General features: G+C 44.3%; 4 protein-coding genes and 4 long non-coding RNA genes across 24 annotated transcripts; 5 read left to right on the top strand and 3 right to left on the bottom strand.

Annotated features, from left to right (window-relative positions):
* The first annotated feature begins 446 nt into the window (after positions 1-446).
* Positions 447-27,097, top strand: RCOR3 (REST corepressor 3). 10 transcript variants are annotated; one of them, XM_064414315.1, is made up of 12 exons: positions 449-702; positions 1,180-1,236; positions 7,271-7,348; positions 8,824-8,876; positions 10,575-10,736; positions 11,083-11,207; positions 12,658-12,754; positions 15,362-15,580; positions 17,233-17,310; positions 18,077-18,134; positions 23,347-23,588; positions 24,445-27,097. In XM_064414315.1, exons 1-12 carry the CDS (start codon positions 561-563, stop codon positions 24,631-24,633), a joined length of 1,500 nt encoding a protein of 499 aa, XP_064270385.1. In that variant the 5' UTR covers positions 449-560; the 3' UTR covers positions 24,634-27,097. The 10 variants fall into 10 exon arrangements, with proteins under 10 accessions (XP_064270389.1, XP_064270385.1, XP_064270390.1 ...); XM_064414310.1 differs by having other exon boundaries at positions 450-702; positions 24,017-24,675; XM_064414311.1 differs by having other exon boundaries at positions 452-702; positions 12,658-12,736; positions 24,017-24,675.
* LOC135297115 (uncharacterized) lies at positions 17,442-23,032 on the bottom strand. Its single transcript, XR_010359181.1, has 3 exons — positions 22,563-23,032; positions 20,764-20,830; positions 17,442-17,486 (listed from the first exon to the last, which is right to left on the bottom strand). It is a non-coding gene; the product is annotated as an uncharacterized LOC135297115 (long non-coding RNA).
* A 2,881-nt stretch (positions 27,098-29,978) lies between the features above and the next one.
* TRAF5 (TNF receptor associated factor 5) lies at positions 29,979-52,233 on the top strand. Of its 5 annotated transcripts, none has more exons than XM_064414309.1 (13): positions 29,979-36,017; positions 39,050-39,117; positions 39,736-41,484; positions 41,938-42,269; positions 43,401-43,458; positions 44,692-44,793; positions 45,136-45,300; positions 45,591-45,668; positions 46,038-46,112; positions 46,381-46,473; positions 47,419-47,547; positions 48,064-48,232; positions 48,736-52,233. In XM_064414309.1, the coding sequence occupies exons 4-13, from the start codon at positions 42,055-42,057 to the stop codon at positions 49,311-49,313; spliced, it is 1,662 nt and encodes a 553-aa protein (XP_064270379.1). In that variant the 5' UTR covers positions 29,979-36,017; positions 39,050-39,117; positions 39,736-41,484; positions 41,938-42,054; the 3' UTR covers positions 49,314-52,233. The 5 variants fall into 5 exon arrangements, with proteins under 5 accessions (XP_064270379.1, XP_064270375.1, XP_064270374.1 ...); XM_064414305.1 differs by having other exon boundaries at positions 29,981-36,017; positions 41,352-41,484; positions 47,419-47,559; XM_064414304.1 differs by having other exon boundaries at positions 29,981-36,017; positions 47,419-47,559.
* Positions 52,234-52,474: 241 nt separating this feature from the next.
* Positions 52,475-57,385, top strand: LOC135297109 (pre-mRNA-splicing factor CWC22 homolog). Of its 2 annotated transcripts, none has more exons than XM_064414321.1 (7): positions 52,475-52,790; positions 53,247-53,318; positions 53,561-53,698; positions 54,368-54,420; positions 55,017-55,100; positions 55,331-55,423; positions 56,816-57,385. In XM_064414321.1, exons 1-7 carry the CDS (start codon positions 52,490-52,492, stop codon positions 56,864-56,866), a joined length of 792 nt encoding a protein of 263 aa, XP_064270391.1. In that variant the 5' UTR covers positions 52,475-52,489; the 3' UTR covers positions 56,867-57,385. The 2 variants fall into 2 exon arrangements, with proteins under 2 accessions (XP_064270391.1, XP_064270392.1); XM_064414322.1 differs by lacking the exon at positions 52,475-52,790 and adding an exon at positions 52,853-53,004.
* On the bottom strand, positions 57,022-61,741 carry LOC135297112 (uncharacterized). 2 transcript variants are annotated; one of them, XR_010359176.1, is made up of 4 exons: positions 61,607-61,741; positions 59,875-61,138; positions 59,428-59,493; positions 57,022-59,316 (listed from the first exon to the last, which is right to left on the bottom strand). It is a non-coding gene; the product is annotated as an uncharacterized LOC135297112 (long non-coding RNA). The 2 variants fall into 2 exon arrangements; XR_010359177.1 differs by having other exon boundaries at positions 59,875-61,271; positions 61,607-61,704.
* Positions 61,112-64,326, top strand: LOC135297113 (uncharacterized). The gene is made up of 4 exons (XR_010359178.1): positions 61,112-61,250; positions 61,480-62,027; positions 62,213-62,430; positions 64,012-64,326. It is a non-coding gene; the product is annotated as an uncharacterized LOC135297113 (long non-coding RNA).
* RD3 (RD3 regulator of GUCY2D) lies at positions 63,384-85,963 on the bottom strand. Its single transcript, XM_064414324.1, has 3 exons — positions 85,345-85,963; positions 75,090-75,404; positions 63,384-67,428 (listed from the first exon to the last, which is right to left on the bottom strand). Exons 2-3 carry the CDS (start codon positions 75,383-75,385, stop codon positions 67,131-67,133), a joined length of 594 nt encoding a protein of 197 aa, XP_064270394.1. The 5' UTR covers positions 75,386-75,404; positions 85,345-85,963; the 3' UTR covers positions 63,384-67,130.
* Positions 85,964-86,105: 142 nt separating this feature from the next.
* LOC135297114 (uncharacterized) lies at positions 86,106-96,649 on the top strand. Of its 2 annotated transcripts, XR_010359179.1 has the most exons (5): positions 86,106-86,245; positions 86,988-87,076; positions 89,916-90,069; positions 96,143-96,255; positions 96,353-96,649. It is a non-coding gene; the product is annotated as an uncharacterized LOC135297114 (long non-coding RNA). The 2 variants fall into 2 exon arrangements; XR_010359180.1 differs by lacking the exon at positions 86,988-87,076 and having other exon boundaries at positions 86,114-86,245.
* Positions 96,650-121,896: the final 25,247 nt, after the last annotated feature.

The following is a 121,896-nucleotide window of genomic DNA, read 5'->3' as shown; positions in this document are numbered from 1 at the left end:
TTTAGAAAGAAATACCAGCAGGGGTTCGCACATCCTGTGATTTCAGCGATGTGACAGCACGGGCTTTCCCCGCCGGGACCGGCCCTGGCCCCGAGGCGGCCGGCGCGGGCTGCGGCCGCTCCCCGAGGCCCCGGGCCGGGCCCCGCTCGGTGCCGCGCGGCCGCGGCTCCTCCCGCCCTCGCCGCGCCACCACCGGGGCCGCCCCCCCGCCCGCCGGGATCCCTGCGCCGCCGCCGGGAAATAGTCCCCCCGTCTGCTCTGGGTCCGCTAGCCGGGTGAGCCCCGCGGCGCGGCGGCGGTCCGGGAGCGAGAGCAATTCTTTCTTCCTTCCTTCCTTGGGCCGCGCCGCCGGCACTCCAGCGGCATCCCTGCCCCTCGGCGAGATCCGGCCGGGCCGGCGCGGAGGGATTCCCGGCGCCGGGGGAGGGGGGGCGCGGCGGGCGGGGGGAGGAGGAGGTGCCCGAGGGGGGCGGGGAGGGGGCAACATGGCGGCTCCGTATTAACTTCCCCCCCCTCGGCAGCCAGCGCTGCCGCCGCTCTCCCCCGCTCCCAGCCCCGGCATGCCGGGCATGATGGAGAAGGGCGCGGAGCTCTTGGGGGGTAAGAGCCGGGCAGCCCCCAACGGCGCCAAGAGCAGCAGCCCCTCCAACGGGCACTACTCGGAGCCGGAGAGCGGCGGCGGCGACAGTGGCGACGAGCACGGTGCGAGCCTGGGGCCGCCCCGCCGGCGGCGGCAGGGGGGTGGCGGAGGCGGCGGGAGGGGCGGTGAAGCGAGCCGAGCCGCCTCCCCCTTGCCGGTGCCGGGGCTCCGCCGCTCCGTCCGTGCCGCGGCCGCGCGTGTGCGGGGCGGGGGGGCGGGAGCGCGCGGCGCGGCCCCGCGGCTGCCCCCGCGGTACTTAACGATGGGGAGGGAGTGTCTCCCGGGAGCCGCCGCCGTCCCCATTGTTCCGCTGGAATAAACTCCCCCTTCCGCCTCCTCCTGCCCCCTCCTCGGCGGTCGTCGGGGCTTAATCCGCGGCGGCGGCGGTGGGCGGGGGGTGGCGGGGGGAGGAGGTGGCTTATTCCGCACGGCCGCGGCGGGGGCTCCGCCAGCCCGCCCGCCCGCCGCACGGCGGGAGCCTGGGACGGCGCCCGGGGACGCTCCAGCCCTTAATTTCTCTTCCCCCCTTTGCCTTGCAGATGTAGGAATGAGGGTCGGAGCGGAATACCAGGCGCGCATTCCTGACTTCGAGCCCGGTAAATGGCTTTTCGGCTGTAACCTGACATCTCCGGGGCGGGAGGGCTGGGCTCGCCGCCGGGGCGGGCTCGCCCGGCGCTCCCCGGCGGCGGCGGCGGCCACGGGGCTCTATTTACGGTGCTTTTGAGCCTTTGTGTCGGCGACCCGGTGCCGGCGGCGGGAGGCTTGGCCGGGGCAGCGTCTGCGCTCCGGGGGCGGGGGGCTTCGCGGTGGGGGATTCTCACTCCGTTATCGGCCGCATTATGTGCATCCGGCGGGAGGCGGTGAAGCAGAAAAAGCTTGATTTTCCCCCCCTCCCTTCTTCCATGTCCTTAAATCCATAACCATGAAAAATATTTGACGAGGGGTGATGGATGTTGTCGGGCAAGGGTGGGAAGTGATGCGCCCTGCCGGAAGCGGAGCAGACCTGGCTGCTGGGTGGAAGATGCGCTCGGTGGGAAACTCCTGCTCCTGGTTTTGTGTGCTGTAGTAGCCTCGTTGGCCCCGCCGTGGCAGGCTGAGCCGCTCTCCTCCGCCTTCCTCGCCCCCCCCAGCCCCGCCCCGAGGAATATGGGTACGCTGGCATAGCCTGGTACTCGGCTCCAGCAAGTTAATGGCTAGAGCTGCCGTGCCTTACTACAGCGAGCAGGGAGAGCGCGGCAGCGGGCGTGCAGCACTTCTGCTGTGGCGGTCAGATGAAGCCTGCCCGCTCTCCTGCTCTCCAGGCAGGCTCCGTGGGTGTGGGGTGATCCCTTACCGGAAGGGGATTGCTCTCGGGGTGCCTCCCAAGGCTGCAGCGAGCCCCTCTGCATGGGCGCAAGTCCCCACCGGCCAAAGAAAAGGCCGGGGGAAGGAAAGCGCGAGGGTGGGATTAGATGAATGCGTGATCTTGGCTTGAGGGAATGCCTCTCCCCTAGGAGGGAGAACGCACTCTGTGTCTTTGTTAATAAGGCTAATTGTTTGCACCCTCTATTTTTACACTACCTACATAAAAATATACACGGATAAAAATGATTCTAACCTCCAGGCTGGATTTGCTTTTCCTATAGGCCACTTAAATTAGAAAAACACCTAGTGTTTGTTTTTCTTTTGATTAAAAGAACTCTTCAGCCCTTGTAGGACAATTGAGGTTCTGTGGTTTCAATTTTGTAAACTGTATATGCAATAGTAGCATTACATTAGTAACTACAGAACTAATTTTATGCTCTTCTGTAAGCAGACTTTTTAGAGCTCCTAAGTGTTTCTGGGGGTTGGTATTCAATTAATGCCTCTTTCTCCAGTAACTGGGATTAATATATACTCACCCAATCAGTTTCTTTAATAATGGAGATGTTTCTTTAATAACTCCTGAGTTCGAGGCATAATGTTTTATTATGAGGTATTATCCTTCTTGGTGTGTGTATTTTGTTTATTAGGGCAAGAAGGTAGTGATTTATTTTGGAACACCCTAAGTCTCACAAAATAAATTTAAAATTCCATCAAGTTCAAAAGTACAGCACTTAGCAAGTTAACAGATTTTTTTATCTGAGGAGATACCAGTGAGATCTCATTCTTTCATCTCTTTGGTTTTTTGGTTGAATTTTTTTTCTGGTGAGTTTTGAGGTATAATTTCTTAGAGACAGAAGTAATGAGAGGCAAAAATCTGTGCCCTTACAGGTATGTTTGGGTTACTTTTTTATAGCAAGTACTGTAATAAGCTCCCCTTTAGTTCCAGGTTTGCATATATGGACGTGGCACTGTATTTTATTATCTTTGATTATGTTTCTTCATGGAATTGTTCTAATGCTTTTTTTTTTTTTAGGGTTTATCAGATACAGTACTCAAGAGTACTGCAAATAAACACACACTCTAAAGTTTAAGTCCCTTGAAATAAATAGGTGGGAGAAGGGAATCAATGATGGATAAAAGTAGACATAACTCTAAGACACAAAAGTCAGCCCTAATAAACCTACAGAATACTAAAATGAGTGGAATAATACCAGTCCTTGGATTTCACTTAGCCTGTTTTGAAAAATAGCCATAAGCAATGTTCTACAACAATAGTGAGGAACAAAATATTCATGATTAATGTTGTGATGGCAGTAAACTTTTTTAAAAAATCTAGTTTATGTATAAAGCAAGATATATTTTAAAGAAAAAGTGCCACTGTTTCTCAGTGTCTCATGGAAGAAGTGGATTGTGGTTGGAAGTAGAAATTAGGCAAAGTTCACTTAAATATACTTTTGCCTCCTCCACACCATATTACTTTTACAAGCAAGCTTTCAGACAGAGCTTAAGAGAAGTAGTGTTTTTAATTGTCACCAGTATTACAGCAATGAGAGCAATTTTGTCACTGCAAGAAACAATTTTAATAAGTAAACTTGGTTTTTTTACTTTATCTAATTTGCTGAGTTAACATACCATCTCTTCCATTCAGATTTTTGTCTCCTCCTCCTGATTTTCCTATAGGATTTTATATTGTTGGTGAAAGTTTTTCTGCTTGTGCTTTCTGACCCACTTATAGATCTAATGGGATGTTACAAAGCTGGTATCCTTATATTGTGGGTTGTTTGCATTCTTTTGGACATCACAGTAAATGCACCACTCTGTGTCATTCACAGAGAACTGCTAGAGGAGTTTCATTCTACTTAGATTTAGACTTCACAATGGTTTTAGTATAAATTTTGCCTACTTAATGCTGAAATACTTAATTTCCTACTTACCCTCTTTTCAGGGATGGAGTTGAGTCTGTCAAGAAGAATGCTTTATACCATTTAAAGTCACTTAGGAAAGCATTTGTCTCTATGTCTTTATAACTTTTCTCTCTCTAGTCCTCTAATAGGAAAACAGGCTTTTTAAAATTGGCATTAAATGGTGTGGGGAAGGCTTAGTGTTAAGCAGAGGAAGATCTATTTTTTTGCTGGAAACCAACATACTTTTAAATTGCCTTGCTGCCCTACAATGCCCTCACTGTGTCTTGCATGCTTCTGGATGATCACTTTGTTCTCAGTACCTGGAATCCTGTATAGAGCTGCACCAGCTGTGCATACCTTACTTCTCATATGAAGCTGCAATTTAGAGAGGGTCAGTTTGCTGCTCTGATTTCCCTGTTCTGGAAGTGGTGCATCTTCAGCTGGCTACATTTCCTAACTGGGACTGGCAGAGGGGTGCAGCAGCTGAACTTCAGAAGCCTCTTCCTCAGTGCCTTGGAGGTGTGTTTTGGGGAGAGGGAGACTTCTTATTCTTCAGATGTAGCTCTTGGTCCTTCTCTTCCTTACTGGCTTGCAAGTCTTCTAACACACTTTGGTTAATGTGTTGCAGGGTATTTCCAGGCCCCCTCCCTTGTAAAAAAGATCATTTTGCCCTTGAGGTGGAACACAGCCTCTTTGGGGGTTAGGGCTGCTTTCTTGAGTGCTTGGGGCGCAAAGGACAGGCAGGAAGTTCCCAGGAAGGTAGGTCATGGTCTTAAGTTTTAGTTTTCATATTTTTCAGATTCTGTGCTGCCTTGGTGTGTAGCTCTGAGTTTCATGTTAAGCGTTAGTAAGTTCTCTTCACAGGGTAGTTAGACAAAACAATCCTTTTCCAGCTTGAGAACCAAGGATACAGGGAACCAAGGTTGTAAGCTTCAGGCGGCCCAGAAAGCATAAACAACAGTAAATTGAAGAGAGCAAACAAGGAGAATGGGACTTCATAATCTGAAGCTGTAATTGGACAATTAACTTCAATATGTAAATGGACCAAAACTTATAAAAGTGTGAAACCTGTTGTCCATCTTGTGACCATTTTGGGTCTGTCTTGGGTGTAGCCCTGGCCAGGCTCGTGTACTGCCCAAGGTGTATCCTTTTAAGGCCTTTGAATAAATATCTACTTTATTCTTTTAGCTCTGTCTAGTGTCTGTTCCAGGTCAGCCTCTCAAGGCATCAGAGATGGAGGGATTCCTGTCCTACAGCTAGGGACGTCCTGTGCTGAGGTCATGGTGCCTTCCTTCAAGCTACCTGTATGCATCTCATTATTCCTTTGTCATCCTGGCTTCTGGCAGTGTGAAGGTGCCACCTGAATGGAAGCAGATGTCTGATTCCTTCTGGGGACACAGCACAGCTTTGAAAAAGGATGTTCTGGTGGTTGTTGCTTGTTGTCATGTGAGGGTCACACCTCATTAGGGGAGTGTCACCACATACATGATCTACTGCAGGCACAAGAACTCTGAAACTAATTTTTTTTTTCTTTAATACTTGAATATTCAGTATCTGGTAATATCTATGATATCCAGTTGTCTGCAGGTATCTTAAGTTTAGACATTTTTTCCTCTTAACCTGAGACACTAATACATTCTCTAATGGTCCTGCTTTCTCCTCATCTTTAGTTAGAATGAAGTGCAGGATAGTGGTCATTTACTCGTGACAAGAAAAATGTTGTGTCTGTAACAGCTTGCCCTGCTCTTCATGAAGTCTTGACTTCCTAATGGCTAAAAATGTCATGCTTTTTTATTCTGAAGTGGAATGTTATATTAAGAAATTTGTTCTCGTATACCAAAAACCTTTCAGAGTTTACTAGCGCTTATGCCTTGAAACTGGTGCTTTGAGTGTATGTACATTCTTAACCTGTTAGGGAGTTTATGCAGCATTGAAGTTATCTGCCTTCCACATCTCATTTTGGAAAGGCACAGGAGTTCTTTAATTAACTGTTTCCAAATTCACAGTTGTGATGGATCAAGATTGCACAGATGATAGCAAATACAAAACACTGCCAAACTGAAGGGGGAAGAGCAACAAAACATACTACATAAAGGGAAAGCACTACACTGTTCTTTTTTTCCAAAGCACTGGGTTTGGTTTTTTGTTTGCTTCAAACAAGATGTAGAGCCTAAATATAAAGTGCATAAGCTTAAAATGGAGTGAAAAGTTACTTGTTTCACTGAATAAAGAAAGCTGTTCTTTTCCAAGAAGGATGCAAGGATATTTCCTCTGAGGGTGATTACTCAAGGGATTCATACTGATATTAGATGTAAATCCAATTGTTGAGCAATTTCTTAGCAAGGTAAACTGTTGTAAACAAATAGATTGTAAGGGGCTTTATGTTTTAGACTACATTTGTGAAATAGTAATGGAAAGTGACTCTGAATTAATGCTTTTACAGTACCAGGGAGTTTTTCTTTACAGCATGTTTTCAAAAGTCATATGCTCTTATTTAGTGCTTCAGTGCATTGCATCGGTATTCCTCTGTCCTGATAGTTTGGGTAATTTGTACTGCTTCCCTTGCTGTGTTGAGGTGGGAGTAAACAAACCAAAACCAAAAATTACTTTTACAACTAACTGCTTTCTCCAGCTGTGCAATTTGGTTGGCTATGAATATTAAAATCAGAAAATTAGAAAAATCAAAACTAGAGAGAGATGAACAGAATTGTTTCTGGCATAGTTGTTCGTATAGTTTCTTCTTTAAAGGGATCAGGGATGGTGACTGAATTCTAGCTCTTACCTATTTTTGTTTGTTCTAAGGAAGCCTAACTGACCACAGTAGATCCTAGTACTCCTATGATAGTGATAAATGTTAGAGTACTATTGGACAATCAAACTTCAGGAGAACAAAGTTGCATCCTTGCCAACTTCACAGGGGGTAGATTTAGATATGAGGAAGAAATTCTTCACTGTGAGGTGGTGAGGCACTGGAAAAGGTTGCCCAGAGAAGCTGTGGATGCCCTGTCCCTGGAAGTGTTCAAGGCCAGGCTGGATGGGGCTTTGAGCAGCCTGGGACAGTGGAAGGTGTCCCTGCCCATGGCAAGAGGTTTGGAACTAGATAAGATTCCTTCCAACTGAAGCAATGCACTTCAGTGGTTTAATTGTGGTAACCAGGATACTGTCTAATATTTAGTTGTACTTGAACATCCTAAGAGTAGTGTTCTGATTCAGCCATTTGATATCTTAAGGAATTAATTGTGAATTAATTTCCCCCCCCTTCTCCTTAGTAGCTGGACTTCTTACTGTGGTTTGCTTTTGCTTACACAGTAAGCACAGTCACATAGTTGTTCTCTAGTCATAGTTATTAAATAAATACTGAGAGTTACTTGTTTTCTTACAGGTGCCACAAAATACACTGATAAAGATAATGGAGGGATGCTTGTATGGTCTCCATATCATAATATTCCTGATGCCAAGTGTAAGTCCTTGTCTGCTTAGGAATTTGGGTGCTTAAGTAAACTAAATAATTGTTTCTGGTATGCCTGTTTGCTCTTTATTTTACACACAGTGAAACTACAACTAATTAAACACAAAGCTGCTTTTTCTTTATTTAGAGAACTCCAGTTAAAGATAATCTTCTCTTATGTTAGTAAAGTCTTTGTTTCAAATCATACTGCCTATTTTCTATTACCATCATCTGTGAAACCTTTAGTTATTAATTAAAGAATGAAATATCTGAACATGAGGAACTTGCTGCTTTAAATTCCTAGGAGAAGGAGTTGCAGTGGATGAATTTGGAAGAGATTTGTGGAGGCCCACTTCAAGGGGAAATTATTATTGCTGTCACAGAAGGAAAAACCAAGTATTTTTTGCCTTTAGGAGTGACCTGAAATACAGGAGTCATCTGCCTAAATGTGATCAGTTATCTGTTTAATCTAATTCAAACCTGTCTCCTGTGGTGGAATTTCCCATATATAATATAGAGGAGTAAACTTTGAGGATGCAAGCATGAGAACCTCATCCTCAGGACAGTTTCTATCTAATACCAGTAGTTAGAGATTTGTGTCCCTCTATGTTTGAGGGAATGCACCTTCAACTACTGCAGAACAGTTAGAAATAAAATACACCTGCGATTATTCAACACTTTTTTCATTCCTTTAAAGTATAATTAACTCTTTGCAGCAACAGTGCATGGCAAGGATATCCCTTGTCCATTTGAAGAAGGAGGATATCATTATTTCCTTTTCTTGGTCATACTTCCTTTCAACTATTTAGTTGCCACTTAATTTTGAGCTCTAGAAGGTGAATAGGAGAAGGTTTTGTTTAAAAATAAAGTGAGACTTCAAAATTATGAAAAGTGTTCAACTCAAAGCTGGCTCTATTATTGCTAAATATTATTTTTAATGTTATTCCTTAATTTTGTTATCTAATTATTGATTTTTCATACTTAATATTGAAAACTGACTTTGTGTCATAGTTAAAATCGATATTGGGCAGTGAAAGCTATAGTAATCTGGAGGATATACATAATCATTAATGTAGGATCTCCTTGCTTTAGTTTTCAACATGTTTGGGACTACAAGCAATAGAAGTAGTTCAATTTAAAACTACCCCAGGAGGGAGTTTCAGAAAGGCATAGCCTTTCAATAACCAGCTACTCTCTGTTTTAAATAAATAAATAAATTATGAGCCTCTGTGGGTTTGTTGTAGTAAAAATGTGAAAGAAAGCAAAATTAGCTTGCATAAAAAGTTTAGAAAATTAAATGTTCAATAATGGTCAGTGGGTTTATTTATTATTAATAAAGCTGTGAGTCTATTTAATATTTTGGGGGATCTGAGCCTATGCAGTGTGTTAAAGCATGGGGAGACTGTTTCCCCATGTTAGATGGCTAATTCTGTCATAGAGCAGAGCTAAAAGTATTAAAGAGTAATTCTGACATTGCTTTGTTACAGTGGATGAATATATAGCAATAGCAAAGGAAAAACATGGATACAATGTGGAACAGGTAAGTGCTGTGGAATGAGTGCTCATTTAAAGGATTTTTTTAATATAAAACTATAACACAACTCTTATTTTTCCCCTTGATTACCATTAATTGACGCTGTTTCTCTTCAGGCACGGCAGCAAACACTGCAGTTAAATGGATCTGCATACAGTTGTGGTCTGGATTCTCTGCAAAAGATTGAGCTCTTTGTTTTCATGACATGCTCAGCTTGTAATGTGCACTTTTGAAAGGTTTGGTATGTTTCTTGATACACTGGGCATGTCATGCAATTGTGTGTGTATATGTAGCTAAAGAGTTTCTTAGGGAAGCAGCTTACAAATTTAAAGTTTTACATTAGAATGCAAATATGGTACAATTTTGAACCATTAAATGAAAAGGTTCGCACTGAAAAGATTTCTTTCATATTGAAAAAAACCTGCAAACCAACCTCAGTTGAGTGGGTTTTTTCAGAGGCAGGAGAACAGACTCAAGTTTTAGCTCTGAAAGTAACAAACAAGTTCACTTTTTATTTAACAGCCTTTGGTCACCATTCCTTAAAAAGTAAGGATAAACTTTGCTGGTCTGCATGTTCTATTGCAAAATTCTTCATAATTTAACCAATCTATGTAAAAGTGAGATTACCTATTGCATACAAATATTTGCTGTACAATTGAAAAGAAGTTGTATGATCAAGTTTTGGAGGATGGAAACTTGCTCATCAACTGCTGTCTGACAAAGAGGCTGCCAGTGTTACAATGTCCAGAATATACCTGTGGTTTGGTGTTACTACTTTATGCCTTGACTTCTGTTAGGCAGGAGGAGGAAATGATGGATCTCAAGTCTCCGAGAGATGGCTTTCCAAAATAACTTCTGGTACAAAACATTTGTAGACTCCTCACAATGGAATAGAAGTTCTCTTTGCAAGAGATGCTTGTCACTTGCCATTTTAACAAGAGCAGAGGTTTGCTGTGTTCAGGTTGTTAGAAGATGTGAAATCAGGGGGTTGGAGAGATGCCTGGTGATCGTGTCTCTTCTGTATGATTGAAACTGAGTGCCCAGATCCCATGCCCGAATCTTGGCATCAAATCTGCCTGTGATTCTCTGGCAGAAAGTCCAATGAGCATAAAATCCTTTTAGACTACTGAGAAATGAAATTGTATAAGAAAGTATATTTAAATTTCCATTCCTTATTAGGTGCACATGACAAAGTGGCCATGCTGTTATTTGTGGATTGGAGAGTTGTACAAAGACCACTCTCACTTTGAACTTTCAGACTTGCATTTTCAATGATTCTCTGGCTACTAAAAAGTATTTTTATTTTAAAATATTAATACTTAAAAGTATTTTTATTTTCTTTCTTGAGTGGGCTGGTAATAAAGGCCTGTAAGGAGCTGTTTAGGTGATGTATGCTTGTAAAGTAAGAAAGCAGGTCAGATTTGAGCCTCTCAGCCTAGTTCAAACTGCTCTAGAATTACTGCTGCCATGCCAACCTTAAATTGTCTGACTTTCATACCATTAATAAAGTATAGATGTGCCCACTCTCTCCAAGAGAATTTTGTAACCTATAGTAAATAGCCAGTAAAATTGTAAATACATTTTGAGAAGGGATTCTGCTAGTCAAATTTTATTTCAAACAAATAAATTGCCTGTTTTTATTTAACTTGTCTCAACGTTTTAGAAAATTGACTAAATCCAAAGAGGGACTATTTCTTTTCAAAGGCTCTCGGCATGTTGTTCTGGCATAAACACAATATTGAGAAGTCCCTTGCGGATCTCCCTAACTTCACTCCTTTCCCTGATGAATGGACAGTTGAAGATAAAGTCCTATTTGAACAAGCATTTAGCTTCCATGGAAAGAGCTTTCACAGGATCCAGCAAATGGTAAAGTAATATTTTAATCAGAAGCATTAAACAGCTCAGATGCACTAAGAACAAAGGCTCCTAGTGGGCTAAAATTTCATGTTGATTTCTGTGTAAAAGCTTCAAGAAGAACATTGAATATAAGATATAATTTAATTTTATCATGTCTCTTGGACGTACAGCTTTCTCACTTTAATGAAAAGAAGCCTTCTTACCTTTTTTAAAATGTGTATGAAATACATCCCTCCTTTCAATCTTACCAATGCATTTAAAATATTGTGTAAAGATGGGTTATAAACAGAGCAGAATTATAATTCTGGGTGGAATTTTAAATTTTAAATGTTAATCTGTTGATGAATTCTTCTAGCTCCCAGACAAGACCATCGCAAGCCTTGTAAAATATTACTATTCTTGGAAAAAAACTCGCTCTAGGACAAGTTTGATGGATCGCCAGGCTCGTAAACTAGCTAATAGAAATAATCAAGGTGACAGGTGAGTTTTAATGTTCTTAAGTAACTAACCAGAGACTGAAACCTTCCTAAGTAGAGATGTGGAGTAATTTTTAACCATTGTTTCAGTGTGAGCCATGTGTTTTAGATGTGAAACCCTGTTGTGCTATCTCTGATTTTAGCAAGGGTTTTGGTACCTGTGCTTTAAAAACTTCATCACTCCAGTCTATGTGAGTTGTAATAGGAGACAGGAGTGTTTTAATGGATAACTGTAAAAACAAGGATTTAAATCCTAAAGTCTATTACTGCCTGTGCAGGAGAGTGTTTTGCTGGGGGGGAGGCTGTGTGGGATTGTTTTTGTTTGGATTTTTGAGCTAATATGGAACTACAATTGAAAGCACAACCACTGTAAAGAGCTGACGCAGTTACAATGCCTATGCATTGTTTTATAACGAAAATTTATACGAAGTTGTTTTTTAGAAGACTTACAACTGCTGTCAGAGAGAATTAGAGCTCAGAGTAGTTTTGTTGTCTTGCATAAAAGGGAATAACATTTCTCACAGTTACTATAAAATTAAAATTTTATTGTGCTCAGTATACGTAATAATTAACTTACACTTTTTGAAAGGTGATATGTGTTGCATGTATAAGTAAGATAACCTATGTTTAAATGGGAAGCTGTGATTTTGTATCCATAGAAAATTGCTTAACTGGAGCAAAAGGGGTCTTTTTAATTATATCTTAATTTCAATAACTTCTGAAATCTAAAGTTCATATGCTTATTTAGTGATCCTATTTCTGAAAAATAGCAAGCTAAAATTAGTTTGCTTTTAAAATAGCAGTTTGGAGGGTTTTGGTAATAAGTAGAAATTTTAGTTTATTTTTGCATTAATTAATTCAGAAATTACATTGTCAGAATGGCTGGATTTGGCTCCAAATTGACTGTTCTCTTTTTTAACCTTTTCTTTGATTTAATTCAGTAAATTTCATTTCCCTCCCCTAAATTGCTAGATTTTAAGCACATTGGTGAAAAGGCATTCCCGTGTTTTCCCACCATGTGCTCTGTCCTCCCCACAGCCTTCATCAAGGGTTTATTCACCTGGTGCAGTGGTTTGAAAATTGGTCTATTAAAACTAATGGGGCAAATTAAAGGTTATTTCTACCCTTGGTGTATGGTTGGCCACGTAAGTGTTCATGCTGGCACAAGTGGTTGAATTGAAGAAAGGTGACACCAAAATTCTTGGCAGCAGCACCAGCACTGCTTAAAGTAACTTTGAAACTGTGGTTTAGGATTGCTTGTTTATCATAATAATTACTAGAATTTAAAGCAGAAAATCATGCTTGTAACAGCTGTCTTTTGAAAACTACAGATAATTTTGAGATGCCATATACTCATAATAGAGAAATTAAAGTAGATATCTCTTTCTGGTGCATACTTACATTTGGGTTTAAAAAGCAATGAAGTGACCACCTTTTTTATAATCTGTCTTTAGTGATGATGACGTAGAAGAATCTCATCCAATGGATGGAAATGATAGTGATTATGATCCCAAAAAAGAAGCCAAAAAGGAGGTAACAGATAACTTAATGGTGAATGTCAGTTTGTTTGTTTTCAGTGAAGGTGTTACTGTGAAGAGTGAGTTGTAGTACAGAGGTTTAGGTTTCAGCCAAACTCCCAGGGTCTTTAAATAGTCAAGATCCTGATGACTTCTCATTGAAACAGAATTGTATATGTTTTTGCTATTTTGTGGCTGTAAAAGCGTCTGTCATTACCTCCACTGTGTCCTGAGAGATCTTCAAGTTTTGTAAGAGATGTATCCTCTCACAACATAGTAAAACAGGTTGTTGTATTTGCCCTCCTTCAGTCTTGTTAGTATGTTTACAGTTTTACTGGTTGTGAATTATTTGAATCAAAATGTTCTTTGAACTTTAAATTACATTTTTCAAAGAACAGCTTTTGTTGTTTGTTCAAAGCCACAATGAGGTGATGCATTTCAACTAATACATGGTTTTACTGAGATGCTTTCTACTATTAGATGTAGAGGAAAAACACTTTTGTCCTAATGAGCACTTACTGTTAGCTTTACAGATGACTGCTGTGTTCAGGGCATGTTCAGGTTTTAGGAGTTTTTGGAGTTCTTTTTCTAAACATTAAGCTATCTATGAACAAGACTAGTGTGTGTTTAGTTGTTTCTTTGATCAACTTTAAGCATTTGTGATCTTCCTAAATCAGCCAGCTCATGCTTCTCAAGAGTGAGAGGAGAGGTTATGCAAAACTTCAGCACTCCCATGAAGTGGTATCTAGGATTATGAATAAGACTGCACTTTTCATGAAAATAATATTGAGTAAGAGACTGATAAGTTTAGCTTCTGTTCTGAGCTTTGTGGTGACCTTCAATGTATCCCTTTATCTGCTGGCCTTGGGGAAAAAAAGGACAATTATCCCTTTCAGTGAAAAAGTTTGAGATTACTTTTTTAACATGAGGATGTTTTATAGTACTTGTAATGTCACATGGTCTGATAATGTACCTTTTTACTTTTTGCTGTTCTAACAATGTCCCTGCAATATAATGATTGGAGTTCCTTCCTTAGCCATGTCTATAATAAGGGCTGTTTTGCTCAATTTTCTCGGTTATAGTTTGAATCATGACATGCAGTCCAGAATGCAAGTGGTGTGTTGATAGACTTCTAGGAAAAGGATGGATAGGTTTTTAGTTTCTGATAAGCTATTTGGATCTGCACAAGATAATTTTGTGATCTAATAGTTCTGGTAGGATTTGCATACTTTCACTTCCTAAGCAGAATATAAACTGAGTAGGCTGCTTGAGCACACAGAGTAATAGGAACTCTGTTACCAGATAAAACAAATATAACCTAAGCTCTCTAACTTGGCAAGACAAAATTATGAGAGAATATTTTCACTTTAAATCCAGATTGAACACACAGGAACTGCAATTTAATACTGAAAGAGCAACGCAGAACCAAAACCCAAATAAGTATAAACAGGGCAGAAGTAAATTTGAATTTTTTACATGTCAAAGGTGTAATGTTCTACATCAATTTTCTGGGGAAGAGCACATATCTTAAGTGCTTTTAAGGTGGCCTCTATGAAGTCTGTGGGCTGGATTATGTTGTTACATTAGCTGGGGAAGAGAATGTGGCACAAGGTCAAGTGTAGTAAAACAAGACTCTGTTTGCTGCTCTGCACTACTACTGCAGAAAATAATAATAATTATAATAATAATGGCTGCTGCACTTGGTTTTGCAGTCACTGTGATCAGATGACCACCTCCTCTTAACATGCAAGGATGCCAGCAGGGAGGAGCAGTAGGGAGCTGCTTGAAGTAGGAAAAGCCTGAATTCCCTTTCTGTTCTGGTACTAAGCATTCCTTTGAATTAGAATATCCTTGCAGAGAAAGTAATTTTTGTGTTCTGCTCCTGAGCTATAGAGAAACTACTCAGTTGCTCTGAGGGAGTCACCTACGTGCAGAGGATGTTTAGGTGCCCATACATACCAAAACAAAGACTTAATTTCCTCTTTGCCATTTCTTTCCTTTCCAAAGAAGCAAATAATTAAGGCCCAGGTTTTCTAAATTACATAGATTTTTATAATGACTGCAGGGGTATGTCTGTTCTCTCGCTTCCAAATTTCAAATCGGCTCCTCCCCAAACCAAACAGTACAGTCTTTTTCTGGAGAGTGCTTACAGCAGGGAGAAATGTAATTTTGCATTCTTGCCTGGCCTAGTTGACTTTGTCATTCTTCTCCTTTAGTACTTGCCCAAATTCTTCATATCTGATCAGAAATAAATGTATAAAGTCACTGATTATTTGTTTTAAAAACAAGATACATTCATGTGTATTACTTACCTTCTGTATATGTAAGAGGTCCAGAATGTCTGCCCTCTGTCACAGTACTGAGATTTCTATAACATTTACTGTATTTGTGGCCATATTGAAAAAAGTTTGGAAAACTGACCTTTCTTAGAGTAATGCAGGCTTATCCAGCAGATGACTGGTGTGCTCCATCAACTCATCTGCAAGACATAGTTGGATACTACATGCAAAGGAGGATGTTAGCTTAAGTTTTATTTGTCATAAATATGACATTACAATGCTATCTGATACGTCATTCTTTTTAGTAAAGCTGTATACACGATACTGTTATTCTTTAATGATTTATTTCTTGTAAATTAAAGGGCAATAATGAGCAGCCTGTTCAGACCAGCAAAATAGGTCTGGGTAGAAGAGAGTATCAGAGCTTGCAGCATCGCCACCATTCCCAGCGTTCCAAATGCCGTCCACCAAAAGGCATGTACCTGACCCAGGAAGATGTGATAGCTGTTTCCTGTAGTCCCAATGCAGCCAACACAATTCTTAGACAGCTGGATATGGAACTAATCTCATTAAAGCGACAGGTACCATGGGTTATTGGTCTTGGTTTTGTTTTGTTTTGTTTTGTTTTTTTTCATCTCAGATTGTTCTGATTGTAATGGTTTTGAAGATTATCTGTGAAGATTCTGAAACTTCTTTAATGTGAGTCTTCCTCGTTTTGTTCCACAGTTATCACCACAAATGCTGGATAGTAGCTGCTCTTCAGTTTTGTTTTTTGCGTTCATCTGCTCTTTTGGATAAAATGAAGCAAGATTACTTTTTTTTTAAAAAGGGTAGCATTAAAACAGTGCTACAGATTTGGGGACAGGAAAAAACAAAAGTTACATTTGGTTTGATTTTTTGGTTTTTTTTTACTTTGTTAGAAGTATTTGTTTGAAAAGTGAAAATGAGACCAATGGAGCAGAGGAAGTTACATTTGTTATGCTTTAAATTGTAGCTGTTTTTCTGGATGTCCTTTCCCACATATTATGAAAGTATGAGAGGTGTGTGGAAGTCATGGACCTAGTTATTTCTCTGTTTGAATTGATAAGTTTTCTACTTCTTATTAAATTTAGAAGAGCTTTTTAGTCTTCACCTTTAAGAGGAAAATTGCCTGCGTCCTTTGCATGAAGAAATTAAATTTTGGCATTTAAAGTTGAAACATGTAATTATTCAGCTTCTAAGGGTACAGTAGTTATGTGCATGCTTGCTGTCTAGGAGCGATGGGGCTACAGAGTCAAGGCTTATCTTCTGGAATTTTTGCTTCCTTGTAGAGCTGCCATGTTGCAAACTCATGGAGTGAATAAAGGGGTTTTTTTCATGGGGTTTTTGCTCCCTTATGTTCTTTTACAGGAGAAATAAGCTTCTTTCTGTCACAGCAGGACTCTGGGGCTAAATAGCATAGGTGGGTTTCACTCTTTAGCCTAAGTGTAGGTGAGTTTCAGCCTTGAGGTTGTGTTTGTCTTTTTTTTTTTCTTTTTTTTTTCTTTTCTTGCAGTGATCTCAGAGATGCAGCCTTTGGAATCTCCCACTGAGTTGTCTGCTTTTGTGTCCATACTTAAGAACCCTTGTAATAGCTGTGCACCATAGTATGCAAAACTTTTCTTGACTATATTATGTGCATCAATGTCAGATTTAAATGGTTCATAGATATGTATATGTACAGTTTGGAAGGTCTGTCCTTTTTATAAACTAAGAAATAGTTAAAATAATTTCAAGAATCCCCCTAATTAAATTATAGTGATCTCAACTCAATGAAAGCATCTGTCAGAAGGAACTAACTGGAAACATCTCATTAATTTATTTTTTTTTTTAGAATGAAGAAGTTAATAAGTTAATATATGCAATACATCTCACATGTCCAAGAATGAAGTTTTGTATCTAGAGTATTCTTAATTCTTCAAGAACCTATGCATCCTTATCAAAAATTACTTGTTATGAACAGCTTTTAATATTCTTGCAGACAAATTGTTCTTTTGAAAGACTGGCTTAATTTTTTTCTCCATAGTAAACTGATGTATTTTGTTTTGGATTTTTAAAGTTTTCTTTTGAAACAGTTAAAAGTAGTGAAGCCTTAAACCGTAATATTTCTCTTTTTAACTTAGGAGGTACACTTGTGGCAATCCTAGTGAAGATAAATGTGTAAAGTGACCAACTTTCTTTGTGGAGCTGATTAACTTTGTTGTTTTTGACCAAGGTTCAAAATGCTAAGCAAGTAAACAGTGCACTTAAACAGAAAATGGAAGGCGGGATTGAAGAATTCAAACCTCCTGAGGTAAATCAGAATAAACACTGAAACCTGTGGCCTTGCACTTACATTAGTGGGAAGCTGCAGAAATGTGTTTGGCTACAGCCTAGTGTCTGCAGCTTAAACAGGATCCATTAAATTACCTGCAGGGGGGAGTCTGGCTTCTTTACAAGAAATTGGTGGTAGGCACTTTTTTATGGCAACTGGTTGAAAAAAGAAGCAGAAAAAACTGAAATGTCATGTCTGTTCACAATAATAGGGAGCTGAAATTGAGCCCTGATACTTGGGGGCTTTTTGGATTAAAAATAGGTAATGTAGATTGCCAGTAATAAATGGTGTTTTGTGTGAAAACATGACTATATATACATTTTGTCATCTAAAATGAATGATCTATTACTACTAAAGTTCTGGTTTTGCTTGTTATAAAGGCTTGGATATGAAACAACATGAATGCAAAATGCTCTAAACACAAAGTCCAAATAGTTTAGATAAATATTACTATAAATTCAAATTCTGTCTGCATAAAGATCATTAGCTTGTGCATAAGTTATTATATATCTGATACTAAGAATTACAATAAAACAGAGGAAAAACTACTGGCATAGTTTTAAGCTCAAATCCATCACTATTTCCTCTGCGTGAAAACAGTCTTAAACTATAAATTTATGGCTTATAAGCAAGAGGTTTTTACCTGTTTTGCAAACTGTAGTGCAAGTAAAACACATTGACTCAGATATTTTGCAACTGTTGAAACAATTTAATGATCTTTGTGCCATTTTTCTAATTTTAATAGTCTAATCAGAAAATCAATGCCCGTTGGACCACAGAAGAGCAGCTTCTTGCAGTACAAGGTATGTTAATAGTAGTAGCAAGTTGAAATCTCATGCAAAGGATTTGAAGAGGTGATTAGGCTTATATTTGTATTTCCCTGTAACGCAAAGCTAAACTTTATCTGGTCACCAGGAAAACAGTAAAACTATTGAGAATATTTAGGATGTTTATTCAAGCAACATGACACTAGGCTTTCTGTTGCCCATGTTAAATTTCAAAGAGAAAAGCTAAGCAGGATTTAACAACTGTATTAGTACCAGAAAGTCCCTTCAATCATCTTCTAAATCACTTTACATGAATTTCTCTAATGTGGAAGACTAAAGCAATAGTTAAACTAATAAAATTTCAAGTATTTAAGACATCTCCAGTATCCTAAAGTAGGAAAAAGCAGAAGTAAATCTGCTTTACTGTTGCTTTTCTCTGTTAATGAGGAAGTAATGGGCAGGTATCTACCCATCAGGCCTTTTAAGAGTCTAACAGTCTTGACTAACAGTCTTACTGGGCTAAAACCCCAGCATTTTCTGGTAAGCTGTTCACACAGCTAATTTGCATTTATTTCATTTATATGAAGAAAAACTGTCTCTTGTATTAGCATGCACTGCCAAATCAAGGAACATGTAAGGGAAATATCTGGAAATGCTGTCTTGAAGGCATATATTTACTCACTTACGTGGATCATCTTTTATAAAGATAACAGCTCAGTTACATCTGAGCTGTTATTCTGTATTCTTCACCTTGAAAATGAGAGACTGAATTTTAGTATAAAGTACTCAGTGAATCAGGATGTCAGTGTAAAGTTGTCAGGTATGCCATACCTGGTACTTACTTATTAGTCAGATGACTGAATCTAAAGTTAGGTTATTTCGAAGTGTGAATGGAAATGCTGTAAGACATGGAGAGTCTTAAATCATGCCTTTCAACTTACATGCTTCAGGCTTGGATTTGCATTTCCAAACTGTCCCCTGTACTAAGTTCATTCTCTCACTAAATTGCTTTCTCTCACTAAATTGCTAAATATTTCAGTATTTTGTTCCCAGATGCAGCTGAAGGATATGTCTCTAGTATGATAGACTAGTAAGTAAAAGGCTTGCTGGAAGAGGGGGAAAAACTCAGAGTCATTATGCCTGCCTTAGAACGAAAGAAATCAAACCATCTTGCCTTTTCATAGTTTAGTTATTGGAGTTCTCTCTAAGCAACAGCTTGGGAAGTGATAAGAATACGGTCAGTTTTTGTTAAGCTATGACACTCTGTGACCAACAAGACAAATAAACTAGAGCCTGAGCAAAAGAGTGAGGGTTGGTGGTGACTCCTTGGAGAGGAGATCCAGTCTCCTGGTCTCTAGAGATGGTTCTGTGTTTTGTAAAGGCAGTCAGCCTTAAGGAGGGGGTGAGCAATCTGGCTTTATGGAAGAAATCTGTTTTCATTGACATGTGCTTCTTACATGTATTGTTTCCTCTGTGGACCCTTTCCCTTGTCACTGTATAAAATGGACATGAGAGACAATCTTAATGACAAGAATAAAGTGTTTTAAATTATCCCTCCCTTACTTACTGCTTGCTCTCCTGGAATGAGAGTGCTGTCTCCCAACCCTCAGGCTAAGGACCCTGATTTCTTGCTTCAAAGCAATTCCTTGAGGTAGTAGACTCTAGGCATGAGGGAGACATGCTGTGTTTTTCCTTGGCTTTGTTTTTAGAAGGTAGCCACAGCTGCTCTACTAAAAGCTTCCATAACATGCATTAGGCTTGGATTCGAAAGTGGACTTGACATGGGAACATCTAGTTCATACACTTTAAAATAGATTTATATCATTAAATGTATTGGTATATTTTGGCATATGCTTTTAATAATTTTGCAGAAATCACAAGCATTAAGCAGGTAGGTGGCACTTACATGATTTGTTCACTTGAATTTGGACAATAACTCTAACCAAGGAAATTGTAAATATAATCTGCAGTAATAAAATTTTGGTGCTTTTTGTAAACATGAAAAAACTCATTATCTGCAGGCTAATCTCAAGGGATCGCCAGTAACTAAGGTTTTCTCATTACCTCTTCCTATCTTAAAATAGGGCTCTGTGTAATCTTAAAAGCAGTGTGTGGTTGAGGACTCAGATTTACAATCTCTGAGCCAATATATTCACAGTATAATTTATCAGCTAACAGTTTCAGCTTTGAATAGTTGTTGGATGTAATGGGCTAGTTCATCAGTTAGTGTTCTTAAATTACAAACTTTTATGTAGAGAAATGTATAAGCACGATCATATTTTCAAACTAAGATCTTGGTCGTGAAAATGCAATTGCAAAAATGTTTTAACATTGTTCAAGACAACTAATTTGCCTTGAAAAGCTGTGCATTACTTTCATGGCATTGCAGGGAAAAACAGTTGGGACAATCAGGATCTAACTCTACATAAGATAGTTGCCAGGAGCACTGTAATCCCATCACAGTGGAACTGCAGCTCCCATTAACTATTTCTGCCTTGTTGTGGTGGTGTATCATATTGCTTTGCACCCTGATTAATATTGTGTTTGCTGTGCTGTACAACATGAAGCAGTGTAAACAGCATCAAACTTGGATTTATGAGTTTCTCCAAGAGAGACATTCAAGATAAAATGCTGTAATCAAGAGCATGCACGTGTTCCAGTGTACCTTTGCAGCTGGATGAAGTTCTGAAGAGCTTGAAGGATTCCTGTGAGCTGGGCTGCTTTCAAATGAGCTGAGAGAAAAGCATTCATACATGGGAAGTGAGGCTATGCAGTCATCCTTTTTGAGCTTCACTTTCATCAGCCTAATAAAATTATTGAATAACGGTTTGGGCATGTGAGAAATAATTTGGGGGTATTTAGCACTGAATTTGTATAAGGATGCAGAAGAAATGTGCACCAGTTTTACAGGGATGGTGACTTGGCAACAGCTCTTAGAGATATGCCATCACCTTATACATTAAAGTTTTATAAACACAGTGGAAGTTCTCCATTTCTTACGTGGCTTGAAAGGCTTTTAATACGTCATTGTAGTGGAGCAGTAGTAATAACATTGAAAATAATCCAAAATGAGCAGTGCTATGTGTAGCTAAACTAAGGAAATTTTATTTCAGTTAGGTTTTTTTTAAGAGTTGGGTTCCCAGTGACGGCAAGAACACCTTGTTTTCAAGCTGTTTGCTTGGAAATAGGCTTTAAGACCTTATTTTTTGACCACTTGAGTTGAAGATAACCAACAGGCTCAGCTGTTGTGCAGATTAAGGGAGGAAAGAAGTGTAGCCACCATAGTAACAGAAAAGGCTGAAATCACTAAAAGTCTGTATTAGTTTTCTAACAGAAATGTGCTTTGTTCTTCTGGGCACCTTGTTCACTTCATTAATTGTACAGGATGTTAGATATATGGCAGTGGACATTTCATGTTCATTATAAATCAGTAAGCGTGGTAATGGTAGGGCACACAAAGAATATTAAAATACTGGAGGCAATGTTCTGTGGGCACACACAGCTTTTAAGGAGTACAGCTGATACCTTGTACAGCTGATAAAGCACAGAGCTAAATCCCTGTCTTTGCTTTGCCTGGATCCCTGCCCTCCCACGTGGCTCTGAAATCTTTCCAAGGTTCCTGCAATCAGGAGGGTTGTATTCTTTGTAGGCCCCAGAAAAAGATACTAAATGATGTAGCTGGGCTCTTGACAGCTGAGACATCAGCTTCAGCTACAGAATTTGTTACTATCCTAGAGGTGAACTTTTCTTTTAAATTGCACGGAGTGTACATTACCACATCAGAAGTGCCTAATAACAGGGAAAGTAGAAAGGAGCAGAACAAACTGAAGGTCACACTCTTAACAATTAAGTTGAAAAGGAACATAGCTTTCAGATTTGAAACAACTCTCACTTTCTGAACGCTTTGCTTTATTTTCTGAAGTGAGGCATGAAATCAGGCATAAATTTCTTTTCCTGTAATGAGAAAGAGTGCCTGTCCTCTAAGAACTGTAATATGTTCTGAATGAGTTTAGCTATCACAAGCTTCACAGGAGAAGTCAAATTGTAATCCACTCAGGCATAACTGACAGCAAAAAAAGTCTTCTGTTTACTCACTCTGGAACAAAATAGGTTTATTTCTTCAAGTCTCCAAACTTTCTGATACTTGTCTTTAAAAATATACTTTGTGCAGCTAAAAGCTGTGTTCTAGGAGGTGGGAGAGGTGGAGGATTTTTTTTTTCTTAAGCAGGAGAGGGGAAGAACTAGATACATAGCCTAAGTATAACAAAATATATATAATTTTTTTATTGTAATTCAAATTTTAAGTTTAAAACTATGGAATTTTACACTGTTTTTTTATTGTATGCAAATGTAGTTTTAGAAGTATTTAAAATATATATTGGGATTTTCTTTTGAAGTGCTCACAAACAAAAGTGACTACTGATGTCAGTACAAAAGTAATGAAAAGAACAGTGCAAAGCTCACCTGTCCTGCTGCTTACCAGTAGGGGATTTAAGCCTGGAAGCTTTTGCTGGGCCATCTTATAAGCAGACACTTGTAGCTTAAATATATTTGCATTCTCCAAGGTGGAGAATGTGAATGTAAACCCCCAGATTTTTCTACCCAGTTTGAATGGTGAATGAAAGCTTCAAACAGGCTTTGTGAGGTGAACACTTGGCAGTGGCTCTGTGTAGCCTGAGTAGAGCATGTCACAAGTGCAGAAGTGAGCAGGATATTGTGGTTACAGAGCTGTGCCCCCTGTTCTGCCCTGTGCCACTCCTGCCCCACTGGGAAAGAGCCATCTGCATGCAGCTGGTGTGGAGGGAGCCTGTAGGAGCTGTCAGTGTTTGCCACTTGATATTTCCAGCATTTTATTCTGTTTACAACCATTCACACATGCTCAGTCACCCCTCCTCCCCTCTTGAGCTGGTCTTGAGCTTCTGCCCCTACTGTTAGCACACTGAAAGATTCACTCTGTTTGTCAGAGGCCAGATCTCTGTGGTTTTAGGTTGAGAGGCTTGGTGAGTAAGCCAGGATCTTTTAAGAATGGGTAATTACTTCTTAATAAAGCTCTTGATTTGTATGTTGATAGCTGTGCTATTAAAAATTACTTTGTTTTAATGGAAATTGAGGCCTTCTCCTAATTGAGAAGTTCTCCTAATTAGCGAGTCCTCGGTTTGCAGGTCCCATAGGTTCTCTCTATAAATACATCACACGTAGCTGTGTCTGACTGATTCTTCACAGCTATGTTATTTACTTTGCCTTCCAGGTGTCCGAAAATATGGTAAAGATTTTCAAGCTATTGCAGATGTAATTGGCAACAAGACTGTTGGCCAAGTGAAGAACTTCTTTGTAAACTACAGGCGTCGGTTTAACTTAGAGGAGGTATTGCAGGAATGGGAAGCGGAACAAGGAACCCTGGCTTCTAATGGTGATGCTTCTGCTTTAGGGGAGGACACAAAAAATACTTCTAATGTGCCATCAGGAAAGAGCACTGATGAAGAAGATGAGGTGTGTTTTGTGTACCAGAAATAAGTAAGCATGGGTTGAGGAACAGCATTTTATTTAGTGATAAAATCTAAGGTTAACTGGTGTGGAGTGGCAAACTGCATTCTAAAGAATGATGATGAGCTTGCATAGAACTTCAGCCAATGTCATTAACCATCTGGGAGCAGGACTGCACCTTTGATAGTGACGATCACGTTACTGTTTTACTGTTAAAATACACTTCTTGTTCTAGAAGAAGACTTGCTTTGTAAATATTTTTAGTTCTGCTGTCCATAATGTTTTGGTTGGTGATTTCTTTTCAGTAACTTCTCAGTTCTTTGGTTTTATTTTTTTAAATGCTGTTTCCTGTGTAGTGGCCAGTGGCAGCCCAACTGCGTGACGTCCTGGCCGGGACGGCCGTTCACACAGTCTTGTCTTTGTCCTTTGTGCAGGCACAAAGCACTCCGGCCACTCAGTGTTTAGGCCCTTCACCTCCAGCACACGCATCTGCTCCAGCACCTGCCGCTCCCATGGCAACTCTAAATCAGCCGCCCCCGTTACTTCGTCCAGCACTTCCCGCTGCTCCTGCTCTGCACCGCCAGCCCCCGCCGCTCCAGCAGCAGGCGCGCTTCATCCAGCCGCGGCCCACCCCCAACCAGCCTCCCCCCCCGCTCATCCGCCCAGCTAATTCCATGCCTCCTCGCCTCAACCCCCGGCCCGTGCTGACCGCGGGCAGCGGCCAGCAGCCGCCCTCGCTCATCGGAATTCAGACAGAATCCCAGTCCACTCTGCACTGAAGAAATAAAAGCAGAATTATGTTAACTCCCACATTTGAAAAATTGTATCAATGTACTTTTTTTTTTTTTTCCAAATAATGAAGGGGAGAAAAGACCAAGCCTTCACAGGGCAAGCCTTCACAGGTATCAGACCAGTTTTCCAGAGGAGCGAGCTAAGAACTAGAAATGGAACGACGTCAATGACCACCTGTATAAAAATATTTTTATGCCGAAGACTTGTACAGCAGAACAATGCCTACACTCCAGCCCTCCTCTTTATGAATAACTGTTGAAGGAAGCTAACTACTTAAATGAATAAATGTTCAACACACCAAGATTTTGTTTAACTGATTTTTACTCTATTTATTTTATTACAGTTCTTTATAGTCAAGCATCTAACTACAGGAAAGTAGTCTGGCAAATCTAGAAATAGATAATATTGTAGGAGACTTAAATGTAGTGTTGGGGTTTTTCGTGTGTGTGAATTTTTTAATTTTTTCTTTTTTTACCTTTTAGTGAAAGAAAATTATGGCTTTAGGTTCAGAATGTTTGGCCCTGTTTAGATAACAGTAGAAGCATTTCACGTACTTGTGAAATGTAGGTCTTCTCTCCATGTTTTCCTCAGAACATCTTAGCTTGTTTTAAAAGGTACTGGCTTATTAAATACTCCTCTTTCAGAGTATTCTGAAGACTCAGTGAGCTATTGTACCAAATTTATTAAATCTCATGCATGTTCTACTCATAGAATTTAACTGGAAGCAGGTTTAACTGGAGTCCAGTTTCTTGCTGCAGTCTCATCTTGTGGGCTGGGCAGGACAGAGTGGCAGCAGTTTCTGTCACCCAGAGGGATGACAGGACAGGAACCATCTAGCAAGAGGTATTAATTTAATTTGTTATTCCACTAATTTTTCTAATATAAGTACAGTAGAATTCCATTCCTCTGAGAATGACTGCCTGCAGTTCGTGTGTGTTAGATCACTGATATCTTGCTTGAGCACTAATGAGGGAAGTGTAGAGGCTGGTGGTGCTGGTAGTGTATCATGAGAGTAGTTACCTGCTACCCAACCCTGTCTTTTAAGTGTTATCTCTTGGCTCCTGCTATATTTCTGGATTACATGAGGTGAAGGTATTGGGGGAAGTACAAGGGTGTTTGTTTATTTTATTGACTCAGTAAAACCTGCATATAGATATTAATATTGCTTCCAAATTACAAGAGTTTGAAAGAAATCATTTCACTGCGTTCCCATCTGAAACCTTGATTGATGCCTAGTAGTCTTTAAGGGTGTGGGTTTTTTTGGTTTTTTTTTTTTGTAAAAGCAGATACCTCTAACCTCCAAGTAAACCAGGCTCCAAATATGAGTAGCACTGTTTGAAACTGTGTGATTTTAATTAAGCTATTGAAAAATAATGCATTCTTGATTATGTAATAATATTTATGTTGACTGACGTACTATTTCAAAAGGTTTTTTTGCTTGTAGCTGAAATGGTGTCTAAAAGACTTTTTAACTCCATTTTGTTTTTAACTAGATTTGCCCTTGACTAAAATGAGACTTTATGCAAATGGAATGTGCTCTCCCTAGGATTTTTTTCACAGATAAATTAGATGGTCTAATGATCAGTTTAGCAGCTAAATAAGGTCTTTCTTTTATGTGCAAAGGGAAGTTCTTGTGCTATCAGATTCTATTTAATTTGAAAATTAATTTCTAGTATTGAAGTTTGATAGTTGTAACCTGAATTGCAGTTGAAGTGTTGACCTTTATGTTTTAGTTCTTCATTTTAAAATACTGTCAGATCAAACTTGAGAGATTTTTCTTTCTGAAGAGCTTTCACTGGTGTGCTGAGGTGTTGTACAAAAGGACTTTCTTACAAATTTTATTTTGCATCAGAGTAGGTGCTTAGCCACTATGTAAGTATCAGATGATCCCATGTCTAAGTAAAGCAGAACTTTAAAACAAGCACCAAGGAATTAGTGGTCATGGAAACTTGTGTTCTGGGAGTCATGAGTCTTTAGCATGCCCTCATCAGCTGCACACAAATCTGGCTGCTCTCTGGTCTTTAAAACGAATAAAAAACCAAGATGGTACATTTTTACAATTTAGTTGTTAACGGTGGTAAGATTCATCTTCAGAATTTTTTCTTTCTTTTCTTTTTCTTTTTTTATTTTTTTTTTATTTTAAGCATTGAGTCTCCCAGGTGTGTGTATTGTACATCTGCTAATTTTTGTCTTGTCTTTTGTCAATAGAATTCAGTGTGCAGAATGTTGGGTGTTACAGTACAGTTGGCCACCACCAACTGGTACGAAACTGTTCAGTACATTGTAATTCCGTTTAATCTTGTTTGAATATTCTATAACTGGGCAAAGGTGCTGTATTTGAAGGGGGGAGGGAGGGTCAGAGATAGGTAGGGTAGTATTTCTTAATTTACCTACACTGTAGCACACAGTAGGGAACTCCTAGCATTTGTAGTACTAAATAAGTATGTACATAGCAAAATGTCTTTATTGTGTGCTTTTCAGAATATGTGCATACAGTTTGCACGTCCTGTTTTGGGGGGTAGGGTTTGTTTTAAGCAGTGTTTGCCTGGAGAGTGATATGCTTGCTGCTTAATCAAAGGATTAAAGTTTCAAAGAAATCTGTGTCTTCTATTTTTATGTACCTTGTAATGGTCTAATATGTTAGGGCCCTTATACTGTGATTCTCTTCTAAATTCATTTATATTTTTTTAAAAATTAGAAATAAAATTATACAATGGTGTTGATTTCAGTGGGAAATTTCTTTTGCCATATCTAGTCTCCTGTTTTGTAATGTAGTAATGAACTCTGACTTCAAGGTTGGCTTAATTTTGTCACTTTAAAAAATGTACAATGTTTGCACACTAACGTTTGGAAGAGAACGTGTATCCTACATTGTTCAAAGCTAATGTAACTCTACAGCTTTTTGTACAGTTTATTTTAGTTAATAAAGCAAAATGGTACTAAAAAATTCCATCTTACAAATGCAAGGCATAATCGGAAAAACATGTATTCAAGAAACAGCACTTGCAAAATATGGATGTACAAGAACTATCAGATTTAATTGTTGCACTTTAAATCAGAATGGGTACGAAGTTGAGCAGGTATTTCTGCATTTAATAAAACAATCACTAAACACTGCACATCATAGTAAAGCAGTTTAATTTGTTGCTCCTGAGCAGAAGGAAATAGGTACTTTTGTCCTTAGGGTTTTTTTCATCCTTAGAGTGTTGGGATTTTTCTTTACTCTGGAAACCTCACAATGCATCAGAAACAAATCTGCAAGCCAGTTGCTTACAGATATGGGAGTTTGTGTATGGACACGGATGAATTGCAGAGTTTAGGGAATAGTTTGGGATGAAGGTTACTAGGAATGTGTTGTGCCTCTTTTGAGCAAAAGAAAGGGATAGACTGAACTTACAGCTGAGGCCAGGCAGAAATGTGGTTGTCAGGCAGAAAAGGAAAGCCAAACATCATGAAACAGTGTGCTTGGAGATGTGTTTCATGTTGCAAGGGAAGTTGTAGAGAAATCAGCAATATTGCACTGTAAACAGCACTGAATACAGCCCAGCCATCCTGCTAAAGGTGGTGAAGCTCCAGCTTTTCCTGAGGCTGAGGTAGCCAAACCTCCAGAGTTTGCCTTTCTCAGAGTGAGTTAAAAACCAGGCACTGATGGGATAGACATCTGCTTTAAGATCCTAAGCAGTTGTATATGAGATATAAAGGCAAATATGAACTCTTTAACAGTACTCATAGTCCATTGCTGATGAATTAGGTGTCAAAAATGTACAGTCAGGGAGGGAGGAGAAGCAGAATATACAGGCAACAGTATCTGGACTATTTAATTAGCAGGTGCCCCCTTTTGTAGAAGAGACATCCTCAAAATTAATTCTAAAGTACAGCTGTGGAAAATAATTACTTCATTTTCACCACTAGTGAAGGCTGCTACTTTTTAGTTCTGTCTAATTCTTTAATCTTAAAGCTCTTTTTTCAGTGCAGTACACTGAGAGAGTTCTAGCAGCACAATAAATCCTTATTGCTGTTACTGACTTGGCAGTTTGCTCTTGGATTGGCTCAAAAGGAAGCACTGAGATTCAGGGATTGTGATCTCTACTGCAGTTTCAAGGGTGCAACTTTGTCTTAGTGCAGACCAGGCATGCTGTTTTGCTCACTGAGCCTTAAGTGAAGAGGGGTTTTTAAACTAATGCCTACACCCTGATAGCCGATGATTTTATGGATGGATCTTCAACCCCACAAAGCACTGTTCTGGGGAATAATGTTCTGCACTGGGAGGATAATTCAGCCAATGACTAGCTTGGGAACCTGATCCCATCTCTAAGCTATTCATTTAACTTATAAATACTTAATTACAGCAACATAATGCCTGTTGTTCTTACGGATCTTCCTGTGAGCTTCCAGCAAGTAGTACCCAGACTAATCAGGATATTCCTAAAAGCTAATAAAAATTTTAAACAAACCTAATTTTTGCAAGGAATGTTTTTAAAAGTGTCTGTCACAGTAATGCCTTTGCTGTGCTCCCAGACTCAATGCACTATGGACTGACTCCCTCGGGAGTGACAATTCTGAGTCATTTTAGCGAAAGAATATTTCTGAAACCATTTCATTAGTATTGGTTTTAGAGCTCCTTTGAAGACAATCCAGATAATGCGACCCAGTTGTTTCTTTTTTTGTTAGCCTTAGTGCTTTTGTGCGGGTGCTAGGATGGAATGTTCCTTAGAGACTGGTTTTCCTAGAAGTGGTTTAATGCGAAAGACAGAACAAAGTGCAGCAGCAGGTGATGTGGAACAGGCAGCAAAGCCCCCGCATCAGTACTGTTGGCTGGCGGAGGGCGGTGTTGCCTGCCTTTGTAAGGAACCCTTCGGCGTGTCTCGGGTCATTAGCCAGTAGTCCTGGCACGTAACAGTAATACAATAATAGCAAATAATAACAGGCATGTGGCATGTCCCATGTCCGTGTCCTTTGCCTATTTAGCACGGGCTTTGTTTCGCTCTTTCAGTCCCGCAGGTGTCAATAATGAAAGAGAACTCCCTGCCCTCCCTGCGGGCAGCGAGCGCCGTGTGCGAGCCCCGCCGCCGCTCCTCGTTACTCGCTCCTGGAAAACTCCCTGGCTCGCGGGGCACGGCTCTGCCGCACCTCGCCGGGCGTTCGGGAGGCTGCGGGGCGGTGTGCGGGGCCCGGGGCCGGCGGCGGGTGAGGATGGGCTGCCGGGGAGGCTTCCCCAGCCGCGGGTCCCGGCGCTGCCGTCCCTAAGGAGGAGAGTGGACGCCGCCGCTCCGTCCCCCAGCCCGGGAGCGCCGGCGTTGCCCGGAGCGGGGCGGTGCCGCCGCCGGGGTCTCCCCGCCCGGGGTTGCCATGAAACCGAAAGCGGCTCCCGCCCGCGGGGCTGGCGGCGGCCGGGGGCGGCGGCGGTAGCGCGTCCTCGCCGCGCCCCCCGCCCGCCGGAGCCGCGCACGGAGCCGCGCCCGCGCAGCCGGGCCGGCCCCGCACCGCCCGCCGCCGGCAGCGGCGGCCCCGGGCCCGGCTCGGAGCGCGGCGAGCGCGGCACAGGTGCGGCGGGGCGGGCGGGGGACCCGCCGGGGCCGGGACAGGGCAGGGGCAGGGGACGGGGCGCGTCGGGGAGCGGGGCCGGGCCCGCGGGCGGCAGCGGTGGGTGACAGCTCCCTGAAGCGGCTGTGGCGGCCCCGCGGGGCAGAGGAGTGTGCGCGGGGCTGCTCTCTCCGCTCAGAGAGCAGGCCCGGGTCGCAAAGGCGAAGTTGGCGCCCCGGGAGTTGCGCGAGGTGCGGCGGAGCCCTCGGCCCTGCTGGGGCTTCCCCCGCGGAGCCGGGCTCAGCCCGGCCCGGCCCGGGAGGCGCCACGGCCGCCGCCCCCAGGGATGCCGGGGGAAAGCAGGCCCGGTGCCCGCCCCAGAGGCTGACGCAGGGCCGAAATTTTGGGGGCTGGGAGGGAGACAAAGCCGGGACTGCTCGGATGAATGAAGAATGTCTTTGCAGTCTGATCTTCTCAGACTGCAGGGACCTGTTACAAGCATCCCCGCTGGTGTCAGCTGAATGCTGCTGGAGGGAGGGAATCTCCCCTCTGTGCTTGTGCAGGGGGTCTTCTGATTTTCCTTGATTAACAGCGCTCTGGGAGCATCTTGAGGCAGCAGGCTTTAACCAAACATTTTCAACACTCTTCATATTTAGAAGAAAAAGTGAAGAGCTCCTATTGTTGGCACTTCTTGAATTGCTTTGCCTATTGTTAGCTTGGCTGTGCCTTCCCGGTGCCAGCCAAGAACAACTTTCCTCATAACTTCCGTTTTATAAATACGGGATGGCTGAAGGGAGTGCAGTGATGCGCTAAAAATAGCTGGGTGTATTCAGGTCAGGCACATCTCCAGGCTGGCAGCAGAAGCAGTTGTATTTTTAAACTCCCCTGCTGATTGCACGCAGAGCATGCAGCTTTAGTGATGAAGGTAAAATTGGGGTGGTCTGGAATGCCGTTGTGCATGAGCTTGGGCCTGGCTGGTTTTTCACATCATCTTCTTTTTTTCTGAGGACTGTGTTGTATTATTGCTTTTGAGCTAAGCGTGAGGTTTGGTGGTGATGTGTTGCACTCAGCCTAAAACCACCCAGGACAACTTCCTTTGCTGTTAGCTTTGATTATCTTATTTCTGTTGTGCACAGAAGTGTTTGCTGTGGTTGAGGACCCCTCTGTGTGAGCAGAAGGCAGAACTGCAGCCCTTGGCTGAAGGGAATTCATAGTTTCAAGTCAGGAGGGAGGGACCTGCCTGTATGCAGGAGCAATAGGAGACAGTGAGACCCTCTGGATCACCTTGATAGTCAGAAGCCAGTTGTTCCCAGCTGTTTGGCAAAGGAGATCTTGGAGAAGAGATTTGAAGTAGAACAGCCTGCTGATATCTCAAAAAAAAAAAAAAATCTGCTCTCCCAGCACACACTTGCTCAAATATTGCTCAGATACATGACAAGCAGGCAGTGGACCCTGTTATCTTTGCTTGAACAGAGAAGAAACCTTTACATCATTGGAGGCAATGCAGAGGCAAGTGGAGGGAGACCAGAACAGGCTTTGAAAGTGAAGAGGTTTTGGTGCAGTGGGAAAGTGGAGGGATGGTGAGAAGTGATGTAGTTGTAGCTATGGCTTAGAAAAATTATCCCTGTGGCAGCACACAGGGTGGATAAATGAGTAAAATATTACATTTCAAGAGAAATAAGTGTTTGGAAATGAGTGTTTTCCTTATTCCTGGAAGTGTTTTCCCCATTCCTGGAAGTGTTCAGCGCCAGGCTGGATAGGGCTTTGAACAACCTGGTTTAGTGGAAGGTGTCCCTGCCCATGGCCACATGGTTGGAAAGAGATAATCTTTAAAGTCCCTTCCAACCCAAACCCATTATTCTATGAAAACCAGAGGATGATGGTGATGGATGACAGTTTTATTTATGTTAGCAGACAAGAAATACTGTGTCACGCAGAGACATGGAGCAAGAGAAGTTGGTGAGGTATTGTGAAGATCTAACACTTAAAGCCTGAGAGGGAGATGAAGCTGAGTGGAGCAGGGTGTGGTTGTGCCAGGTTGGAACATGGGCTGTGCAGAAGAAGGGCTGCAGGGGAAGCTTGGGGTCATTGTGCTGCCTCTGGGCTGGTCATCATCCACAGGCCAGGTGTCAGAGGAGAGGCTGAGAGTTCAGCCTGTGCAGGAAGACGGTCTGCAGCGATAGGGCACATCTGTGAGTACCTCCCAGGAAACTTTAGGGTTAGAAACTGAAGAGCTGTAAGCTGCTGAAAGATAAGATTCAGAATAACACCATGAGGGAAGAAAGAAAAGCTTGTGGTGCTCACAGGGTATTTATGGAGTTTTGAGAGGGTAAGGAATCACAGCCAGGAGGGGACAAGATTTTAAAGCTAGAAAGCTTTTGTAGACTTGGAAAAAAGGAATTCAGGTAAGTGCAGAGGGCAGAAACTAGACAGTTCTTTATTTCACCACACAGGCTCTTTAAGTCAGGAGCACTTCTTACACAGCTGTCAAAGCTGTGGGACAGGTCAGGAGCTCTTCATTCTGTGCCTCATACTGCTTGGGTCACTTTGCAAAATCCCTTCAGTGGGCAGGTGCAGATTGTACGGTGCTTCATGTCCTGGACTTTATTTGTGCCCATCTTTAAGTTACCCTGTAGCCCTCTGTCTTCTTCATCTCTTTGTCTGACCCTTTGATTTTGCATTGATAGACATAATTCATTGTCAGGAATCATCTGGCTAGGGAGAGGTATTCCTTTCTCTGGTTTTTCAGGGAGTCTGTGTGAGTTGTGTTTTCTTGGTCTCCTGGTCCTCTGGAGGCAGTTGCTGGTGGCTGCAGGGATGCAGGTAGTGTCTGTTGTCTCAAAGACATTCCATTCTTGGGAGCATTCCCTGCCCAGGGTGCTGTGCAGGACCCAGCCAGCTGGCTGGGACACCTTACAGCCAGTGTGCCTTTGGGTCTGTGGCCCGAGGTGAGGATTTCAGAACCTCTTTTTTTGCTTTCTGGGGCTTTTCTGTCCAAGTTTCTTGGCAATAACTGTGAAGGGTTAATGATCACACTGTTAGTCATCAGTCCCTTATCAGTAGCAGTTTGGGCTGCAAGTGTGTAGTTCTTCCACTGTCTTCCCTTAGCCCAGGAAAGAAGCTAACCTCTTTACCCTGGTGTGTGGCTGGGCTCGGGAAAGTGAGGAAACTTGAGTCATGCTGTATTGTTAATAAAAATGTTGCAAAAATTTCCAGTTTCCCCTGCTCGATATTGCCACAAGTACACAAGTGTGTGAGAAACTGTTTGCACCTAAACCACAGTGATTTTGAGATGGGATTGGCCAGAGTGCTCTGTAGTTAAGCATGTTTGTCTCTGGGAGTGGGACTGATAAAGCAAGTTTTTGTGTGTAATATACTGACGTTTGCATACCCATACAGGGATTCTGTATGGGTAAGTATGTTGCTGTGAACTTGCTTTGCAGAAGGTTATATCAAAATATAAAAGTTACTTACTATTATTTGTGCAAAGCCACCTAGTGACTAACTAAACCTCAAGGTTAGGAACCATCTGCAAAGCATTTTTCCCAAAGTAGATGCTGTGAGACATGAAATGGTCTCACCTGTGCTAAGATCATATGGGTTCACAGTCTTGTCTGCTATATCCAGGTGCTTCAAACTGGAATGTGGCCCTATGAAAGAAACAAAAAAATGCTGTGGCTGCCTAGCTGTGGCAGCATGCTCAGGCAGAGGAGCACAGCTCTCCACTGCCCACTGCATTTGGAGAAGGGGCCATGGCAGAGCACTGCTCCTGGTTCTTACCTCTGTACAACTCCAGCCTGTCCTCCAGCCTGTCCTCATCCTTTTTCCTGTTGATTTTTTTTTTAAGAAAAGAAAATGGTGACAATCTTTACTGTCACCACTTTCCCAACAGCAAGTTCATGGGGTCCCTGAGAGCTCTGGGTTGCTAATGCAACATTAGCAGTTGCATTTTCAGTGACAGCTGTGGCTAGAAAAATGTGTGTCTACATGTCATCAGACACATGTATGTGTAAAATAAAAATTAGCTCATCCTAGTAATTCAGATGAATAACCATTGAGTTGATTCATAGATTTCTGTATAGATGCTGGTAAAGTTCTTTATTAAGACTGAGTCTTATTAAGACTGAGTCAAAAGGTCTGGGCGTGGAAAATTAAACCAAGGATCTCTTGTGCCTTAAACAGATATTCATGGCCAAACCATGACCATACTGGTCAAATCAGCTGAAGTCCTGAATTGTGTGTCCCTATAGGGCAGAGAAAGAAATGTGAATTTGGAAGCCCCAAAGACCTAGTTCTGCAAAATTTGTAATTTGTTAGGAAAAGTGATGACTCACTTTGGCTTCAGTACACTAAAAGATAAAAAAAATAAAGCCTGTTAGTTGTTTTCAGTAACTTTTGTCTCTTTATTTTGCTTTTCTGTGTCTTCCTTCACTCTGTTTCCTAAATGCTGTTGCTGTCTGCCTTTTCTCTCGAGTTCGTCCCCTTGAATTTGCTTGAAACTTGGTCCGGGTTTCAGCATTGTGCTTGGCGCTGGAGGAGGTCGGGGCTGCTCACAAGCAATAACACTGGCCTGCTGCTCTCTACTCATCTGCAGAGTCAAACTGTTTAAAATTAAGATCCTGCTCCCACTCAACTTCTCCATTTGGGGTTTTCCCCAAAGCTTCCCAGAAGCAGATGGTGCTTCCTGGAGCTGTGCTTGCAGAGCACTACAACTTCTGCAGCGCTGCCTCCTCCCGAGGAACCCAGCTGGATGTGCCCTTCCCTGAGAGCTGGCAGGCTCAAGGGAAGTCTGTGCACAAGCTGTTGTGCTGTTCTGGTGTCAGCCTGGTATTGCCTGTGTAGCAACCTGAGGACAGGTGCTGGTGGCAGGGATGAAAAGGACACCTTCTGGGTTAAAAAGCTTGACTGTAGAAGGGAACTTAGGCTGTGCTGAGAAATGCAACTCAAATCAATTTAATTGATCCCATAAAGAAGCAGCATGCCTGCAAATTGGTGCCTTTCTCTTGGCCACTGACTTCATGATGCAATGATTTGTCTGTTGCAGAGTTTCATGGAAGGTTCAGGAAAACATGCTGTAGGTTGAGACACCTCCTGGGAGGGGAAATGGAAATTGAAATAGATTAGAAATGCTTTGGGAGAAAGCTCAGTTAAAGGGAAAAGGCAAAAGAGGCTATATGTTGCATTAAGTACAAAAGAGAATAGACACTTTATTTGGAAAATTATTATTTTAAATAACAGGAGACTTAAAAATTACTGCTTTCAGAGAAAATATAATAGGTTACTTTAGGAAAGGAAGAAAAAAAATTAAAACAAGTGACCAGAAACCAAAGGAAGAGGGCAGAGGAGGATAAAGAAAGAGTAGGGGTGGAGATGGAGCCTAAGGCACTGCCTTGAGGACAGCACAATTTGGAGAGGGAGGCTGATGCAGAAAGAGGGAGATGGAGGCTGCCAAGAATCCTGCGTGCACAATTAAGTTGAGACTACAAAACCATTTGGGTATTATGGCCACTTAAGTTATTACAAAACCAAATACAATGTTTATTTTCCTAAAATGGATTTTATTTCCATTTGAGAGTTCTGTTTGAATGCCTCATGCCTGTGCAGCCTGTGGCATGAGCTGATGTGACCGAGCTGCTTCCTCTGTGAGCTGCCACTTCACTTCCTGCAATGGGTGGGTTCACCTGGCTTTGCCGAGGCTGCTGTGGAGGGCTTCACAGGATTGGACCTGGGTGTTTCTTATGTCCTTGTGTGTTTCCTGCTACCCTTGTACTTTTTCTTTGATGACATCACTCACCAGTTTTGTGGAAGGTGAAATCTACTCTGTATCTTGGATTCCAACTGTGAGAAACGTCCTTGGTAACCTTGTGTCGCTCCAGATGGTAAATTTGCAGTCCCTACATCACTGCAGTAAGGCAAAATACTTTTCAGTGGCTTGCCTTGTATCCTAACACTTCTAAAACATTTTTATGCATGATCTTTTCAAAGCTACTCTGGGGGATTTCCACTCCCTTGCTGTTTTAAAGTGCTTGTACTGCTGAGCTAACCACAAAGCTCACTCTGTGTCTCTGTTTCTGTCTCTCTCTCATTTTCTCCCCATTGAGGACCAGCTACAGCTTCCAGGTATGGCTTTACCAAAATGTGTCTTGTTAATGCTGGCAGGAGCTTAACTTTGCCAGAATTATTTCTCATTTCTGAAGGGCTGTTGAGGGGCTTGGCACACAGGGGTTGGGAGGGAAGGCTGCAGACCCAAAACATCTCAGGGAACAAGTTTACCCCCCTGTGAACCAGCAAAGTGGAGTCGTGATGTTGTAAGGGTGAGAGGCAGAGCCTTCTTACTGAGAGTACTGTTTGTGCTTGGGAAGATGATAAAACGTTCAGGGATTGCCACAGAAGTGATGGAAACAAGTTTATTTTCCAGCTGTGAATGAGGTTATTTTAAGGCATTACAATATTATGTTGATTAGAAATAGATTTCTTGATAATGCAAAATTAATCAATTAACTATTTTTAGAACGTCCAGGGAAGACAGTAGAGGTAGCAAAATCAAAGCTGTTTTAGCACCAGACACTCTTCATTAATTGTAAGAATGTATTTTTAATTTTTTTTAATGCTGTGTTGTAACCTGTGTCTTAAAACCCTGATGCAGTCTAGTCTTATGGGAATTTATTGTAATTCTTGACTGTACCTCTACGCAAAGGAAACCCTACTGTCTTACTCTGCTTAGTGAAAATTTGCCTATGGAGATGAGCAAACTGATGCTTGCTTAGTAAGGTTTTACTGTGCCTTGAGGATGAGGTAATACTACAGTTGGAACTTCAATAGCATAGTGGTGTCTGTATACAAAAGAAAATGTTTATTCTGCTGTCCTCTGCAGCAACATCCCCTGGGGAGGCTCAGGCACATATCCAATAGGAAATTGTTGCTGTTAGAAATACTCTCTCCTGGGTACCAGCTGGTCACTGCCCTGCAGCTTTTAAGTGATTCGGACAACAGCAGAGCAGTTCCTGAGGTTCAGTTGCTGCCAGGTGAAGTGGAAATGAGCCCTGAGTGCTAGCAGTGGCTCTGTGTTGGTGCAACAGGGGATCCTTTCCTTCCTCCAGCCTCTGTGCTGCAGGGACACACACGATGCAGCCAGAGTCCTTCTCCCATATGAGAACTCTGCAAGTGTTCTAACTCTTCCTGGGAGATGTCATCATCTCCTGTTTCCACATGACTCCATATAACTTGCTGAATCTTAAATATGTATCTCAAACAAAAAGTATAGATACTTTTAGTCATTCTTTAGCAAACTGTTAGCTCTTCCACTCTGTGTGTTGAGTTGGGGCATATATTTTTTGTAGCCAAAATAGTGGAGTTTTGGAGGACCTTAGAGTAGTAAATCATGTAAATTTGTTATTTTAATTCAAAAGTACTGGAGGCAGCTAATCTGTTCATAAATTTAGTAGTTTATAAGGCAGCTTGGAAAGGGTTGTTTTAATGCAAGATATGTTCCCCTCTATCCTGTTTCTGCCTGTTACCTCCCAATGAAGTGACTTCGTCTTAGACCTCCAAATCTGACAAAACTTTTCTCACTGTGCCTAAGACTGCTCTGATCTACCATAAAAGGTAGATGATTTTAGAGGGAGGGACAGGGCATCTTTTAAGACTTGTACCTACCAAGCGTCTTAGTGCAAAGCAACAGAGATGGACTAGAGCTACAGAAATGTAGGTGCATAACCTTTTTTCTGTGCCCTTTGAATGTGTGGCATGGAAGCTGTTAAGTGAGGAAGGTGGTTTTTACTGGGAATACCCCAGTCCTGGAGGGTGGCTGAGCATCACCCTCCCCTCATGCACTGAACCTGGCAGAAGCTGAGCTCTCAGCCCCATTTGCTGGGCAGCAGGACTAGGGATCCTGTGTTCTTGTCCATGTCTGGTGATCAAATCTGTGATAACAACTTGGATATTTTCCCTTCTCAGTCTGAGACATGGTGGCAGCCAGTGACTGTGCCTGGTTCTGCTGTCCTGGAAGTTCTGGCTGTAGTGATGCACTCACAGCTCATGGGGTAATGATTGGCTTCATATGAGAAAAAACAGGAAAAACATGTTCTCTTTAAAAAAAGCAACCACATCATAAGGAATGGTTTTTCCTGTGTGCAGAAAATATGTCTTTGTGGCTAGAAGAAGTTAATCTGTCCACAGTAGTTCAGTGTGATCAAGGTTCCACACAGGCTCTGTCATTCTGACTGCTGGTGCTGTAGATAGAGAGCTGAGGGGAGCTGGAAAGGAGCTGTTTGAACATGGCTTTAAAATGTTGATGCAATTTATATTCTAGTAAGTCATGCCCATGTTGATTTTTCTCCTTATTATTATGTTCTGCTCTGTTTCTGAACAAGAAGCAATTCTAACTGTGGAGCATTTTACTAGAAAATATTTGGGCTCAGTTTGGTGTGATGGTAGTGAAAACAGGGTAGCTCCCAATTTATAAAGTTTATTTTTGTTACGAAAATTCTCCCACTTGGATTATTTCCAGTGAGGTTAAGGCATCTGCATAAAAAGAGTTGTCCCAGAAGCATTTTGCTTGTGCAGCTTGTGGTGCAGGTAGGGCTGGGATGCTGAAGTGGTGGGAAGGTGCAGCTGGGAGCTCTTTGTACTGCTCTGCCATTGAGCTCCCACTCATTGGTAGGTGTTTGTAGGGCTTAGCTTGGGCTTAGCTTCAAGTGATTCATACCACTTTTTTTTATGTGTGGGCAGAATTAATTCTATTTATTTCAGTATAGGGAAATCCTTTTTGTCTTTAAACATGTAGATTTTCGGTCTCCATAGATTGGGGGGTTTTGTGTGTGTGCTGTTGCGGTGCAGTTGCAGTGAAAATCTTTTTACAGCGTGCGCTGTGTCTGCCACAAGAGCATCATTATGCAGCACGAGCCTGCCGCTCTCTGCTATTTTAAACCAGCATTACATTCACACGTGTGCTGGAAGATTGCAGCATACACAAAGGCAGGACAGCTTCCCCTTGCTGGAAGCTGTGAGCAGACAGAAGTGAAAGCTACCTCAGCCCCTACCTACGCTGGCCAGGCATCAGCGTAAGCAGGAAATTGATTCAGATAACCCTGGGCTGCTCTCACTGTCACCTAACAGCACTTTTTCCCCTGACGGTTTCCCTTTGGTTTCAGTTCAGAGAGCCCGTGTGCTGGAGGGCAGGAGTGGGAGCAGAGCTGCTGCAAGCCGCCCTGAGTCACTGGTGAGTGCTGGGATGGGAATTGCACGCTGCTGGGCTGGTTTGGATCGCATCCCACTGCCTGCTTGGCACAGGGCTGCTGTTTCCCAGCTCCTCTGAGAATCCCCAGCTGATTCACACGGGCACCTCTCCAGCTTGGGCAAAGCTCCTGGAGCAGTCCATTTCTTCCAGCAGAACAGCTGCAAGCCCTGCAGCAAAGCTCCTGCAAGGCTGGCAGCAGCAGCGAACTCCCTCATCTTCTGAGGTTTCCGCTCTGCCCTGAGCAGGCAGCCTCCCCTTTCACCTGGGGTGCTCTTTCCTGTGTCCTGAGGTGCCCTCAGCTGTGCAGTACTGTCCTGGGCAAGGCTGAGGTGGAGGAGGTGCTTTCATGGAGATGCCAAGCATCTCCATTTTTAGGAGTGGGATCTGGGTTGGGTGCATTATGAAGGTGTTTAAAGAGATACAGGCTCTCATTTCAGCAAGAGAGTTGGAAGGTGTTGTACCACAGCAGAGTGGCTCCTTGCAGAAAGAAAGGGGAGTGATTTTGGTTGATTTAATGAGCAGTGAGAGCTCTGGAGGAGTTTCTTGATGTGATTTTGGGCTGCTGACTGTTTCTTTTTAATGTGTTCCATAACTTTTTAGCCTAAAACATGTCACTCCAGCTGGAGTTTCTGGAGTTAAGGAAGATCCCTAAAGGCAAAATGGGTAAAACATATAATTTTTGTTTTTGTTGTTGTTGTTGTTGGGGTTTTATTAGTATGTTTTTACACAGTGTGGCATTAGCTTGCTAAACCATACCATCAGATGAGGTAAGTGCTGGAGCATAATAGGACTGGGGAAATTGTGTGCCAAGTAAACGGGAGAGAGAGCAGCAATAAGAGAGAGGAAGGAAACTTGTTTCAGGGTTCTCACTGACCCACAGCAGAGTGAGTTCTTAGGCAGCTTATCCTGTGGGTGGTCCATGCTCTGGAAGTTAATGGTGACAGCTCTCCATCTGCCTTAGAAGCAGCAGGAACACTTTGCTGCTGGCATCGGCTACTGAGGCAGCCCAGACAGCAGACTGGTGATCCCTCAGGCTGCATTTTGTCATCTCTGGTTGACATGAGGAAAAGAGAATTGCTCCTTATTAGGTGTCAGGGAACCAGGAGATGCATTTTCAGAGGAGGAACGATCAACTATTTAAAAATGAAAGAAGCAAATGGACAACCCTGTCTGGTTTGAAGCAGGAGGCTGTTCATTTGGAGGGACCAAATAGGGTAATTTGCAAACTTCTGTTGGAATAATAAGTCTTTAATGGCTGGAATATGATTACAGTTCATATTCCTGAGGGCTACCCACGTTAGATGATCAGTTGTGCTGGAGGATGTCAGACATTCAGCCTGGTGAAAGGCAGGAAGGGTGTCACAAGCTGGGGAGGTGAATACTGTGTACAGCCACTAACAAGGGTGCTGAGTTACAGGAGCACTTAAATGTTGGCTGTGGAATACATTTTAATTGGTTAAGTGCTTTGGTGTGTTTTTGAATCAGGCATATTATCTGTCTGCAGGATTTCCTCGCCCAGTATGGATTGTTAAAGTAGAAAGGAAAATGGATGTTGCTTTCTGAAGCCCAAGGTGCTCTGTGGCAGCTCACTAATTGCTGCTTTTTGGGCCAGGAGGCCACTGCAGCAGGGAGGAAGGGCAGAGTGTCAGCACTGGGCACACTGTTTCATGCCAGACACAAGGTTGTTAATATTGATGTGCTGACCCTGCTTCCTTCCAAAAGCAGCAAATGCCCTCAGTGATCTTACAGGAGATGAGTGAGAGCTCTCAGACAGGTGCTGATGCCAGTAAGAGTGACTCCAGTGACTGACAGGGCGGGTGGTGCACACAGAGAAGAAATAGCATCCCACAGCACAGCTGTAAAACTGAGCACTTCCCTCATGAAATCAGGATCTGGCAGCTCAGGTGTGTTGTGCTTTTGTACAGTTCTGTAAGGAAAACGTCTTGAGTGCAAAGCTGCTAGAAATGCCAACCAGAATGGCTCTAGGGCTTGAGCTACTTGCAAAAAAATAAAAGCTGCAAGGTTGAGGGACTGGTGGCAAATCTTGAGGTTTGTGACTTAAGACTTGGAACAAATGTTGATGGTTTTTCCTATTGGAAGATTAGTGTTGTATTCCTGTGCTGTGCATGAGTTATGGTAGGTTGAAAGAAAAACTTATGTCACACTTCTGATTGCAACCCTGCTTTCCTATCTTTTCTTCTCACCACTTCTTTCAGACAGAATTAATATAGCCAAAAACTTGTACATAATTCAGTAAAATAAGAGTTTACTGCTAGAAATGAATGATCAATGGGAAAAAGAAAGATGTCAAGTTAAGAGGCTTCAACTCCTGTAACACCTAAACTGAAGGTAAAATCCCCCTGCTGGTTTCTTTTTTGTATGCTCCTTGCTTTGAACCACAAAGCCATCTCCTGCTTGAACCAGTGCAATGAACTTGTAAATTCATGTGGGTGGGCTGTACTTTAAGTGGAGACTTTCCTGGTGAACATTAAGTCCAAGACTTGGCCTCTGCTTTCCCCAGCTGTGTCTGAGACTCTTGTCATTTTTTAAGACTAAGAACTGCTGCAAGAAAACAAACAAACCAAAAAAAACCCCAAAAACCCAAAACAAAACAAAAAAAACCCCAACCAAACCATAAAAATCTCAATTCTATTAAATAATTTTCAGATTGTGAAGCTCTTTTCCAAAGAAGTGCGCTTTGATGCTTGTAGCGTGATCTTTGTTTCGTGGTTCTGTGAGTGTTTTATTGTTCCTCCATAGCTGGCACCACGTTTCCCTCTGAAACCTGTCTCCCCCATGCAGATGAGAGCCCTCCTGCCAGCAGCAGCCTGCTGCAAGCGGTAGCCCAGGCAGAGTGGCTGCCAGGGAGTGTTTGAAGAGCTTTTCCCTGCGTCTGCTTCGCTTCCCAGTGCAGCTCCCATGGCCTGTGACGAACCCACTGCTCTCTCGGGCATCTTCACGCGCCAGAACTCCTCCAACACCAGCTCCCTGGACTTCGAGCCTGACACCAACTACAAGTTTGTGGAAAGCCTGGAGGAGAGGTACAAGTGTGCCTACTGCCACCTGGTCCTGCGCAACCCCCACCAGACGGGATGCGGGCACCGCTTCTGCCAGCAGTGCATCCTCGCTCTGAGGTGAGAGCAGACTCCTCCCGTGTCCGCAGGCTCCCCTTGTTCCCTTTCCTAAAAAAAGCAGCCCACGTCTTCTATAAATCATCACTGAGTGCCATAATATTACCGAGCCAGGTAGGCTGAAGGCGTCAATGGCAGGGCTCTGTTGAACCCAGTGACTGCGTGCTCAGTGTTTGAAAGGTGTCTCTAAAGACCTTACCCGTGCTGGTGAGCCGCAGGGAAGTCAGCATGAAGAAACTGTTCATGTAAGCTGATAGTGCTGTGTGAGATGCTGCTGTGGTCTGTCTGTCTGCCGTGGTGCTCTTCAGAGGAATTTGCTGCATTGATGTCTCACAGTGTTGGTGGTTAAATTAGGCTGTGTTCATTTGCTTCTGTGTAATTCCTCTGAATTTAGCAGAATTATAAACTGATGTTAATATTACCTGATGCTGCAGTCACATCACAAGGCTGCTGGATCCCTCTTGCTTGGTACAAAAGAGTTTACCCCACCAGACCTATCTGGGAATACATTATGGACTCTTTGGTGTACCTGAGGGCAGGATTTCATTTGGAAAGGTTGCAGAGGAGCCTCTTTATGTGGATGGATGTCACTAATTACCTTCTGTGAACTTTAGATGCTTCATGTTTGCTACTTTGTCTCTGGGTTGACTCCTTTTGCACTGCCTCTATGACTGTTTTCCTGGATTTTACACAATTTCTATGCCTTTTAAGATAGGAGCCATTAGATCTTTTAGTGGCATAGCAAGGAGGGCACTGCTTCTAGTAGAAAAAGGCTGGGTTTAAAGCACACAATGAGATTTTTAGAGATATGACATTTGTGATCTGCAGATGGTCAGACAGTGACAACGTTCTCTTAATTAAAAAACATCTTGTGGTTTTTACCATTCAACACTCTTAGGGCAAACTCTGCTTTCTGTTACGTACTCACAGTTACTGCTTTATGCCCTCTTTGAGCTGTTGGCAGAATTTGGCTGTGTAGTTGCCAGATGAAAGTGTTTTTGAAGGACTTTTTTTAGTTGTTTGTTTTTATACTATCTACTGCTGACTTCTGTCAGAGTCAGATAATAGCATAGCCCAATTTCATAAAATAAATTGAATTTCCTGTGGGTTAACACGACTCTTCTTTTGATCTAGAGAGTTAAATGCAGTACCCACCTGTCCTGTCGACAAAGAAACAATAAAAATGCATGAGGTAAGTAGCTATAGTTTTATTTCAGCAGTCAGCATTTACATGGGAAAGGCAAGACAGCTGAGAACAAGGTGGCTTTTAGTCCTCAGGGCAGAGCAGGTTTTTTTGTCTCTGAAATAATGCTAAAGGAAGCAGTCTACTCAGTGATGCTCTCCCAGAAAGGGATTATGGCTGTCTAGCTTAAGCTTCATTTTATACCTCATGTTCTAAAGTTATTTCATTTTACTCCTCTGTATTTCCAGTAAAGTGTTGAAGAATTTCACAAAGCTTTGAATCCTCCCAAGTCACTAGATGTCTGTTTTTTTAATGGAGATTTTATTGATTTTCTTTTTAAATGCCCTACCTTGCTGGCATATCTTGTTTATCTGATTGTTTTCATCTTAACTTGGCTATAATTTGCTTTTTTGATTGTCTCCGTTAGATCTCATTAACCCTGAAGACCTAGTTTACTTTTGGGCAACTTTTAGAGGAAAAGAGAGATAATCCTTTTTATTTTGCAAGCTATTGTTGCTTTTGGTTGTTTTGTTTTATAATGGATTAATTTGTCCTTATTTATCTTCCAAAGCTTAAAAGTGTACTATATGCTGGTTCTGCCAGAAACGTTCCAGGGAAATAAAATGTCTCCTTCCTCTCTCTCAGAATCCTGATAGGAAATTATAATCAGACCGTCCACAGGATTTTTTTTTGTTTGTTATCTTCCACTTCTTGCAAATTTTGATGACAGCAATGTGGGAAGATCTCTAAATAAGGCTGAGAGTTTGCTCTGGGGGCTTCATTTGTTTACAGCTGAGAATGGTGCTGCTTCTCAGAGGTGACAGAAAGAATATCTCAGCATCGCCTCCATCCCAAAGGCACTGCTTGAACATGGTGGAGCATGCACAGAGCTGGTTTGACTTTTGGAGCCTGTTAGCTCCAGCTGCTTTCTTCTTGATACAGGCAGGGTCTGGCAGTGGTTATACAGCTCCTGTGCTACTAGTCCTGCTGGCTGTGGGATGGATCAGCATCTCTGGAATAACTATGTGGGGGGGAAAAAGACCCATGCTTACTAGAAATGTCATAAATGGTTGACTTTATAGTTTCAATACGAATTTTCAATATGAATTATCAATAGCCATACTCACAATTATGGTGTCTACGCTTGAACACCTAGAAGATCTGCAGTGATGTTTTGTTCTTTTATATTATTTATAACATCCCATGTGACTGCATATTAAGCCTGGTTTGCTTCCTTTACAGGTATTCAAAGACAACTGCTGTAAAAGAGAAGTACTCAACTTGCATGTGTTCTGCAAAAACTTTCCTGATTGCAATTCAAAAGTAATTCTGGGGCGATATCAGGTTGGTTTGCTTGATCAGATTTTGAAGCCTTTGATTTTTATGACAGCTCTGTGTATTTATGATCAGCTAAATTCCCATGATTGTCTTCAGAGTTATTGTAGCAGCGTGGTTCAAGTACAAAGATTATGACAGCTATACACTGTAAGTAGCATATATTACAGCTTTTAGCTTGTTCCAGCTTTGCCTTAGGGTTGTATTTTTAATAAGAACCATTTGCCTTATGTAGCCTTTGTAAATCGCAATGTTCATTCATATTCTGAATGCTTAGGTGATTGTTCGTTGGAGGAAACGTGCCAGGTCACACTGGCCATTTGGCATTTAACCTGCTGCTGTGTGTTGCAGGAGCATCTGCAGCAGTGTTTGTTTGAAAGCATGCAGTGCACTAATGATGGATGTCGGGATCGAATTCTTCGCAAGGACCTGAAGGAGCACTTGAGCCAGCACTGTAAATTCCGAGAAGAGAGGTGCCAGTACTGTAATACATATGTGGTGTTAATTAACATAAAGGTAAGATTATGAAGCATTCCTGGGAATCCATCACCTGTTTTCCCATGATATTGCTGAGTAAAAAGTTTCCAGCATTGCAATGGCACTTAATTCCTGAAACAAAATTTGACTGAGTAACTGAAGAAGAAAGTATAATAAATCATACCAATTATTGATACTCTCTTATGAACAACAAAGTGATATGTTACTTGCATTTGTATGTTTGGGATTACTTTTTGCATAGCTTCCTCTGTATATACTACTTTACAAAAATTAAAGCCTTTGCCTTGTTCTGTTTTCTTCTTCTTCAGAATCATGAGAAAAATGACTGTCCTGATTATCCTGTGCCTTGTCTCCAAAACTGTTCACAAATAATTCTGAAAAAAGAGGTACTATTATTTTTTTTCTGATATTGCAATTCAGCAGATTGCATAAATTTATGAAAACTGAAAGCTGCAGACCACATTGGCCTGTGCCAATACAATTTGCTCTAAGAGTTTCCTTTGTTCAATCCTAAAAGGGATGTATCTCCCATCTTATAAGTGGATTATTCTGTCACTGCAAGCCATGGGTGTTTTGCAGCATGGAAAAATATCTGGCTTGCTTATTGATTCTGAATACTCGTTTTCCTGGAAAAGTGATTGGTGGTGTCATGACAATGGCCTTTATTCACCCTTTTGGCAGGCATTTAGATTTTATTAGTGCTTCAAATTACTAAGTATTTATTTAATCACAAACTGCTTCTTTAATACATGCAGATTGAAAAGCACCATGCTGTGTGTCCCGAGGCAGAAGTGGACTGTCCATATAAACAGTACGGCTGTCATATAAAGGTACTGTTTTACAAATCTTTGTCTGTACTAGGACTGGACTTTGTCTCCCAGACCATCAGAATAATTAAAATAACCAATTTATGTCCTTTCACAACCATTTCTGCTGGCTAAGCTGAAATACGAGAGAATCAGGACTGCCCTTCCCTCCCTTTCAAGGCATAAAGGAGACATTTTGAATGTTTACATCAATAATTTTTTTACCCACAGCTTCAAAAATCTGCTTATCTTATTATTTTATTCTTTCACTTTCCCCCTTTGCCTCACTAAGGTTAAAAGAGGGAAACTTGCTGAACATGAAAACAGCGCCCTGAGGGAACACATGCTGCAGATTTTAGACAAGAACTCCCGGTTGGAAGAGAGGGTAAGTCATATTTAATGAGCACTCTTCAGCACTTCTTGACTGGTTAGAGGATGATACGAGATTCTACATTTGTTGCCTGGTTTAGATCAGGTACATTTTAAAAGACTGTTTTTATGGTTTTTCACACCTCAGAAGACAGAAGCTCTTCTAGTGAAGCCAGTCAATTACAGGGAAACCTCTCTGTGCTCAGGCACTTATATTCTCCACCACGCACAGTGGGAGGCTCCTTGCTATTGCTCACCTCATTTGCTTTCAGTCTCTGCTTTACACTGGATATGAGGTTTAGAGATAAAGTATTTTAAAGTTTAATTGACTGGCCAGGTTGCTCCAAAAAGCAGCCTTTAGGTGCCCAGGTCACCTGCTCTGTGTGGAGGTAGCACAGAGGACAGCAGAGCCAGTTGCAAGCACCTCTCTGCTCAAGACCACTTCTTTGGCTCCCAGCAGGAGACACTTGGTGTAGGCCCAGTCCTGTTACTGAATGGATGAAAGCTGACAGGGAACTTAGTCTTTGCTTGTTTATGCAAGAAATTAGTCCTAAACTGCTAAAACTTGGTTTTGAAGTGTGTATCCCTCACTGACTCATCTCTTCTGCTGGTTAGACCTCATCAGAGATAAAAAATGCATATACATACACATGCACCTGTGCATGTAAAATATATATTATCCCACTATAGAGCTGAATGGATCATCACAATGGAAATGAGAGCTAGGAGCCTCTTTGCACCTGGAGCCACACAGATCTGCTCAGAAGTCTGATTACTTATGTGCAGTTCTTGCCAGTGCTTATTCACAAATAGTGAATTAAGGAGTGCTCTATCTAGCTCACTTAGAGGATTTGCATTGTAAACTTTACCACGGTCTCTTATATAGTCAGATACATTATAATTTCTTCATTGTATGTTTTGGTGTTCCTCAGCATTTATGCTCTGATTTTTCCATCCATAGATATCTGACTTGTATAAGAGCCTGGAATGTAAAGAGATTAAAATCCAGCAGCTAGCAGATGCCATTAAGAAGTGTGAGAAAGAATTCAGACAGTATACACAACTGTTCGGTAACAACAGCAACTTGATGGTAAGCACTCAGGTGAGACATTGATTTTACTTTTTTTACCAATGCTTTTTTGCATCCTGAAATATATTTCTCCAGTAATAGTTGTTATTAATAGCACAGCAATAACAAATCTCCCCAAGACCCTCTCATTTTTTTACAATATGGTATTATCTTTTCATTTTAATCGATACAGAAGTTTGGATACACATCCTGGGCAAAAAGCACAGTATAAATCCTCATGGTCAGATGCCCAGGGCAAATGTGCAAGTGTAAATTTGAATAATGAGTTGAATGAAGTGGTGCAGTGTGAATGGGTTCTGAATGAGGAATGGCTTCTCAGTCTGTAAATGTGCTGAATTAATCATGAAGGAGCACTGGGATAAGTTCCTAAGCCAGCAGAGCCCTTTGAATGCATCATATCGTTGCTACTGCTGACATGCTAAAGACTTCACTATCTTAATTCAAAGCAAATATCTGGTTTTATGGATATCTCTTGTCTCTACTTCCCACCCTCTTCCAATGGCATGACCTGAGAAGGCTCTGGCCAGTCACCTGGATAAGTCTGCACGCCTGGAATCACAAGTGAAACAGCTAATACAGATGGCAAACCAGCAGCAAAGTAAATTAGACCTGCAGCCCCTGTTTGACACAATTGAAACCATGAAACAGAAGATTGCCCAGATGGAGACGTACGACCAGCGCTTGGGTATGTTGGCACTTCCCTGCACAGGTAGGGGGGTTGTTGATTTACTGGTGGCTAAGTAGAGGCTCTGGTGCTACACTCAGGCAGTTGGAGCTCTTCACTAGAATGGGCTTTCTTCATGCATTCTGAGACCAAACTCTGATGGTGTGCGCAGTGTTCTCCCACCTTTTCCTACTGCATAGTGTCTCCTGACCTCCAGTGACACTGCAGGGCCACAGAGCCAAAGAGCTGGCCTGGGTTTGGCTTCTGCACTGTGATGGAGGCCATGGTGCTATTCAGGCATTCACGATTTATAGCTGACACTTTTCTTATTCAACTACTAGGTGCAATTACAGTTTTAAAAAGTTAACAGCCGTAGTTCATAGCCTGTACTCAGGCTTGGGTAGATCAGTTTTGCCAGCTTCAGTCTGGGTGCTCATTTTATCCAGGGCTCTGACAGTTTTATTTTACCAGATATCTCTCTCTTTTTTTTTTTTCTATTTCCTTTTGTTTCCTTCTTCTCTCAGTTGTTTTGGAAGATCAGTCCAGCAAACATGATCTCCAGATTAATATACACAAAGCACAGCTCAATAAAAACGAAGAACGATTTAAGCTTTTGGAAGGCACGTGCTACAATGGGAAATTAATCTGGAAAATCACGGACTACAAGAAGAAGAAAAGAGAGGCAGTGGAAGGCCGTGTGCTGTCCATAGCCAGCCAGCCCTTCTACACCAGCCGCTGTGGGTACAGGTTGTGTGCCAGGGCCTACCTGAACGGGGACGGCTCGGGAAAGGGAACGCACATCTCCCTCTACTTCGTGGTCATGAGGGGCGAGTTTGACTCGCTGCTGCTGTGGCCTTTCAAGCAGAAGGTTACGCTTATGCTTTTGGACCAAAGTGGGAAAAAAAATCACATTGTGGAAGTCTTTAGAGCTGACCCAAACAGCAGCAGTTTCAAAAGGCCGGATGGAGAAATGAATATCGCCTCCGGCTGTCCACGCTTCGTGCCGCACACCGTCCTGGAGAACACAAAGAACACCTACATCAGAGATGATACACTCTTTTTGAAAGTGGTCGTGGATCTCACTGATCTGGAGGAATTGTGAAAAGCGTGCCCTGTCAATGTGATTGCTGTAAGCATGAAGAAAGGCTTTTGTGGTGAGCACCAGCCATACAATAGCAAATTGCCACCAGTTGAGCTACTGAAAATGTTTCATGACTTTGGACTACAGGACAAATAATGAACTGCCAAAGCATCAGCCTTTCCTTTTCTACCCTTTTTTCCAAGACTGCATTTTTAAGGCAGCTAGAAGCCCAGGTTGGTGCAAACATGCATTCAATCCAGATTGGTTCAGTCCAGGCTGGGGGGAATGCTTGGCTCCCATCACCACACTGGTATTTGGAGATTAACCTCCTCCAGTAAATTCCCAGGTGCCCAGGCAGGCCTGTGGGCTCCTCTCCCTCACACAGAAGTGAAGCCATGCCCAAACATACAAGTGCATTTCATCTGTCTGCAATGGAAACATTTCAACATTAGCATATTTGAATCAATGTGTCTTGATCCCTCCATCTCCTAGATTTTTAAAGCAGGAAGAATGGCTTCAGTTAGGCAGGGAAAACATTTGCCAAGTATCTTGCATCTTTTTTATTTGTTTTAATTGTGTTTTTCCAGAAAGCCCAGGGGAAGGAGCCAATGCCTCTTACTTTTTTAGCCTGTTTTTTCAGCTGTACAGAGTACCCCAGGTCACAACAGCTTTCTTGTGTCCTTTCCACTCCTGCCTAGTGCCTTGGGACTGGTTTCCATTGGTGGTAAACATCCACAGTCCCCATCTGAAGCCAAAAGCTGTAGGTGCTTCTCACCTCTCAGGACATGGCCAGAGGCAGGATACTCAGCCAGCCTGCCAGCTCCTGGCTGCACTGCTGGAAGAGGGGCAAAATTCCTGTTCTTTTGCATCCCCATCTGTGCAAAAGAGATGTTTTCTGGCCTTACCAGCTCTACAAAAGGCAGGAAGAGCTTGGGGAATAGCTCACTTATATAATATGCACTTTTCGTCTCTCCTAGAAGTTTGGGGAAGAAGGGGGAAAATAGATTAGGGAGTGAGGTTGCTGTAAGAACCTAATTTTGACAATCAGTGCACCTTTAGTGTTTGTTAAAGGATGACACAGCTACTGACTGAAGATCTTAATTTTTATTTCAAGTTCCTTCCATATTGCAAAGGAATGTGTGCGTTGTACAGGGTTTATTGGAGACACACTAAAACCACCAAGATCAGGCACTGAGGAACAAATGACACAGAACACATGTGCCTTTTTAAAGCCCTTTTGGGTGCCTGTAAGAGGGATGTAATTTTGCATGCTCAGTGATTTTGTTATTACAAGTGGGAGAATATTGCATCTCTCATCTCTTACAGGTCAGGTAAACACCCCAGCATTATCCATTGCTCCACAGCTTTTCAAGAGACAGCAAGAAACTAAGCTGGTTTTAGAGTAAGAGTAAACCAGGCAGGATAAAAATCAAAACAGGGCACAGACTGAAAGACATAAGATAGAAAATTCAGGAGGGCAAATGTGGTAAAATGAAAAATGTTCTTCCTGTGAGGGATGTTGATAACAATCTAAATAATTCAAGGATTAATACCAAGATGAAGGCAAAATACTTTATTTTGTATCTGCAATCTTATTGCTAGACATTCACTTTCCCAGATGGTTTTCAGACAATAATTCAGACACATTTCTAACTCAGGGGTGGAGGGAAAGAGACCTTAGTAATCTGTACCTCATGGTGGGTTAGCACATGCAAAATCTTTGTTTTGATCTAGAAGTCCTTTTTGTTTTATAATGTCAAGATGTACTGAGCCACCACAGGGGCTTTCCATGTTCCCGGGACAGATTGTGAGGAACAAATTTTTTTCTTGTGTACCACCACCATTGACCACAAGAGTCATTTCAGCTGTAAAACAGAATGAATTGGGCATAACACTTGGTTACAGAAAGAGCAGGTTTGTTTTGGCAATGGGTGTGCCATTCTGTGACACCAACCCTGAGCCTGGATTTCATGTCGTTTATTACTTTAATATTTGTCATGTAACCCTCAAAGTGACACAGCTTCCATAATAACCACTAATAACTGATGGGAATGTACTCTCTGTGTGTCCTGGGGCTCTCCAGTACACAGAGTGCTAAATACAGAAAGTGATAAAGAACTCAGACAAGCAGGGGAGGCAAGATAAAAAGGATGTGTCTGGTCTGTATCCTGGCAAATTCCCAGCCCTCCACCACCCCAAATGTAAAATGGGGATAATAATACTTGCAGAAGCGTTAGGGCTATTTAAATGTTTTTGAAGAAGTTTGAGCATGAAAAGAGCTAAGTATTATTAAAACTCCATTTCTAATTGTTAGAATAGGTGATGGCATAGTGATGTGGATAAGTGTTTAGTGTTTTCCTAGACAGATTTTGGAAGCATGTTTGGTTTTAGGCAGTTCCTACTGCAATCTCTCGTCTACCTACTGGTTGGGTTTAGGTTTTTGCCATGAATATTCCTTTTAAAATTCTGAAGCACAAATTCATCCTGGGTGATGGAAACATCCCTTTTGAAATACTGCCTGTTTTATAAAGAATTAGTTGAGAAAATTAATTTTTTTAAGACAACCTTCTTTGTTCTTTTTAGTACACAAATTAAGAGACTTATGTTAAAATTTTCAGTGATTTTTTTACTGCTTGTAAACAGGGTTTTAAACTTCATCCCATTCCTAATAAAGAAAAAATGTTGAGTGGCATGAACTGTAAGGAAGAATTTTGATGTTGCATGAAGAATACCAAAAAAATTTTCAATAATATTGTACTGGGTAAGTAACCAAAAGAGCATAGGGTATTTCTACATCAGTGCGCCGTATGTTTCTAATGTATTTATTGATAGTTTGTAGTTGTTTGAATATCTCTTACTACAACAGAGGCATTTTTCTAGCCGAATGTCTTTACTGTGTACATAAACTAATGTAAGAATAAATAATTTTATCATCCTTCTGGAGGGACTGTGGCCTATATTCCTTTTGGCTGGACTGAAGCAGACTTTTAAGGATGTAGAATACTGGGCATTTGTTTACACTAATTAAAAAAAAAAAAAACAAATCAACAAAAACAAACTGCTTAAGATTAGGAATCAATGTGCTTCATGGGTATTTAGGTTTGCACTTAGATATGTTCAGATACGAACTCAGAGCAAGTTCAGGAAACCCTGAGCTAGATCAGATGAATATCCTCGCGGTCTGAGGATGCACTGCGATGACAATTTGTGGTTGGGCCGGCTCTGGGCTCAGCAGGGTTTGGATTTGTTTCGGTTCAGAGCAGGAGCAGGAGCCGCTCCAGCCCCCCACGACTGGCGTGCTGGGGCACGCGGAGCTGTGCAGGCCGGCCGGCACAGCCCGGCGCTCCCCGTGCCGCGGCTGCCGGCAGGGAGGGAGGGAGGGCAGGAAGCGGCGCCGGGCCTTCCCCGGGCCTTCCCCGGGCCTTCCCAGCCCTTCCGGGTCGCGGGCGGCGCCGGCCGAGGGGCGGCGGAGCCGGGGCGGCCGCGGCCGCAGCGCGGGTGGGTCGGGGCCCGGGGCGGCCGGGGAAGGGTGGGCCGGGCCGGAGCGCGGGGCCCTGCGGCCGCTGGGGCCAGGGGGGATCCGTGATGCGGTGACAGCCCGGCACGCCGGTGTGGGTGACACCCCCGTGGCGTCTGCGCCAGCGGCACCCGAGCGCGGCTCTGGCCTCCGGCTGCTGGTGCAGGGGATGAGCCCGAACGTGCTTTCCCCTTGGTGAGGCGCGGTGTCATGGGAGGGGAATGTGCTCCCGGGCCGTGTGCCCCGGGATGAGCCTGCTGGAGCGGGGCGGTGGGACCGGGTGAGCCCTCCGTGCTCCCTTCCGACCTGTGCCACCCTGCGCTTCCATGGCGCTGCCCTCAGGCGTGCTGGATCCATTCCTCTGTTTCTGAACTTGCCTCCCACCGCCACAGTCTTTTGGAAATGATGTTATTGAATGTCCTTTTGCCTCTGACTAGATATGGATAACAGGAAGGATGAAAAAAGCAGGACGCTGTGTGCAACCTCAGAAGAAGGGCTGAAGGCCCGAGGTAGGTGCTGTGATCTGTTGCTGCTCTCTGGTGTTTATGTGCTTTTGTTTGTGTGTCACCCTCTGGGTCATTTACTGGTTTGCTTGCTTGCTGATGCCAGTAGACCATGGCACACTGGAAGAGTGAGAAAAAACACAATCAACCTCTCAAAACAGGGATTTATTGTGTTTAAATTCTAAGAGTAATTTCTGTAGGCCACAGTTACTAGCAGGCTTGTCACTGTTGCCTTGTGTTGCCCTAAGGAAAAGAAAAAAGGAAGCGAAAGCGCAGCAGAAGCAGATCCTCATCTGTTTCATCCACATCGTCTTCTAGCAGTACATCCACTTCTTCCTCCTCATCACGCTCATCATCAAGGTCATCTTCTTCCAGTAGTAGTAGAGGTAAGCTATCTCCACATGCACATGATGTTTTCCAGTTTTGATAGCACTCCTGAGAGCATTTAAAGCTTGTTTTAGAAGAGGTGAAACCACCACAGAGTGACAGTGCAGAATACCAGTGCTGCTTATTCAGGGTGTTTCTCTCATAATCCTTTCCTGTTGTGTGTAAAGGTGCCACTGCACAAACAGTTTGCAATGTAATTAGGTTAATTTGAATTCCTTCTAAAGAGAAACTGCCATTCAAATAAATATTACTTGGTAACAATATGCTGTATATATTTAAGCTCCTTAGTTTGTTGCATTTTACAAACACAGATCTTTTTAACTTCACTAGTCTATCAAGACCAGAGTTGTGGGTTTGATTTAGCCGTGCTTTGGTCTTAACATTTCAACTATTTAACTTTGAGGACTCAGGTGAAGCTGGCACATCTGCAGAATCAGTAAATCAGGTATTTTCAGTTTCCATGTTAGTCCAGTATGTGGCAGTAACCCAGTGTGTTCCCTTTCTCAGGGTTAGTTCAACCTGTGTCTACATATATATATATATCTGAACTATAGCACTTTCTTTGTATGTTTCACATTTCTTTGTCTTATCTGTAAAACTAATGCCTTTTTCAGAATGCTAATCTTACAGGGTTTGATTTTGTTGTTTATTTTTTTCCTTAATTTTAGATTCTCCTAAGTCTAAGTCAAAGAAAAAGAAAAAAGAAAAACATAACAAAAAGGTAAAAGTTTACAAAGAGAAACAAGTAGTTAACAAACAAAACAGTTTTTATATTTCAATAACCTTAAATGTCATGTAAGACAATGCTTTTTTCTGTGGCTTTGTACATCTAAATCATACTTTAAGGGTTATGGTAGCTGAACTGATAAATGGGCACTTGGCTTTATACAAAAAGAGAAAACATTTACAAGGTACTTTTACCAATCATTGCTGGTCCAGCTGGAGTTTCGAGTAGTCTCTGAAGAAAAGAGAAGTGGGGAATCTTGATAACTTTATAGAATTTGCCAGAAGAAATTATTTATAGTCGGTGAGAGAAGTGAATGTACATTTTTGCTGTTGTAATTTTTCTATTCCGTGTTCAGTGATTTATATTGTGGTTACTTTAAAAGGGAGGGAATGGGGAATCAGACCTTTTCTGTTGCTCAGAGCCCTGAGGTTTGCTAACTCTGGTGTGTTACTTTCTGCTGCTTGTCCAATAGTGGTAAGGGCAAGCAGTCGTGGCTGTCTTAACTTGAGTGACCTTGAGAGATCTTGTGGGTTTGGGGTTTTTGCCCTTGTTAGTCTGTAAGCATAAGAGTGTATGTGTTATTCTTGTAGAAAAGGAAAAAGGAGAACAAAATGAAGAAAAAGAAGGAAAAGAAGAAAAGGAAAGAGAAAACAGGACCTGTCCAGCTTTCCAAGGTACACTGGTCTGAGTGTGAAGCCCTGTTTTATTTCTCACCTACATACTTAATCCATCCTGTCATAAAAATGTTTATGGGATCACCAGTTTGGTCATCAACCAGTAGAAACCTCTCTCTGTTGTTGTGGACAGTAAGGAAGTCTAAAAGATTATTGTCTGTAATTTTACATAAGATTTGTAATGGTTCTGATCAAAGCTTATGTCTTTTTAACATGTGATCTCATGTCAGTTCTTCAAAAACAAAAAGAAGAATGAAAACTACAGCATGATAACCGGAAAGAAAATTAAGATGAAAATAAAGAAGACTAAGGAAGATATAGAGGTAAGAGTTAATTAGTCTAAATGTTCCTAAGAAAAAATGCTGTATCTTTTAATGTTTTGCTAATAGTAGTTTTTGTAGAAGAGTGGGTCTTGCAGTTAAGAGTTGTAAACTGAGTGTAGCTTTTAGTGTGGCTGTGATGCCCTCTGAAAAATATTAAATCATTCTTTTGGCAGGTTTTATGTTATGAAGGAGCTTGTAATACTCAGTCATGAGCAGATAAACCGAAGGATGCTTGTGTAGGTTCTTAGAATTGCAGCCTGTAATCATTAGCCAGTTTGTAGCTTTCTCTTACACTGGTATTAATTGTACCCATCTTCTTTCAGTCTCTTGTGATCTGTTGTGATAATTGCTACTTCACTGTGCTTTTCTAACACATGCAAGACTAGCGTTGATTTAGAGAGGAATTTTTAAAAACCCAGTTGTATTATTAGGACCACATGCTCCTGCATTTTCTCGGAGCAGTCAAATGTTTTTGCTGAGATACCCTGGGAAATAAATACCATGAATAGTAGTGTGTGCTATAGCTATGGATGTTTGGACTCGGCACTTAAACACCTTCACTCTTCAACACCCTAGGATGACCTGCAGAGGGCTCTGGTACTGGTCAGGAAGTGTTACTTCCTTGAGGTGTCCAGCTTGGCAGATTCAGGTTCAGCCCTAGCAGTTCATTCTACAGCTGGCAAAGCAGTCTGAGAATTCTTGAGTTAAATTTGACTGAAAACACATTATCTTCTCTCTGTGACGCCAAAGTGTGTGTTAAATTATGCTGAATGTTTGCTTGTTCTGTTCCAGTAGCCTGCTTGTTACAATATCTGATGTCAAATACTTGATGTTGGTCCTTTTTTTGATTGGGGCCTGTGGTCTTACTGAATTGAACAACATCCATCAGTATTTGAAAATCCAGTAATTTTTTATAAAAAACTCTGGAATTGACCGGTTGGGCCATCTCTTTTGTGAAACAGAACCCAAATTCAGGGTTCTGTTATGCTGCATAAGCTGCTGTACGTGCACAGAGGGGAAAAAAGATATTCCCCAAAGCTCAGGACTTGCTGTGAATACAGTGAAAGTTGCTTCAGCCACCAGAGAGGAGCATCTGTTGTGCTTGTGAGTGCTCTCCTGGGCAGGCTGTGAGCTGCAGGATGACAGCCCAGTGGAGCCTCCTTAGGGAGCCACTTAGGAAATGCCTCCTGGAATAGTGAGACATTTGTCTCTCCAGAAGCCATTGCCTGGCACTTCCCCTGGGCACCCAGGCCTCGCTGGTAGCTGGTGAGAGCCAGCTCTGTCAATGGCACTTGCTTTGGGAGGTGGAAATCCCACAGAAAACAGGGATCTGTGGCTTTGCTCCTGAGTACAGGTCTGTTCAACCACTGCCTCTGCTTGTCTGCTCTGCAGAGGGACCGGAACCGTGCCCAGCTCCTGGAATTTCTGAACTCTGCCTTGTAACAGCAAGAGTCCTCACCAAGGACTGATGGATGTACCAAGCCAACTGTCATCCTAGCAGAACACTAAAGAGAAACTCAGGGAAAAGGACACCAAGTTGGACAAGACCAGATCCTCCTACTGAGAAGAAAATTGGAATGTCCTTTTTTTAATGGCAGAACACCAGAGTAGCTAATAACTTGTTAATGGAGATCCATGTCCTCATTTTGAGATCCTAAGGTAATAGATTGGCTGTGGTGTTTTAGAAAAGCTCAAGTGTGTGTTGTTCACAATGATAAGAAATGACACACTGAAGTCCAGCAATGTAATTTCTGTCTTAACTGCATGCAGAATGCACTCTTAATTTCAAATGTCTTAATTTTTCTTGTAGTTTAAGCAGAGTATTTGTAAATGTTTATTTTAAAGATGAGGTGTTTCTTTTATGTATTTTTTTTCTGGTAGTGGTTATGTGTATCATGAAGAGCAAACTGACCTTTGTAAATAGAGCATCCTTTTACATAAATGATTTTTTTTTTGAAAGTTCATTCACTAATATGTTGTTTTCTTTCAGAACTCAAGATGTGGTATTTCTCTGGACAGTTTATTGCTCTCTCTCATTAGAAAGTGTAACAGCAAAATACTCTAGAGCAATAATGGTAGCAAATTATTTTTATCCTAAAATAGAAGCAGGAAAGGTCTCTGGTTTTGGTTGTTTATCTGAATCAGTTGTTCAGTTCATAATAGATTGTTTACCCCCCACATCTGGAGCTGCAGTTCCTGGACTGAAAGCTCTGGAGTTGTGGCCTGCTTTTCTGATCCTGTGAGCCGTGTATCCAGTCTTTCTCTTTGAAGTGCAGCAAGACACGTACCATCGACATACCTTAGTCTGATGGAGAAAGAGCTGTGGAACGGTGTTGAGGCAGGCAGTGACAGTGACTTCTCTGTGAGATGAGACAGGGCTGGACAGGCTGCAGGAGCCCAGCACAGCCTGGGTGTGCCAGCTGTGATCAATTGCTCAGTGCCTGCACTCTTCCTTCCACACCTTGACTCTTGGTTACGCAGCAGGCCCCTCTGTACGTAACCCTGCTGTGGGAGTTCACTTGAATCACTCGTCAAGCTGGTGCTCCTCAGGAGCTACAGTTTAGGAATGCCTGAAGGAAGGCCTCGAGGGGAGTTGACTTTGACAAAAACATTAAGTGTACAGCAGTGAGAGTGGGGGGAGTTCATTAAAGAGCAAATGGAAAATTGTGTCTGTGTCTGCTACAGTGTTTTGAAGTAATCCTGAAGATTTGTACCATTGCTCAAGGGATAATTTTATTACTGTTTTAATGTGTGAAACTTTCTGAGATGCTAGAATCCTCTCCTTTCCTTGGTTTTCTTTTGTTGTGAAGCATTTTGTAGTTGTTGCAGAGATGTAACTCTTTAGAGACTAAAGCCCTGATCCAGCAGAGAAACTCCATACATTCTTACGAACATAAAACTTGAAAAAACATAGGTAAGAAATGGAGTTTCCTTGACTTTTAATTCAACAATCAAAAGGATTTTTTTAAAAGCACTGTACTGAAATGTCACTGGGGGGGGGGGGAAACCAACCAAACAGGAAAACCCCTTTTATTTATCATGGGGATTATGCTTTGATTTATGCTACTTTGCTATTTTATAGCTAGTGATGTCAAAGCATCTTGCCCAGATAAGCAGCTTTTGTCTCTGGACTTTGCATAACAGGCTTAATCCCAAACACACTTCTAGAAAACAGCATCCTTCCCATTCCCTAGCTTACATTCTGTGTAAAGATAGTGTAATTTTGGAAGACTTGGTGCGGGGTAGGGAGTAGAAATTTGGAAGGTGCAAAGAAAATAGCAATGGGAAACCCAGAGATCACAGTTGTAAACAACTGTGTTGGTTGGAATGTTCATACTTAGTTTAAATAATTTGCTTTTTGTTTCAAGATCGTGAAAACTCCTGCCCGGTTGTGCATTAGTAGGGAAAAGGCCAAGGGCCTTTAGTAATATGATACGGACTCTTCTTCCTTTAGGGTTTTGGTAGTTGTCTCTCATGGTACAAAAATAAGTCAAACTATTTATTCTTAAAAAACAAACCCTTTTTTTTTTGGTGTGTGTGTTCAGGACAGAGACATTTTCTCTTTATTATTCTTGACATGCTGGGTATGCTTTAAAATATTTCTGTGGCAGCATTTATTTCTAAGCTATCATTTCTTTCACAAAGCCAAGCTGCTTAAACTTTGTGGCAGTAATTCTGCTTTATTCTCTCCTGCCCAGTCAGTTACAAGTGCTCTCTGGAACTTCCCAGCAGTTGCTGCTTTTGTAAGCCTCCTTTTCTGTTCTACCCATCTCCGTTTGGGCTCTCAGGTTTCTGAAGAGGCTTGAGTCCTGTTGCTTCCTTCCCTTCTCCATCTTTGCTCACAAGCTCTGAGACCTTGTGCTTCTTCTTGGGACTGAGTATCTTTGAAGCTGCTATTGGGAAAAGGCCAACAGATTCCAGTCCTCTCTAGTGAGCACAGGCCCTTAGAGCCAGAATAATTTTCCATGCCTTTCACCCTCAGGGAAGAAGTTAATTTCACTGACCCTTTCACTAAAGTTTGGCTTCAGATCCCTGTTGTGGCAGGTGCACCACTGAGCCGGGTGGGAAGGCTACAACAGGAAGAATGTAGTGAAAATCAGGTTGAGAAATTTGCATGAGGGAACTGTGAAGCCGCGTGGGATGTTAACCTGATACATGGCTGACAGAGAGACTTGCTGCCAGCTCTACCAAGAAGTGCATGTCATGGGCAAGGGTGAAGGCTGGAGCAATAGAGCAGTGGAAAAGGTGAGGCAGGGGTGGAGGGAGACGGCTGCTGTCAGAAGTTGTGGAGTGGGGCAGAGGTCAGGTGATGAGGGAGGGGCTGCAGAAGCTTACCTGGCTGGGCAAGTTGAGGTTCTTAAAAAGCCAAGCAATAGAAGTATTTTAGATGTGAAACCTGCCCTTTGTGTGAGTGTATGTGTGTGTGTGACAGTCTTCCCTATCACACTCACCTTCTGTGTTCTGCACCATTTTCCATTCTGAGAGTCATGCAGAACTCAACTGAATTTTTTTTAGCAGCAGAATTTTCAGAAGCAGAAGTCAGTGTTGTGGGAAGGAGATGAAGGATACATTCTCTGAGCTGCTGCTGCCATGCCCATCATCCTTGGCACTGTTTAAAATATTCTACCTTAGCCAGTTCCTGTGGGCAGTGCAATCCTTTGTTACTCATTTCCTTTAGAGTTGGCTTGAACTTTATTCTTTTGCCCACACAAAAACATAGCAGAGATGAAAAGCTGAGGAAATATTGATAAATGCCACTTTGGCTTGGAAGTACCTGGCTCCATGGAACTAAGGTGTCTCATCCTGTAGAACTGAGCAGGGCCTGCCATTTTGGTAACAGTTCAGTATGGTTAAACTTGGGCAGGTTTTGCTGTTTGGATGTACTTGGGGTTTCATGCTGCAGGAATGTATCATTCTCAGTCATCCTCTGCAGCAGGAAAAACTGAGTGAGCTACATGCAGGGGAAGAACAGAGGTCAGAGAGGCTGAATTGACTTGCCTTGGGGTCAATCACTGAAGGTTTCCTGGTGTGGGCAAGGACCGTGATGGCTGGTGGAGCTCTGATGTCCTTTCATGCATTGAACACTCTCCTCATTGTCTTTGCTGTGTGGGTCTTTGCTATGTGTATTTAGAAACAAGTTTCCAAAGTTCTGGTTCAACACTCAAGGCTGGGACCTCCTCTGTCATTTGAGGACTCTGTGGAATGGCTGGATTTTATGTCATAGTGGGCTTTCCTGAAGGAATGAGGTCCTGGGCACACTTGAGAATCCTCCAGTTTGCACTTGGTTATATTTCAAGCTGTAGGGTGATGAGTTTTTAGGACCTGCTTCTTAAAATTATTGGCAAGCAGCCATCTGCCTAGTTCCATCTCTGGACAAAATTAATCACCAAAATTACTGTCCAATGCAGAGACCGAGATTTATTTGCCTGTTGGCAACAGGTATTTTCTTCTCCCTGCCTGTTCAATTTCAGTGTTGAATTGTGCTTCAGGAGTGTGACTGATGCAGTGTTGTCTGAGGGGTCTAAGGAAGCCCCTGAGAGCCCTTTGGGGCAGCCTGAAGAGCAGCATCACCACGCAGCCTGAGAGGCACCTCGTGCCCATGATGGCAGCTGCTCCCATGCCAGCGTGCTGGCTGCTGTGCCATCTTCCTCTCAGGCACTGAACACCAGGGCTAACATCACTTGTGCTCACTTTGCTCTCCATGCGTGAGCTGTCCTAGGGGTGACAGAACAGTGGTGTGAGAGTGAGGAATCTGCATTTGTCCCGAGAGGCCTGGTTAGGAAGCTGCTGCCTGTTCCCTGGTTGGTCGGTGCTGGAATATCTGCCGGTAGGTGGCAATGCTGTCCAGCTGGAATGTCACAGAAATTTTTTTTTTTTTTTTTTTTTTTTTTTTTTTTTACCTTTGGACATTGGCTTTGCACTTTCTTATTCTGAAACCCTATAATTAGCTAGCAAATTCCTAATTATGGTTGTTTATGGGGAACATGTGTTACTGCTGTCCTATGAATTTAATCCAGTCTTTGTTCCTTTCTTGCCCTTGGCTGTGCTGAGGACAGACAATAGTCTCTTCTGCTGGTGCCTGTGTGCCAATGGCAGTAGGAAGCCTTTAACTTCTCAGTAGCTGAATTCAACAGGAGCAGGTTGCTGAGAGCCAGCAGAAGCCTGGAAGGTGCACCACCCTACCTGGGGCTGCTGAGTTCTCCAGAAACTGCACTCTGCTCTTCTCCATCTCATAAACATCAGTGCCAGAATATAGAAAGATGACTCTGCAACGTAAGAAGTATTTCAGTGTCACTGCTTCATAACACATCTGGTTATTTAAATAGTCTTCAGACCAAATTAAGTGCAATCTGTTGCTTTAAGCCACTTGACACTGGAAAGAATCAGGTTGGAAAAGTACTGCAGATGGACTGTGACCTGATAGAGGCCTCTGAGGATACAGCATTGTGAACACTAAGCAGATGTAATAGTAATTACATTCTGAGAGCAGATACTCTGATGTCAAAAACACAGAAGCTCTTTTCCTCACTTTGGTGTCTCTGCTCCTGGGTTAGATTACATTTATTTGGTAAAGGCAACATGTGTCTGTGGCTAAAATACAGAGGTAAAATGCTATAATCTGTGGGGTAATCCTAGCCAGGACCCTAACAATTTATAATTTTATGAAGTGTCCAGTGACATATAGTGTATACAGTATGTCTTGTAGGCCTCTTTCTCACCTTTCTGTTGTGTTTTTTTAAGATCTCATCTGTAAGGATTTTCCCTTTGTCTGAGAATATCTTTTTGCAGGAAATGCACAGAAAATACCTGGTAGTCATTGGGAGACCTGGGCCCACGACCCAGCACTCAGGGCCAACAGAGCATCTTTCTGATGTAAGCCAGCTTGAGACATGGCTTGTCTGACTATGCAGAGGGAACAAGAGGTCCCTTGTGCCAACAGCCCACACACAGACAGCAGTACCAGGGAGAAGCAGGCACTGAAATTATGATGTCTCTGCCTGGCACAGGTGGGTGGAACTGAGGAAGGCCTACTCTGTTGCAGGGCACAACCAAGAAGGCTGTGACTGATGCAGTCCAGTTCTGCTAAGAATGCTTTTTGGGAAAAACTGCAGTGCCATATCCTTTAGCAGGGAGGTGCAGCAGGACACAGGAATATCAGAGGGGCCAATCAGTCAAACTATAGTTTTCCTTCTGGGAGAGGCCTATAGCAGTGTCTGGGGGAAGTTGTGTAAGCAACAACACAGATGTGCTTGTCCACAGCTTCTGGCAAGGAGTAACTCTGTGCTATAGGCCCCCTGTACTCACACAGTCCCCTTTTGGAACCACTCATCTGTCTGATGCCAGAATGTGCTAAGCAATGCAATTCATGCTTCAGTAATACCTCATGTGGGGGAAAAAAGGGTTCCCTTTTGTTTAAAACACATGTATGCTTTGTATATACGTTGCTTAGCACAGGGAGCTCTGAGCCATCTGGGGCCATCTGCTGATATTAAAGTGTTCCAGTACACAGGATCAGGTATGGAATCAACAGAGTGACTCAAAAGTATCTGGAGACAAAACACCCATTTTGTCTCTCATGTCATCTCATTTTGTGGTAATACTGGTTAATGTAAGACGTGCTCAGAAGCACGTTGATGTTGATGAAGACTTTGATTCAAGGTTGTATCTGCAGACCATGTAGCTTCAGAGAACTTCAGACCTTTGCAATTGCTTAATCCTGGTTATTTATCACCTGTCTTGAGATCTGATTGTAGAGCTAGCAAGATAGAAGGTGGGCAGTTGCATGTGTAGCCTGTAGAGAGAGGAGGGAGGGTTTTTTGTTTAGGTCAAGTGCCTTTAGCCTTCGTGCCTTCCTGCTTTGATACATACACAGTAGGGCAGTGGAACAGCTGTTGTGTTTGGCTAGATATAGACAGATTATATTTCAGGAGACCTTTAATTAAAGACAAGTACAAATAAATTGGCTTATATTCCACAGCTTTACTTTAATTCTCCAAGGTTCCAGGTTGACATGTATAAACAGTGCAGTGTCAGCAGACAGGTATTTCCCTCAGAGCTTATTCCAATTCCCCATGGCATGACAGCTGCCTGAACTCTGTGCTGCTGTGGGTAAGGAATCTCAGCTCCTGCCTGCACATCCTTTCTGGCTGGCACAGCCCATGGCCAGGCTCATCTCTAGAAGCCACAGGAGCAGGGCTGCACAGCCTCCCTCAGGACAGCAGAGGCTCTAAGGAGTGCCAGCCCCTGGAAGCTGGGCAGTGTAGCTGAGCTGCTGCCATTACTTATTAGCAGTTATAGCAAACCTAGGACTGCTTTTTCCTGGGTGTGACAATGTCCTTTGGACAGCACAACACTCAGCAACGGAGCAACAGGGCTGCTCTGAGCTGATACCAAAAGCCTTGCTCAGTTCTGAAAGAATGTTTGAGGATTGAGAATGATTCAGTTCACTTCTGCTTGTTAATGATGACGTGCTGATAGTGAATGTTTCATTCTCCTTAAAGAATTAACACACAGGATGAGCTCTCAGGAGGTGCTGAAAACAGATGAGAGGGTCTCATCAAGATTTTTTGTTTGTTTTTCTACACTAGCAAGTAGTGCAGCCCAGGAGGAACAGAGCTGTGGAGTCAGACAGTTACCAGTGAGGACCATATCTTCACACTATACAATTTTCACAAGAGTTTGTTTCAGACCACCATTAGTCCAGATTTATGGTTTGTGAGCCACCTGCAATGGATCATTTGGGTTGGCTTTAGGCAGAAACAATCTGGTTACCCTGCTGTGTGTGCCCAGTGCCACGGACCACAGCACAGTAGGTGGGAACAGTCAGGAGTTTCATGCTCCTCATTTAAACTGACACTAATTTAGCCATGCCAAATGTGGAATTAGGACAAGGCAAACATGAGTGCATGATTTTTGCTGCATGCTGAGACCAAAGGATCATTTAAGGTTCAGTGTGCAGCATTTCTAAGAAAAATGAGCACCAGGAGCAGTGCAGCAGTTGTGCACCCTGATCACCTCGCAGCTCTGCTTCAGTACCTGCTGCTGCATGCACAATGCAGGAGCTCACAGTCAGTGTCCAAGCAGCTGGCTGCAGTCAAACAGGGTACTACTTCTACCCCTGTAAGGGTACTAGATAGCGTGGAATAAGAATAGATCTCTCATAGCTTGGTCTCTGAATATCCCTCTACCATCAGATCCTACTGTCAGCCCAGTGTAACTTTCAGAAGTAGTAAAGGGAGAGTGATACTACTGTTCAAGAGTTTGGATCGTGTTTTATTGTGGAATTATAAATTATAGGTAAGTTGAGGCAAAACAGCTGTCACAAGCACTGCCACAGCCTGGCCTCTGTAAAACGCAGGGCTTGGACTAAAGGTCAGCTCTGCCTCCTTTGCTGCACAAGAATGGTGTCTGCCAGCTGGAAGCTGTTAATGAAGGACACAGCACAATCACAGGCTACTGTGATAGTGTGAACACCCATCAGTGATCTCCTCGGCTTTTACATTGCTGCAGGGAAGGTACTTACTGCTGATTCTCCTTAAGAAAGAGTGAGCATGCTACTGACCCTGTGCTGTAACAAAGAGCTTTGTGGCAGTGTGTCAGAAGGTCCCGTGTCTCCCAGCAGTCCATCAAACATCTCATCAATGCAGTCAATACTGAAGGTGTCAAACAGAACATAAGTGCAAATAAAATGAATACAGAGCTGCAGCATGAAATTCATGAACTCATCTCAGTCTTCAGTACCATACAGTGGCTTGCAAATATATAAAAAAATATGGCTGACTCTTTTCCAAACAAGAATTGTTTCTGCAAATTGTGGTGACCCCTTGCTAGAGATCCTACATCTTCTAGACAGCTAAGGTTATGCTAAGTATATCTAGCCTTGGTTTTTACTTCATGTATGCAGTCACGTTACTTCACAAGGACATATGGCTGAAAAATACTAAGCTGATTGTCAGAAGGCTTTAAACTCTCCCTCATTGACCTAAACTTGGAATAGCCTGTCTCAAACTGGATGCTGTATTTGGAAGCCCTGACTTTTTGATTAAAAGTGAGCTGCTTTCTCTCCCTAGCAGGGTTGCTGGGAGCAATGTTTACCAAGGGATAGAAACTGCAGCCTGGTGCTACTAAGAAAGCCTTATCTTCAATCTTACATAGCCCAGAGGGGAGAGAGGAAGAGTCAGAATCCCAGTCTCAGAGAGCTCTTAGGGGGTTGATCTCAACCTTTGTTTTATGATGCCTTCCTCTATCTCTGGAAGAAGCTGCACATTTCTAGTCTAGGATAGATTTAATGTACTGGAATTCTTCCCAGAGCTGGCACAGCTTCAGAGGGTTTTAATCTTGGCTGTAGAACCCACATGCTGTTGCAAAGATCCCCAGGGAAAAATAGCTGGAAACGGACAAAAGAACAACAAAGCTACAGGGTCCTCCAGGAGGCTATACCCCACTAAGATGATTCCCAAAAAGCCAGTCATCCAAGCAAATCCCTCTCTTCGTTCCCCATCTCCCGTTGGTCACCACAAAGCATCCTAGCCCTTGGGTTCTCTGCAGGACACTCGACTTTCACAGTGTGCCCTGCTGTTCCCTTTGCTGGTGCGAGCTCTCCCTGCTGATGCTGCGTTAGGGCCTTAGCAGCTTTTCCTTAGTGGCATTTTCCTGTCTCTTCAAGGTCTCAGAAGAACCTTCATCTGCCAGACCACTTCAGTCACTCACAGCAGCAAAAAGTTCACATGATCTCAACTGTTGCCACTGTACATCACTGGAGATGAATGCTTAGTCCCTTCACCCTTCCCTTTACATGGCCACTCTACTTCAGCCCTCTTTCAGGCTTGGCCATAAACATTAATTTCTGCAGAGCAGGGTGATTTCTGACTTATTTCTGGGGTGTAGGGTGGAGCACTTCTCAGCAACACAGAGCACTGAGGCCCCAGAGCAGCACTTAACACAGCACTGAGGTATCCACCTGCCTATCTACACAGCAGGTTGATAAATTTCTATCTACTCTGCAAGTGCAAAGTTCTGGGGGTTCTGCCTGCACAAAAGAGAAAGTACCCAAGAAACTTGAACATGCATAAACTGGTGGTTGTGGAACATGATTGGTCTTTAATCTCAAAAAGCTTGGGCCTGTTTCTACTCAGGTTGGATTGTGAACTGTCAGCAAAAAAGCGGATCAAGAGCAGTGCTGAGGTTACCTGTGAAGTTTGTTGTAGCACTGAGGAAGGCTATTAGTTGGAAAAGGAAGTTCAGTTCCAAATCAGATACTAGCTTTAGCTCACAAGCCTGATCCTGCAAGCCTCACTCATTTAGGTGGCTGTCTTGCTTTCAGCAAGATTGGAGGAGCCAGCAGCTCTCAGTAGCTTGAGCCAAACATTTTTATAGATAACTACATCCAGGCTGGAGGGGAAAGGGAGAAAACAGACATAGCAAAACTAATTCATTTTCCACAAGAAAGCAGTAATAAAAACGAGATAGTAAGTGAGCCTTGTCCTTAAGGTTACTGGATAGCTACTGAGTCAAAGGAAAAGCTACCATGTTTGGTAATAAATGGTGTCACAGACTGCAGGCATCTGCAGCGGTTACTACGGACACAGCTTCCAAGACAGAGACAGGCAGGAAAAGAGAGATGGAAAAAAGAAGAAACAGTAGAGTTAAAAAAGGGTTAACTGGATTTTTGAAAGATCAGTGTCTAAAAACCTTATTTAGTATAGAGTCAGAAATCCTTGGTGTTCCTAAATTCTGGCATGCTCCAAACCCTCCTGTTGGGCTGGGTGCCCCGTTCCACATCCTCTGAGATGGTCTTGATGTCACTGATGAATGGGGAAATCCTGGACCGAGATTTAAATGTTGTTAAGGAGAGGCTGGTTCTGTTCTTTGTGTTCCATTGCCTTGCAAGCTTCTTGGCCTCTTCCTCCTCTTTGATCTTCTCAGCAGCTTCCTGCAGGACGGAGCGGAAGAGCCGGGATACTTCCTGCGCTTCTGGTTCGTACTCCGCAACAACTTGCCTGAACCTGGAAGCACAGTCAGGGCACAGCTTTGATTAAAAACATCAAATTACAGATTGCTGCCAAATCGCTGTTCTAGGCTTGGAACTTGCACTTTCCTGCCAAATGGGACTCCCTGGACAGAAGGGAACAACAAGGAGGGGCCATGAAGATATGACCTTGGGCATATCTAAAATGACAAGCAAGCCAGGGAATGTAAGGAAGAGATGAATCACTGTTTCTTATAAGCATAAGCAATAATAGGGAGAACCAAACAAAGCTAGAAGGCGAGTTTGAAACACAAGGAAGTGCTCTTTTCACACAACACCTATTAAACCAGAGCTCAATGCTGTCAATAGCTTAAGAAACAAAATTATTAGACAAGTTTGTGGAAAATGTCCCCATCACTGCTCATTAAACATGATTGTCCAAATGCACATCATTGCTCGAGGTAGTCCCTGAACTGCAGCTTACCAGAAGCTCAAGGTAGATCAGGGAAAGCCCCACACGACTTCCCCTGTTTTCTGTTCTTGTTCCCGATATCATTACCCAATGGCCTCTAGACAAAGGAAAATCCAGTCACTTTGTTTGGTATTCTTTCAATACTTAACTTTCCATGGTGTTTCATCTTCCTATGAATTTCTGTAACATAATGGACTGGCTCAGCTGAAAACATCTTGGTTGGCAGCACAATGCTGTATCCAATTAGATAACTCTGAATTACTTCAGTGCCTTCTCAGCAAAGAGCTCAAAACAGAGTTTTTTTGAATATTTTTAACCTAGCTTAATACCAAGGAAGTGAAGAATCACCACTGTTTATTTTGCAGGTGAGGAAGATAAGATGAAGGGCAGAATAGTTTTCTTGAAGCCACTGAATGGGCCACAGGCTGGGCAACAAAGAGATCATGCCATTCCTGACACCTTGTTGGGTGAATTGTGCCCAGCCTGGAGACTGTGGGATCCACTCCCAAGGCTCACACTCCGGTCACATAGGTATTCTGATTGTTCTGTAACAGTACACATTTGTGACAGATGGTAATATGGCTGCTCTTCTAATAAATAATCAGTTCTTAAGGTAAAATTATACCTGCAAGCAGACACAGAGTTAAACTAGTACTTCACTAAAATCCAGGTATTTGTACTGCAGGGAAGCTAAAGTGTGTAAGGTAAGCATTTCGATATTTTCCTCCAACAGAACTGAACAAGGATGGAAAACAGTAGGACTGTACTTAAATGAGCCCAATACAGCAGAAGCTGACAGAATAAGATATTGCCTCTTGGGTTTTTGAAAAGCCCCAGGAATGTAAGGAGTTTAGCACATGTGGAATTGCATTGCTTAATGGTGTGCCAAAGGATACCCAAGATAATAAGGACAGAAAGCAAGCCAAAGAGAAACCAGAAAGACTTTGTATGTTTATGTATTTTGACTCCGACTGTGGAGGCCTGAAATTGGCCACACATCTTGACACCCTGCTGAATCCCAGATATTTCTCTCCCAGCAAGTACTGTCAGCTACAGGTACAGCTGTGGGGACACCAGCGTTGCTCACTGAGGGAACTCGGTGTCAGCAGAAGCACCAGTCCCTTCCAGTGTCAAGCCAGAGCAGTTTGACACAAGCCCTTCCAAAGTCACCAAAATGTTCCTTAACTGTTTCTATCGCTTTCAATCTCCCTCCTCTGCCCCCTCACCAAAAACCTCAAAACTTTGAACGTTTGGGTGCAAAAAGCCTCTGAGGTGCTGTAGTTCATGCTGATATTTAAGTACTGGCTGCCAAACTGAATTGTGCAGAGCCTGGAAGGGAAAGAGATGATCCCTTGCTGAGGGTTAGTGGACAACAGCAGGAACTGGGATTTGTTGAACATTGCAAACTTCCTTTCTGCCTTTTGAGGAGGCACTTCAGTTGCGTTATCAAAGAGTCCAAAATACAGTTTTCACAATAAATACATTTTTCTCTTTATCCTATTTGAAGCATAGACAGGTGAGTCCATAGAAACTGAAGTCTTCACAACATTCCTATTATTATACCAGGGAAAGCAGCCTCAAAGGATTTCTATTGCAGAGGTGAACTAAAATGAGACATTCCATTATTTTATCTCAATGTGTGTTTTAAAGAGAGGTGCTATCATTTATATATATATATATTAATTTAGATCTTCCTCTTTTGTATTGGCAGTTGTGCACCCAAAAGGCCTGATCACTGCCTCCACTTTCAGAGGCTGTGTGTCATACTGCTGGATTGTTGCTCCAGAGCAGGGAGCAGGTTGTATCAGGCTATTATTGGGCCAGTGCCTGGCTCTGGATGCAAGAGGGGAAATGGATGATATGACAGCAAATAAACCCCCTGAGCAGAGAGCTCTAATGCTAATGGCCTGGGTTGCTGATAAGGCTCCCAACCAATCCAGCTGAAATAGTTTTCTGAAATCAGGGTAGCTTTCCACCTGCACAGCTATCTGCCTGTTTGCACTCTTCTTAGCTTAGTTTTGTCAACTCTGCTGTTAAGATTTACCTCTTACTTTTCAGGAGCAGCACCAAAACTACTTCGTAAGGATTTGACCAGGTCTAAGAAACAAAGAGAAAACAATCCAAAAGACTGTCTGCCAGTCACACAATGGAAAGCCACCCTGATTCTGATGGGGAAGGGAAAGGGAATCCTTTTCTCTCCCCTAACAGGATGAACTAACTTCACCCTTTTATTAATGCCCACCTAACTTCAATACCAGCACGTTTGTGTAAGGGACAAGCTCATGAAGTCCTAAAGGAGTGCACACCACAAATATTTCTCAACAGAAAATATGGACAGGTTATCAGGGCTGAGCTCCAGCTAAACAAGTCTGTGTATCAGAAAAAAAAGATAGTTTTGCTGCAGGCACCTACACATAACCAAAACCATCTTCCCCAGGTATCAGTGAACACCAGCTGATGTGCTGGATGCTCCAGCAGTCTGCTCTCTGCACAGAAAAGCCAGTATATAAAACCAGAAAACCACTGGAATCAGGTAGTATGCCCTTGTATCTTGGGAAACAAACTCCACACAAAGCTGCTCAGTGAGGTCAAGAATACAAAATTGCACAAGGCTCATCTGTCTTCTACCACAGGTTAACACCCTTACACTTTTGCATGGGATAGTTTCAAACTAGGCAACTGCACAACCATGTCCAGAACCACCTCAACAGGGTTTCCTTACTCATCACAAAAGCAGACCTCTCTATCTTACTTGTGGTTCAAGCTATGGAACTGCTGGCAGCTCTCCTGGAATACATCGTGCACATCACACAGTCTGAGACGTGACAAAAACTCACCCCGAACCAGCACAGATCTGGGGAGGATGAAGAGGCATGCACAGGGATGAGCACATTCCCCAGTCCAGGCAGTGTTTGAATTACAGTTCAAACAAATTTGTCCTTTAAGCTGTGACCCTTTCATTGCTTTATAGGGCTGCCAGATTTCAAGAATCAGGCCGTGCTTGGCTCATACTGTCACTGCTTTTTAAAGCACTGTCACCTGCCTGAGTTATTCTGTAGGTCCCCTGTACAGCAGGTTCCCTAAGTACAGCCTGAACTTTAAAGACCTGTTAAATCCAATGAAAGTCCATGGACTTAAACAATGTGCTTATAGTTCAGGGTATTCCTGAATGCCCGTCTGAACGGGGAGCTCTAAGTAGATTTAGTCATTCAAAGAAAATGTGGGGTTGCTCAGTGCTAATAATTAGCTGCTGACTCCTGAATTTATATTTTGAGCAGTAATTCTGGTTATAGGGTAACGCTCAAACAGCTTTGCTAGAAAAGGCTCCTTGACTCCCAAAGAATTACAGCATTCACACTAATTGCCATCACCTTAAACTTAAGCTTGTAAATAAATCCATTTCTGATTTTAGTCATTTGTCTTACATTAAGTCTTGCTAGGAAGGCCACTTCAGCTATACACAATCCTTATAAAATTACAGTCCTTAGCCTGTGATATTGACAACAAACTCAGATCATCAAAATGCAGGTTTACATTTCCATACTAGGGAGTTTTTTGTTTCCCACTGGGCACAGGAGGACAGAAACCAACTGTTTCACTTTTGCTGAAACTGAAAGAAATTAAACAGACTTTAACTAGCTCTGACTAGGGTTAAAGCTCTGAGTAAAGATGGGATAAATCTAGCATTTTTTATTTTTAACATACTATTCTACTTGTTCAGTTTAACCATGGCAGTCAGGTACTACAGGCCTCACCAAACTCACTGTCATTTCCTTCAGCTGGCTCCAGGATTTCATTTTAAATAAACAGCGATCTCTAACCCAGTAACCTAAAGCTAAGTTACTCCTGAATGCAATGGCTTTATTTGCATGAGGTGAATCAGAGTCTCCAGATATCTGATGCTATTTGCAGTGTATTTGAATCTTTCCAGAATTCCAAGAGCCTTGAAGAGAAGTTTCTATTGACCCAAAATACAAAATAGGCAATCTGGATCTGAAAATAACCCTGTTCATTTGTGAAGTACTCCTTTTCCAGCCTCCTCGACATTTAAAGAAATAAATTTGGAGAAACTTTGCCTACCAGTAAATGAGCCCATACCCACAGAAAAGGACAATTTGGATAATCATTTAGACCTTTAGAGAACAAAGTGACATCTCTGACAACTCATATAAAAATGTTTTGTTCTGGCTTTGACTCTGAACTCAGAGCAGGAGACCTTGCATGACACAAACAAAACAAACGCTGCAGTCTTGCAAGATGCCTGTTACTTGTGTTATTTAAGAATTATGTGCTTGTCGAGTGCAAAAAGGACTTCAAAAAGGACCTCAGCTCTTCAAATATCTAAAATGGAAGGGAAAGGATCAAGCTTACTATTTCAGTCAAAATCAAGGAATTCAGTAGGGTACACACTGCATTTTAATTTCCCAATGCAAACTTTTTTTTTGGTGGAAGACTTTTCTAAAAGCTGCTACATATTAGGAAGTCATAGAGTACTTGAGAGAAAACATCAGCAGTAGAATGATCTTATTACTAAAGTACTTCACTGGAAATGTGGAGGTTTCATTGCATTCCTATTATACTCATCTTGTGGAATTTTGGGGAAGTTACTAATATCTCCATTTTATCTCACTTTCTCAAAAGAGAATGTATCCAATTTTGGCTGTCTTTCTTTTAAATTGCAGGCTCTTTCTTTTTTTCCTTTCTTTCTCCTGTATATTTTCACCTCCTAACATGGCAAGCCCCATTCTTTTTGTTTCCTCACCAGCAGTGAAAATTCCATGGAATAACAGAGCTCTCAGTTAGAAGGTAGAAAAGAAGAGGGGTCAACTCTTAACATTTCCAACACAAGATGAAAGGATTATTGAATAAAACTAGGACACATTAGCTTAAGACAAGCAAAACACAGTTTTTTGTAGCAGAGTTGTAGTTCAGGAGTGGAACTCTGCCACAGGGTGCCAAAATGTTATAAATTTACATGTGTTCAAAAAGAAAAAAGCTCCCAGAACCTAAACAACTGAAAGAAAAAGCCACACCAGCCAATTATGGACAGAAGTGGCTATCCACTTGTGGCTCCAAAAGCCTCCCAGTTACAAGGCACAGTAAGTTGCATGTTATATATGAGGTGTAATTGTCCCTACTGTTGATTTGCTTCCTTGTCCTTTGCTCTTTTCCTTGCACTGATGCTAGTGGCCACTCTGTGACTGCTCATCAGATCAGCCAGACCTCTGACACAATCCAGTTCCACATTTCTGTGCCTGTGAGAGCCCCTTCTCAGTCACAGAACTGAACCAACAAAGGTTATGAAATCCCCAGGGTTTTTTTAGTGGGGCCTGCTAACCATGCAAGCTCTGTAAAACATGCCACTTCTCGAATCATAGTGTAATACAATTTATGACAGCACCCTATTTGCAAGAGAAGTTATAAGAGGATGGTTTTAGCCTTTCTCAATCATGCCCACACTGAGTCCACCCCAACGTTGTTGAGTACATTTATCTACTGCCATCAGTATGCTGAACAACAGTGAACAACCATTACAAGCTGCACTGAAATCATACATCTTGCATGATCTGTATCAATTAAAAAAAATAATAATAGCAGAGCAGCAAGTTGTATATGGCTCAGCTTAATACTTTCCTGAAGAGGATGAACCCTGGGGCCTGTCTGATCCAGCAACCGAAGCCTGCTGTCATGGAAATATCCTGTTAGCCAGACTGGCCTTGCTCAGTGGCCCTGGGGATGGTAAAGATAGCTCTGAATCCCAAGTGGCTTGTTTACAGCACAGCTTGGAGTTATACAACCACAAAACAGGTGCTGTTCCCAGCAAATTTTCACTGGAGAGATCTTGGTCACTGAATGATCCCAAATTCTGCCATCATGGCAACCTTTGCAGGAGCCAAGGCTCTATGAGTGAGGTTGCTTCCAAGGTTCAGCCCCAGGGAAGATGAGGGATGGAGAGGTAATTTTGGCATTATTTTCTGGCTACACCCACTCTAGGACAGAGGACCAGCTATTTCCAGCACTTTTACAGCTGCAACTCAGAGGCCATAGATTCATTTGTTCAAGAGAAAACATGAGCCAGCATATGCAGTGAGGGACTGCAGGGTGCTGAGAGCCCTCTTGTACATGCCCTGCAAGTACTGTGCTCATTCTAATCCCAACTGAAGAACACGTTGGAACAAGGGAAGTTGATTATAAAGGCCCATTTTACAACTTTGCTTTGGCTAAGGTGCACTGCAGTCACCGTTCCTCACTTTGCCAAGTTTGTCTTCACTGTGCCAAGTGCAAGAATTTATCTTAGAACAGCCATCCCAAAAGGAAAAGAGCCACACCCTTCCCTTCCATTCTGGATGCTACAGCAGGCTTAGATCAATTTCTAAAGGCATTTTCACAGGAGGTCACTCGGCTGGCAGGCAGCAGTCCTAAGTGTAGCACTTGAAAGGCTCAGCAGCAAGAGAGGCTGTGTGTACATCTACACTGCAGAAGTCAGAAGCACCACTTGGCTGTTCAAACCAACTCATCCTCACCTGCATTCCATGACTCCATATCTAGAGTGAAGAGGGAGGGTAGGGAAGGGAGACATTCTCTGGGAATACCTGGCTCACAGGCTGAAAAAAATAATAGCACTTTTAGGCTAGTTTGGACACTGGGGACAAGTGCCTCAATAGACCTGCTGGCAGCTTAAATCCAGGAATGAAGGCTCCAGTGAGAGGGAAAACACCAAAGGAGGTTGTTCAGAGGCTGTGGAACCGCTGCCCTCAGAGATATTCAACGGTGGACAGGACAAGGCCCTAAGCAACCTGATCTAACTTTGAAAGTGGCCCTACTCCAAGTAGGAAGCGGAAGTACATCCCTCTACAGCTCCCTTTAAACCTCAGTTTCTCTATGATTCTAAAGTCTGAAGCAAAAAAAAGCCATCACATTACTGAGATGGTACCTGTTCATCAGGCAAGGTAACGCTGCTCTGGCTGGTCAGGAGCAGAAAGCACTCAAGCCAGTGTCAGAGGGAAGCATTCTGTAGCATTAGCATTCTGTAACTTCTTAGGACATGATGTGTTTAACTTAAAACATTAGATTTCCCTTCACAAAGACACTATCCCAGCATGACTCATGACACAGGATGCTGAGTTTTGGTTCTGTTGGTCCTAGCAACTCTCACTCTCTCCTCAGACATCATAAAGAGGAAAGGGGGAAAAGAAAGGTCTTTATCACTCCGTTTTTTACTGTACCTGAGTATGACAGGCCCACAGTAGGAAGGATGTATTTTGGTGCACATGTCCTCCAGCTGCAGCCGTTCTCCGGGGCTGATGTCGTAGCTCTGCTTTGGGTAGCTGACCAGCCAGCCGTAGTCCACCCCGGTCTTGATCTTGCGGTATTCGTTCTCCCGCTCGCGCTGCTGCTTCTCTGCCTGCTTGATCTGCCAGCTCAGCTCCATCATGAGCGTTTCCACCACCATTTCTGTGGGGTTCCTCTGGGAAATGCGGTTTGGGGGCTCATTCCACCTGAACCAGGATGCCAATGACATAATGCTCTGTGTGTCTTTGCTGGGAGTGGTAGAGAGGGAGGGAAAAAGAACAGTGCCACCATCAACACACCTCAGCTGAGAGCGCTCTTCCCCCCACACCCCTCCATTCTGTTGTTCAAATTGCTGCTGGATAACCACTTAGAAATAACTGGTGCTGGGCACCTTGAGAAATCTCACTTGTAGCAGCCAGCTTGCTCAGAGGTGAGACAGAGGGTGAAGAGGCACTGTCTCCCTCAGTTTCCTCTCAGCATGTAATTAACATGAGTCACAGTCCTGACACCTTAAGTCAGGTTACAAGGATGCCTTGCTTCCTCCAGGCTGGGCTGGGGAAGCATTCTCCTGCCCACACACAGGGCTTGGGCTCGCCTGGCTGAACCCTCATGGGAGGGCACGACCTTGCAGCAACCCTGCCTGTAAAAACTCAATGCACAGAGTCAAAGGATTGCTGGGAGCTGCATTCTAGCCAGGAGATCCTTAGAGGGGAGGCAGGATTAAGTGACCTGGTGCGGTGGGTTGAAGCTGATGCCCACTAAGTGCCCACCAAAGCTGTTCTATCACTCCCTTCCCCAGCTGGACAAGAGAGAGAAAATGTATTGAAAGGCTCATGGTTTGAGATAAGGACAGAGACATCACTCAGCAATTACTGTCAGGTGCAAAACAGACCCAACTTGCATATATTAGTTTATTACTCATCAAATCACAGTTAGATAATGAGAAATAAAACCAAATCTTTAAACACCTTCCCCCACTCTTTTCTTCCAGGGCTCTGCTTTACTCCCAAATTCTCTACCTCATCAGTACAGAGGGATAGGGAATTGGGGTTGTGGTCAGTTCACTACATATTGTTTCTGCAGCTCCTTCCTTCTCTGGGGCAGGACTCCTCACATCCTTCCTTTGCTCCAGTGTGGGGTCCCTCCCATGAGGACAGTCCTCTGTGGACTTCTCCAGTGTCAGTCCTTCCCATGGGCTACAGTTCCTCATGAACTGCTCCTGCCTGGATCTCTCACAGGGAGTGCAGTCCTTCAGGAACAGGCTGCCCAGTGTGAGCTCCCCAGTCCTGCCAGCAAACCTGCTCCAGCATGGGCTCCTCTCTCCAGGAGGTCCTGCCAGGAACCTCTTCCATTGTGGTGTTCCATGGGGTCACAATCTCTTTTGGACATGGGCTGGAGGTGGATCTCTGCATCCCCTTGAACCTCCATGGCTGCAGGGACACAGCTGCCTCAGCATGGCCTTCGCCATGGGCTGCAGGGGGATCCCTGCTCCACTGTCTGAGGCACCTCCTGCCCCTCCTTCTGCACTCACCTTGTGGTATTTAGTGTTGTTGCTCTCCCATAGCCTCACTTCTGTCTCCCAGCAGCTATTGCTCTTTTGTTTTCTCCTCTTTTTAGACCTGTTATCCCAGAAGTGGATATCCCACCTGGACTGATGGGCTCAGCCTTGGCCAGCAGTGGGTCCTTGTTGGAGCCATCTGGCATTTGCTTTGTCAGACATGGGGGAAGTTTCTGGCAGCATCCCACAGGAGCCACTGCTGCAGCCCCCATCACTGCCAAAACTTTGCCACACAAACCAAACACTCCTGGGTAGGTTTGCTGCTCTGTGTGATGCTGTAACCTCAGCAGCAGAACTCAGCCCTGGCTGGGCAGCGCTCACAGGAGCCTGAGCTACAAGCCCAGACAGAGCTTTAACCATTATTTACACGTGTGTTGCTGCATGCAGCAGAGGCTACACCACCTTCCACAAGCTGAAGTCCAATTATTTGTTTTGCTGCAGGAGCACTCCTCCAGCACCACCCCCAGTGCCAATGGAACTGAGGCTGCTCTGAGAGGGAAGTGGAAGCATACCAAGGTTTAAACTGTTATTACTTCTAAGTGAGAGGTTTCTACTGCTGGGGAGTTACCCAGCACTCAGCAGACAGAACAAATTGCATCAATCAGCTCAGAAAAAGACGGAATTAACTCCCCACCCAGCCAATCCCTTTGTGTTGTCCCTTCAGGAGGACAATGCATGGAACAAATTTATTACCTATTGTACTTGTATTTAAACACAATGGAATCCAAAACAGGCACTAGGGAGCTGAACAGGAGAAAAACAGCATCTGTTTCTTCACACAGTGCACTTACGTGCCTTGTTGCTCCCTTCCATTAGCCCCTGGGGAGCAGGGGTGGCACAAATAATGATTGCAGCTGGGATTACAGAAAGGCTGCTCCTGGCAGCAGCCCAGGCAGGACATGGCGTCAAAAGTGAACATGAGGGCAAAGGATTAAAGAGTCTGATTCTGCAGGCCTGAGCAAATCCTCACTACTGGGACACAGACAGACATGAAACTGAGAAAAATATGCTTTTCATTTAAGCTTCCACTTTGGGGGCTAGGGCCTTTAATGACAATAAAAATCACCAAAAACTCATAACTACACAGTACTCCCACTAGAGCTGAGAGCCATAGGCTCCCAGACTCCCTGGATGAGAAATGATCAATAGGATTCTGCTGTGACTGCAAGGAAAAGATGCTTCCATGCATCATTCACTTGTCTTAAAGAAGCCTGTTCACTTTCAAAGTGTTCATACCACGTAAATAAACCACACCATTAAAGGAAAATGCTCCAAAAACCTGGACAGTCTGTACAGTGTCACACATCTGAAATTATTTCAGGCTCTAATGCTTAGACTTTTCTAGAATTAGGAAGTTTTCCAAACTGCATCAAAGGACTGGTTTATCTACTCCTGTATCCTACCTCTCCCAGAAAGCAATACCAATTTCTTCAGAAGGCAGACATAAAAGTTTCCCCAGGTCACAGATGCAGCTACCTCAGAGTGTGAGGCCACAGGTCTTCTCCTGTTCTGCAAACAGGAACGCCTGGGCTGGCTTGCAGTGCTTGTACAGGAGAGATGGCTGCAGTGACTGCCCGTCCTCGAGCATCAGCTGTGATTATCTTTGTGACACAGCCACAGCCAGCAGCCTCATCCCTGTGCTCTGGAGGAGGAGGAGCAGCCAGTCCTTCCCGTGGTGTCCATTGCCAGGGTGACTGCAGGCAGCAGCTCCCACAGCAGCACGCAGAGCTCCGGTGTCTGGGCCGAGGCTGAGGAACAGACTCAGGCTGGAACTGATGCACTGGCAGCTTCAAGGCTGATCCTGCCACTCCAACAGGTACCTGGATCCTGCTACATGGTGGCTCCACTCACCATCACACATCATTAAGCATGAAGACCTTTTCCTTGGTCTGATCAACCCTTGTGTATCCCTAACAAAAGTGAGGGGCGAAACAGGCCACAAGCTGTTGTAAATAATTTAGTCTCCTGTTTCTTTTCAGCTTCTGTGATGACAGTAGTTTTTGTAAGCTGCTACAGGTACTATTATTATTGCTATTTGTGCCTTTATCTGATGAAGGTGAACATGCCCTTCTGTATTTTAATTCTGGCTATGACCTGGTTTCACACTGGTTTAACTCTGCTGACTTCACTGGCATTAGGGATAAATCAGTATAAAGCATTACAACTGTGAAGCTGAGGAATGCCCTTCCAGCTATTCCTAGCTCACCAGCTGTTTTATTAGAAGAGGAGCAAGGAGGGAATTTAGTGGTCAATCTGGGAAAGAGAGCAAGGAGACTTGGATTTTGCGTGATCCTGGGCTGTTCTTGCTGCATTTATGGTTTTTAGTTCCACAGGTCTCCCTCAAAGCAAAGCATTCTGCATGAGAACCATTTTACTTAGCACTAGTATTACAGAGAATAAACAGAAAAATATATTGGATATCTTGTCTGCTGATACCAAGGCCTGCTAAACCTGAGCCTTGCCCAGTCCCAGAGCTTTCAGAAAGCTCTGGTAAAAGGCAGAATTTGTTTTGGTGTGGGAACATGGATACCTCTGAGCCCAAATGGGGCTTTCACTTGACTGCCATAAGTCTGCTTCCAGATGAGAAGACCACAAAGGAAGGAAAGCACCTCACTGCAGTTGAAATGGCCTGTTTTCAAATAAAGGAAAATCCCATGCAAGCATTCCATGCACACTGGCAGCTTGTGCTGGCTGCTCTTAAGGGAGTCCTGTTTGTATGAGATTGTTTCCTTCCCCTTCTCTCATCCATCATCTCCTCTTTCTGAGAGCTGGCAACTGGCCATGTCTATTTAGCAGGCTCAACAAGCCACCACTCTTCCCACTACTGCTCTTAGCAGAAGATACTGTGGGCTCCATTAATTGTGGCTGCTGGTTTTAATTTAAAGTTCACAGGCAGGCTAATCATTAACTGACTCAAAATGGCTTTCCCATGTGGAAAAGCTCAGAGGACTGTTGGCAAGATGTGGACAACTAAAGAAAGGCAAAAGTTAAAGCCTGACCTTCTTACTGGGGAAAAGGACAAATTTACACTTTGCAAGCATTCACATTAAAATTATTTTTAAAAAGACATTGCCCCAGCTGAATACAGATCTTTCTGTTGCCCAATTAGTCAATTTTCTAATTCCTTCTAAGAGGCTATCCTGGGTGACACAATCCAGTTGATTAACTATGCTGGTGTTAGTCAACCAAAATTTCTGAGGGGTTTATGTAAGTTCCAGACCTGGGGTTTGAGACTTTGGTGTCATTGACCCTAGACCTTTGTCTAGAAGACAAGCCTTCCTCTCACACTGCTGATTGCAAGTCTGACCAACCACCTCACAGAGTTTTAAGCATACAGTTACCTTAGCTATGCTAAAGTCTGGAATACCCCCCCCACACACAGTCTCTGAGGGGTTGCTTCAAATTTTAGTAATTTTTAGTAAGTCTCGCTGAAAGTTTTTCATGTAAATGTTTCCTGTTAGTTTTGCCTTTCTTCAAAACTCTTCCACTGTTCTCTACCCTGTCAGCAATTCCTGTGTTTTTCTTCTCATGTACTTTGCAGCTTTCTCCATTCTTTTCTCGGGGCATGTTCTGAACAATTTCACCTCATCTTCCATATATTTACCTTCTTCCACATTTCCCCATGTGATTTCCTCGTGTTCCAAAGAATGCACCAAAGAATCATCAGAAATATCAACATATTCTGATATCATATTGATATCAGAAATATCAACATTCCTATGCCTCATTTGTTTTTTCACCTTCTTCAGACAGGGTTTCAGCCCTTCCTAGCCCTTTCACCAGCAAAGGGAGTCTGTTCCCTTGGCCTGCTCTCTGGCTGGTCTTTGGCCAGCTGGAGGCTGCTCATACAACCTGACAGACACAATTTCCGTCAGGCTCTCGCAGGCTGCACCACCACTTGCTAAGACTTGTTACAGTCTTAAACCATGAGTCAATCAGCAGGACCAGTTCAGGGTATAGAAAATCAACTTCTGAGAATAAAAAATTCCTTTCCATTGATCTTCTCCTGGTCCCCAGCTTGTAGTGCCCTCCAGGATAGGAGAGGAGTATGCAGAGGGTGGGAAATGTGCATTTTGAAAAAAAAATTAGAGTGGAATAGGACTCTCTATAAAGGTATGTCCTCTGTTGGACAAGTCTCCTGTGGTTTGCCTTTGCTTTCACAGTCCAGGAGTGCTGCTGACAACCCCGTGTGACTCTAAAGAGCCTTAGGGGTGTGGTGATTGTGTAGGAGCAGAAGGAGAAGCCTTAAAGGGGTTACAAGATAGAAGCCTAATCCATAATCCAGTGATGTCAATAGAAAGGCTGTCACTCAGCTGTAGACAGATTTCCAAGAAATCCATCATCATCCAGTCAAAGCATGCCAACAAACTGGGCTGAGGAGCTGGGAAATGCCTTCCCTCCCTTCTTGTGGGTGGTAGTTCCTTATAGCTACAGTCAGAGAGCAGAATTTGCTCATGCAAGATACCCACTTAGCCTTTTTCCACACATGCCAGATCACACAGTAACAAACAAGGAAATTTATTTCCAAAGTGGGTCCAATCTCCAAATTGTCCCCATAATTGTACTTTTTAGAAGACAGTCATGGGGAAAAGAAATAATGTCAAATTGCAGAGCACATTAAAATTTGGTTTAAATTATTTACCTCTTCAGTAAGATTTGGATTACATTGTCCAGGAAAGTCCGGTGTCCCTCAGATACCAAAAGGTATCAATTACCTGCCTGGACTGCAACTCATGGGTAGATTGAAATAGGTTTGGCTACACCCATCTCTGAATTCTGTGCTCACTGATGCAATGTTTAACCAGCTGCTCAGGCACAAATTATGGTCATGGCTATGCTGCTGGCTCTATCTGCATGAAGTAGCATTAAGTAGCAACAGCATCAAAGATGAACCTCAAAATCTATTTCTCTTATGATGAAGATATTTTAATTTTGTTCCAAACAATCTTAGAAACATCTAACTAAGAAACTGCTGCCAACACCTTCTCAATTTTATTTTTATAGTCCACTGTAGCTTTGTAAAAGAATCCCTGTTTTCTGTTCTCCACCACTTTCTGGTTTGTTCAGCCTGGAGAAGAGGAAACTGAGGGAGACCTCACTGCAGTCTACACCTTTCTCACAAGGAGAAGCAGAGGGGCAGGCACTGATCTGTGCTCTGTGGTGCCCGAGGGAATTGCCTGAAGGTGTGTCGGGGGAGGTTTAGGTTGAATATCGGGAAAAGATTCTTCACTCAGAGGGTGTTAGGGCACTGAAACAGTTCCCCAGGGAACTGGTCACAGCACCAAGCCTGACAGAATTGAAGAACCATTTGTACTACTCTCTTGGGAGCATGGCGTGACACTTCAGGATCCTGTGCAGGTACAGGAGCTAAACTTCAATGATCCTTGTCCGTCCTTTCCAGCTCGGGATATTCTGTGGGGTTTTTTTTAAGTTAGTTGCCATTATTCTCTCCAAACAAAGAATTGTACCTTACCAGGGCCCAAACAACTCTACTTCCAGTGTGTCTGGAATCTCCTTTCTTGTTCAGTGACATGGAAGGCTAAGGTGTTTATACCTACTTGCCACGTGATCGTAATTTCAGTGGAAATTATTATAACCTCAGCCTGAGATGCTACGAGGGAATTAATGCTGAAAAAGCAGTAGGCAGAGCTTGTCAATCAAGAAATTTAAAAGCAATGCAAATAACATGATATTAACACAGCAAATATAATGATATTAACACAAGCATTCCTCATTCTGACCTGCAGAATAAAGGGAGAGAACTCTGGAGGACATTCAGGGGTCTGCTTACAGAACACAGTGGAAAACCTGTGTTTTGCTTTGTAAGCACACTGATTCCCCTGTTGTGATGGACACGAGCTATTTCTGGACTAAAAAAATTGAAAATCACAGTGGTTAACACGTTTCCAGGTACATGACCCTGTTACAAGTAGCAAGGAGCTTTGAATAACAGAAGCACAGGGGATGAAGCGAATGCTTTAAATGCAACCTTATTGTCAAATCTCCGTGGTTGCAGGTGCTTAAGGACAGCCTCACAGCGGTGTCCAGGAGCAAAGCCAGCTGTGACAGGCTCTGTGGCACCCAGCAGGCCCTTGCATGCCAGGCAATGCTGTCTGTGCCCAGCACGGCTGCGCTCGGTCCGACCTGCTGCCAGCTCCTGCTGCTGCCCAGCGCTGCTCCGGCGCAACAAGCGCTCCCAAAAAAGCGTGACAGCCGCGCTGCTGGTCAGCATGCTGCCCCTTTTCTGTAGCCGCTTTTCTCCAGCAGGCTTGGCACTGTCAGCACTAGAGAAAGGGACTGGCTCTTTGTCTGCTGTCGTTGCCACAGAGAGTTGCAAGTCACTTAAGCCTTTAGTGAAGGTGCATGACTAAAAATCACCGCTAGGTAAACGTGACAGGAGGGCACTCAGAGCAAACCAAAGGTGCTGCAGGACAGAGAAGAAACAAAAGTGGTACTATTTCTATCAAAGGAAAGTTGAGTGGCCTTCTGGAAATACCACAACAGTGAGGATATACATGAATATATCACATTTTCTGCAGCTGGTGGCTCTCACAAAAATTTTTTTTTTCAATTAAAGCCCTTAAAATTGAGAATGCGCTAAAAGTACTTATCTCCCCAGCATTTGTGTAGTTTGTAATACATTCTTAGAGTTTCAGTCTTCTAGAAAACAAGTGTATCTGACGCATTTTACATCTGCATTTTGATTGCAAGAGGAGTAAAGAAACAAGAATTCAGTGCAAACTGGGCCCCAAGTTCAGGTATGAATGAGAAAGATGTTTTTCAGTCACTAACCAAAACACCATGAGAAAAGGTAGCTCATCTAACAGGTACAGCTTCATGATCTACAGCAAAGCTGCATAAAAGTAAAACAGATTTGCCTCGTTGAAATAAATGAGAGTTCTGTTGATTAACTTCAGATGAAAATCCAGTCTTAAAGAGTGAAGGAAGGGCCCGATAGCTTGGAGCTCTCCTAATGCCTGGCACTCTCTACAGAAGATAATCTCTGTGTTATCTGCAGGAGCAAAAGGGTGGGTTCCACTCAAGTCTACTGATGAAGCAGCGCAGTATTTTGCAGTTTGTCTACTTATCAAAGCAAATGAGTTCACTTTGTTGAAAAACAGGACTATTTTCATGCCAGTTTCTAACACATGCTTGAAACAATGTTTCTACTAGCAACCATAAAAGCACTCTGTCATACAACTTACACTAAACTGTTACCTAAACCTACAGAAGACAGGAAGTTAAAGCGCAATGAATTGCTCTGTTTGACTGATTTGTTATTGAAACTCCTATATGTTGCTCAGATCTTGCCATGGTGGATCAAACACACCTTCAATTCTATACCTTGCTTTGATCTCCGCAGACTAAAAAGCCAGGTTTCCAGGCAGGCCAGAGAGATATAAAGTGTTCTTCACCATTCATTCAGCTGTGTAAATGAGAGTTCAGAAGGTAGCACAGACCCAGAGCTTTTCTGTTATTAAAATAATTCAAATCACCAGAAAAAAAGTGTTCTGCAATAAAACTGTAATAGGATCTGATGGAAGGCCCCAATACAAAAGGCTTTCAGAATTAAAACTCTGAGAGATCCCCAGCTCATCTTTCTCTATTCTACTACTAACCACACAATGTTATTAAAGGGGCAGTAATGTCACAGATTGGAGTTTCTAATACTGTCATCCACTGCAGATACTCATACACAGAGTTATATAAAGAGATTGAAACTCTGACCCAAAGGATATTCCACCTGTTGTCAGGTCCTCTGAAGTTTTTTTTAATTCATATATTGTGGTGAAGACCAGACTAAGTGCTGTGAAAATGGGCAGGCGAGATGTGCATTCTCCATCCAGATTGAAGACTGATTCTTCTGGGAAAACAGGAGTTATTCATTGCAGCACAGGTGAGAATGCAGTTTAACAGACACCAGTACATTTCTGTTCAGGACTGAACTTTAGTTATGGTATGTACCAGAAAGAACATTGACCAAAGGTCCTCAAAGTCCCACTCTGACTGCAGAGTTTTCTATGTACTGCAGAATACTAGGACCAGTGTTGAAGTTTGATCATTGTGACAGGAGCTACTTAAAAATATACACTGTTCTAAAATTAGCAACCAAAAGAAGAATGCTAAATTTACAGCTTGAAAACTGAAGCCTGTCTTTATCGAGATTACCCACAGCATTGGCAGAGCTCTGGGAAAGCTCATGCTTTCCACCCTGGAATAGCTGCATGTCCCACCTGCGGGCACAGAGAGCATGAACAGCACTGTCCTCACATGGGTTTTAGTTAATGTATCAGCACCAGGAGGTGTACAGCGTGTTCTATCCTTAGTTACACTGCCATAACTCAGAAGTTGTCTGACCAGCCTTCGTGGTACCTCACTGGGGGTGAAAACCACTGAACTTCCACACTGCAGTAGGGCAGGTGTCTAATCAGAGAGATTTTAAATACGGCATAAACACAAGGCAGCATAAACCATGCTTTACTCCTCGATTGCCTGTCCTTACATAACCAGTTACCCAGCGCTTATCCATGATGCAGGCAGCCGTGCCCGAGCCCAGCCTGGGAGAGCTGTCGGAGCGCCCCGGGCCCCTTCCCTTCCCTGCCCTTCCCTGCCCACCCATCCCGCCTCACCTTTGGCACCAGCGCTCCCGCTGCTCGGGCGGACGGGCGGACTCGGGGCGACAGGAGAGGTACCGGGAGGAGGACGAGGCTTGAAGTCAAGCCCTCTAAACTGGCACAGCAGGCTTAAACCCACACTGGGGCATGGATTAGCCCTGGTGACGAGATAGAACAGCTGGGCTTACGGCAGTGCCTCTGAGCGATTAGGGCTCGCTCCGCTGCCTCCACACACAGCCTCCCGGAACGAGCCGGCACCTCTCGGCTCAGCCAGGCTTCGGCACCCGTTTGAAAGTCCCTCCAAAACACGAAAACTTTGTGGCGTTTTCTACCCCGCAGCTGAGCCGGCCCTTTGAAGAAATGCAGGCACTGAGGGCCCCGGGACTTTCTGCAGCTGCGGGCGGGGCTCGCTCCCGTCGCTCCCGGCCGTGCCCCCGGCTCGGCGCCTCGGGGCTGTCCCGGCGGAGGCGGCCGCGCCTGGGAGCCGCTGGGGCCGGGCGATGCCGGGGAACGGGGACACGCAGCCCCGGGCTCCTCCCTGCAAAGACAGCGGTCCCCTCCGCGCCGCCGGCGGTGTCCCCAGCTCCTCCCGCTCCTCTTCCTCACCGCCGTGCCCAGCCGGGCAGCGCCTCTCGCCGCCGCCGCTCCGCCGAAGTTGAGCGGAGCCGCCCGCGCCCCGCCCGCCGCCGTTCCCATGGCGACCACGGGAAGCCCGCTCGGCCCGGGGCCGTGAGCCCCGCCCGGCACCGGCACCGGCACCGGCACCGGCACGGCGTCAGACCCCGCCGGGACTCTCTGCTCCAGACGGAATTCGCACCCACAAATAACGGCGCGGAAACTGGATCTGTCCGTTCATTTCTCGCCGAGTCCTTTGGGAACGGAACAGAGCAGTCTTCAGGCACAGAAGCCACAAGGGGTGCGCTGGGTTTGGAGGGATGAAGAAGGATGAGCACGGGAATTGGGAGGGCATGGAGCAGAAGAAGAGGAGGAATGAAGGAGTGTAGGGGGATGCCCCCAGTGAGAGAGGGATAAACTAGCCTTTGTCCCCCAAAAAAGGAAGGAGGCCCAGAAGTTTCTCCCAACGATCAGGTGAAAAGACACCTTATAGGACCCCAGAGACTTCACTAAAACCTTGGGGTCACCTAATTGGATGAGAGCCAAAAGATCCCGCCTGGGCCATAAGGTAGAAAAGGAAAGGACAAAAGAACCACGAGGCTTTTGTGAAGGTGTTTTACCAGGAGCAGACCTCTGTACCTGGATCGGATTTTCTGTTTATTGCTTTTCCTTTTATTAAACCTTTTTGTTTCCAACACTGCAGCAGAAGCCATCCTGCTCATTATTTGCCTCCAAAGGTAATAGCTAGGCTATCCTTGGTGTATTAAGTTCCCTTTTAAAGGCTCATAAAACCCTGGCCCGACAAAACAGAACTTAATAGAGGAAGGTTTTTACAGATAGGATGTTGAAAGGCTGGCCCAGAGAGGAGGTGGATGTCCCATCCCTGGAAACGTTCAAGGGCAGGTTGGACAGTGCTCTGAGCAGCCTGACCTACCTGAAGATGTCCCTGCTCATTGCAGGGGGCTGAACTAGATGGTCCCAGTCACACACAGCCACAGTGTCCTCTGTGAGCCCACAGTTCCTCACCCAGCCTCTTTCCACAGTGCAGAAATGTGCAAAACATTGGCTAAACCTCCACCAAATTCCAGAAGAGCCAGGCTGTGTCAGAGGGTTGCAGAGCTACAGCCTTTGGGTAAGGACAGCACAGGGACAGGTGACACCACTCTACGACACCTGAGCATGTGTGTGAAGTCAATCATGCCCCCACTGAAAAGCTTTCATAAATGATGGCCCAAGTTCCTGTATTTATGCAGCACTCACACAGGCAGAGGACAGAGGTGTTTCAGACCATGTATGTGTGTGCAGGGCACATACAAACCAAAACAGCCCAGCTAAAAATATTACAGATTACAGGATGCCCAGTGCAGGCTAAATTAAAATGTAAGAGGGTGGGGGGGTTAAGGTTTAGTTTATTATTAGATCAAAACCCACAACTGGACTAACAAAGAGATTAGAGGCATTTTTCTTTGCTAATTATCTGTAGAGGATTACTTGTCTGTCCTGAGCTCCAGTGCCAGCCCAGTTTGTAGAGGTTCATAGCATTCTGGGTATGCTCTGCCCTAAATGGGATTGTTGAGTTTAAGTAAAACGTCATTTTACGCTAATAAAGACCATAATGTTTTCATACATTAAAACCTGTTTCAAAAGTCATCAACTCTGACTAATGCAGAATAAAACCCCCTTGAAAATGCAGCTTTCAGGTGTATTTTCCATGTTATATTTTCAATGCAGTGAATTCCTGGAAGTTCTTGTCATGAATCAGAGACACTTATGACTGGGGAATATCTCTGGGAACATTTCCTTGCAAATATGTAAGCCTCACAACTGAAAAAGCATTCATCCCTCCCATACCTTATTTAGCAGTTGAAACCAAGGATTCTTTTACTGTTGTACTGACAGGACTTACCGGATCAGTCAGCACTCAGATCATCAGTTGCTTGGTAGCAACGCTCTGGTAACATAGATGGAGGGAAGATTTATTCAGTGGTACATTTCCCAGGATACTCCATGACAGTCAGGTTTCAGCATACTGCAATTTGTAGTGCATTTCAACAGTGTGTAGTGTAGTGCACTCGGGCCTGCTCTTTCTCACCATTTGTCGGATGCTGCCCTGACTCACCTGAGCACACTGCTAACACCGCAGGTCTTGCCTGCAGAGCCTTCATATTTTGGTGTCAAAGTCATGGACCTCTGACAATGGCACTGAGGATGGACTTTTCCAACCAGTAACAATCATATTGCTGCTCTCTTCTGCATGGGTCCAACCACAAGCAAATAATCTCATTCAATCACTGACAAAAAGCAAATTTAATAAGGTAGGATTGTATTTGGCCTGCTGGCTTCTGTCTGAGTTGCTGAAGCATATTAGTTAATATAATGGGGCTCACAGAGGGAGCCCTGCTTTTTCACAGACTTACAATCTTGCTTAGGAAAGTGCCACTTTCAGAGTAATCAGAGTAACATACCTTGTTTGGGGTTTTGTTTGGTTGGTTGGTGTTTTTTTAGAGCCTGTTTTCCCTCAGCAAAACAGTTTTTCATTTACTGGAAAGATCTTCATGCTATTTACTTCAAATCCAGTTAGCCCACCCACACAGAAGTGTACCATGAGCAAAACAAGAGAAAGTTCATTCAGTCTCCAGCAGCAGTCCCCAGGCATTGCGAGGCTGAGGCCCATTTAAGAATAACTGGTAATGTTGCCATGTCTTTTCCAGCACATATTTCTTTCTCTCCCCTCTCCCCGTCCCCTTCCTCCCCCCACATGTTATGGCTGGGTTGCTGGGTTGTTGTCTGTGCCCAAAAGGGCTGAAAGGCTTGGGTTTGGTATCTCTGCTGCTGGAGGTGTGCTGAAACAATCAGCTCAGCAAGGAGTGTCCTGGGTCAGTAAAGGACACATGCCCAGATATGATGTTCCAGAGCACAGCTGGATGATGGGCATGGCATACAGGTCTTTCTCAGGAAAAGTCAGAACTATTCAGAGCAGGCTGTACTTTGTCCAGGACTCTGGGATAAACTTACCACAGAATTATTGCAGGGAGAGCTGTGACTGAAGCGAACAGTCTTTCTGCTGTCACCTTCTACAAGCTCCTGAGTGACAGGCCCCTTGCTGTATTAAGTAGGCTCTGATGCTGGTTTTGGTTTTTTTGTTTTTTTTTTTTTTTGCTCTCCTTCCCTTTTTTAGGAGAAGATGATAGCTATGGTTTATTAAAACCTAGAATCCTGAAGCCATAGAAAAGAGAATCACATGGTGTTACAATGCCAGGACTGGGAAAAGACTGCTTAAAATTAGCATTAACTAGAGCAAAGGAAGAAATGTAAGGACAGAAAATCAGGCATAAGCAGTGACTTCAGAGAGAAGATTTTTATAATTGCCAAATATTTCTTGTGGATGAGCCCCTGGGGTAAACATTTCAAAGGACTCTAGGAAAGCAATAGAAAATGTTTGCATCCCTGTAGGAAGATGAAATGAGTTGCCTATGAGGAGCACTATACCTCTAACCTCAGTGGCACTAGGAAATAAAAACCTACAAATGTTTCTTCTCTGCTGCTTGCACTGCCCACTCAGTGCAGTCAGCTTTCACTGCTGATTCCTTCTGACAGCCTGCAGGGTCTGCCCTGCTCCTTGTGTGAGCAGCCCTCACCCCACGCAGTGAGTGTGGTTAGCTGGCACCTCCAAACCAGTTACACACTCACGGAGACTGCCCAGAGCACAACACCCAAACACCCTTCCTGCCATGGCATGTCCCCTTCTCTCTGTGCACAGTGAGCACTGGAGCAGATGTAGAACCCCTGAGAGTTTTAAATCCATGCAGAACCAGAAAACCTAAGCTGCAGTTTTTAAACTGCTGCTGCTTCTTTCTTGCCTTTCTGTTCACCACTCAAGAGTCATTTAATAGTAGTGTAGTGGTCTGTTTAATTGCTGATTATCTTAACCAAGCAACTTAACTGAGTAAATGCAAATTCTGTTCTTTTAGCTCTGAGTGAAAATGATGAAGTGTCATGAAATACTCAGCCAAAAAACAGATGTAGTAAGGCAAGCTGAGCAGCAAAAAATACAACACAGATGGTCACGATAAATTAATTGAAGACACAAGGGGGAGAGATGCAAAAAAAAATGCCATGGAGCCTGTAAGTAGACAGATGTCAAAAATATCTGTGATTATGCACTTAATTGCACTCTCTGTGATTGCTTATTCCTGATGTACTCTTTTAAGAAACAATAATCTCCAAAGGGCATTGCCAAGGTTCTTGGCTTTTAAAATGACCACATCTCAAATGCTGACACAGTGCGTGATGCCACCTTTGCAGAGGTAATAATTTTTTAAACACTAATTTTCATTATGTGATGAAAATGTCTCTGGTACTAGACATGTAACTACTTTCACAACATATTTGAATGGGTTTTGTCTCTGTCTTACCAAAATATGTGTTCTTTTATCTTACACTGATGCAAATCCAGCCGACAGCAATTGACAGATTTTCATTAGACTCAAGAAGCTTCAAATTATTTGTCCTCTTTCATTCAAAAGTGAATTTTTCACTGTTCAAAATTCAGTACAACAGGAGTTTTTGCCATTAAATTCAACAGGACCAAGACTTTGTCCATGCTCTGTTTGAGTTTGTTCCAGAGTCTACTGAAATCAATGCAGGGGGAGGAGGGATTTAAGCTGATTTGGAAAGGAATTTTTAAAAGGGAGGGAGTGTAATGATAATGCCATCATTTCTCTGAATATAGATATGGAGGGAATCTAATTAATTGCTCCATTTAGTATGTAAACTCATCATATCACTGAAACTTCATGGGATGTGTTGTGCAAGAAACACAACTTTTACACATACATCCCCTTCAGAAGAGAGCGGTAGGAAGAAAAAATGACAAGTAAGTAACTGCTTTGGGGATTTGAAAGTGAAGGACAAAACAGTAGTAAGATTCTCTGGAGGCAAGAACTGGAAACTCAACGAGCCCCAGTGGGATCACGCTGTTTGTGTAGAGGCTCCCAGAGAAAGCCAACTCCTCCCACTCTGAGAGCTCTGGAGTGTGCTGAGCTCCTCCTTGGGTCTAACAGATGCTTCTTTTAAACTCTTAGGAAAAGATGCAGGGTACAAAATCTCCCTGTCGTTGCATCCTGACACCTTAAAGCCCGCATTCCACAGTTAGGGGAAGTAGGATCAGCCCTTCCTTGTTGCCAACAACTGCTTAAGAATGAAAGTTTCTGCAGTGGTGGTGTTTCAGAGAGGGGCACCCTGTGGGCATTTGAATTAAGCCCATATTTTCTGAGATATCATTTATATCCATGGACTCTTTCCAGGGTCACCCACACAGCACATGGGAAGCACTTGCATCTAAGTAAGGTTCAACCCAGCATTTGGGGTGTTCCTTGCACTGCTCCACTGAGCTGCTGGGCACTCCAACACCGGCCAAAAGCCTCAAATACCTCTTGGCACAGCTGGGAGCAAAAGCTGACATACTGCAACCCTCCCACTGGCTTGGCCCTGGAGAGGATTTTCCCTTTGGTGAGGCTGTTTCCCACTTTCCATCTACTTTCACCTCTTGAGCCTACACAGAGGGATCTGCTGCTGCAGAACTGCAAGAGACTCTGGCCTAGATGATCTGGGAAAGCAGAGGGCAGGCACAAGGATTTACCCTTCCCTGCATGCAGTGTTTTGGTCAGGCTGAGTGAGTGTGCTGCCCCTGCTCCCTCCTGACTTGATCTCTAAAGCCTGGAGATCCTGAGTGTTGCAGGGACAAGGGGACACTTGAGTCACTCCTTGTGAGTCCCTAAGAAGCCATTAAAAAAGCATCAAAAGGGGACAGTGGTGAAAGCCCAGCATTTGTTTTTCCAGATTTTACCAAACTTGTTCTCTTCAAAAAGTGAATTCTTACGGTAAATCTTAAATGTCTTGAACATAATTCCTTCAGTTAAACGCCCATTTCCCAAAAGATATGTAGCATTACCCACGCACAGACACATATTTCTTTCAGTGTGGGAGGTCAACACTAGAAACTCTAATCCCAAAAATGCTGAGCCTTATTCTAACTCTAGAGCCTGTAATTTTTATCTATTTACTTAAATGATTTATATTTAATTTAAATCCAACCAAATGACTGCCCTTTCCTGAAGACAGGCCCCAGGCCACAGCACTCATTCATTCCCTAGCATTACACCAGCACTATCAGCAACTGAGGGCAGGGGAGCTTGGCTGGGAAAGGTATTAAATGCAGTGATTTAGCAAGAGCACGGTCAGTCTCTTAAGCAGAAGGTGATCTACAGAAGCAGATGCATCTAGTAGATTGTATTCACAACATATAGAGAGTCTGTTCAACCAGTCCCGAGGCTCTATGCCCACCAGTGAGCTGTAGAACCCCGCTGAAGCACGGTGCTGCTCACCACTGGAAGGTAAAATTCCATCCGTGTGGCATGAGGCAGCAGATGCAGGAGACCATGCAGAGGCTGTTCTCTGCATCAAGAGAGCTATCGAGACGTATCTGAAATAAGTCAGGCTCAGCCTAGATGAGATGCTCTGATACGATGCTTATCTGACACCCCACCCTTCTGTATGAGAGGAATTGTTTTGGGCCTTCCAGTGGAATGTTCCACAACTCAAAATACTAATTACTTCACAGGCTAGTGCTCATTTTCCTATCATTGCAGCTGTCTGTGTTCTGTTGTGATTCTAAATGGTTAAGCAAGCTGTATACTGGGAGGCATAATCTGCTGTAATACGCTGTGGTCTGATGCATGCACCTAGATTGGAGTGTTACTTAAGCTTTAATCCCCAAGAAATCAGTGATTACCCACAGGAGACAAATGGAGGGCTGTTTATAGTATAGTTGCTAGACAACAGTGCACCATTGAAAGTATATTTGTCCAAAGATTAACTGCATCTCAGAGGCTGACAACTTTTCCAACCACCTGTTTCTGGAAAGTGAAGTTTAAAACATCTAGATTTTCAAAAGAAAGGAGAGCAACCTGATAATGGCTTGGCATTTTCAGGGACACAGGGAAATGATGAGTGCAGTGCACAAGGCAGAGGAAGGGGCTTCCAAGGCTTGGTCTGTTGGGAAGTGAAGGAGCAGCATGATGAATACTCTGAACAGGTCCTGGCCACCCCTCTGCACACACAAGGTGTGCATTTCCCCAGCTTTTATACAGCAGTGCTAGGCAGCTGCTTTAAAGCCTTTCATTCCCTGCCTCCCTCAGAGAGTAAAACCAAAAATAGTAAAGAAACAGAAAGTGTACCATTAAATCCATCTGTTTTTATCCCCTTTCCTCTCCTGAGTGTTACAGCAACTACCTTTGTTCCTCTGGAAAAGGGGGATATGTGATATGTAAATGGAGCAGAGCCGGGCTGCACTTACCAAGATCTATTTGGCTATGCTCAAATGCAAACTGCATGGATAATGTCCAATTTAAATGGTGTTTCCCTACTTACTGCAGTGCTATCCCACTTAGTTTTGCCTCTTCCAATAGTTTTGCCTCTTCTTATAGTTTGTTGGGTGTTTTTTTGTTTTGTTTTGTTGGTTTTTTTTGTTTGGTTTGGTTTGTGGTTTTTTTGGGTTTGGTTTTTTTTGCTGTCTCTTTGACCACAATGTTTTTATCTTCTTCCCAATACAGCAAATGAAGCAAGGAAGGACTATGTGGACAGGGGAGGGGGTCCTTTGTGTGGAAGAAGCAGGGGGACAAGAAATCCAACAGATACTCAGAAAAGCAAGATTCTCCTGACCTGTCATTTCAAACACTGTTTTCATTTTTTACGAATCAACTGTCTGGATTATTTAGACTTTGTAATATATGGCCTCTACTTTACTTAACAACTTTTTGAATTAATCTGGGGTTTTTTTTTGCAGAGAGGGATCTGTTCAAAATATACATGAATTCTTAAAAATCTAACCCTCTTAAATTTTTTCCTCAAAGCAGCAGTGTGAGCAGTGCCACTGCATCAGTGCTCCCCCTCCTCAGCTCGGATCATTGGCTGGCCCAACACGGGGAAAGGACTTTGCTGGAGAAGCTGCCAGGCAGATGTGGCTGATGCTGCAGGGCCTGGGAGGTCACCCCGGCCACCATCAGGGTTGGGTCAGCATGAAGCACAGCAGGAAGCCTTTCCTGGCAGTTCTCTATCTAATCTACTCCTAAACACACAGTGGCAGGGATCCTGCGGCCCCTCCTTTTTTACCAGCTACAAGTTTCATGATAATATTTTTTTTCCCATCTAACATAAGTTCTCCTTCACACAGATTAACCTGATTTGCCCTCACCTTGTACCAAGTAGATGGGGAGAACAACTGCCACAGTAGAATACCTGTGACTTGTATTTATCCCATGGCCTGCTGTGACCCCTTGTTCTTATTTTGCAGTACTTGTGCCACTTGTGTAGTTGTACATTTCTAAATATATAATTTCACCTTCATCATCACTGAATTTCATTCTGGGCCATTTTCCCTATTAGTCCAAATCACCTTTAACTCCGGCCCTCACTCCAGGTGAGTCCTTCAGTCCTCTCAGACGAGGAGGTCATAGCAAAATTATATAAATGCATTCTCCAGTTAGCACCACTGGACATAACAGTAAAAATATCCAGTAGAGACAGGCTCACAGCACATCCCTGTGAGACCTTATTTGAAATTACCTCTTGCTGAGATAAAGAAACCAGAGAGAGCTCAGAGAGTGGTTTTTCAACAAACATTTCTTTGTTATGGTGCTTCATCTACACCACAGGGTCCCTAGTGCATCATTAACTTCTAAATTGTTGCACAGAAGTCTGTGCAGCTGAGAGCAGGATCTGGCCTGCACATTAGTAAGATTTGCTGTTCTGGTCTGTTTCAAAGCCATCAAGATGAGGACTCTCTATTCTTAGCTTGAGTAGTGGCATTAATGCACAGCACTGCAAGAAAAGCAGAGAAATATGTTCCCCTAAGTGCTACCTTTTTTGGGGACAAAGGCAGTCAGGGCCAAGCATAGCTCCCAGAACGCCCATTTTAGACATATATACACAGAGCCTCCAAAGTACTTGACACACATCCTCCCAGGATGAAGATTGAACTTGTTTGCAAATTCAGGAAGATTTGAACCTAGGTTATGTGCATGAATTTAAAGGGACAAAAAAGAAATTATATGGACTTCATTACAGATGCCCTCCCAGTAGATGCGCCAGGAAAATTGGATCCATTGTATCAGAGCATTTTGTTTCTCTTCTATGAACAGTATACCAACATGAAAATTCAGAATGTATAGGCTCAGTTTTCTCAGGAATTTTGCTCCTTTTTCCCCTTACCTAGCAGAAAACCCCAGAATATGATGGATTTTGGTACCTTATGCCCCGTGTGGAAAACACCAATTTAATAAAGGGGAATATTTGTCCAAATAAAGGAACTGAAGCTGCTGGAAAATTGAGGACTGGGTGATCAGGCAGCTCTGTGAACAAGAGCAGAAGCAGTGTAGAGAGAAAATGTAGAAGCAAGAAGTTATTTTCTTATGCAAAAGCTGTCCACCCCCTTATATCAAGAAACGACAAGCCATTCCCTCATGGAAGTGAGAAAAAAAATACTGAACATCTCTGTTCAACATTGCATTTGATTAATTCTCCGTAAAAAGGCAGTCCCTGTCCCATCACACTCACTTGGTGTCTCCATGGACTTAGAGAGGAAAAAGACTTGAAGTGCATCGAGTGAATACTGTTGGTGCTCCAGCCTCTGAGAGGATCGCTTTCTTCACCCCCCACTGCCAGCCCTTTTAGTTTTAGTTTGGAGAGAAAAACCACACATGGAGATGAGCAGGTGACTGAGCCACATTCCAGGGATGGAGCTCAGTCCATCAGCGGGAATGGAGCTCCTTTGTGGCAGTGGGCACAGATTCTGTCATGGCTCTGCCTGTTTGGAGGTGGATGCTGCAGCTCTGCTTACCAAGGGCTGACAGCCTGCAAGTGGTGCTGGTGCTAAAACACACCAGTTACATTCTCAGCCCATGTCTGGAAATGAACAAGGAAAGGAACAGGTTAAAAATGGAAGTCTCTTTTCTTTCCTGAGCACTGCTATTGGTGTGAAATGGTCTCTGCTCTAAGCTTGCCTGCAGGGAGGAAGAGTCTGTCATTTGAGAGCACCTACTGCAAGGATATTCTTATTCTGCTCTGAGACTGCTTTTTCCCAATTATCCCAAATAACATATTCCATAAGATTCAATGCTGTCTTATTTGTTTCGTGCAGTCAAGCCTCAATTGCCAGCAGAAGGCAAAACAGAAACCTGATGGACAAGGCTAATCTCCTGAAGAGGGAAGGCCGCAGGCACTGCCCTCTCTGAGGACCCATTTTAGCAGCAGGTAGCAGAACCAGACAGATTCCCCTGGAAAAATTACTGACAAAAAGTCAAATGCAAAACAAATAACCTGTTCCACTTTCATCTGCTTATTGCTACAGCAAAATCACTTGTCAGCAAGGGGGACATGAACATCCAGTGCGTTGTCATGGCCTGGCAGCTTGTACCATCTTCATTTTGCAAGGACAGTCCTGCACAGATTCCTGCAGGCAGTGACCAGCTTTCTCTGACAGTCTGAGTGCTTCTGACAGGGAAGGGCTCCCACAGCCCTAATTCTGGTGGGAAATGTAACTTCTGGAGTGAGGTACTAGCAGAAGAGAACCTATGACACTCAAAGCAAAGAGTCTGATTGCCATCTTATCTTTCCCTCCAGCCTCTGGATGTCTCTGGTTCCTCCTCAAAGCCCAGCCCCACACCCTCATATGAAATGTGGTGTAGAGAGACTCTGGGACCAGACCCTGGAGCCCACCACGAGTGTGGGTCCTGCACAGCTGGGAAGCTGCTTCATTTCACAGAGGGCTGCACTGCCCTGTGCAGAAGGAGCAGGTGGAGAAAAAGTCCTCTTCACACCTTGTTGCTGGTCTGCTGACTGTGGAGGAGCAGACAGGCTAAAGCAATCAGTGCAGCAGCAGTTAGTGCTCTGCTGAGAAAGAGAGCACGTGTGTGTGTGCAGGGTGGACTGAGTCCTACCCTGGAAGGCCAAACAGCAGACCTGGAGATCTAATGGTTCAGATATCTCCCTTTTACTGAAGTACTTTTTTGGAGGCTGCAGATGAGTAACCATTGCCCTGAAGGACGAGATACTCAGTGTAAGGTGTGCTGACCCCACTCTGCCCACACCAGCTTGGAACCTCACCCATGCATCCATCAGAACAGAACCTGGCTTGGGATACCTTTGCCCTCTCTTTACTCTCCTTTCAGCCCTGCCCTCAGCAAATCATCTGTGCCTGCCACGCACTCAAACTTTAGACTGGAGAAGAATCAGAAAGTCGTATTTTAACCCAGCGCAGCCACAGGGAGTGGAGGTCTCTTTTCTGCTGCAAATATTTATCTAGCACATTACTGATGCTTTGGGACATAATGATAGAAGATTAGAATGATTATGATCTCTGCAAAAAGTGGCTTGTCATGATTCGTGAAACGCAGCTCAGCCAGAATGAACCTGGTCCTGGAGCAGCAGCTGAAATGCAAGGAAGCCTAAGGGAAGAAACATTAATGTGTTTTCAGTGATAGGGCTACAAGAGGATTAGTTCTGTGATGTCTGAGTCCAGCGTTCCAGAAACTGAACTGGCTTCTGCAGAATAATTCATTATCTCTACTGAAAAGCTTTTCTGAGGATTTGAAAAGGGACACAGAGAGGGGCCAAAAAATCACACTGGCTCCAGGGGCCCAATCTTTGGCATTGAACTGCTATTGTATGCTAGAAAAGAAGGCTGGAAGGTGGACATAGACACCCATGGGCACTATGACACTATAAAAAGTAGCAGGGCCAGCTCAGAAATGACTGAGGCAATAGTACAAGGGGAAGAAGAAAGAAAGATTTAGTTGCAGTAAATGTTCACTGCGCTTACACAACAGATTTTTTTTTCCTCCCTCCATACCACACTGGTGCTTGACAAAGACAGATAAATGCAGTTTTGAGTTATGATACCATCTGTAACGAAATCATCACACCATCAAGGAATGCTGTTTTCAGCAGAAACCCATTGGTCAACTCTCACATGGATTTCAGAATCCTGATTCAGATGGCTTTGTGACAGGATTTACCTGCACATTTATTCTTTAAGGTATTTCATAGCTATTAGAGCTATTATTCAGCTCACTGGGTGGTTAATTTATTCTTTATGGAAGCTGTAAGTGTCCCGAGAAATGGCCTTCTTTCCAGTGACCGAACAGGTAGCATACGGAGAGCTCCTCGCCTGCCATCTGCTCCAGCCTGGTGGGAGGGACCAGCTGCGGAGGCAGCAATCATTCCCTTTCCTCTGACACTTAGTCCTTGAGGTCTGTGCTGATTGCTCACAACAACCCAGTGAGTCTTCCTTGTGATGTGCACAGCTATCCAGTAAGAAGTGGATTAGGACCATCTGTCCCGTTAAGGGCGCAGATTCCTCAGCGGTGATCACGCAGGTAGCGCCTCTGAGGTTAGCACAGCCCTAACCATTCCTGGCAGCCAAGGACCCTGCCACTTCTCCCAGCCTGCACTTACCACAGGCAGTGCTACAGGGTTCTGCTTGCCTCAGGGCTCTGGCACCCTTTCCACGGCCAAATGTGTCGTGACTGCTGGGGAAACGTTTTGGCAGAGGTCAACCAGCGCGCAGCAAGTGGCGTGTGCTGTGAGGGATGCCAGCCTGCACACAGCTGGTGCCCAGCATGTTGCTCACCTCGTGCCTGACACATTCCAAGTCCTGGAATCTGTAATGAGTGATTCTTCTCTACCAGGGTGAACACATGTGTGTGCACTCCTAGCATGTTTGGGGATGATTTAGTGATGGACGTGTCCAGGGAAGGCGGAAGATGCACAAATATTCACCACACAACACTTTTGGAAGCTGATTACATACACTGAGCTGTCCTCTCAGGATTTGGGCTGAAGAATAAGACCTCATGTCACTGGTTAAACTGTGTTTCAGGTACGACAGCAGTCAATTCCTGTGCTGCAGGAACTGATTGACAGCAAGGCACAGAAAAGGGATTAGTCCTTCAGGTCAGCAAAAGAAGACAGAAATTGAAATTACAAAGATAGAGTGCAGTCTCAGAGCTGCAGATTGCACTGCATGGCTGTGGAGCACCTTGCTTTAGAGGTGATGGAAAGAGCAGGAAATCGAGATCTCCCGCGGATCTCTATTACCAGCTCTCATTCCACTTGCCCTGCCACACACAAGCCTGTAGACCCACACCTGGGTTTTTAAACACATACTTAGCAGGCAGCTTGAAGAGGACAAAATGTAAGAGTCACAGAAGTCTGTTCTTAATAACTGCAATGAGAAAATTTAAAAAGAGGAACCTACTGACTCTGAAGCAAAAGGTGCTCAACTTATTATAAGATGATCCAATTTCTTTTAAGTTGAAAATACTGGTGCTCCTGTAGTTTTACCAGCAGGTTTCAGATTAGGCATCTGCTCAGGCATTGCCTCAAGTGGATGTGGGGGTCACTTCAGAAAAATGATTGTGGAAAATCTAGCCCTCCTTCCATTCTGCATGCTGGCTGCAAGGAAACCACTGATGCCATTCATCAAGAGCATGACCAGCCAGAGCCTTTTGAGGCACTGGTAATGTTGTATTCACTAAATAAACAACCTGTAATTCTCACTAGAGCCCCACGCTAAGCACATGGGCAGATGTGGAGGTGCAAACAGCAGAATGGGGATGAGTCACTGCTCACCCCAAAAGCTTGTGATAGGCAAGTCCCAGGCACAACAGCTCTGAGCACAGATGAGTTGCAGTGGTGGAAAAGGCATGTTTCATTTCATTCATTCATTCATTCATTCATTCATTCATTCATTCATTCCTAAACACCACTGCTTTTGCTTCCTAAGATCCTAGCAGAAGTTTTAAGGCTCTCTGAGAAAGTTAAAAACTCTCTTTCCAGGGAGGGGTGTTATTTTCAAAAACCATGGCTTTCAACTGCAGTCACTACAGCCTCTGAAAGGAAAACAGGCTATCAAAGCAGAGAAGAGTCAAGTTCCTTGCACTCCAAGGGGGTTTGGAACTGATCTCTGAAGGTAGAGGTGAACTGCCAGGAGCCCTGAGATTTCTTCCTGCGCAGCCACCCAGGCAGGGCCCAGGGGTGAGCAAACTTTCCTGATGCAGCTCGGGTCAGAGGTGACAACAACCAAACCAGTAGCACATGCCCTCCACGTTTTTTAACATGATTGACAGTTTCTTCTGAAAAAAAAAAGGCCCACCATATATTACAGGTCAAAAGTGAGCCCCTGTGTAGAGCTGGAGAAGGATTTGGCCCTGACCAGCACTCATTGTCAACAGCACCAAAGCACACAACAGCTTTTAAAGGAACAGCAATAGACTGAATAGCCAGAAGCAAGGCAGTTTTACTGCAAGGTCAAGTGCCCCCTGTACCATGGAAGGCTTTTAGTGATTTGAAAATTATTACTGCTCAATCTGAGTGTGGCATTTTTAAGGACCAAGATGTCCCTTTTTCTCATAGCCTGCTTCCCTCACTGGTAACAGCCCTGCTTCACAGTTACCTTTGAGCCTGTAACTAGCTATTTAACTGCTAGAAACAATTCAGATTTCATCACCAGGCCCCACCTGTGCCTAAACATGTCCATACCAGGTTATATTGTCATGTCCTCCAGCACTGCTCTGGCAGGTGCTGGTGTGATGTGGTGGCAAACACTGATCAGCTTTGCCTTAGGTCTGTCCTTAGGAATGGTCACTGCTGTTAGTACTGGATTATGCCTGCTCCAACCAGGCATGGACATTTGCATACGAGGCCTTCATGGAGGCTGCACCATGGCTTAAACTGACTTCAGCTGGCACAAGTTTCTTGGCACTAATGATGTGATATAGACATTTCAACCTGTGGAGGAAAAGCAAGGCCAAGCTTTGTTACCAACTTTAGGTGAAATCCTAAAATTAGCATTACACAGAGTGACTGAAAAATCAGAGTGACAGCTTGTGGATTGAAGGCATAAAATTGAAAGCCTAAGAGTTTCTACAGGGCAAAGTGCTTCAGGAGGCTTTGGGAATGGCTGCGTGCCAGCTGATACACATACAGGGTCTTCCGGCTAAAACTAGAAACAAATTCACCTCTAGACTCTCCTCAGGCTCAGGCTTCTAAAAAATTCTCTGTTTGATCCCAACAGCTCAAATATAAAACTTAGAAGTCCTCAGGACTGAAGGAGCAGAATCTCAGAGGCAGTTTTAGCCAGCTTTCCTGGCCAATTGCTCAAAGACACTCCCTGTTCAAACAGATGGGAGTAGAGCAGGTCTCTTCATGATCCAGCAGAGAAAAATTTTTCTCCAGCACAAAAATAGCCCAAACAAACCTGAATGTGTATTACAACCTAAATAGCACTGCCTCCCATCTGTTAGGTAAGGCATAATCAAAACCTACGATGTCCTGCAAAAACTGACAAGGACTCTTTGCCTGAGACAGAAATGCCAGTATTGTGTTTCTGGAGGGACCCTCACTGGCATGGAAGGGGTGGTCCTGTGTTAGATCTGACTTGCACCTCTTGCAGAGTAAGCTGGCTCCTTACAGCACATGCTGAGAACACTGGCCCCTGTCTCTCTCATTCTGGCCCTCTCATGCACGTGCCTGGGCTCTTGCCAGAGCTGCTCTTTGTGCCATTTGAGCCAAACCCAATGCTGAATTCCAGCACCACAGGAGATTGCTTTCGGTCACATCTGTCCTTCTCCCTGGCTCACTCCTGAAGCTCACAGCAGGTTCCCAGTGGCCTTACAAAGCTCCCAGCAAAACCTACCTGGCAGCTCCCTGTTTCCCAGCACCAGCAGAAAACGGGCAGCCCCACAGCCATCTCAGTGCACAATGCTGGGGGCTGTGCTGGGCAGGCAGCCAGCCCTGCCAATCCATGCCAGGGCCATGGAGTGACCATGAGCATCCCTGGCACAGCCAGGAGGGGCTGGACGTGTGCCCATGTGGCACAGTGTGGGCATGCAGGCAGGAGAGCGTGGCTGTGCTCCTGACAGGATTTGCTACAAGAGGGAATTTTCAGGGAGGATTAGCAAATTTGCCCCTGAGTAAGTGGTGAGCAGGACAGCAGAGTGTGCTTGAAGGAGATGAGCACTGGACCAGTTTGGGGTTGAGCACTGCTGCTGCTGCTGCAGCTCCAGGCATTTGCAGCAAGGTATTTTAATGGAAACTAAAAGCTTTGCAGAAGGACAGCTTGAATCACAAGTGAGCGACAGAAAATTGACAGGCTAATTCTATGTTTCATTTTTAGCAGCATTATTCTGAAGTGTAGGATGGTGGTTAACTGATTTAACCAAGTTCTTACTTCACATAAGAGAGGCAGAACAAAGAAAACTACTTTTTTTTTTTCTTTTTGCAATTTTTCATTATAATCAACCAGCAACATGCATATCTTTAGCTGGACTTCCATCTATAAACTGTTAATTGCTAATGAATGTGATTATAATAATCGTTTTGCTTCAAAACTATACATAGAGCAGTAACTGTGCACTTAGGTTTGTGTAGTAACAAATAATTTCACTTTTACATTCCATATGATTTCTGTCACCCTCAGACTGGCCAAACACACTGGAGTGCAGTCCTTGGAGATGCCCAAAATTGTACCAAAAGACAAGCCAAGGAGAGAGCAGCTCTCCCCAGCCAGACAGCCTCAAGGACAGTGCCCAGGGGTGGATTCCCAAATCAGGCAGGCTGCCCTAGGGAGGGGGTGCAGGCTGTGTCCATCAGCCAGGAGAAGTGCAAGGAGGGGGGTCCTCCCCAGAATCCAAGCCCATCTTCTCCACAGAGGGTGGCTGAGCTACTTCATCTTAGTCTCAGCGGGTTCCAGTTCAGGGACAGAGGTGTGCTTCCAGCTTCTTTGGAATCATGCCCAGAAGGATCAGGTGCCCGCATCAGTTCCCAGTGGTACATGAACTTGTGATTAGATGCACAAACAAAACTGCTGATAAGAGTGTGCCTACATTAGGCTGAGGTGTAGGCTTAGGTTAATACCCAGCTTTGTGCAGTGGGTATCACAGGGTGATTTACACTGGGAACAGGAATCTTCCAGGTTAGCTGGTGATCCTTTGTACTTAACCCAAATTATATCAAAGATGTAGTGTTTAGCAGACACCGGCAGGATGAAAATTCCCTCTTTCCTCCCCAGCTGCCTCTCGGCAGGGATAAGGTGGGGGTGGGTGCAGAAGACAAGCCTCCACAGCCCTTTCAGCCGCTCCTTTGCTGGGAAAGCCCGAGAGCTCACGTGGTTCTAGGGTGTTCCTCTCCCATTATTGCTTCCTTTGATCCCATTAGGGTCTCTGTGCAGAAATGCACGCACTCGTGGCACATCTTCGCTGCTGTCATTTCTCTTTGCAGGGCTCGCGGCTTGGCTCCCGCTGTGCTCCTGCTTTGGCAGAAGGGACCAGCATGTCACATCACCTCATGCTCCACGCCGACCCCAGCTGCGTGTCCAGCAGCTCTCCGACTCGCAGCTGCCACTGGGGCCTTTCCACGCCCGCAGCCGGCACACACTAAGCGCTCACGGCTGCCAGATTCCTGCCACGGGGTCTCAGATCAGCAGGAGAACAGACCGTGATGCCCTGAGCCCTGCTGGAAGCTGTCTCCCTGCCTTCCCTCAGCCACCTGAGATATGGTGATGGCTTTCCTAATAATATTTCAGAGTTCTGTTAATCAATAATGTTTATGGGGTTCACCAGTTCCACTTTGTTTTCCTCTCCTCCAAAGGTTTGATCTCCCTCCTTATAAACAACGTAGTTTTTAGGATGTTGTTCGACAACACTTACTCTTTCACAGCAGCAAAATCCTTATTAGTGAGCCTATGAGCAATGATTATCATCCTGACTACCAAAGGGCTTTGTGTTTGCACTTCTTTTCTCGCTGATCACCCAGTCCTGTGTGCTAATCCAAACAAGACCTTTAGCAGCAACATGAGCAAACCAGTGTTGTGTAGGCTAAGCTGGGCAGGAACATCATCTGCTTGATTACATGAGGTGGGAAGGGTTAGACTCTGACCCGAGCTATGATGGGTATAAGCTGTCTACACTCTAAATTCCCTCAGAGCTCCTGAGTATCCAGAGTGTGACTCACATCTCCAGAGGTAAGTTTTATGGTACAGTCAGGAGACAGGGTAACATGTGCCCTGGCCAGCCCTCTCTAGCTGCTGTCCTCCCTTTATCTTCTTGTCTGATTGGTCTGAGATACATGCTCAGTGGCAAACACTCTTTTGTGCACCATTTCTGCCCCAAAAGAGCACTACTACTACTCCTATGCCACTGGAGCACAAGCAGTAATAGCACTCAGGAGGGGGAGAAGAAACCACCAGGGTGTCTCTACTTCCTGAACAACCTCCAAGAAGTTCCCTCCCTCTTTTCCTGAGTTTTGCCTTCAAAGTTTTCCCTCAAGTCTGCAGAGCAGCTCCTCCTCATGCTGTGAGGTCCATACATCCTCCTCATGCTGTAGCCCTCAGCTACTGTGGTGCCTCAGTAGCTCTGGGGTTTGGTCCAGTCTCACAAGGCAAAACTGACACAGAAATCCACACAGACAAAGAAAAAAAGTGATCTTACAACAGTGGCTGATGTTTGTAAGTTGTTTTTTTTCAATAAGCTGAGCCTGCATTTGATCACCAGAAGCGGGTCATTTTGGGTAAAGGGCACTGACAGGGAACAGGCTTTTATTGAGCTCCCTGATGGCAACAGACCAAAACCCCTCTCCCACTGCTGCTTTGCCTCGAAGGGTGTGGTGAACAGGAAACAAGCCCAGCCCTCCTCGATCCTCTATCTCCAGCAATCTGGCCCGCCAGCCTCCTGCAGCAATGCTCTCCATAGCCCACCGTGCAGAGTGTGCCCTCATTGCCCTGGGCCTGCTTAACCCGGCTCTACCTCCATTTGCGCTAGCAGCATTACATAAATTACTTTCTCACTAATGATGCCTCTCTTAAGTAAGCAAACGGATGACATCAGCCAGCAGCGACATACCAGCTGCTCAGGGAGGGAGGGAAGGGCTGAGCCGTGTCTGCGTGGGTGTGCGGGTGTGCGCACACAGACCGCTTGAGCCATGGCTGCGTGGCAGAGCCCACTCCTCCCAGGAATGGAGACAGCATCAACAATACCTCAGGCCTGGAAGGCACCTCAGGAGATCTCAGCCCACCCTTCTGCTCACATAAGGGTCAACAATGAGGCCGGACCAGGTTGCTCCATGCTTTATTCATCTGAGTCTTGAAAATTTCTGAGAATGCAGCAAATAGCTTCTCTGGGCAACCTGCTCCACGGTTCAACTGTCCTGACAGGGAAACATTGCTCTCTTGTATCCAGTCTGACTTCTTTTTACAACTTAAAGCCACTTGGCCAATTGTAAAGGTGATTTTAAATGCCCCTATACACAAAAATATCATGCAGATGCATTCAAATCAATCCACATCTCTGCCCACATCTTTGTTCCTAGCAGCCCAAGTCTTCTCCAGACTTTAATAAACTTGTTATACAATATTTGTTGTACACAGCATCATTTAATTTGTCCGTGGGAGTGCACAATTGGTTCACCTCCTAAACACCTCAAGCAAGCAGGACTATAGGCACTAAGGCAGCTAAAATGACTGCATAGTTTATGTTTTGTCCAGATGCTGCATTATTCCTTCATACGACGGAAACCTACTGTTCACTAATTTCTCACAGCCTCCCTCCAGGCACGAGGAACCCTGCCAGGTGCTCATCTCCAGAAAGTGTCTTCCTGCCCAGCTCAGCCTTCTCCATGAAATCAGGTGGTCCCATGCTTGGGGCAGCCCTTCTCCAGCCCAAGTGGGCTGGTGATGAAGACCACACAAAGTCTCCTTCCTGTGTGCTGGGGTTCTGGCACTGGCCTCAGGCTGTGCTTTGGGAGGAAGACCTTCAACCCTCAAAAACCATTGTCACTCCACAGTACTCTACCCAGCACCACCTAATTTTGCTCCACCCAAAAGAGTGGTCAGTAGGATCTGGTGTGAGTTGCTGCAATGGTCAAGAAAGGAAGTCACATCTACCTGCCACATTCAGAGGCCATCTAGCAAACTGACAGCTGGTGAAGAGGAGGGAGTGAAGAGAGGCACTGGAAAGCACCAAAAGAAGTGGTGCTTGTTAGTACCCACCTTTGGGAAGGGAACTTTGCTTGAGATGGTTTGTGGCATAGTGCACAACCAGGACAGTGCTAGCTTACACATCTGGGCCCAGAAGTCTCTAAAACTCAATCAGACTAGAACGATCCTAACAACTCTCGGCTCCCATCATTATGCACAGACCAGATCTGCGTTAGACACGTGGTGAAATCAAATATTTCCACCTGCACTGAGACAGTTATTTCCAACACCAAAATCGAGAAATGTATCAAAATTCACTAACTCCCTATCCTTGCACTTAAAATGTGCTTCCAAAATTGCCAGCTTTAACATAAAATCAAGTTCAGGATATTTTAATTTTTCTTATTATTTTGAGCCTCTTGGGTGTGCTCCAATTCTGTTGTGAGGCTTCTTTCTAGGAAGATGAGTGCCAGAATTTATTTTTTTTAATCTAAAAGCAAGACTGTCATAGAATTCTCTAATTTTGTGAAGGCACCCAGGGAGAACAAAAAAACTATGAGACCTTGCACAGAAGCAATGAAAGCAGACTGTACCACTGCAGCTCATTCCACTCACACTGAGACACCTGTATCTGGGGGAAGAACCCTGTAAACTGAAGAATACCCCTAAAAGGCAAAAAACCAGTGAAGAGTGTAGGAAGCTTAAGGAAGGCAAAAGGTTGGCTCCTCACGTGTTTTGCTCCCTGGCCTGCCTGAGGGACTCTTGTTGGCCACACCACCACCCAACACAAACACCAGTAGCAGGTTGAGTGCCCACCACCACCAGCCCCTCTGGGTGTTAATGCTCACAAAGTGCTTTAAGCACATGCCAGAACAATTGTGCACAGACATACAAACAGCACAGGGGTGCTGGAGATTAAGTATGCCTAGGGAATAAGGGGCTTTTCCTTCCAAAACTACCCTGAGTTGTCTCAGAGGGCAGGTGCCTGCAGAGACACTGTTGTTTGGTATATAACCTGCTGCATAAAATTCTTGCCTGTCATCTCATATTAGATCTGGTAATTTGTTCAAACTGGAGGAGAAAATGGATTTCTGTAGTAAATTTCAGGCATCATAAAGAAACATACAAAATTTTAGGTTCTTTAATTATCAAAGCAAATTTGAAGCCAGAGGAAGCAGAGAAAGCTATTAAAATCTGCTCAAAAGGATAATTAAGTTAAGATTGCTTGAAAATGTAACATGGTTAAATGCTGCCCTTTGTGCATTGTGAAAGCAAGGTTAGTGGCTCAGATATGTCTGTTTGTTAGGAAGAAAGACTCATCTGCAGCAACCCTCCTCTACAGGCTTCTGGCAAGAAGGAGAAATTGGCTCTCTTCGGTGAGCGGGGTTAATACCACACTCACAGAGATTGCTGGGGGATTGAGAGACCTCCCTTCTCCCAATGGCTAGATTCCTGAACAGAGCTCACCAAATCTACAGCCTGCAGAACACTTCTTCCAAATAAAATGGAGGGGAAAGTGTGCTCAGCCTGGAGGTTGCAGAAATCAGCCTCTCCCTACCCAAAGGAGAGGATCCAGTATATGCAAAAAGTAGCATTAAGTGCCCTGGAGAGCTTCCTAGCAGTGCAGAAGTCCCATCTGTAACCAGAAAGTTGTGATGTCCGGCGTCAATAATCACCAGCAAGCAACCCGAGGAACGCCAGATGTGTCTTGCCCAGGAGCAGAGTGAGGCCTGAGCTTTCCAGCGCCTCCCGCTCTGGAAAGGTGCAGCGGGCTGCCGAGGCGGCAGCGGATGGACGGCAGCCAGCTGGGAGCCGCTCCAAAGCCGGCGCCCAGACAGAGGTGAAAATCAATAACGCTGCTAATAAATCAAAGCGCAAGCACTGGCACACAGCCCGGTTTTGCCCCGGCCTCGGGTTAGTCACTTCTGGCTGCTCTCTCCTGGGGCTGGGCCTCGCTGGCTCCTGCTGCCAGAGCAGGGGCTGCTCCCGGCTCCGGCAGGGCTCAGCCCTCCGGGCCGCCCTTCCCGGAGCTCTCTCGGATCACCCGCGGTATTCGCGGGGGTGCTGGGCGGGGGAGGGAAGGGGGTGAGGCGGCTCGCCCCGGCCGGGAAGGCTCCGGCGGCTCCCGGGGCTCCAGCCCGCAGCCCGGCCGCAGCCCCGCGCTGCGCGGCCGCCGGGCCGGCAGTGACACCGCGCGGCGGGACCCGGCACCGGCCCCGGCACCGGCCCCGGCACGGCGGGGGCAGCGTCTGCTCCGGGAGGGGGCCGTGGTCTCGGTTTTTGGCACAGGGCTCTGCGTGCCGCCATCCTCCACTGGGGGATGAGCTTTCTCCTCTCTCTCCTTCTGGATATACACACACACGCACATACATATATAAATGTATATATATAGCTGCAGCCCACCTCCCTCCTCCTCGACTCAAAGCCTACAACGCTGTCGTGTCTTGCCTCCACGCCCCGCATGCCCGTTCCCACTGGCAGAGGTGTCCGCAAACCCTGCCGGCTCCGCGACGCCCTCCAGGAAGCAGCAGCCTTATCTGTAATCAAACTCACCCCGCTTTTTCCCAACCTTAGTCCCTTACACCATCCCCATTTGGCTCGCCCTCCCGGGATGTTTTAAATGAGATTCTGATTTCTTCAGGCCAGGGATGATCATGTCTGGTAGAACCCTTCCAGCGCGGGGGTGCAGGCAGCATGGGACCTCCAGGCATAATTACAGTCCCGATAATAAGTACCGGGCACGTTGTTTGTCTCCCCACTCAGGCTGCTACGCTGTGCTGTAATCCAACTTGCTGATTGTTTTTCAAAGGCAGGTGTGTACTTTGGGCCTGATGCAAGGCTGTCCTACATTCTGCTCTGGGTCACGTCGGGATCTTTGGATTCGATACTGAAGGGCTGTGGTAATCCTCCAGGCTCCTGTGCTGCAGGGCTCTGGCTCCCTGCCTTCCCTGAAGGACCTGAGACCCTTGCACTTAGCACAGCGTGTGGGCACGATGCTCAGCCAGGGGACACACCTGCTTGTTTGTCTGCTGTGAAGGAGAGTTGAGCTGATGCTGTCCTCGCATTCCACTTTGTGAACCACAGCATTCCCTGAAGGCTGCCAGCCCCACGATGCCCAGCAGAACAGACTGCTGGGTACATTTCTCCCATTAATAAGCATGTGGTAAGTGCTGGTGCCGGACAACGCTGTGCTGCCAGCACCACAGACTCCCATGAGGAGCCATGGCAGGACAAGAAGACTCCTTGCTGCCCCTTGGATTAGCATATGTCAAGTCAAGCTGGTCGCTCCAGCTGTGCAGATCAGTACAGCAGAGACATCAGCACATTCTGAGATGCCAATTTGCAGCTGCGGCTCCCTGTGTGGCCAGCCTGTCCCGTGGGAGCCACACACCAAGACTGCCAATGTCTCTGAGGAGCACACCGGTGCTTGCAGATGCTGCTGGCACATGATGCTGCTGTGGAGCTGTACCACAGACACAAACTTCTGCAGAGATCATGTCCCTGGTTTTCTCCAAAGTGACCTGGTTAAAGGGCAAGTCTTTGGCTTTGGAAAGACAACCAGAATTGTCACTGCCCGATCTGTGATGTGGCAGATGAATTGGGGAAAGCTTGGGAATGCACTGAGACCCTGGAGAACAGTCTTCCTTCCAGATGCTGCTGTGCTGAGGCTGACAGGGCTGTGTATCTCTGTGTCCAAGACCCCTTGGCATGTGTTGCCCAGGACCCATGGGCATGTGTTACCCCAGCCCTGGAGGTGACTCATCCCCAGAATGAAAACTCGGGAACATGTCTCTTCTTTCTGCTCACCCTGCCCCCTGAATGTTAGCAATTTATTCAGTGTCTTCAGGGACCTCAGATATTCATTTTCAAGCCCCCTCAAAACACGGCTTGGAAAAATGGAAAACACATCCACACCTGGCACCAGGCAGATGCCCATCTGGATCTGGAAAATGCTACAGAAGAGTCTGTTCTCTGAATATCACAGAGATCAGAGAGAACTGGGCCTCTCATCTGCTGAGCAAACAGTTGCATAAATGAAACTGCCTCAGGCTCACTGGAGTAAACTCACACACCCACTGTGTCCTGGAGTTCAAGTGTTTTATAGAAGAAAAGCATGGAAATATCACTGTCTGCTAAGGACAGTTCACTGCTCCTCCTTTTTCAGCTCTCCTCTGGCAGGTTGTCATCACACCTTGCCTGTCACATCGCTCTCCTCTGCCCTGCACTCTGGGCAGGTTTCCAGGCTCCAGCTGGGGAATACCGACTTGATTAGATTTGATTCACAAAGGCATTTCACAACATTTGTTCACCTAAACAAAATAAAAGTCTTAGATCTAAGGATATTAATTAAGAGCAGGATAGATCCTTTTGAAGCAAACTACTGGTAACTCACCAAATTTTAAATACTACACTTTCCTGCCAAAATCCCCTGCTGAGGGAAAGTTCACTTAAGTTCAGCTGCTCAACTCATGACTTCCTGAAATAGGAGGTGACATGTTTCTGACTTTTGGGTCCCTTAAAGACTCCTGTTCCAATTTTGTCAATTAACCACTCATCTGATATGCAGGAGGTTTTAGCCATTTTTTCGGACCTCAGACAAAGAGGATGCCAAAGATGAGGAGGATGTTGTGTCTCTTACTCCTTCCCCTCTGATTCTTCTTGCTTGGACTCCTAATTGATGTGTCCAACATGCACACTAGAAATGAGAACAAAAAGCCATTGCACCTGCAGCAATGTCCACTTCCCAATAATTTCTGCTCAGGCTGACTTGGGAAGGAAGAATCCCTGGCCCAGTTCTATGCTGTGGTGTCCATTATACTCAAAATTCACTTTTTCTCCCCTAGCTGATTACTCAGTAGATACATATAGATGGGGATGAGTTGGTTCCTTTCTGAAAACTGGCAGACTTTGATGACTACTGCTGAGTTTATAATGTGGTTTGTTACCATGTTCAGTTCCTCCAATCCGTGAGGCTGTAGCTGGAACTGCTTAAAAAGCCAAGCACGTTGCACAAGGAGAAAACCAATGGTGACATACTAACAGCCTTCTTGGGTGCTCAGGGAGAAGAGCAAAGCTGACCTCTTTGGAACCAGGATAGGGGAGCATCATTTGCAAGCCACTGTCTCTCCTGGTGAAGAGGTCAGCCTCTCTGACCAGCTCCTCCTGAAGCACTCACAGGTGCAGGGGCCAGGCTGGCTTTGGCTCCTTCCCTTCTGGCAGTTTCATCCTGAAAGAAAACCACTATGGGGACACATTCAGTTTCCTCTCCATTAAACCATTCCAGAAAAATAATCTCTACTAAATGTACTTTCTTCAGAAGCAGCACAAAGCCTGCTCTGTGAATCCCAACAACAACGTGCTCATTAAAAACTCACTGTTATGCAGCAATGGAAGTGCTCTTGGGAAATGGGTCTAAAAAATAGGTACAGTCAGCAGCAGAAAAGTAAGTGACAGAGAAAGGAATTTACAGTCAGACACTCCTTCACTAGGATGGAGTTACGTCAGTCTTACTGCAAAATGCTGTAAGGCAAAGCGAGAGCTGTTCCTGAGCAGAGGAAAACATGCAGGCACATGTTACACTGGCCTATGGACACTGCTCACATTATGGAAAGGGCACCTGAGGGCCACATGACATCTCTCAGGAGAAGCCCATGGTTGAAGTGGACACCTCTGAGAAGAGCAGGAGACTGGCCTGAAGCTCAGCACTGTTCCCATCAGCTCCCAGCCTTGGTAGAGGGGTTTCATGCAGTGTCAGATACAACACCAGATTGTGCCACCACCCATGCCCAGGCACAATCCCACACTTCCTCTGGGGAAGGACAGCCCCCAGCTTGCCAGGCAGGTCTGGTGCACCACACTGCAACATGAGACAAGAGAAAAGACTTTTGGCCATATCAAAATGAGTCACTCTTTTAACTGGAAATTTAAGCGAAGTGAAGACCATTGTGCAAAATGTTTCCGTGTGGATGAATCAGCTTCTTCCAAGGGGAAAAGCAGAGCCATTTGAAGAACACTGGCCCGTTATACAGCACAAGCCCTCCCCCAGAGACCTCACAATTAAGGCGTGAGACAAGCTGGAGCAAGCAGGCAAAAGAAACCCCAGGTTCACAGGTACCAATTCAGCAAGAAGAGCAGAAATCTGAGTTTACCACTGGCCTGACCAATGCCAGAGGGGAAGAGTGTGTTGGCCAATTTCAAAATTAGATTTAAAAGAAGAAGAGCTGGTTAATATGAACCAGTAAGCCTTGCTAGGCTGAAAAATGATGAAACAGCCCTCTGTGTGTTTCTGCCTTCCCCTTTTATGCATATGTCATGAATAATTAACTGGTTCTTTGTCTTCAGCCCTTGATGAATTCTGGGGTGTAGTAACAGGAGTAGCCGATGGTATCTTTACTGTTCTCCCTTCAGACAATACTACACTCTTGCATGTAATCCTATGATGGCACAAAGCAGGTTCTCTTTATCCTCCCATCAGGTTTCTATCCTGTCTTCTTCCTGTGCATGTAATTATCTTCTGGAGTCACGTTCATGGAAGCAATAAGCACATACACCACTCAGCAGCACCGTTCAGACTGGCAGAGCTGCTAAAGCTGGGCTATAATTACACAGTAGAAATCCTCCAGCAGCAGTCAGCAGCCCTGGACAATAACAGCAAACAAGTAATACCTTGTAGGCCAGCTTACCCATTAGTTTTTTATAATTTTTGTGGTCATGAGTCATGTGGGAGGTAACATGTCACATACAAGTGTTGGGCCTGGAGACCAACGGAGCAGACAATATTTTTTCTTTGGCTGTAATCTGAGCCACCCTCAAGAGACAAGGTGGGTTATCACTGTCCTGGTACTCATGCAGGTGGCCGGGCACACAGTGATGATCCACCATGACCAGGAGTTAGGGAGTTGTCAAAGCAAATGAAACACAAGACAGGAGGTACGTGAATAAATATGGTCTACCAGCACTGCAGGCAAACACAGTCCATGCTGGGAACAAGCAACAGAGTTTAGTTGAGGTCTTGGGGGATGATTAAAAAATGAAACACAAAGGTGGGTCTCAAGAGTTGCACGAGCAGTCACAGTGAAATAGCACAAACAGGTACCACTGGTCTGCATCTCCCTTCTTCTCACCCACACCCCTCATCCTGCCCCAGCTGCTGGCTCCACAGGGCCTGAGTCTCCACAGCTCCCTTCTAGGAAAGGACAGCTCCCACCCTTTGTCTCCTGCCAGCCTGGTAGGGCTCTGCCTTTCTTACATACATCCTCAGGAGTCAAGTGGACTGTCCTTGGTTGGCACTGCAAAGGCACAAAGGACACCCACACCCCTTGTTGCCCCTTCCTGCAGGAAGCATGTACAAAAGTGCAGTAGTGAATTTCCCCCCCTCTTTCCATCACGTATTACAAGCTTTTTATGAAGGCAAATAATTAAAAACCAAATTAATAAAATAAAAATTGACCTTAGCCTGGCTGCTCAGAGCAAGAGGTGGTGTCTGCACCTGGTCAACTGTTGCTGCACCTATGCCACAGCATTTTATGGAGTAGTCACAGAAAAGGCAGGGTCCATGCTGCATGTTATTAATGTTTTTGGTGAAAGAACAACACTATTTACCTGACTTTCCAGTTTTTTCTTATGGCAAATCACTGGGAAGTGTTTACCTAGCTACTGGAGCTGAGAGTGAAATGAGCGTGTTGCAACAAATAGACGGCCCATTTTTTTCCTTCAAAACAAACATCAACACAGTGGGATCAAAATCTGCTCTTTTCTTTGGTAGATGCAATGCCTGACTTGTCCCAGCTAAACACATTTCCCTCCAGCTTCGTCCTTCATTTCTCAGTGATGCTCCCAGCTAGCCTGGGATCCCAGAGCAACATGGAGACAACACAAGGATCTATCTGGGACAAACACTCCTGTGCAGAGTGACAACAAGCACAAGGCAAGGGATTACTGCAGGCTAGGGAGTGTATCCACCTCAAAAATGCTGTTGACTGCAGATGTATGAGGAAACATGTCACCATTGTAGACAGACATGTACATAGTGATGTCTGATTCAGATCACTACTAATTACTCTGGCAAGGTACTTGAGGTGCCTTAGAAAGCCAACACCCGCTGATGAGGCATGATCCTTCCTGGAGCAGTGTTCTGACACTGACTGCAGCTTGGGTGTTTCAGCTTGAGCTTGTCCTCCTGAGAAAGGGCTCTCAGCTTCTTTTGGTGCTGAGCTCCCACAAGGAATGTGTTCACTGCTCTGTCATGAACTGAATGACAGCCCTGAAAGCAAGTAAATTTATGACAGTTCGATACTCAGCTATAAATAACTGCTCTCGGGGTGTGGGTTTTCACCCACTTTTGCTTGGCAGTAAATTCTCTCAGGAAGTGAAGGAAAAGTATGGTGCAATCCATGCTCTAGGCAAGGAAGAGGGAAGATGCTAGCTCTGCCCCTCTGTCCATGCAGAGAGGCTCCAAACAAGACTAAAAGCAAAAAAGAAAAAGGCAAGAAGAAATTATGGATGTGAAATGCAGAAGAGCAATATAACTAAATATCAGAGGGGTAAAAAAACATCCAGGAAGGGACATGCACTTGAAGCACCCCTTCTCCATGGCTAGGGCTTCCATTCCCAACTGTGCCATCTCCAGCCCCTCCATGGCCTCTAACCCACTGCAGAAGACCTGAGACATGTGAAGGCCACTCTGATCCAAGGCTCACTCATTTGTTCCCAGGCACAGTTCATCCTGCCCAGCCGCTTCTGTATTTCAGCCACAGTAAATGAAAAGGTAAATGCCAGCTCTCCTGGACACTCCCACAGTGACACTAAACCCACATAGCACAAACACTGGTTCCTGCAGGACAGGTAGTCTTCAAAAGAGCCAGCACCCCAGGGAGTAGGTATTTAAGCATACTTGTAATTTGATTTTAAAGGTTGGAGAATCCTAGGCAAAGAGCTGGGGAAAGTGGTGTGAAAAGACCGCACTGGTTTTCTAATTGGCATCTTCTTGGCATTGTAGCAACATACATTAGCAATAGCAAAACATCCAAGACAAGACATTCAACAAAAACGAGGTCAGTGGAACAAAACACATTATTGCTGAAACCAGCTTGCCTCTCAACATTAACTGTGCCATGAAAGACACTGACTCAAACCTGATAAGAGATGAAATATTAGAGGTTGCAGCACACATTTCTCAAGAGCTCCTCCATTGATCCTGCTGCCCAGCTGACGATCAGCCTCTTTGATGACTTCCAGTTTCACCAGGGGGTCCTTTTATTTTCCACTCTGTGCTGCTTTGAGGCTTCCATATAGAAGCATGTGCCATCCAGGGTTCACAGCAGTGCTGACCACTCTGGTGTCTTCTGCACAGTACTTACACACCCATGGCAGAGGACTGCCCCACACAGAGGCTGTGCTATTCCATCACTTGCTCACTCACTTGTTTTATACAGGGTTTTCTTTTTCTCAAAAAGGAAAATGTAATTCTTTTTTCACGTTTTCTTTCTGGTTTTGTTTCATCTTGGTTTGGTTTTAAATCATCTTAATATTACTTGCAGAAAAAGAATTGCATTTTGGACTGATGCAAGTAACCATGGGTGAAAGGACACTCATTCAAATACTGTACTGAGGTCACACAGCACAAAGAAGTCAATTAAAATATTTTTATCACTGTTATGGTTAAGACTCTTGAAAAAAAATCCAGTATTTCACATTTCCTGACACACGAAGATGATCTAAGTCCCAGCATTGGGAGTGAAGACCTTTGTTTCTTTGCTCCTATGGAAAAAACACATCAAAAAGGCACTACTGCTTTCCTAGGTGCCCTCTGGGAAAATGTGGGGACCGTGCTCCAACAGGAACAGGTGCCCGATGGTGGATTCAGAGCAATGACAAAGTTAGGAAACCCACCAATTTGGGTAAGAAAAAAAAAAATCTTCTGGCTGCAGCAGAAAAAGTGCTCTTGATGTTTAACAATGTTGACCCTCAAAGTTCCCCAAAAATATGAGGTAGACTCTGGCTGTTTCTCTAGAGAAAATAATGCCAGATCTATACTCTGAAATACCAAGTTTTCTGCCGGGCTGTTGGGGTCCACTCCAGCTAGCTATGGACCCTTGCCCACACGATATTTCATAGGTGAAGGTAAAAGATTGAGAAGTGCTCTTCTCCACATGTGAAACATTCTCCTTTATTCCAAGAGACACACCAGGGGGACAAACCCCTGGGAAAAAGAGGGCGTTTCCTGGTGGCAGGGAACTTTTATACCCCGGGGAATGGGGACAGAGGAAGATGTCTACAGCCAATGGGATACCAGTGAGGAGTGGCGAGGGGAGGGTCTCTTCACTCAGGAAGAGACCACCGTGTACTGGGGTGGGTGAGGGAAAGATGATGAGATGGGGGAAAGGGATAACAAACCATGTGATATAACATAAGCTATACAGTGCAATATAAAACAATTCTGTGCAAATTCCAAATCACCCAGTGCAAAAGAACAGCGAAATGAACTAGTGCACCACAACACTACTGAAAACTGGAAAATTAAGGTTAGGGACAGGGTGGTTCATTAATGATAAATCATCATGACACTCTTATTTGCAGAGAAACTAGAAAGTTTCTCTTCTCAGGTGTACCAAGGTCTTCAGGAGGAAATGATTGCATACACAGTTGCTGAGTCTGCTACAGATAATTATAATCTGTTTTTCCACTGAAGTAAACTCCCTCATCCTTTTGTAGTTCAACTCAGGTGATAGTTTTCAACACTTACATCATCATCATAAAAAGGAGTGTCCAAAGTCCTGCAGGGACTGGGAGGGGCAAGCAGCGGGCATCAACTCTGCCTCCTGCCCAGGAACATCAACAGCACCTGGCAGGTGATAAGCAGCATTCAGCCTGGGTAGGGGCAATATCCAAGCAGGTAAAATCAGTTCTGCAGCAGTTCCAAGCAGGTCCTGAGGCAAAATAAATCCACTGAATTTTGAAATAGACTTCTACTTGAAAGAGAAAAGTTAGCATGGATGAGAAGCTGAGAGAATCAAAAGGGTTGCCAATGTGGGCTGCCCTTGCAGAGTGAAGAGGAAACATCATCCCATCCCAAGCCATTCCATCACTGCTGCCATTTGAGGGAACCAAGGAACACTTACCCTTGGAGCAAATCCAAAGAAGGGGAGTGACTGGCCCAGGCACCAAAAGGATTGAGGGATCCCCAGCAAGGAAGCGTGGGGAGCTCACCCTGTTCCCTGCACCCTCACATAGCCCTCTGGGTCAGATCAGTACAAGGATTTAGCTGCCTACAAATGCAAATCAGGCGCAACGTGGTGTTTCCCAAAGCATTTGCATCTCAGACACCCACATATTCCTAAAACTCTCCCTTCCGCCTATGCACTCTGCGTTAGTTTCTTCACTTCTAAAATGGATATGGTAATTACCCGCCTCTCTGGCAGCAGCAGGAGGAGAGGAGATACCTGCTCTGCTGCCGTTACCTCCATGGTGGCAGCACCACATCCCCTTCCCATTCCCCCTCTGCACCATGTGCCAGGCAATGCTGGCTACTCCATCAGCACCTGCAATTTCATCTGGAGACTTTGGGAGAGGAGAGAAATGCCAGCTCTGTGTCCAGACCTGTTTAAGATGGTTTTTTGGCATGATGCTTCCTGACCATTACCTCAATATCTTCAGGCTTCTGCCTCAGGAAAACTTCAGGCTCCCCAGACCAGCAGCACATCTAATCATTGTGTTTCACACATGCAGCTGCTGGCAGACATGTGACTGGCACTTGCCAGAAATACCATGGGGTCATGAGTGTGCACTGCAGGGAAATGAAATCTGAGTGGGTGCCTTTCAAGGAAACCACAAGTCTTTGGGTGCCCCAGCAGTCACACAGCTCACGAGAATCAGTCCCCTCTGTGAATTTTTTGCAGTGTATTTTTCCTGCTCTGTCAGCCTTTTGTACTTCCCCTTCATAGCTAAGCCATGTCTTCATCTCTTCTTGGCAGTGCTCATTTCTCACAGTAAGAGAATATCATCAAAACCTAAGAAAAACAAACAGAAGTGTTTTCTTGCCAATCACCATAAAGCAATCTCACATTAAACTGACCTTCTGGATAGCGCTTTATGTTCTATTTACTCAAACATAAAATCCTATTTTCCTTTATATAGGAAAGAGGGAAGTGTACAGACACAGGGGTTTCACTTCAGGAACACGGAATTACAAAGAGAGTTCACCAATTCAGTTTGCAGACTGAGCTCAGCAATTAAAATATCACAACACAAGTAGGAATCTATATGCTCAAGCAAACACTCCAGCTGATCATCCACCTACTTCAGGCAGGTAATCCATCAGGTCTGGCCACTCTGACACTTTTGAAAACTTGTGCAAATAAAAGCAGTAGGCAGTGCAGCAAGTTAGACCTTGAGGCAGGTGCACTGGCTTGTTGGTAGAGCAACATACCTGACCTAAAATCTCGCAGGCCAAAGAGGGAGCCATCAAGACTGAGCTCACAGAGTAGCACATGTGGCAGGGTCATAGTGTTAAATTCCAGGTGTTTCTAAGCCTCTCAGACACAAAAGGTACCACCAAAGCAGCAATGCAGCAAGCATGAGGATGCAGCTCCCCTGGGCTGCAGTAGATGAGGCTCATTCCATACAGACTCTCAGGGAGGTGCTGAGTGTAATGTGTTAAATTAGCAGAAACACTGCAGCACACTTATTAATGCATCCAGTGAGCTGCTGGACTCACAGAAATTCCACAGAGCGTGGTGGAAACAAACTCTCCTCAGCTGCACACCTGTTTGCTCAGCCATTCCAGCTCTGATTTTTCATCCATGTCAGGCTCATCCTGAAATAGGGAGCACTATACGGTGATGGTGCAGTGGTGCTGAGCTTTTTGCCACAAGCAAACAAAGAACAGCCCTGGAGTTTTAACCCAGCCCGTGGTGCTGCCTCCTGGGTGTCTGCTACCAGTGTTTTTTTCTCATGTGAGCACTCAAAAAATTATTTGGTTATCTAACCATGCCAAGATACACAAAACCATGGGAAGATACTAACAATGGAGAGCTGAGCTGTAGTGATTAATAAAAACACCAGATCCTTCAGACTTTCATTAGGAAATACAGCAGAGACCTGAGTCACCGGCTGCTCACAGCATTTGCTGTAGCAGTGGCACTCAGCAGCACCTTGCAACACCTCTGCTGGCTCAGCCACCTCGCCTGCCTGGGAGTTTCACTACAGCCTATGAGAGTTATGCTCCAAATTATGCTGGAGGATTGAAAAATTGTCCAAACCAGTGTTTCTTGACTAGCAGCTGGCTTGTGGAGTATGTGCTTCAAATCTCATGCCATGTGGAGGAATGTCAGGGTACCCAGACCCAGGAGTCACAAGAAGAAAGCCACAAGAGGCCTGGTCATTAAAAGGTCTCAGGGATTAGCTGCTAGGCAGGATCTTTCTTCTATTTGCACAGTGTCTGAAACATCCCATGTTCAAAAGTGGGTGCTGATGGAAAGAGAGTGAGAAACAAGGCATGCACTACCCAGTCTCTCTCTTGGAGGGTTGTCTTTTTCAGAAATTCTTCTTTTTCCTACAAGATGTACAGGGCTAGACATGCATTTGTGCTCACAGATAGCTTATCTGTCCAGTTCATCCTCAGCCCTGGGCCTCCAGCTGCATGCACTGCCTGCTGATCAGCAGCAAACCTGCAGGTTCCCTTGGGCAAAACATAAGGGGGGAAAAAAAGAACATCAGGACTACAAGGGGACTGAGGTCAAAGGGTCTCCCAGCAGACAGCCTGCCCACTACCTGGCAACTCCCACTGCAAATACCCTTGCAGCAGAACCTGCTTTTCCTTAACCAGCCACAGGAACAGACTTGGGCCAGAGAAGCAAGTGACAAAATTTCTGCTCATTTCAATGAGAAGCAGCAGGCCAAGCTCCAATGCTCCAGATATTCCTGCCAGACACCAATGCAGATTTTTTTTCAGAGCTGGTTCCTGTTGTAGTAGAAGACACAAAGCTAGCTTCTTCTGGCATCCAGAGGACTCTCCTTGGAGAGAAAGGATAAGTAAAGACTTTGGTAGTTATTTGTGCAGCCTGGTCTTATGCTGCTCACTTCTCTCACAAATGACCACCACAAGCATGGTTGAGGTGGCTAGGACAGAGGCAGAGCCCTGAGATGGGTCTGGCTCAGCAAATGGTGCCTAAGACTTACCATGGGCCAGGGCTCAAACTTCTTCAACATCCACCCCTCCACAGTGTTAGCTCCTGTTTTGCTGACAGTTGCAGCTGTGGAGAGCCTTTTGCTGATTCACAGGCTTTGCAAGCGTTATTATTAGCTTATGGAGATGAAATGGCTGTTGATTTGAAAAGATTTGGTAGAAAACCAGGGCAGGGTGACCTGAAACTGGGAGGATTTCATTTTCTTGATGGCAAATGTCAAGCCCATCATGCTTTGCCTCTATGCACATAGAAGCTGATGAGGATTAATGCATGAGAACTATTGCCACTATTAAAACAGCAGCACCCTTCCCCTGAAGAAAAAAGGAGAGAATAGAGAAATCCTTTTACATGGATCCCACTCCCCCTAATAAACAGGAAGCTAGGACCTGAGGGTGACAGTTCTGGGGGATAAGGGAGTGAGGATGATGGTCACTGACATGAGGTTTCCACCTGCTCTGGCTGGCTGTGTTTTATTATGCAGTATTGTCTATTAGCAAAAATGCTCAGTGTCTTTGCCCTCCATCTTCCACAGTCATCTTATTCCTTCAGAGCAAGACCTCTTATAGTAGTAGGTGAGAAATGGAGTCAGATGATTCCTGAACTGTCCTACAAAGTTTCTCTGCTAGAGGGCTCAAGCAGCACTGATGCCATGGGAGAAACAGCAGGAGTGGCTACACAGTCCCTCCACCACCCCAGCAAAACAGTATAGGAAACCAAATAGAATAGTATAGTCTGTAACAATTTATTTGCAGAAATCATCAAACTCCAGAAGCAAATCAGATTACTTCCTTGGTATTTAATTAAGTTGATTTGCTCTCCCTCAGACAAATGTGTGTAGGATTGGTTGCTGTCACAGCCTTGACAGACTTTTCAGGGCTCCAAACAGATTCCCACCTGGCTCCCTGTGTGGGTATCCAAAGGGAAGAATTGCTTTTAGTAGCTGGTCCTTGGGAAACACTCCTTGACCAGCCACTGCACCAAGAGCTCAGAGCTGAAGTCCCTGTTGGTGTGGCACCCCAGGGTCAGCATTTGGGCTGGTGCTGTTCAGCCTGGGCTGTGCTTGACACACCAATCCAGCTCTGCAGCCTCCTGCCGAGGGAAACAAGGGCGCTGCAGTGCTCCAGGCAGGCTCATGCTCAGCTGCATGCATCTGCCTGATGGATTCAGCCTGCGGAGCTACTCACACAGCTCTCCTGAATTTCTGCTCATCTCAGTGATAGAAGAGACATCAGCAACAGAGCTGACAGCTGAAGCCAGACCTGTTCAGATCTGCTGCCACTGCCAAGCCTGGTTCAGGAATCTCTCTCTGAATTTCCATTTGGACCCACAGAATTAGTTTCAGTACAAGAGGGCAGCAATAACGCACATAATTTGTTTCACCCTGGAATACATCATCATTTAAAAGCCTGGAATATTTATTGTCGGCAAAGAGATATTGATTGCTTAACCACAGGCAGAGTAAAAATCATTGAGGGGGGGAAAAAGAACAAGCAACAAAACAAACCAGAAAAATTGCTCCGGTGGCTTCCTTCCACACTAGTGTGCGATGCACTGCCTCAGTTTTTTACTGCCTTCCAGCATCCCTCAGCCCTCACAAGCTTCCAGGGCACAAAAAATGGCCTTTCCCTTTGAATTTATTGGAGAATGGATTCCAGCAGCTCCCGGGCACTTTATCACCTTCCTGCAGGGGAACATAAAACAGGGCCCTTGTCTCTGCCTGTGCCGTAGGAACAAATA

This window comes from Passer domesticus, chromosome 3, assembly GCF_036417665.1.
Source record: "Passer domesticus isolate bPasDom1 chromosome 3, bPasDom1.hap1, whole genome shotgun sequence".
In the NCBI taxonomy this organism is placed as follows: Eukaryota; Metazoa; Chordata; class Aves; order Passeriformes; family Passeridae; genus Passer; species Passer domesticus.
Note: the sequence above shows the minus strand (reverse complement) of the source record. Positions and strands in the feature narration are given on the sequence as shown.

Coding starts and splice junctions, on each gene's coding strand:
- RCOR3 (XM_064414310.1), top strand. CDS start 561: ATGCCGGGCATGATGGAGAAGGGCGCGGAGCTCTTGGGGGGTAAGAGC. Junction 703..1,179: donor CGACAGTGGCGACGAGCACG/GTGCGAGCCTGG, acceptor TTTGCCTTGCAG/ATGTAGGAATGAGGGTCGGA. Junction 15,581..17,232: donor TAATCTCATTAAAGCGACAG/GTACCATGGGTT, acceptor TTTTTGACCAAG/GTTCAAAATGCTAAGCAAGT.
- TRAF5 (XM_064414308.1), top strand. CDS start 42,055: ATGGCCTGTGACGAACCCACTGCTCTCTCGGGCATCTTCACGCGCCAG. Junction 45,669..46,037: donor AAATAATTCTGAAAAAAGAG/GTACTATTATTT, acceptor TAATACATGCAG/ATTGAAAAGCACCATGCTGT. Junction 46,113..46,380: donor AGTACGGCTGTCATATAAAG/GTACTGTTTTAC, acceptor TGCCTCACTAAG/GTTAAAAGAGGGAAACTTGC.
- LOC135297109 (XM_064414321.1), top strand. CDS start 52,490: ATGACAATTTGTGGTTGGGCCGGCTCTGGGCTCAGCAGGGTTTGGATT. Junction 53,319..53,560: donor AGAAGGGCTGAAGGCCCGAG/GTAGGTGCTGTG, acceptor TGTTGCCCTAAG/GAAAAGAAAAAAGGAAGCGA. Junction 55,101..55,330: donor GACCTGTCCAGCTTTCCAAG/GTACACTGGTCT, acceptor ATCTCATGTCAG/TTCTTCAAAAACAAAAAGAA.
- RD3 (XM_064414324.1), bottom strand. CDS start 75,385: ATGTCATTGGCATCCTGGTTCAGGTGGAATGAGCCCCCAAACCGCATT. Junction 67,429..75,089: donor TGTGGGCCTGTCATACTCAG/GTACAGTAAAAA, acceptor CTGTGCTTCCAG/GTTCAGGCAAGTTGTTGCGG.